The sequence below is a fragment of the Hyla sarda genome, chromosome 2 (genome assembly GCF_029499605.1).
Source record: "Hyla sarda isolate aHylSar1 chromosome 2, aHylSar1.hap1, whole genome shotgun sequence".
NCBI classification, from domain to species: Eukaryota; Metazoa; Chordata; class Amphibia; order Anura; family Hylidae; genus Hyla; species Hyla sarda.
The window spans coordinates 196,571,839-196,675,431 of NC_079190.1; the positions used below are offsets into that span (position 1 = coordinate 196,571,839).

Consider the following 103,593-nt stretch of genomic DNA (forward strand, 5'->3'; position numbering starts at 1 on the left):
CCATTCCATAACCCCGCCCCCTCATGACTTCATGTCCCACCCCCTCAATGCAAGTCTATGGGAGGGGGCGTGAAAGCCGTCAGGTGTGGGGCGTGATGTCATGTGGGTGGGGCTATGATGTCATGAGCTCCTGGCGCCAGCTCCAGAACAGTTTGTCCCAAACGCTGAGCAGCGGAGTACCCCTTTAAGGAAATTTCAGAGGAGCCTCTCAGCTTTAGGCCTTAACTGTGTGCACAGAGCCTGTTAGCAGCATACATAGTCATTATTATAGACCCCTGAGCACTCTATTGTACATGTTATTCTCAGCTTGCTATAGTTTGCTTTTTGTAGGAAGTTTTCTCCCTGTAGGAAGGAACCATTGAAGGTAGTTTTCCCCTGTAGTTAGGACCCCTATAAAGGTAGCTTGCCCCTTCAAGCTAAGGTCCCATTGTCAATGTTTAAAAACAAAACATTAGCTTCTCTCCCCTTCCCCCTCTACTTCCACTTCTAGGCCACAGTAAGCTTCTTCCTACAGCCTCTAGAGTTCGGGAGTATCTTTCTAAAAGAGTGAGGATAAATAATAATTAAATAAGTAGTAAAAATGAAAAAAAAAAATTTAACCCCTTAATGACAGAGCAATTTTTGTTTTTAGTGTTTTCATTTTTCCTCCTTGTCTTTTAAAATCCATAACTCATTAAATTTTTCATCAATTTTCCATCTATAGGGCCAGTTGTTTGTGGGACTCATTGTATTTGTAATGACATCACTCATTTTATCACAAAATGCATGTATTAGCCAAAAAACATTATTTGTAAGGCAAAATTGGGGGGTTGCGTTTCTACGTAGTGCACTTATCTTGACACTTATGTCACTTGTCTTTATTCTATAGGTCCATACGATTACAGCAATACCCACTTTATGTAAGTTTTGTTTTATTTTGCTAATGAAAAAAATAATGTAACTTTTTGTAAGCAAATTAGTAGGCTTAAAATTGTCCCCTTCTGACCCCTATAAATTTTTTATTTTTCTGCATACAGGGTTGTATGAGGGCTAATTTTTCCCCACAATTTACAATTTGTTTAATTAACAATACGGGGGGAGGATGAATCCCCCCAAGAATTCCTGCTGGGGGACCGATAAGGAAGTTATTTCCCCCACTGGGCTGCAGTTGGTACCGGCTGCTGGGTACTTACAGGCAGAGCCGTAGCTGCCATGAGGCAGCTCTTCTGCTCTTCTCTCCTGTCTGGTCAACAGGCTCACACAGCGGAGGCTACAGAGTCTGACCTACAGTACAGACAGGACACTCCTGGCTGCCTCTCCTCTCTTGCCTCCTCTCTGCTCCTCTGGATCCTCCTCCTGCTAGCACACAGGAACAGATGCTGCTCAGGAGAAGATGTGCTGCACTGGGTGAGAGGAACCTGATCATATTACTGGGAGTTCTGCTATGTGAGGGGGGGGGGGGAGCTGGGAGTTCTGCTATGTGTGTGTGTGGTGGGGGGCTGGGTAGGTGGGGCTGTTGTCTGGAGGGAAAGGGGGGTTGAGGCTAAATGGGGGGGCCTGTTATGTGGAAGGGAGAGGGGAGCTGAGAGTCCTGCGAGGGGAGACCTGCTATGGGGGGGGGGGGGGCAGGGGAGGAGAGATGTGTTTATAAGAGGGAGGCTGGGGAGGGAAGACGTGTTATGAGGGGGGGCTGAAGAGGGGAGACGTGTATTGAGGGGGGGCTGAAGAGGGGAGACATGTTATAAGGGGGGCTGAAGAGGGGAGACATGTTATAAGGGGGAGCTGAAGAGGGGAGACATATTATGGGGGCTGAAAAGGGGAGACGTGTTATGGGGGGCTAAAGAGGGGAGACGTGTTATGGGGGCTGAAGAGGGGAGATGTGTTATGGGGGCTGAAGAGGGGAGACCTGTTATTGGGGGGCTGAAGAGGGGAGACGTGTTATGGGGGGGCTGAAGAGGGGAAACGTGCTATGGGGGGGATGAAGAGGGGAGACGTGTTATGGGGGGCTGACGAGGGGAGATGTGTTATAGGGGGGCTGAAGAGGGGAGACGTGTTATGGGGGGCTGAAGAGGGGAGACGTGTTATGGGGGGCTGAAGAGGGGAGACGTGTTATGGGGGAGCTGAAGAGGGGAGACGTGTTATGGGGGGGCTGAAGAGGGGAGACGTGTTATAAGGGGGGGCTGAAGAGGAGAAACGTGATAAAAGGGGGGGGGGCTGAAGAGGGGAGACGTGTTATAAGGGGCGGTTGAAGAGGGGAGACATGTTAAAAGGGGGGCTGAAGAGAGGAGACATGTTATGGGGGGCTGAAGAGGGGAGATGTGTTATGGGGGGCTGAAGAGGGGAGACGTGTTATGGGGGGATGAAGAGGGGAGACGTGTTATGGGGGGCTGAAGAGGGGAGACGTGTTATGGGGGGGCTGAAGAGGGGAGACGTGTTATAAGGGGGGCTGAAGAGGGGAAACGTGATAAAAGGGGGGGGACTGAAGAGGGGAGACATGTTATAAGGGGCGGTTGAAGAGGGGAAACGTGATAAAAGGGGGGGCTGAAGAGGGGAGACGTGTTATAAGGGGCGGTTGAAGAGAGGAGACATGTTATAAGGGGGAGCTGAAGAGGAGAGACATGTTAAAAGGGGGGCTGAAGAGAGGAGACATGTTATGGGGGGCTGAAGAGGGGAGACGTGTTATGGGGGGGCTGAAGAGGGGAGACGTGTTATGGGGTGCTGAAGAAGGGAGACGTGTTATGGGGGGGCTGAAGAGGGGAGACATGTTAAAAGGGGGGCTGAAGAGGGAAGACGTGTTATAAGGGGGGCTGAAGAGGGGAGACGTGTTAAAAGGGGGGGGGGGCTGAAGAGGGGAGACATGTTATAAGGGGGGCTGAAGAGGGGAGACATGTTATAAGGGGGGGCTGAAGAGGGGAGATGTGTTATGGGGGGCTGAAGAGGGGAGACGTGTTATGGGAGCTGAAGAGGGGAGATGTGTTATAAGGGGGGCTGAAGAGGGGAAATATGATAAAGGGGGGGCTGAAGAGGGGTAACGTGTTATAAGGGGCGGTTGAAGAGAGGAGACATGTTATAAGGGGGGGGGCTGAAGAGGGGAGATGTGTTATGGGGGGCTGAAGAGGGGAGACGTGTTATGGGAGCTGAAGAGGGGAGATGTGTTATAAGGGGGGCTGAAGAGGGGAAATATGATAAAGGGGGGGCTGAAGAGGGGAAACGTGTTATAAGGGGCGGTTGAAGAGAGGAGACATGTTATAAGGGGGGCTGAAGAGGGAAGACGTGTTATAAGGGGGGCTGAAGAGGGGAGACGTGTTAAAAGGGGGGGGGGCTGAAGAGGGGAGACATGTTATAAGGTGGGGCTGAAGAGGGGAGATGTGTTATGGGGGGCTGAAGAGGGGAGACGTGTTATAAGGGGGGGGCTGAAGAGGGGAGACGTGGCTGAAGAGGGGAGACCTGCTGGGGACCGTAGTTCTTTTTTTTTTGCAATGTAATTTCCTTATTAATATTTTTATTGTCTTTCAATTAAGTATGTTTTACTATATTTAAAGGAAAACTGTCAGCAGAGTCCCCGACACTAACCAGTGATACAGTCTGGTAGTGCCGGTGACACTGATAAAAACGATGCTCTACATGCCTGCATCCATTGCTCTGTTATCTTCATTTTTCAAAATATGCAAATGAGGAACAGCATAAGCATTTTTTGTGCAATTTTCAGTAGAACATCTTTCAAAGTTGTCTACTGTTTGGTGCACTGTACCCCACTTTTTGCAGTGAAGCTGTATTAATTATTTGTGCAAATTAAATTTAGAAGGTTTTTTATTTTTTTGCTCAAACCTACTCCACCTAATAGAACATGTACAAAAGTGTCAGATGCCAGAGCACAAAGCTTAAACCAATCTCTGCAGTTCACTGGTTCCCTATAAGTGCACAAATTTTATCAAGTCCTAGGTACCCTTATGGTAAATTTTGAGCAACTGAGCAAACAATCCACCAAGCAAACAGGGCAAAAATCTTTCCTACCTTACACCCACAGTGATTAATGTCACCCATACAGTAGACGGTAGACTAAAATAAAGAGCGGGCAGGAGGCTGAGGGCAGTGGCGTCGCTAGGGGGGAGGGCCAGAGGGGGCCCCTAGATCAGGCTGTGCCCCCCCAATTTAAAATAAATAGGGCTGTCCCGATCAGTGGCGGATCCAGGGGGGGGGGGGGGGCAACGGGGCAATTGCCCCCCCCCCCAAGATTGCTGCCCCTCCCGATACTATAGTATTGATGAGCGGGAGCTGTAAGCCCTGGCTCCACTGTCCCCTCACCTGCAGCATTTGCAGCGTGTGAACCGCGAGGACACCATCCTCTGCAGGCTGCCTGTCAGTACTGAGGATGCTTCGGTCTCAGCATCATTCTGCAGCCATTACACTGTGCAGGGGCTGGGAAGAGAGATAAGCTCCTCCCCCTCTCACTCTGTATTTCCTGCAGGCTGGGCTGAGTTTCCTGCACCTCCACCACAGGCCCGGACACCCACCCAATGCCTCCAGACCCCCCCTGCCCACCCTGATGCTGCCCTTCATGGTAAGTAACTTTGGGGTGAGGAGGAGGGGGGGGGGGTCAGGAGACAGTGAGAGGTAAAGGGGGACTCTTATCAGTGTTTCCCAGCAGAGGCCTCTAACTGTAGTAAAACTACAACTCCCAGCTTGTATTTGGCTTTGTGGACATACTGGGAGTTGTAGTTTTACAACAGCTGGAGGCACCCTGGTTGGGGAACACTGATCTATCTGTCTATCTATCGCCTATCTATCTCTCATATCTATCTATCCATATCTATATATGTATCGATCTATATCACATCTATCTATCTAACTATATCATATCTATCTATCTCATATCTATCTATATCATATCATATCTATCTATATATCTATCTATATATCTATCTCATATCTATCTATATATCTATCTATCTCATATCTATCTATCTATCTATCTATCTATCTATCTATCTATCTATCTCATATCTATCTTTCTATCTATCCCACTGCTGCATCTATTTTTAATTTATTTACAGCCTATTTAGATGCTGAGACAGAGGATAAGTTATAGATTGTGGGGCATCCGAGCGCTAGGACCCCCTACAATCTCCTGAACAGGGCCCCTGCAGTCTACTGTAAGGGGGTGTGCAGAACCCTGCACGGAGTGCCGGCCGACATGCCCCCTCCATGTATCCCATGTTGGCCGCGGCTTCCTGCGGGGGACATTGGAATGGCCACTTCCGGCAGACTTACAGGGCCCCATTATGTGCCCCTCACTTATAATGCCCCCGTCTTGTGCCGCTAACAAATAATGTGCTCTGATTTATAATGCCCCCTTTTATGTGCCCCTTACTTAAAATGCCCCCTGAGGGTGCAGGACAGGGGGCATTATATGTGAGGGGAACATAACGGGACATTATAAGTCGAAGCACATTATATGTTAGCGGCCCAAGACAGGGGGGCATTATAAGTGAGGGGCACATGACAGGGGGGCTCCTCATGTATAATACTCCCCTGTCATGTGCCCCTCACATTTAATGCCCCCTGTCATGTGCCCCTCACATTTAATGCCCCCTGTCATGTGCCCCTCACTTATGCCTCCTGTTATGTGCCCCTTACTTAAAATGCCCCCCTGAGGGTGCAGGACAGGGGGCATTATATTTGAGGGGAACATTGCAGGGACATTAAATGTGAGGGGCACATGACAGGGGGGCATTAAATGTGAGGGGCACATGACAGGGGGGCATTAAATGTGAGGGGCACATAACAGAGGGCATTCAATGTGAGGGGCACATGACAGGGGGGCATTACAGGCCCTCACTTATAATGCCCCCCTGTCTTGGGCCCTTCACTTATAATGCCCCCCTGTCTTGAGCCGCTAACATATAATGTACTTCAACTTATAATGCCCTGTTATGTGCCCCTTACTTATAATGCACCCTGTTATGTGCCCCTTACTTATAATGCACCCTGTTATGTGCCCCTTACTTAAAATGCCCCCTGAGGGAGCAGGATGGGGGCATTATATGTGAGGGGAACATTGCAGGGGCATTATAAGTGAGGGGCACAGCACAGGGGGTAATTATGTGGTAGGGGCACAGGACAGAGGGCATTATTATTATGAGGGGGAACAGGACAGGTCATAGTTATATGTGCGGGCACAGGATGGGGCATTATTACTATATATGAGGGGCACAGAGTATAAGGAATTTCTGGGGTAGTACGGTTTCATTAGCCACAATACATCACGGTATTGTATTGAGAGGGATATTTAGAGCGTACATTGTGTGGTAGTATTATATTCTGAGGTTACAGTGTGTGGTAGTATTATATTCAGGGGTACAGTGTGTGGCATTATTATATTTAGGGGTACAGTGTGTGGCAGTATTATATTCAGTGGTACAATGTGTGGCAGTATTATATACTGAGGTTACAGTGTGTGGCAGTATTATATTCAGGGGTACAGTGTGTGGCAGTATTATATTCAGAGGTAAAGTGTGCGGTAGTATTATATTCAGGGGTACAGTGTGTGGCAGTATTATATTTAGGAGTATAGTGTGTGGCAGTATTATATTCAGGGGTACAGTGTGTGGCAGTATTATATTCAGGGGTACAGTGTGTGGCAGTATTATATTCAGGGGTACAGTGTGTGGCAGTATTATATTCAGTGAGTACATTGTGTGGCAGTATTATTCAGTGGGTACAATGTGTGGCAGTATTATATTCATTGGGTACAGTGTGTGGGCAGCATTATATTCAGTGGGTACAATGTGTGGCAATATTATATTCATTGGGTACAGTGTCAACCCCATTAGGTTGGCAGTATAGTTCCCCCACATTAGGTTGTAGTTCCCACACATTAGGCTGGCAGTATAGTTCCCCCACATTAGGTTGTAGTTCCCCCACATTTAGTTGGCAGTATAGTTCCCCCACATTAGGTTGTAGTTCCCCCACATTAGGTTGGCAGTATAGTTCCCCCACATTAGGTTGTCAGCATAGTTCCCCCACATTAGGTTGGCAGTATAGTTCCCCCACATTAAGTTGGCAGTATAGTCCCCCCCCCCCACATTAGGTTGTAGTTCCCTCACATTAGGTTGGCAGTATAGTTCACACACAGTAGGTAGGCAGTATTGTTCCCCCACATTAGGTTGGCAGTATAGATCCCCCACATTAGGTTGGCAGTATAGTTCTCCCACATTAGGTTGTAGTTCCCCCACATTAGGTTGGAAGTATAGTTCCCTATGTCATAGCCTGGGGGAGCAGGGTATATGGGAGTGTAGCTGTGCGGTTACTAAAGGTGCTTGCTTAACCCTTTCTATGCGTGGCGCCAGGGTGAGGGCTATTCTCTGTATGCTTGTCCTACTGCCACCCTTCCCAAGAGCGATAGGGAGATAGGAAATAATTGATTGTCCACAACCAACAGTCCATATAACAGTCCATATAACAAAGTCTATTAGAGCATGACAAGTGGTTGGGACCTCGTGAGTCTATTGAGCTTAAGAAGGTAATTGTTGCGGTGATCCACTTGATTTAGGAGATTAGATTCGGTCCAGTAATCACGCTAGCTTTAGCGGGGATTTAGATGTTAACTCATGGTTTAGTTTAGGCTGAGGCCGGCAGGTTTTAGGCCTAGCTTGTCTTTGAAAGTTGCGCAGATCCGTCCTGCTAGTCTGGCATCCACGAGAGCAGCAACCCAAGAGAGCAATCATTGGCTACAACTCCCTCATATGGACAGGGGTTGGACTAAAGCTCATTGGTCCATACAACTGTCAATCTCCTGTACAGAGAGTTGTGGGTAACATGTGACCCAAGGACCTCCAAAGGTTCTCCAACATACCATAGAGGAATTAACATAGTCACATGACCAAAGGTCCTGCAACGCCAACAAGGTAAGTACTCTAATATACCTTATATTAAATATTACAGCGTGTAGAGGGGTGAGTACGGCACTGCGGCTTCTATGGAATGGTGATACTGTGCGTTGTCGGACTTAGCTGTGGTGAAGCTTGTGTGGTGCTCAGATTTATGAATGGTGTCCAATATATTCAGCAGATAAAGAATGATGTAGAAAAAATCGGCACTCACCAGGGCTTCAGTTCTTCATGCTTTATTGCATAAATCGCATACTCACAAATAGAGGAAGGGAGACATACAGTGGGGGGAATCAGGGCGACAAAGCTCCGTTTCGTACAGGGATTGTACTTCCTCCTACATCATTCTTTATCTGCTGCTTATATTAAATATACACATTATTAAATATATACACATTAACATCCTAGCATTAGAAAATAAGGAGGTTGACTAGGGGCTGTCTCACCTGGGGGACACTACCTGAACGTAGTAACTCTGACTTTGGGGACCACCATACAAGGTACGGAATGCAATACGGTACCGGGACACCACCAACCCCCTTACTTAAAAGAAGTCGGCCTCGACGTCTGTCCCCTAAGACAGAGGAACAAAGTGAAGGTTACTTTATAACAGTCCTGAGCATAACTTCTTAAATGCCCATTGGTCATGCTGTATAAACACTGCAAGAAATTAAATAACCTTGTTGAGGTACAAACATATACATGGGTAAACTCATGAACAGGATTCCTTGGTTCATGAATTTAGTAACAGGATGACATTATCATACATGAGATACATCCTACTTAACATTCTTGAATCTTACTAGACATTTTTGAATCTCACTAGACATTTTTGCCATATTAGTTACCTGTTTAGTACACTGAGAGCTTTACTGGCTTGCCTGAGGCTTTCTACCAATAAACTGGCTACTAGGGTCCATTGGCTACACGCTCTTATCCCTAGAACACAACAGATAAACCTTACCTAGGTTACCTTTTGATTACGTGTATTACTTTTAGCTCGCAAGAGCACCTATTGGCCACGCAGGGCATCTCGCCCACGTAAGAGAAAGAAGAGTTAGTGTACATAACAGTGGCAGGAATTGGAAAATGACATTGGCTACAATTCCCAAAGCATTTACTTGAGTGTGAGATATTTTTGTTGTTTGTTTGGTGTACTAGGTTTAAGTGCGGTAAGTACACTTAAGTGATTCGTTTGAGGTACTATGTGTGTAGTAATACGTGAAAGGTCAGTCTTAATACCTTAGGCATAGTTTTCCCTGTTTAGACCTTTGAGAAGGTGTTAGTGATGGGTGACGGAAATGTTATTCTCAGAGGAGCCGAGAGAGCCACCTACTAGCAACTACAACTACACTACTACTACAACATCTATTATTTACATATATTCTTTTGGTGTACACGTGCACAAAGCTATATTTTTTCCGTGTACAATAACCATTTACATTTAGCTACCTTAGCACAAATATTTATTAAACACTCCAACAGGGTTCAGGTGCATTCACCTGATAAGTGCAATTTGAGCAAAGAAGGTTACGTTACTATTGGGGTATTTACATGTAAACAGGCACGCAAGGATCATCAGTCCACCTGCGCTAAGAGTCCAAATATCATGGCTAGCGCTGTTAAGCCGGGCACACACTTACGAATCTCCTACCGCTAGGAGTCTCTTGGTATAAGGACCAGGCACAAAAGCTTGATGGTTACGGGTTCAACTGGAACAGTCTTAGCATAGTCTTGCTAGGCACACTTCTTGTACATTGCAGAAAAGTCTGTGAAGACAAAACTTTAAGAAAACATGAATGTCACAGTTCAGACGAAACTCTTGCGATAACGTCCTGCTCCTCTTCTGGAGCCTCTACCCCTCTCAAGATCACAGGCAGGCAAAGAATTGATGTGGCTTTCCCACACCACATTAGTGAGGGTAGAGTGTGACTGTTACGCCGAGCGCTCCGGGTCCCTGCTCCTCCCCGGAGCGCTCGTGGCGTTCTCTTCTCTGCAGCGCCCCGGTCAGACCCGCTGACCGGGAGCGCTGCACTGACACTGCCGACGGGGATGCGATTCGCATAGCGGGACGTGCCCGCTCGCGAATCGCATCCCAAGCTGCTTGCCTGTCCCGGTCCCCGGCTGTCACATTCGCGCGCGCGCGCGCCAGCTCTCTAAGATTTAAAGGGCCAGTGCGCCAATGATTGGTGCCTGGCCCAATCAATCTGTAATTAGCTCCCACCTGCTCCACGCCTATATAACCTCACTTCCCCTTCCCAGTATTGCCGGATCTTGTTGCCTTGTGCCAGAGAAAGTGTTTTGTGTATGTCCCAAGCCTGTGTTCTAGACCTTCTGCTGTTGCCCCTGACTTCGACCCTTGCTGCCTGCCCTGACCTTCTGCTTCGTCCGACCTTGCTCTTGCCTTGTCCTTCTGTACCGCGCCTGTCTCAGCAGTCAGAGAGGTTGAGCCGTTACCGGTGGATACGACCTGGTTGCTACCGCCGCTGCAAGACCATCCCGCTTTGCGGCGGGTTCTTGTGAATACCAGTAGCAACTTAGAACCGGTCCACCGGTATGGTCCACGCCAATCCCTCTCTGACACAGAGGATCCACCTCCAGCCTGCCGAATCATAACAGTGACACTGTAGGTTTGAGATTAATAGTTGGTGCTGGTTGAGTCGGCCCCACCTCCTCGTCGGGAGTGGGCCGCAGCACTTTCGTTGGTACCTGGTGGACAGGCTAAACCTCCACGCCGGGAGTAGGCCTAGGTACAGTAGTTGGTGCCCGTAGTTTAGGCCAAACCTCCTTGGTAGGAGTAGGCCTGGGCACTTTGCAGGATGCAGAAAGAAGTGGCTGCTGCTGTAGCACTTCCTCCTCAAGCTGGTAGGTGGAGGCATCAGGAGCAGGCCATTTTGGCCTCAACTGGAAGGGGTCCGCCTCCCAATCAGTAGATGGAAAATACTTGAAAGGAAGCTGGGTTGGAGCTGCTGGTCTGGTGTCTGCGGCAGCCCACTCTCCTCGCAAGCCCTGGATGGGGGTGTACTCCACTATCTCACCCACCTCCAGGGAATGGAACTTTTTAAGGATGTAGGACCTCTGGACAGCTCAACGGTTTACGAGGATGGAATAGCCGGTGTGGCAATCAATGAGGGTACTGTAGCCTCTGACCTTGTCGAACTTGGCCACTGTTGCTCTACGACGTTCCAAGGGCTTCTCCCCTTCTCGGGGATGATCCCACATGCGAATGTAGAGTGCCTCCATTTCTTTGGTGTTCTCTTGGTAGTGGTTCCTCTTCTCATGAGTCAGATGAACATGCTTGGGGGCATAAAGTTCTCTGTGTCGGGCCTTTAACTTTGCCATTACTTCAGCTAACTCGGCTTCCTGACGGGCCTTTTCCCTCTGTGCCTTAGGGACCGGTGGAAGGGACTTCCCAGCCAGGGGTTGGAGAACATCATGCATGTACTGGATCATTTCGGGTTCATCCCCAAAAGTCCATTTAGGCAATTTTGGCGAGCGCGGTCGTGCACTCGGCAAGGCAGACAGGGGTATTTCTGGCTCAGGGCTGGTGGAGGAAGAGAAGGCAGCTTCTGATGGTGTACTTACAGAAGACTCCTCCGTCGGGATCTCAGCCCACGATCCCCATGTCCCGTGGTGAGAGGACAGTCTCACCAGTGAAGGTGCTCCAGGTGTCCCAGCGATTTCCCCTGGAGCGGTATCCGGCCAGTCGTCGTCATCATCAGGCAGTGGGCGAAGATTGCAGGCCCCCTCTTCATCCAACGATAACTGCTGCAGACGTTCGGCAAGGCGTGGAAAAGTTGGGCTGCGACCGCCGCAACTTTCCTTTGTTCCGGTGCCATCTTGGTGCGAACGCCACGTGGAACGTTGTTCTCCGCCATGTCTGTACTCTCCGTCTCTTCCTTGTGCAGACTGAAGAGGTCGCTGTGCAGGTCTCCTTTTAAAATGGGCTTCTCCAAAATGGCTGCCGGCCAGAAGGACGTCACCGATGCAGCCCCGACTTCTGGTCCCCCCAGAAACAACAACTGTGAATTCCCTTTCGGCTGGGATACATTTACTTGGTAGCCACGCCCAGGGGCGGGTAGTGGGGCAGCGCAGGGTTTCTTTGCACGCTTTTCTGGCAGCAGGTTAACTCTTGCATCGCTGACCGGACCAGAGGATCGTAGCATACATTCACTTCTCACTTTACACATTTCTGCAGCAAAAAAATTTCGCCTCCCCCCTTACTTTTCGCGTGTGCTCTCTGCACGCGGCACCATACACAAAATTCCGTACACTTAGATGGTGCTTAGTAAAACATTGGTAAAGTCTTTTACATAGGGGGGTACACTTTAATTGGTGGCAACAGCTGGAGGCACACACCCGTATCCTGTTCGTAGGACGCCAAAAAGCTATGTGATAGCCTTAGGGAGTAGGGTATATGGGAGTGTAGCTGTGTGGTTACTAAGGGTGCTTGCTTAACCCTTTCTATTCGTGATGACAGGGTGAGGGCTATTCTCTGTATGCTTGTCCTACCGCCACCCTTCCCAAGAGCGATAGGGAGATAGGAAATAAATGATTGTCCACAACCGGAGATTTGCAGAAACTTGTCGAAACTTTTGCTGAAGATTTTAGGCCTATAGGCCATAGCAGTAGGTCCCAGGACCGGAGAAGCGGTGGTCAGAGCACTGAAGATGACATGCCGCTGGTAACTTACCATGCATGCGTCCTCATCCTCTCTGCTCCCCTTTGCTGTTCCCATGGGCGCACGTAGGGGATACCCTGAATGTCAGTGGGGGAAATTAATCTTGGGGGGGGGAAATGGCCCAGTTTAACACACACCCCCCCGATCCACCACTGAGCAGACCCCAGGGGCCCTGGGCAATTGCCCGGTTTGCCCCACGTTAATGCCGGCCCTAGATAGATAGATAGATAGATAGATATTAGATAAATAGATAGATAAGTGAAAGATAGAGGGATAGATAGATAAATGAAAGATAGATGATAGATAGATATGAGATAGATAGATGGATAGATAGATAAGGGAGATATGAGATAGATAGATAGGTATGGGAGATATAAGATAGATAGATAGATAGATAGATATGAGATAGATAGATAGATAGATGGATAGATAGGTAGATATATAGATACATAGATAGATAAATAGATAGATAGATAGATAGATAGATAGATAGATAGATGTGAGATAGATAGATAGATAGATAAGGGAGATATGAGATAAATAGATAGATAGGTATGGGAGATATAAGATAGATAGATAGATAGATAGATAGATAGATAGATAGATAGATAGATAGATAGATAGATAGATAGATAAGGGAGATATGTGATAGATAGATAAGTTTGGGAGAGATAAGATAGATATGAGATAGATAGATAGATAGATAAATAAGGGAGATATGAGATAGATAGATAGATAGGTATGGGAGATATAAGATAGAAAGATAGATAGATAGATAGATAGATAGATATTAGATAAATAGATAGATAAGTGAAAGATAGAGGGATAGATAGATAAATGATAGATAGATGATAGATAGATATGAGATAGATAAATGGATAGATAGATAAGGGAGATATGAGATAGATAGATAGATAGATAGGTATGGGAGATATAAGATAGATAGATAGATAGATAGATATGAGATAGATAGATAGGTAGATATATAGATACATAGATAGATAAATAGATAGATAGATAGATGTGAGATAGATAGATAGATAGATAAGGGAGATATGAGATAAATAGATAGATAGGTATGGGAGATATAAGATAGATAGATAGATAGATAGATAGATAAGGGAGATATGTGATAGATAGATAAGTTTGGGAGAGATAAGATAGATATGAGATAGATAGATAGATAGATAGGTATGGGAGATATAAGATAGAAAGATAGATAGATAGATATGAGATAGATAGATAGATAGATGGATAGATAGGTAGATATATAGACACATAGATAGATAAATAGATAGGTGTGAGATAGATAAGGGAGATATGAGATAGATAGATAGGTATGGGAGATATATAGATAGATAGAGGAGATATGAGATAGATAGATAAGTTTGGGAGAGATAAGATAGATAGATAGATAGATAGATAGATAGATAGATAGATAGATATGAGATAGATAGATAGATAGATATGAGATAGATAGATAGATAGACAGATAAGGGAGATATGAGATAGATAGATAGATAGATAGATAGATAGATAGATAGATAGGTATGGGAGATATAGGATAGATAGATAGATAAACAAATGGGTAGAGCAGCACAACTTCCAAAGAGAGTAGCGGGTGCAGGCGGTAAAAGGTCCCGGGTCCAGGGTCCCATAGACATCCACTCCAAGAAACAAAAAGCTGCAGCACTCCAAGGTACAAGGTGAATAAGATTTATTGACCCAACATCAGGAACAACGTTTCAACTGCCCAATTGCAGTCTTTCTCAGAAAGACTGCAATTGGGCAGTTGAAACGTTGTTCCTGATGTTGGGTCAATAAATCTTATTCACCTTGTACCTTGGAGTGCTGCAGCTTTTTGTTTCTTGGAGTAGATAGATAGATAGATAGATATGAGATAGATAGCTAAGGGAGACATGAGATAGATAGATAGGTATAGGAGATATAAGATAGATAGATAGATACCATTTGCCAGTTAGACCCTCAGCCATTTAACCCTTTAAAAATGCCATCTATTTACTGATACAAGTACAATGTCTAGAACCACTTTGGGCCAGGCGGATCCTAAACGAATTCAATGTGCAGCATCACTTATTTAAATAGGTAAAACCTGCCCCTCTGCCCACTTTAATGCCAGTTTTCATGCACAGAACCACTTTGCGGCAGGCTGATCCTAGCCAAATCTAATGGGCAGTGTATGTGTTCTGTTGCCTAAAGTCAACTAACCTTCACAATCACAATATGGTGTGCCCACTCTAATGCCCATTTCTGTGCCATCTGTGCTTTTAGGCTGATTTCATTTGTATTCACCTCAGGGCACTTCAGTTCAAAGAATATTAAAATAAGTTCACGTCATAAAGGAACCAGCATAAAACACAAACACAGATCTCGTGAATAACAAACTGCTAGATAAGAAACCAGCTTTATCCCTGAATAAGAAAACCGGACGGATAAGAAAGTCACTTCTTCATTCATAATGGATTAACCCTAGCGTCTCCACAGGTAGAGACGGAGCTGCTGGAAGGACGGCTCCAGTGACTACTACATTACACTAGGATGTAGTCAGGACTCCGGCGGGCGGGATCAGGTCACAGTTGCTGGGCTGTGCCAGTCTTGCTGGGCGGGCTCTGTGTTCAGCACCTGTTCTCACTACAAGACTTCTGGAGACGAGGAAGTCAGTGCAAGGTCTTTCTGAATCAGTTCTCCGAGTGAGCTGCCAGGGATGATGCCAATGCCTGCGTAACCCTTCCTATAGAGTGCACAGTGATACACCATGAACCAGCCAATATGCCGAAGCCTGCTCATCTGTCTCATCACATTCGCCCGGTTAACCAGTTCATCTCCTGGCTCCAGTCCAGAGACTGCCACCCAGCAGCATGGGGTAACACCAGCTGAGACTCGGTTGTCAGTCTTTACCCTCGACTACCCCCACGTGCAGGTGCCATTCGAGATCACGCTATGGATTCTGCTGGCTTCCCTGGCTAAAATTGGTGAGTAGATCTGATGTCCGGCTATTATAGATCTGTTCCACACTTGACATTCTGACAAGTTACTTTATATAGAAAGGGTGTCTGTGCCCAGCAACTTGTGGGCATGTATTTGTTATGTAAGCTTACTCTATAATAACAGGCTATGGCTTGCTTATTTTTAGATTTGTGGCAGGGATAACAAGCGCCATTATGTGATATGCCAAGCACCCTTGACTGCTATTGTCCATGTGCAAAGTGAATAAATTAGGAGCAGTGCTCACAATGCCCAGCAAGATGCCCGCACATTCTGCGTAGCTAAGCGTAACATTTATTTCTTGTCAAAAGACATTGTCAACCTGTTATATGATTGTATGTATTATTGATACATGTATTATTGATGTATTATTAGATTTCCCCATGTGTTTCCCAACTAGTGCGCCTGCAGCTGTTGCAGAACTACATATATATATATATATATATATATATATATATATATATATATATATATATAAATATATATATATATATATATACATACGGGGTCAGTACTTTCCTCAAGGAGAGGACACCTCTTCAGGTGTAACGGAGATTCAGGGAACACTACCTGAAAAGGTTGTGTAATGAGCTGCTTTGCATATTCCCATATATATATATATATATATATATATATATATATATAATTTTCATAAATACAGCAGTAGAAAATGCATATGCTTCTCATCACATCTTGGGCCTCGCTGCATCCATATGCCATAAAGAGTCTTGGCTGAAGCTTTGCAATCTTAAAGAAGTACTCCAGTGGAATTTTTTTTTTATTTTTTAATCAACTGGTGCCAGAAAGTTAAACAGATTTGTAAATTACTTCTATTTAAAAATCCTAATCCTTACAGTACTTATCAGCTGCTGTATACTACAGAGGAAGTTCTTTTCTTTTTCAATTTCCTTTTTGTCTAACCACAGATCTCTCTGCTGACACATCTGTCCATTTCAGGAACTGTCCAGAGTAGGAGAAAATCCCCATAGCAAACCTCTCCTGCTCTGGACAGTAAAATACGCTGTGGGTCCACTCGTGTGAACGTACGCTTAGGGTAATTTATAATTAACTCCTAATGCACATGGGGGCATTATAGTTCTATACAGCCTTTAAGCTGTACAGAGCCATAATGGGATAGAAAAATAGAGCTAATTTCTTCCAACAACAGAGGTTGGGTGTAGTATTACAACTTAGCTCCATTTAATGCAATGGAACTGAGCTGCAATACCACACAACCTGAGAACAGGTGTGGTGCTGTTTTTTTAAAGAAACCAGCTTTGTTTTACTAATCCTGGGACACTTCTTAAAGGGGTACTCCGGTGAAAACCTTTTTTCCTTTTAAATCAACTGGTGGCAGAAAGTTAAACATATTTGTAAATGACTTCTATTAAAAAATCTTAATCCTTCCAGTACTTATTAGCTGGTGAATGCTACAGAGGAAATTCCTTTCTTTTTGGAACACTGATGACATCACAAGCACAGTGCTCTCTGCTGACATCTCTGTCCATTTTAGCAACCATGCATAGCAGATGCATAGCAGATGCATGCTAAGGGCAGCATGGTGGCTCAGTGGTCAGCACTGCAGTGCTGGAGACTTGGGTTCAAATCCCACTAAGGACAACAATAAATAAAGTATTATTATTATTATAATAACATCAGCAGAGAGAACTGTGCTCATGATGTCATCAGAGAGCATTCCAAAAAGAAAATAATTTCCTCTGTAGTATTCAGCAGCTAATAAGTACAGGAAGGATTAACATTTCTTAATAGAAGTAATTTACAAATATGTTTAACTTTCTGCCACCAGTTGATTTAAAAGAAAAAAGGTTTTCACCGGAGTACCCCTTTAAAGTACCTGCATTTAGTTTATCTACTGAGTTGACTCTGTGTGTGCACTCATAGCATGGCAGAGAGGATCACTCAAAAGGGCTTTTCTATTTTTTCCCCCCATATGATAGGCCATCAATATCTGATCGGTAGGGTGCTGACACCGGACACCATCATCAGTCAGCTGTTTGGCAGGTCCAATGTACCTGGAAGTACACAGTGAATGGAGCTGGAAGCAAACTGCGCCATCATGGTGTACTGGTTGTGCTGGGTTACTGCAGCTCAGCTTCTATGCCCTCCCAGCTGAAGAATGTTATGACTGGGCTTCAATGTTCTGTTAAGGGGGTACTCTGAAGGCAAAACATTTTTCTAATGAACTGGTGCCAGAAAGTTATTCAGATTTGTAAAATACTTCTATTTAATAATCTCAAGTTTTCCTACATTTATCAGCTGCTGTATACTACAGAGGAAGTTGTGTAGTTCTTTCCAGTCTGACCGCAGTGCTCTCTGCTGACACCTCTGTTTGTGTCAGGAACTGTCCAGAGCAATAGAAAATCTCTCCTGCTCTGAACAGTTCCTTTCATGGACAGAGCTGTCAGCAGAGAGCACTGTGGTCAGACTGGAAAGAACTTCACAACTTCCTCTATAATATATAGCAGCTAATAAGTACTGGAAGGATTAAGATTTGTAAATAGAAGTCATTTACAAATCTGTTTAACTTTCAGGCACCAGGTGATTTCAAAATACTTTTTTCTTCTTCTGGAATACCCCTTCAAGCCACATTCACATACAATTTTGGGTCATACATTGGGTAATAGGTCAGCAACTTGTCAAGGAGAGATATCAATATATAGACCAACATTGACTTCATTACTTCATTGCGCTGAATGTAGTCTTATTGTAACTACATTCCTTCTATTTAGCAAGCATAACCTGTTTCTTTCTGCGACTCAAAAGTGTGGTCTTCCACATATCCAATGACAGGATACATTCAGGAAATGGATCAAATAATGTCACAATTAGAGAGAATAGAAAGACCAGAGGAAAGTGAGCAGCACTGCAACCCAGCCCCCCCCCCCCCCTAGACGGCTGAGGATTAACCCTTCAGGCGTCCTGAGTGATCTTCATTGTACTAAAGCAGTGTTTCCCAACAAGGGTGCCTCCAGCTGTTGCAAAACTACAACTCCCAGCTGGCCGGACAGCCTTGCTTTTGTTTGCCATCCCCCTCTCTACCCCCCATAATCATTTGATCATAATGCTAGCCCAGTTTGAGCATTATACACTGTAGGGCCATATACAGTGCCTGTATAACCATATGCTTTAGGGTGAAAGCATGGTACCAAAACTAAAAACATGGCGGGAAAAAACACTTTATAACTGCCAAAAATGCAAATAATTATTAGTTTTCCATGAATTGCAAGTTAACAAAATACCGCAGAGTATGCCTGAGATTTTTTTTAATTTTAGATACACCTATAAGATGCCGTACAACGCCATATGAATATCTGTTGTGTGCATAATGCAGGGCCGGTTCTGCCTATAGGCAAAATAGGCAGCTGCCTAGAGCGCCTTCTTGATGGGGGTGCCGCTCTGCCCACTGCAAGAAAGTTAATATCCGGCCAGCATTCAAAGCACCCACCGCTCATCTGAAGCACCCGCCCAGCCAGCACCCCCCTTTGCCCCGGTACCATAATAATCTGCATTAGTCAGCCTGGCAGTGCTACCTCCAAGGCCAGACAGGCAGGTTCTGACATTGTGCGCGCCTCCATACATCCGCCCCATGAGGAAGAGGTTTGCTACAGTGTGTCACCCCAGTAGTAAGGTGGGGCATGTCAAAGGGTGGAGCCAATGGGCAGGGTCAAGGGGCGGCAACATTTTCTTTTGCCTAGGGTGGCAAAAATCCTTGCACCAGCTCTGCATAATGTGTATTTGTAGGATCACTTAAAGGGGTACTCCACCCCTAGACATCTTATCCCCTATCCATCTACTTTGTGAACCAAAAAGTTGTAAATGTACTTATAGCTTATCCAATCACCACTGAGTTGTTGGTAGATCTACTTCCTCCATTTAGTTCCTATCCCTCCCCATTAAAGGGGTACTCCGCCCCTAGACATCTTATCCCCTATCCTAAGGATAGGGGATAAGATGTCTGATCATGGGGGTCCCTCTGCTGGGGACCCCCGGGATCTCGGCTGCAGCACCCCGCTATCATTACTGCACAGAGCAGACTCGCTCCGTGCGTAATGACCAGCAATACAGGGGCCAGAGCATTGTTACGTCACGGCCCGGCCCCTCGTGACATCACGGCCCGCCCACTTAATGCAAGTCTATGGGAGGGGGCGTGATGGACGCCACGCCCCCTCCCATAGATTTGTATTGAGGGGTGGGCCGTTACATCACGAGGGGGCAGAGCCATGACGTAATGATGCTCCGGCCCCTGTATTGCTGGTCATTACGCACGGAGCGAGTCTGCTCTGTGCAGTAATGATAGCGGGGTGCTGCAGCCGAGATCCCGGGGGTCCCCAGCAGAGGGACCCCCATGATCAGACATCTTATCCCCTATCCTTAGGATAGGGGTTAAGATGTCTAGGGGCGGAGTACCCCTTTAATGGGGAGGAAGTAGATCTACCAACAACTCAGTAGTGATTGGATAAGCTATAAGTACATTTACAACTTTTTGGTTCACAAATTAGACGGATATTCTTATATCATTATATATAATTCTATGCATTTACAATGTGAAATAGAAAAGGTCTCCAAACTGTGGACCTCCAGCTGTTGCAAAACTACAACTCCCAGCATGCCCGGACATGCTGGGAGTTGTAGTTTTGCAATCGATGGCGGTCCACAGTTTGGAGACCACTGATATAGTATTAGGTGAAAAACACAGAAGCACTAATACTTTGGCATTTCGTTTCTTTTGGCGGATAACTGGAAATGAATAATTGATACGCCTCTTTTAGAAGCTACAGTAATACGGCCTTTATTTGGCAATCGCACAAAACACTATTAGACAATGGGTTTTTAGATGAAACTTTTGGATCAGGAATAAATAGTACAAGTCTCAGTATCCTTTTAGTCTATTTATACTGTATGTGGTTGTGGCCACAAGTAAAGCCAATTCTTTTCAAGGACAAATATTTGTGGTATTTATGATACAGGGACACAAATGTGTAGTTCTTATCTGCAGGTAAAACATTAGACGTTAAAGGGGTACTCCGGTGGAAAACAATTATTTTTTTTAAATCAACTGGTGCCAGAAAGTTAAACAGATTTGTAAATTACTTCTATTAAAAAATGTTTACCCTTTCAGTACTTATTAACAGCTGTATGCTACAGAGAAAATTATTTTCTTTTTTTATTTCTTTTTTTTTTGTCTTGTGCACAGTGCTCTCTGCTGACACCTGATGCCCATATCAGGAACTCTCCAGAGCAGGAGAAAATCCCCATAGCAAACCTATGCTGCTCTGGACAGTTCCTGACACGGGCATCAGGTGTCAGCAGAGAGAACTGTGGACAAGACAAAAAAGAAATTCAAAAAGAAAAGAATTTCCTCTGTAGCATACAGCTGCTAATAAGTACTGAAAGGATTAAAATTTTTAAATAGAAGTAATTTACAAATCTGTTTAAAGGGTAGCTCCCACCATCCGTTTTTTTCTGTCCCTGCCTATTGTCCATCTATCCCTAACCCCCTCCCTGCCTTTACATTTTTTTTTACTATATTAAAATGGCTGACTTGCTCACAACAGGCAGACTTTCCCAGCAGGCGTGACGTCACTGATGCCTGCTGGGGCAGACACTTCCGCCCTTAGTTCACTATACAGGGTGCCTCCAGCTGTTTCACCACTACAACTACCGGCTTGCCCTGACATCTACTGGCTGTCAGGGCATGCTGGGAGTTGTAGTGGTGAAACAGCTGGAGGCACCCTGTGCTGAAAACAATAACTTTGTTAGCACAGTAGTGCTACCCCGAACCCCGCTCCCCCACCCATGCCCCTAGTGCTGAGCAGTGGCGGCGGTCCTCCCCCGAACCCCGCTCCCCCCCCCCCCATGCCTCTAGTGCAGAGCAGCGGCGGCGGCGCTCCCCCGAACCCCGCTCCCCCCCCCCCCCATGCCTCTAGTGCTGAGCAGCAGCGGTGGCGCTCCCCCAAACCCCCCCCCCCCCCCCATACCTCTAGTGCAGAGTGGCGGCGGCGTGTCAAGCCAAGGAGCCAATGCGCTCTCATAGCTCGCTCCCCCTGTCTGATTGACAGGCAGGGAGCGAGTGCAGGCAGAATGGATTAGGACCGATGCCCGGCCGGCATCAGTCCAAATTCAGGCGTGACGTCACGCCAGCCTGCAGCCGGCCACTAGGAGGGAGACCCCTAGTGGCCAGTTGTCAAAACTATTTTAATGGAAAAAAAATGTAATAGGTTTATATTAGAGATATGTTGTAGTACATAAGTACTTCAACATATTAAAAAAAACTTTGGCGACATTGCCCATTTAACTTGCTGGCACCAGTTAATAAAAAAAAATAAAAAAGTTTTCCACCGGAGTACCCCTTTAAAGGAAGCTGCACTAATTATGACCAAACAGTACATCCTACACTACAATGCAACTGATAGGTCACAATGTTTTTGTTGTGACACAACCGCTCCTAGTAACCGAGCAACTCAGATAAAGAGGTTTTTTGTACAGGTGCTCTCAAGTGTCTTCTTTCTGGCTTTCACATATACCAAAGCTGCTGCTATGGTTTTCCTTTAGTAAACTTTAACTTGCATATTAGAAAGTTGGATAGGCAGCAAGTGCCTTATATACAGTTGTCCCTCAACTTACAATGGCCTCAACATACAATAGTTTGAACATACAATGGTCTTTTCTGGACCATTGTAACTTCAAACTAGACTCAGCATACAATGCAGTCCAGATCTATGAAACATGTCAATGGCTGGAAGAACCGACCAATCAGAATGGGGCATTTCACTTGTAAAACCCCTGTATTACTGAAGCGTATGCACTGACTCTTGTCTGGTAGTGCCTCCTACAGTACAGGGAGGTATTACATGTTCTGTACTACTCTTTACCTGTGCCAGGGTTAGCTGCTCCTTTGGACACTAGGTGAGGGCGGCTCAATTTTACTATTTTAGGACATTGCTTTTACTGTACAGGACCCTGAAGAAGCTCCTGTCCTCTACATAGACAGTGATTTACAGCTCCCAGCAGATCATTCTTACTTTTATATGTAAGGATTTGCTTTATCTATATTAGTTATCTACTTATTTTTCTTTAATCCTCACTTTTTCCTATTTTTGGATGACATTTTGGTGGCTTCAGAACCATTTATTAGGTTTCCATAGAGTTATGGTCTTAACATACAATGGTTTCAACATACAATGGTCGTCCTGGAACTAATTAATATTGTAACTTGAGGGACCACTGCATCTATAGTATATGTAAAGCCAACTTATGAAATCTCCTGTGCTGTTCTTCCGATAGTTTAGACCCTATTCACATGATGTTTATCTGTTTCCACAGGGTGCATACATCTTAAAGCATTGCTGTCATTTAAATTAACTTTTGACAAGTTGCACACTAATGTCCATAGTTAAAGGGATACTTTGCTGCTCAGCGTTTGGAACAAACTGTTCCGAACGCTGGAGCCGGGAGCTTGTGACGTCATAGCCCCGCCCCCTCATGATATTACTCCCCGCCACTCAATGCAAGTCTATGGGAGGGGGCGTGACGGCTGTCACGCCCCCTCCCATAGACTTGCATTGAGGGGGCGTGGTGTGACGTCATTAGATTGTGTAGCTATGACATCACGAGCTCCCGGCGCCGGCTCCAGTGTTCGGAACAGTTTGTTCCAAATGCTGAACAGCAGAGTACCCCTTTAAGATCGGTTGGGGTCACAGTTCTGAGTTAAAAAAGCAAGACCCATGTGATGTATGACATATACATAGGCTTTAATAAGAAAATGTATGGCAAAATTGCTCCTGTTTCCGTAGATTCTGTAGCATTCTGGGATTACTGGATAGCATAGACTTCTGCACTATTCCATACAGCAACTGGATATGTCACTCTTTGTCCCAATCCTTTTCAAATAGCTATGCAAAGTATAGACTAGGTTCACACTGCATTTGTGGTTATGCATGTTTATATTTTTGAAAAGGATAAAAATGTTTAATTCACATGTGAAAATAATACATTGTGTCATTCCTGGGTGCAACCTGGCTGGGGAATATATATTATTCACTTTCCAGATTTCTTCATCAAAAAAATCCAGAGCAGAATATGTGGCAGAAAAGAGAAATCATTGTACATCATGTATTTTGCTATGCATTTGGATGTGGATTAGTTTGCCAATGGGATAATGTTTATGAAAACCACCTATGTTTCTTTAAAGTTTAGCTCCCACCATCTATTTTTTTCTTGTCCCTGCCTATTGCCCATCTATCTCTAACCCCCTCCCTGCCTTTACATTTTTCTTTAAATATATTAAAAATGCCTTTTGTCTGCCTGATAGTGTGCTCACTACCAGGCAGACTTCCCCAGCAGGCACAACCTCACTGATGCCTGCTGGGGCGGACACTTCTGCCCTTAGTTCACTATACAGGGTGCCTCCAGCTGTTTCACCACTACAACTCCCAGCTTGCCCTGACATCTACTGGCTTTCAGTGCATGCTGGGAGTTGTAGTGGTGAAACAACTAGAGGCACCCTGTGCTGAAAACAATAACTTTGTTACCACCGCGGCGCTACCCCGAACCCTGCTCTCTCTCATCTCTGTTAAAATCAATAGTCTTGTATGGGCCATGTCGCTACCCCCGAACCCCGCTTCCCCCCCCCCCCCCCGTTGAAATCAATAGTTGCCGCAGCACTACCCCGAACCCCGCTCCCCCCAGCCTTACTCGAGTGCAGAGTTAGCCAGGGAGCCAATGCGTTCTCAGCGCTCGCTCCCGCCTGTCTGATTGACAGGCAGTGAGCGGGCACAGGCTAAATGAATTAGGACCGATGCCCGGCCGGCATCGGTCCGAATTCATGCATGACGTCACACCAGCCACTAGGAGGGAGACCCCTAGTGGCCGGTTTTCAACATTAAAATAAACAACTTTAACGGAAAAAAAAATGTATAGATTTATATTAGAGATATGTTGTAGTACATAAGTACTACAACATATCAAAAAAAAAAGTTTGGTAACAGTGCCCATTTAATAGAGAAAGTGAAATGGCTTGCTGTGATGGCTGCCAATCTCTCTCTAATGTTTCAAACTCATTGGTCTTCATATTGTTCCTATTTTACCAAAACTGCATTATTACAGTTTCCTTTTCCCTTTCTTATACAGGCTTCCATCTCTACCACAAGCTGCATACCATCGTACCGGAGAGTTGCCTACTTATCCTGGTTGGACTTCTCCTTGGTGGAATTATATTTGCGGTCAATGAAAAGTCTCCTCCTGCAATGAAAACTGATGTCTTTTTCCTGTATCTTCTACCTCCAATTGTGCTAGATGCAGGTTACTTCCTTCCCACACGCCCTTTCTTCGACAATATGGGCACAATTTTCTGGTATGCCGTAGTTGGCACTCTCTGGAATGCCTTTGGGATTGGCATATCTTTATTTGGAATCTGTCAAATTGAAGCATTCGGTCTATTAAACATCTCTTTGCTGCAATGCCTGTTGTTTGGCAGCCTAATATCAGCGGTGGACCCAGTGGCCGTTCTCGCGGTTTTTGAAAATATCCATGTTAATGAACAGTTATATATTTTAGTGTTCGGGGAATCCTTGCTGAATGATGCAGTTACAGTGGTGAGTATGCCAGCTGAGCATTTTACTTTCTTGTATATATTGTTATGTATACTAATGTTTTTTATTTCTGGTCTCATAAGTTGCAATTGTAGTAATAGTATGTGTATTGCACTTGGTTTGTAATCTAAACCCTACAAAAATACAATGGACTCATAGTTATTGATCCACTATATTTATAAAGGAGTAAATCCAAGCAGGAGATGCAGCGCTGTGTACCTTCATTCTCAGGATCGGTAGGGGTATCAGAGGTCATACCCTCATCAATCATTAAAGGGGTACTCCGGTGTAAAAAAAAAATGTTTAAATCAACTGGTGCCAGAAAGTTAAACAGATTTATAAATTACTTCTATTTAAAAATCTTAATCCTTCTAGTACTTATCAGCTGTTGTATACTACAGAGGAAGTTGTGTAGTTTTTTTCTGTCTGACCACAGTGCTCTCTGTTGACACCTCTGTCCATGTCAGGAACTGTCCAGAGTAGGAGCAAATCCCCATAGCAAACATATCCTGCTCTGGACAGTTCCAGACATGGACAGAAGTGTCAGCAGAGAGCACTGTGGTCAGACAGAAAAGAAATTCAAAAACTGAAGAATTTCCTCTGTAGCATACAGCAGCTGATAACTACTGGAAGGATTAAGATTTTTAAATAGAATTAATTTACAAATCTGCATAACTTCCCAGCACCAGTTGATTTAAAAAAAATATATATTCCACCGGCGTACCCCTTTAAGTGATCATAATCAATCAAACTCCTATAATACCCTTGTGTTTCACCTATGATTAAGGATGGGTAAGCCAAAAGTAAAACTGAGAATCTGCCAACATTTTCACTGTTCCTTTCTAGAAAACCTTGTGTATAGTACACATTTCTTTAACTGGGTTTGAAAGATATATTTAGTCAACACAACCGGTGTCCTTTATGACCGTCACAGAGGTTTAGGAAGCCAAGAAAAGGGATTTTGAAAAAATATAAAGCCTGAGGGTCCTACTACCTTGGCCGATCTTGTTTACATCACCTAATACAAGCATGAAGATAAGTACTGAGGAGCACTCACCGGGTATTTTCAATCAGAGGCTTCTTTATTGTAGTATTCTTACATACGGGTTACATGCAGGGGAGGAGGATGGTGAAGACGCGGGGGAATACAAGATGGCTGATCACCTATTACAGTGAGCCCTCAACTTACAATGGCCTCAACATACAATAGTTTCAACATACAATGGTCTTTTCTGGACCATCGTAAGTTGAAACCAGACTCAACATACAATGCTACAGACAGTCCAGATCTGTGAAACGTGTCAATGGCCGGAAGAACCGACCAATCAGAATGGGCATTCACTGGTAAAACACCTGTATTACTGAAGTGCATGCACTGGCTGGTGTCTGGTAGCGCCCCCTACAGTACAGGGAGGTATTACATGTTCTGCACACTTTACCTGTACCAGGGTTACCTGCTCCTTTGGACACCAGGTGAGGGCGACTCCATGTTACTTTTTTAGGACATTGCGCACTGTACAAGACCCCGAAGAAGCTCCTGTCCTCTACATAGACCAGTGTTTCCCAAGCAGGGTGGCCCCAGCTGTTGCAACACTACAACTCCCAGCATGCCCGGACAGCCTTTGGCTGTCCGGGCATGCTGGGAGTTGTAGTGTTTCAACAGCTGGAGGCTCCCTGCTTGGGAAACACTGACATAGACAGTGATTTACAGCTCCCAGCAGATCTTTCTTACTTTTATATGTACGCTCTTGCTTTATCTATATTAGTTATCTATTTATTTTTCTTTAATCATTACTTTTTCCTTATTTTGGATGACATTTTGGTGCCTTTAGAACCAATTACCAGGTTTCCATAGAGTTCTGGTCTCAACATACAATGGTTTCAACATACAATGGTCGTCCCGGAACCAATTAATATTGTAACTTGAGGGACCACTGTACAAGGCTCCACCAATGTGAAGGAACGGTTGTATGAATAATCACTGAATCATTCCCATGGCCTTGCTTACTTTGTTCATTGGCCGCACATGACCGATTACATGGGTAGAGGTGCGGCCACTAAGCGACAATTTTTAAGCAGGCCAAATTAAACAGTCAGCCAGCAGATAATTGTATGCTTGTTGATCAGCTGACTGCGGGCCCTATTACACAAGGTGATATCAACCTATTGAATAATCTCTTTATGTAATACAGCCCTTACTTCTTAATATGGATTCACAATTTGTGGCTAGGTTATATAACAGGGTAAACTTAATTCATGAAAGACAATAGTTTGCCAGTTAAAATAAACGCAACATTTGCTTGGATCGCTCAATAGTAATTTATCGAGGATTAATTGTGCTCAATATAATATATTCTATTAAATATGTAGTCATATATTAAAGGCTTTATTTCTCATGTAAGGCTTCCATACAGTATGCTTTTTCATGTTTTTTTCCTGTTAAAGAGTGAACGCCAGTACAGAACATCTTATCCCATAGCCACAGAACACTGGATAAATATCTGATTGTGGAAGGTCTGATGACTGGGACCCCCTGCAATCTCCCGGCTCTCCCCATGTACGGAGTGACCTCCGCTCCGTGCACCATTACCACCGCGCAAACCATTGGCTGAAACACCCTTCCGTGTATCTATATGGGAGAGCCAGAGGTATACAAGAACTGTATCTCTAGAGATACATGGAAGGACATGGCGCCTATGCAGTTGGGGCCCTGATCTGGAGGGTACCTTTCTTGCGATCAGACACTTATCCCTTAACCAGTTAACCCTTTTAACTGGTAAAAGTTTAGTCTGCAACTTGTGCCATTCCTTCACACCATTGTGCTTGTGGCAGACTAGAAAAAGCAAGTTTGTTTGCCTCAGGTGTTTAGTGGAATGTGATGAATGAAACAAGAAAGTCTTGCATAGCTGTCCTCTGGTCCAGCAGGTTCCGCAGTATCATGAAGGAGGTATAAGTCCATGCAAAAATGTGTGATCCTTTTACAAAAAATAAATAAATGCAGGATGCAACCACAAAAGTATTCCTTTCAAAGGAGAATAAGAAGTCTGATATAAGTGTATATGGAGTACTTTCAGCTCTTTAGTAAGCATGCTTCTCTACTAGGCGTGTACATTTGCATGAACAGTCTTATCAGTTTGTCCCATATTTGCTGCCAACAAATATGAAACAAAAATATCTGGGATTTTGAACTGGGCTTCTACAAGTAACTTACTGTATATTTTCTTCTGCTACTATTTACCATTGACTCATGTTATCTCTCTGCCAAATAACATTACAGTTAGGGGAAGGAGTGTAGGGTTGTAGTTGCAGGTATTGGGACCAGCCTACAGGGAAATGGGGGCCTTTCTGGGGATTCAGGACACATGTCACGGATCCCTGGTCAAGCACAACTTTCAATTGTGTGTCCATCTTTAATAAGCCGGTAGTTCCCTGTCCTGATGCTTCAGGAGAGGTGAGCAATATATATATTATGGGGGGCCTACTACAGTATGGGGGGCCTACTACATTTATCAGTGCTGAACCTTCTTAGCCTAAGACTCCAACCTATCCAGGTTCATTTATAACAACGCACTGTCCACTATTTTGTTAGAAAAAAAAGGAAAAGTAAATGACTCTGATCAGAGAAGACGTCACCTGTGAGTCACTGGATTCAACTGCACTGTAATTATTTATATCGTCTGAAAAGCGCCAGCGTACAGCTGGTATATATCACTATTTGGTCACTGTATGTGTATATATTGGTCTTTGTTTAGTGGATTTTATTCAGTTACAGTATAGTGGTATTAGTCAGTCATAGGTAAGTGTTAATGGTGGTCATGCTGTGCCAATATTACTTGTCCCTTACTGGTAAAATTCAAAACTAGCAGTACGCACCTTTACTTATTACACGTATTACATTTTGTTTGAAGGTGCTGACCATTTTTGTTGTTGAAGTTTTAACCTCCAGTATTCCAAGCTGACAGGAATCATCACCAAAGGGATGTACTGCTACTGCCAGCCAATCCAACACAATCTGCCAAGATCTTTAAAAAAAAGAATCATTTTTTTGTAAAGTAGTCAATGTTTACAAAATATATCTCTTCATGACTATTTTGGTATACTACATTCTGTTGCAACTCCCAAAAAAGGAGACTCAAGATCCACTGGGTGTTCCGATACCTCCGTGTACATTTTAACACCGACGGCATCTGCCAACAGGGATACTTTATGCAGCTTTATTTTAGTGATAAAAAAATGCCAAATCCACTAGTGCAATGTGTTTTTAGATAGGCTGATAGTTACCATGGGGTACCGCAGTTCGCTGTAACTTTAACATTAAATTTAAACCATTTGAAACTACTTGAATACATCCAAGGTGACATTGCGAGTTTTCTTATAAATTATTTGCCGCAAAGCAAACTTTTTTTTAAAGTTCTGTGAGCCCGGCAAACTGAAATTTTCAAAAGTTCGCTCAAGCCTTGTTACACTGGATTAGGTCAACAACAGTTTGATGGTAACATGTATGGTGATACTATGTGTTCATTGTACTGTATACTCTTATTACTTGGTATGCCTACCTTTATATGCCTACCTTTATTATTTTAGAAGTAGGCTAAGATTACCCTGAGGTTTTTTCCCACCAGCAAAAACGCCAGGAAAAACTGCGAGAAACACTGCTACAGCTTTTTCCTGCTTTTTGGCAGTTTTTCTTGTTTTTTTTTCTTGCGTTTTTTCAGGTGTGTGGAAACAGCCAGTTTTGTCCCCTGTGGCAGTTTTCTCACTGTCTTCAGGTATCACTCTATGGGTCGGATGCTGAGCACCCGGTCCACAGAGTGTAAGGAGATGAGGAATGATGTATATACAGCATCACTACTCACCTCCCCAAGCCGTAAAGTATACACGGCTGCATAGTGTACCCGTGTAGGGACAGTATGGGGGGCCTACTACATTTATCAGTGCTGAACCTACAGTAGTGATGGAAAAAAATTGTATTTAACGAAATTTATATTTTGTTCTAAAAAATAAATTTTGTTAAATATAATTTTTTCCCATCACTACTGGATTCCCATCACTACACTCATTTTTAACAAAAAAGATATCTCCATCACTTTTTTGGATTGCTATCTGGCCAATCACGCCAAAATGAAAAATGCCAAGTGGATCTGGCATTTTGCAGTTCACTATTGACTTGCAGCTAACATCTGGCCGCAGCTGTGCAGCAAAATGGGCATTTTTATCAGCGTTTTGCATGAAAAACCTCAGTGGAATTCTAGCCGTATACAGTTTTATTTCATGCAAAGAAAATGCTTTGGATTTTCTGCTCAGAATTTCATTGTGGAAAATCTGCAGTAGTTTTTGTAGCAGCAAAGTGAATGAGATTTAAGACATTTCCTCCATATGATGCAGAAGAATTCAGCAAAGAATCCACATGGAAATTGACCATGATTTTTAATCTGCAGCATGTCAATTTACATTAAAGGGGTTGTCCCACCTTGCTGTTTTAGTTTTCCAGCCAGCTCCTGTCTGTGTGCAGCCCAATCAGAAAAGTTTTGCAGTGGGGATGTTACACAATTTGCGTAATTAAAATGAACTATAATAGTAATTATGCAAATGGAACAGCTCCTTAAGCATTTCCTATTACAGGTTTTTCCTATGTATCTTAATGAGAATGCCTAAAGCATGTTCACACGACGGAATTTCCAAGCAGAATCCAGCAAAAAAAAAATTCTCTAAAATTACGTTGCACCAAAGTTCATTGCTTTCAATGGGATTCTGCTGTGCACACGCTGATGTATCTGCAGCAGAAATTACAATTCCGGTCTCCGACGCAAAATTTCTGTGGTGTTAGCATAGCCTATAAGCATTTATGTTGGATTTCTGGTGTAAAACATTTGCAAAATGTTGCACACGCCTCAGAGTAAAAAAAATGGAAATCACCTGAACCTTTATTTATGTAAAACCAAGAAAACCTTTTTAAATCTGTCCACCAGCAATACAGGAATGCAGAATGGTGGGAGTAGGGGAGTAGTATATCCACTTGTATATTATCCTCTGGAAGGTTAAACATTTCCATTAACTATGAGAAATGAAGGGCGTCACTCACCAGGATAGCAGTGTCACGATATCTTTATTGAAGATGCGGTATGACGGGGTGCACACGGACGAGACTTTCTGGGATGCAGGTAGTCAGCAATGAGCCGGGTAACAGCTGTTGCGTGTGCGGGTCTGACGAAGCGTGCTGAGGCACGCGCAAAAGCTGTTACCTGGCTCATTGCTGACGGGGTGCACACAGAGGAGACTTTCAGGGATGCATCTAGTCAGCAATGAGCCGGGTAACAGCTGTTGCGCGTGCCTCAGCACGTTTCGTCAGACCCGCACGCGCAACAGCTGTTACCCGACTCATTGCTGACTAGCTGCATCCCAGAAAGTCTCATCCGTGTGCACCCTGTCACAGGAAATCAAGAGAGACCCAGTGTTAAAAGGCAAATATCAGCTGTATTATTATTAATTTTATTACTCTTACAGAGAGAGCAGCAGAAATCTGCCAACACTCCAGTTACACTGAAGAACGTGTTATGTGAGAAAATAACATAACCTGATCAATTACATAAATAACATAACAATGGGAAAACGCCGATTGTGAGGTCACTGCATTTAGTCATTGAATGACTCAATGGCTCAATACTAGTGCATTTAACTACTCTGAGGCTATGTTTACACGGCAGAATTTCCGAGCGGAATTCCACACAAATATTCTGCTCAGAAATTCTGCTGCAGCAGAGTCACATTGATTTCAATGGGATTCTGCTGCACTGTGCACATGGTGGAATGACCCTGATTCCGAAGTCCGCAGAAAGAATAGATATGTCTATTCTTTCTGAGGATTCCGCTAGGAAATTAATTGCCGTCTATTAATCAGCACATTTCCAAGCGATCCAAGCGCCCACTGGAACATTCAAATGTGTGAAATGTCTGCCTGTGTTTTCTGGCTCAACATTCTGTGCCTTTTTGGCCGTGTGAACATAAGAGCAGTTTGACAGCATTCTGATACTAGTTTGCTGTACTAGACGAAATAGAAGAGTTTTGAATAGGGGTGCAGTATATTCCCTGCAACAGTCATTCCCATCACCATAGAGGCCGAAATCTTGGTATTTTATTCCAATTATTTCATCTGCACCTTTGCTATCTTGTGTTCCTAAAGGGGTACTCCGCTGCTCAGCGTTTGGATCAAACTGTTCCGAACGCTGGAGCCGTCGCCGGGAGCTTGTGACGTCATAGCCCTCATGATGTCATGTCCCACCCCCTCAATGCAAGTCTATGGGAGGGGGTGTGGCAGCCGTCATGAGGGGGCAGGGTATGACATCACAAGCTCCCGGTGCCAGCTCCAGCGTTCTGAACAGTTTGTTCCAAACGCTGACCAGCAGAGTATCCCTTTAATGCAAAATAAACAAATAAATAAATAAACTTGGCATAACAATTATCATCATGACCACCTCTGTATGAGATTCTGTAGGGCTATTTTTCCTCTCAAATACAGTGCCCCATTTATCCATAGGTGGTGTTTGTGGTGTTGTCATCATGGTAGCTGAGATGTGATATCATTAACAACCAATGGACAGGTGTCAGCTGTTTTTGGAAGAAATAGCCATTCTTTTTCTATTCAAGTACAACTTCTTTCTCAACATGATAGCATTTTATATTTTAATATATATGAAAGACATAAAGGAAATTCCCGAGAATAAAAAAAAAGTTTGGGAATTTGTGTAAATATACAACCGAAGTAATAGCACAATGGACTTTAAACTTTTTTTTTTTTACTTATAATGTAAATAGGGAAGCCTTTTTTCATCATAAATTGTCTTGTATTTCTACCTCATACACCAAGGCACAGTACAACCTAATCCTTTCTGGTTTCCTGCTGTGCAAGCTTCCTTGTTAAGCTCTCATTTCCTTCAAACTTTTATTGTTAACTCCTTGTGACTAATCCTGCAACCTCAAATTAGACCATATACCTCATGGACGCAGATTTCTTCATTACAGTCTATTGAGAAATCAACGTCATATCTGTGTAGAACGTGCATAGGCAATAGATGATTGTCAAAGACTAAAGCAGGAGGCTCCATTACAGTGCGCTTTGCCTGGCTGTATCTAGCGATCGGTGGGGGTTTCAGCACATGACGTGTGATTTTTTTTTTTCATGAGTAAGGTTGGGTTCACATACAGTGGTGATCAAAAGTTTTGGCACCCCAAGTAAAAATGTGTATTAATGTGCATAAAGAAGCCAAGGAAAGATGGAAAAATCTCCAAAAGGCATCAAATTACAGATTAGACATTCTTATAATATGTCAACAAAAGTTAGATTTTATTTCCATCATTTACACTTTCAAAATAACGTTTGGGCACCCTGCAGAGTTAATATCTTGTACTGCCCCCTTTGGCAAGTATCACAGCTTGTAAACGCTTTTTTTTAGCCAGCCAAGAGTCTTTCAATTCTTGTTTGAGGTATATTTGCCCATTCTTCCTAACAAAAGTCTTCCAGTTCTTTGAGATTTCTGGACTGTCTGTCACCCACTGCTCTTTTAAGGTCTATCTATAGATTTTCAATTATGTTGAGGTCAGGAGATTGTGAAGGCCATGGCAAAACCTTCAGTTTATGCCTCTTGATGTAATCCCCCATGGATTTCGAGGTGTGTTTAGGACCATTATCCATTTGTAGAAGCCATCCTCTCTTTAACTTCAGCTTTTTCACAGATGGCATCAAGTTAGCATCCAAAATTTGCTGAAATTTTATTTAATCCATTTTTCCTTCTACTCGTGAGATGTTCCCTGTGCCACTGGCTGCAATACAACCCCAAAGTATGATTGATCCACCCCCATGCTTAACAGTTGGACAGAGGTTCTTTTCATTAAATTCTGTTCCCCTACTTCTCCAAACGTACCTTTGCTCATTCGAGCCAAAAAGTTCAATTTTAACCTCATCGGTCCACAGAACTTGTTTCCAAAATGCATCAGGCTTGTCTATATGTTCATTTGCAAAGTTCAAACGCTGATTTTTTTTTTTATCACAGTACACATCACAGTGATCACCCCTCTCTGCTTCCAGCTTGTGTGGTGTAAAGAAGGCTCTAATACTACTGTGTGAGACTGGCGTGCGAATTTTCGCTAATTTTCACATATGCGAATTTTCGCTTATGCAAATTTTTGTATACGCTCATTTTCGCATATGCTAATTTTCGCATATGCGAAAATAAAACGCGAATATTACGAATTTGCGAATTTAGCGAATATAAGACGAATATTCGTCCATATATTCACGAATATTCGCGAATTCGAATATGGCCTATGCCGCTCAACACTATTCTTAATTACATTCCGTACAGAGGATATTGACATCTGAAAATGTTTTGCTATCTTCTTATAGCTTTCTCCAGCTTTGTGAGCATCAACTATTTTCAGTTTCAGATTTCTAGACAACTGCTTAGAAGAACCCATGGTGCTGATTGTTGGGGCAAGGTCAGATGAGTCTGGGCATTTAAAACCTTTGAGATTGACATCACCTGGTCTTCCCAGATGATGATTGAGAACAATCCATGACACTGGCAGGTCTCAGCTCTGCAAAGGGGGTAGTGCATGCTATAAATTCTGCAGGGTGCCCGAACTTTTGCAGACGCCATTTTTTTGTTTTCTGTTATTTTGAAAGTGTAAATGATGGAAATAAAATCTAACTTTTGTTGACATATTGTAAGAATGTCTAATCTGTAATTTGATGCCTTTTGGAAATTTTTCCATCTTTCCTTGGCTTCTTTATGCACATTAATACAAATTTTTACCTGGGGTGCCCAAACTTTTGATCCCCACTGTATGTCTGCAATCCGGCATAGGTGACCTCCGCCTAGATCTGGACAGAACTGATCCCACAACTGATGACAAGTTGTCAGCAGTTGTATGGCATCCGGCATCCATTGTTTCTAGATGGCGGACAGGGGGAGGTAGCAAGCTGCGTTCCCCTGTCCGGTGCCCTCTGGCACGTCCAACCATCCGGTGCACGCAGGAGGGAAACTATGCCGGATGCCTGATATATGTGAACCCAGTCTTATTCTTCAACTCTGGTCCTGAGAATTGTTCCTATGCAGCATTATGTTTAAATGGAAAACTGCCATATGTTTTCTCCCGCACTATCCACACCTACCCATGGACAGTGCGGGAGATGCTGAACATTTTGACTCCTACCTTGCCCGGATGCGCTGCGCCGTTCGCCCGTTACAGCAGTTTTTCTGTATATTTTAATTAGCTGCTAACTGGCACGGGCGGGGTTACTGCCTTCATCTGGCACTGTGATGTAACCGCCGCTTGGCCCGCAGCACTGCCCGGCTAATGAATATTCATATAATGTCTTACACTCTCCTTCTCATCCCGGCCGATACTGCGCATGTGCGGGATTTCCTACTATACCCGAAGCGGTCTTCAGCGCTGCTTCATTAGTCCGGAGCAGCGCTGGAGTAAGGTTGTAGGCATGCCTACCATCTATTAGCTATATAATGAAGCAGTGCTGAAGACCGCTTCTGCGTTTCGGGATATAGTAGGAGAGTGTAAGACATTATATGAATATTCATTAGCTGGGCGGTGCTGCGGGCCGGGCGGCGGTTACGTCACAGTGCCAGATGAAGGCAGTAACCCCTCCTGTGCCAGTTAGCAGCTAATTTAAATATACAGATAAACTGCTATAACGGGCGAACGGCGCAGCGCATCCGGGCAAGGTAGGACTCAAAATGTTCAGCGTCTCCCGCACTTTCCATCGGTACCTGTGGTTAGTGCGGGAGAAAACATATGACAGTTTTCCTATAACCCTGTGCTGTGTGGAACAGGTGTCTGCACTATGTACATGAAGGACTAGCTATTTAAATCTAGCTAGGTCTCTCATCCTGCACAATACCTGATCCAGCTGTGTCCAGCTGCTGATGCTGAGATAGTCATGGAGGCTTTCTGGTCTGGCTCTTGGTCCCTGTTCCTGCTCTGCTCCTTAGGTTATCTGCATGGTTCTTGCAATACTTCACCTGATTCTGCTTGTTCCTTACTAGGCTCCTGCCCTGTCCCTTGGATACTATGTTGATGAACTTTTTCAGTGCTTTCACCACATTTCTGGGCTGTGAAAATGTCTCAGCTTCTTTACTGTTCTGCTTCACTCTAAAATGGTGGCAGATATCTCAATATATAGAGGCACTTGACATTGATAAGAATAAGGGCCTATTCACATGGCAGAATTTCCAGCAACATTGTTAATGGAATTCTGGGTTATAATAAAGACTGTACCTTAGAATCAGTACCAGATATTTTCTATATTATTGCTAACTGGATAAAAATAACTTTAAGGTAATCTAAAAACCTATAGTTGATAATAATAGCTCATTCTTCTCTATACAATTACTACAAGGAGGTTGTTTCCATTACGCTGGCCAGAGCTTCCTGTAACCAGTCTTACCTGCTTCACACTGAAACTCACCGTGAGGAGATGAAGAAGTTTCATTTGGCTGCCATCAGTGTTTTCTCTTTGGTTACCTTTTTCTTCCACTATGTTAGGGTACGTTCACATTGCAAAATCACCGCTTGCAGAATTCTGTGAGTGGAGACTCCATCTGGCAGCCACCGCCAAAATACTTAGGGGGCACCGCGCCGTCACCATTGACTGCTATGCAGTGCTCCAGGACTTCCGCACAAAGAATTAACATTTTCTTTCTTTGCGCGGAACAATTTCAGCAGCGGAGTTGTCCGCTGCTGAAATTCCTCAGTGTCAACGGGTCTCGCAGAAGACCCATTATGTTCACTGTGCATAATTCCGCTCTGCACAGGAATTCCGCAGTACAATATATAAGAATCACTCACATATATACCGTATTTTTCGCCGTATAAGACGCACTTTTTCTTCCCCAAAACTGGGGGGAAAAAGTCGGTGCGTCTTATACGGCGAATACACCCCTATCACGGCGGTCCCTGCGGCCATCAACGGCCGGGACCCGCGGCTAATACAGGACATCACCGATCGCGGTGATGCCCTGTATTAACCCTTTAGATGCGGAGATCAAAGTTGACCGCCACGTCTGAAGGGAAAGTGACACTAACCTGGCTGTTCAGTCGGGCTATTCGGGACCGCCGCGGTGGTCACAGCGGCGGTCCCGAACAGCCCGACTGAATAGCCGGGTTAGTGCTTACAGGAAACCGGGGGGGGGGGGGGGACCTTACCTGCCTCCTCGGTGTCTTCTCCGTTCAGGGATCCCAAGTATGGCCGGCACTCTCCTTCCTCGTCATCACGTCGTCGCGTAACGACGTGATGGCGGCGACGGAGAGCAAGGATACCCGGCCGGCAGCAGAGACGTTCCGTAGCGACGGGGACACGGCGACAGCGATGGAGCGACATCCAGGGCAGCGGTGACGGGTCCGGAGCGGCGGGGACACGGGAGTATTACCTCCTCCTGCAGTGGGCTTCAATCTGCGGACCTCCAGATGTTACAAAACTACAACTCCCAGCATGCCCGGACAGTCAACGGCTGTCCGGGCATGCTGGGAGTTGTAGTTTTGCAACATCTGGAGGTCCGCAGGTTGAAGACCACTATTGGGTTCAAAACCTTTATTTTCTTAGATTTTGCACCTATAAATTGGGTGCGTCTTATACGCCGGTGCGTCCTATAGGGCGAAAAATACGGTAATGAAAAAGAGAATGCCTATTAAGATATTTTCCTTGCGTATAGTCTTAAAGAGGTTATCAAGTTCTTAAAAATGTATCCTCTATTCACATTGACGCCCATCGGCCATAGCAGTGTCCTACCTTAGCCAGTGGAGACCAGAGTGCTCAGCTCAGAGAGCTGGGCCCCGTTCTTTGAAAGCCCTGTGGACAGGACATATTGCCTAATTCTATATAGATTGTTGTTTTTTTAATTGTTCATAATCTGTTCTATTTTATGATAGTGGTTAATAAAAAAAAAAAATACCAATTTAAAAAAAAGAAAAAAGAATGCAGACTCATCTGCCCAATACCTTGCTGCTGTTATTTTGACAGTGTCCGAGTTCCTGATACTCATTGCATTCTGATGATGCACACGACATGCAGGAAATGTCTGTTTGGCCAATCACTATTTGCAGGGATGACAACCTCAGCCAGTTACTGGCTGACCAGGCATTTTCTATGCATCGGCACATCACCAGGAGGTGGTGAGCAGCGGAGATGCGGCATCACTACAACATCAGTGTTGGGGGATCTGGTTGGTGAGTATGCCATATTTTGTATTCTTAAGGCATTGTGACCACTTTGTAGTATTGCTTTCTTTCTGGGAAAAAACACTTTAAAGGTAATTATTCAGTTTTTAAAAATTGATTTCATCGCTTCCAGATAAGACATCTTATCGGCAGAGGTGATTTAATATTGATGTTTCAAGGCGATAGGGTGCTCATGAGAATGCTTCAGCCTCAACAGTGTTTATATCAGGTGTATGCAGTGATGTCACTTGAGTTGGTGTCACCTGGTGCGGCAGAAAATGTATTTAAAAAATCCCTGTGTGCTTAAGGGGTTAAAGAAGGGAGAGAGACTCAAAGCAAAAAAGGAGAGAGAGTAATAAAGTTGCATTAGTGAACCATAGTATTTATAGTGGTGAGGGAGGGTACTGTAGTTTTGATAGGTAGTTTAGGTAGGGTTGCCAAAAATCAGACCTGTGCTGATCTAATTTTGAGGGACTATTCTGAGGATAGGTAATTTTTAGGAGCTGGATAACCCCTATAAAATTGAACAGGTGGTTCACTGATACTTCTCGTACTCATAAGACCAATAAATGCTGCTGCCCTTCCAGCTGAAGGGTATAGACATACAAGCCACATACTAATGTATGCTCACATGTAGCAGATGTATTACCGAAATCTTACAGGAATGACTTGGATGAATTGAACAGTCAGTTCTGCAACAATTCTGCCACCTTTGAGAATAGCTTTAGGGTCATTTCCCACAGAAAACCTTAAGAAAAAATGTTAAATTTTCGCAATGTTTTTCATTACTTTTTCATTCCCTTTTCTCTTGCTTAAAAATGTTGCAGCAATAAAAAAGTCGACATGGAAATCTCCAGTACGTTCTAAACATTGCATAGCATTATGGAGTCACATCAGGTTATTTTTACATTGTTATCTCTTCTAATATATGAAGTTCCATTTCTCTGTCTACTTGTACTGTGGAATTAGACCTGATGCTTTGTGAGAGGGATTCGGGTATGCGGAGTAAAGTAGAGCGCCTACAGCAGAGGCAAACAATAGACTTCTTGTTCTGGATCTTGAAAGCACTTTGGTTAGTCAAGCACTTGCCTTTCTTGCATTATTTTGTCTTTTGTGTAATCACAGATTTTTGGGAGAAATAATTTTAAATTATTTAAACTTCATTTAACCCTTCTGGGACAGGTCCAGTATTAGTTATTTGCCTCCACACATACTGATAATTATATCGTATTACTTAAACTTCAACCTAGCTACATGAAACCTTATATTTTTGTAAAAAAAAAAACATAGTTTTACTTTATTAAGACTATTTTGAAATATGTTAGGAAAACAATATTATATTTCATGGAAAAAAGGACGGGCAAACACTTGTACGGGCAGTGGTAAAAGTGTCACTTTTGGTGCAGACCAGAAAACCTTTTTTTCTTCCACATGCAGAGGCCCAACACACATAGTGGTTACTGTCACCTTAAGTGGTATCCAGCACAATGGTACCCAGTTGGTTGGTATCTCTTACACTTAGTAAGCACAGTTTCTAAAACAGTAGAACAAACAGTTTCAGTGACTTATAAGTTTGTTTAGGCCTTATGTATTATGCCTTTCTGTGTCCTTATGTATTGGATAGGCCGCTCTGTGTCCCCCATATAGTTAGGCCTCACTGTGCTATCATATAGTGGATAGGCCCTTCACACTGCCCCCATAAAAATTATTTTGTTCTCATATTGTAATCACTTTCATATGTCAAAATTACATTCACACATATAAGGTTTCATTGGATTTCAACAACTCCTTGTTTTATGTTTTTAATAAGTGTTTATTTTTATTTTTTTAAAACATCGCCACCATTACTTACCAGGTTAAATACAGTCACGGCCGTAAATTCAATTTTTCTAGAAAAAGTTTTTCTCACAGAAGAGGATTGCAGTAACACAGGTTTAGCTATACACATGTTTATTCCCTTCATGTGTATTGGAACTAAAGCAAAAAATGGAGGAAAAAAAGCAAATTGGACATGTCACACCAAACATTAGACAAAGTTATTGGCACCCTTTCAAAATTGTGGAAAAATAAGATTGTTTCAAGCATGTGATGCTCCTTAAACTCACCTGGGGCAAGGAACAGGTGTGGGCAATATAAAAATCACACCTGTAAGCAGATAAAAAGGAGAGAAGTTCACTTATTCTTTGCATTGTATGTCTGTGTGTGTCACACTAAGCATGGACAACAGAAAGAGGAGAAGAGAACTGTCTGAGGACTTAAGAACCAAAATTGTGGGAAAATATCAACAATCTCAAGGTTTCAAGTCCATCTCCAGAGATCTAGATTTGCCTTTGTCCACAGTGTGCAACATTGTCAAAAAAGTTTGCAACCCATGGCACTGTAGCTAATCTCCTTGGGCTTGGACGGAAGAGAAAAATTTATTAAAAGGTGTCAATGCAGGATAGTCCAGATGGTGGATAAGCAGCCCCAAACAAGTTCCAAAGCTATTCCAACTGTCCTGCAGGCTCAGGGAGCATCAGTGTCAGCGTGAACTCCATCGACATTTAAATGAAATGAAACACTATGGCAGGAGACCCAGGAGGACCCCACTCCTGACACAGAGACATAAAAAAGCAAGACTACATTTTGCCAAAATTAACTTGAGTAAGCAAAAATCCTTCTGGGAAAAGGTCTTGTGGACAGATGAGACCAAGATAGAGCTTTTTGGTAAAGCACATCATTCTACTGTTTACTGAAAATGGAATGAGGCCTACAAAGCAATGAACACAGTACCTACAGTGATATATGGTGGAGGTTCAATGATGTTTTGGGGTTGTTTTGCTGCCTCTGGCACTGGGGGCCTTGAATGCGTGCAAGGCATCATGAAATCTGAGGATTACCAATGGATTTAGGTTACACTGTACAGCCCAGTGTCAGAAAGCTGGGTTTGTGTCCGAGATCTTGGGTCTTCCAGCAGGACAATGACCCCAAACATACATCAAAAAGCACCCAGAAATGGATGGCAACAAAGCGCTGGAGAGTTCTGAAGTGGCCAGCAATGAGTCCAGATCTAAATCCCATGGAACACCTGTGGAGAGATCTTAAAATTGCTGTTGGGAAAAGACGACCTTCCAATAAGAGAGACCTGGAGCAGTTTGCTAACGAAGAGTGGTCCAACATCCCGCCTGAGAGGTATAAGAAGATTATTGATGGATATAGGAAGTGACTGATTTCAGTTATTTTTTCCAAAGGTTGTGCAACCAAATATTAAGGCATTGTGTCCAGCCCATTTTTGGAGTTTGATGTGACATTATGTCCCAATTTGCTTTTTTCCTCCCTTTTTTGGTTTAGCTCCAATACACACAAAGGGAATAAACATGTTTATAGCAAAACATGTGTTACTGCAATCCTTTTCTGTGAGAGATACTTCATTTTCTAGAAAAATTTCGGGGGGTGTCAACATTTCCGGCTATGACTGTATCTCGCACTGGTCAAATAAAGATGGGTAATACAGTAATGATTCCAAATCTCAGATGTGATGAGCACGGACATATTAAAAGTTTTCCCTTTGGTAACATCTTTTGGCTGATGAGTCAGGAGGTATAGACTTTATAACAGGAGCAAAGTTAATAATTTACCAAAAATGCAAGACACAAGCATATTCTTATTGCTAATAAATCACTACAATTTAGCATCTACAATAAGGTCCTAGTAAGGAAGCTAGAGGTAGCCCTTTTATTTGCTGATACACAGTATAAATACAGTGCCGAGCAAGACTGAAGGTTAAAATTCATTATAATGAGAGTTTACAGAGACGTTTTGGAAAAAAGTAATTCAGTGCATTTGTACTGAACTCACAATGGGACACACATTGTTTGCCCAGAATCCAATTAGGGGTAAATTAAAGGCAGTTGCCCAGGCAGGTCCCTCCTAGCGCCCAGGCAAATCCCGCCTAGCTTATCGGTACAGTTTATTATTTATCACACCACACTAAGGGCTCTATTACATGGCCTGATGCACTTGCCCCAGAGGAATTCATGTAATCTTTCCAGTTAGACAGCTGCCTCTCCAGTGCTCTCAGCTGCCACCTATGTCCATATCAGGAACTGTCCAGAGCAAAACCATAGCAAGCCTCTACTGCTCTGGACAGTTTGAACACTTTTGCTTTTTTACTTAACATACCTCACCCAAAATGGAAGTGAGACGAGTCTTGAGATCAGTATACAATAATGATACCTTATTCACATGCAGTACATGTATTATGTAACTGTACTTCTTGATGAAGTCCCTTGTTCAAATGTCATTCTCAGTCTCAGGTTATTTACTAGCAGAGTACCTGGCATTGCCCGGTCTTCCTAGCCAAACCTTGTGTAAGAGAAAAAGCAACAATGACATACTTGTCCTCATATCCTGACCTCATATCCTAATCTTATATCCTGTCCTCATAGCCTATCACATCCTCATATCCCGACTTTATATCACATTCTCATATCCCACCCTCATATCCCATCCCCCACCTCATATCCCATCCCATCCCATCTAAATATTCTCTGCACTTGTCTGCCATAGAGTCATCAGGATGTTTAACCCCTTAACAAGGCAGGACGTATATTTACATCCTGTGCTGGCTCCCATGATATAATGCAGGTGTGACGGACTGACTCCGCCAAAAGTGACTTCTCCTTCCTGATGACAAGCCCCAGCCTATCACAGGCAATATCCCCAGGTAGAACTAGAGATTATTGCATCCTTGTACCCAAAGAACCAGGCAACACCAGTCTTCAGGTATAAAATCAGAACTCTTTATTGTGGAACAAGTGTCTTCTATTATAGGAAGGACATCACAGGGGGAAGGGTCAGTAAAGACAATACAGGTGACAGGGAGTCTGGGAGATAATCCAATAAAGGTGGTTAGCTCCCCATATACAGTGTCTTGAGTGCAAAAGTTGGAGGTGTGCAGAAGTTGGACTGTGTGCAAAAAGGAGAAGCATGTGTAGGATTAGTGTATTGTACAAAAGGTGAACTGTGTGCAAAAAGTGGACCATGTGCAAAATGTGAACCATGTGCAAAAGGTGTTTTGTGTAAAGGAGGTGGACAGTGTGCAAAAGGTAGACCATGTGCAAAAAGGTGTATTGTGCACAGAAAGTGGACCGTGTGCAGAAAGTGTATGAAAACAGTAAATAAAAGTATTTTAACTCTGAGCTTTAAGTCACTGGACAACATCAACTGAGGGGTACAAATAGTGATGTCCTAAAGTCCATCCAAGTAGGTAGGGTGACTCTAGGATCCGTCACAGCAGGGTCACATGGTGACCCCACATCATATCGGGTCGATCCCGGCGGCCATCAACGGCCGGGACCCGCGGCTATTACCGGACACCACTGATCGTGGTAATGCCCGGTATTAACCCTTCAGACACGGCAATTTGACACAGTGATCTGAAATAAAAATGAAACCTTCACGGCTGCTCAGTCGGGCTGATCAGGACCACCACGGTGAAACTGCACTGTCCCAATCAGCTGTACAGACACAAGGAGGGTCCCTACTTGCCTCCTCGCTGTCCGATCGCCCAATGACTGCTCCGTGCCTTAGATCAAAGCAGGAGCAGTCGAGCGGCAATAGCACTGATCAATACTATGCAATTGCATAGCAGTGATCAGTGTCGGAAATCAGTGTGTGCAATGTTATAGTCCCCTATGGGGGGTTATAACATTGCAAAAAAAATTGAAGTAAAGTGTTAATAAATGTAATTTAACTCCTTCCCTAATAAAAGTCTAAATCACCCCCCTTTTCCCATAAAAAAAATATGTAAATAAAAATAAATATAAACATATGTGATATCGCAGTGTGCGTAAATCTCCAAATTATAAAAATATATTGTTAATTAAACCGCACGGTCAATGGCGTACACGTAAAAAAATTCAAAAGTCCAAAATTGTGTATTTTTGGTCACTTTTTATACCATAAAAATTTTTACCATCAAAAAGTCAGATCAAAACAAAAATGATACCGATAAAAACTTCAGATCATGACACAAAAAATTCCCCATATGTGGAAATCGTATGGACCTCCAGAAGTAAGACAAATTCAAACCTTTATATGTAGGGTATCATTTTAATCATATGGATCTACAGAATAAAGAGAAGGTGTAATTTTTACCAAAAAATGTACTGTGTAGAAATGGAAGCCCACAAAATTTACAAAATGGTGTTTTTTTTCTTCAATTTTGTTGCACAATTATATATTTTTTTTGTTTCGCCGTAGATTTTTGGGTAAAATTACCGATGTCATTACAAAGTAGAATTGGTGGCACAAAAAATAAGCCATCATATGGATTTTTAGATTGGAAATTGAAAGGGTTATGATTTTTAAAATGTAAAGAGGAAAAAACGAAAATGCAAAAACTGAGAAATGCTGAGTCCTTAAATGGGTACTCCACTGTTCAGCGTTTGGAACAAGATGTTCTGAATGCTTAGAGCCAGCATCGGGAGCTCGTGACGTCATAGCCCCGACCTTCATGACTTAACACCCCGTCGCTTCAATGCAAGTCTATGGGAGGGAGTGTGACAGCTGTCACGCCCCCTCCCATAGACTTGCATTGAGGGGGCGGCCTGTGACGTCATGAGGGGGTGGGGCTATGATGTCACGAGCTCCCGGCGCCAGCTCTAAGCATTCGGAACATCTAGTTCCAAATGCTAAGCAGTGGAGTACCCATTTAAGGGTTTAAAAGTCCTGGAGCCTCAGGCTGCAATCTCTGCAGCCTAAGACTAACGCAATCAAGAAATGTACCCGAATTCCTATAGACTTGCATGATACTTCAGAGAAAAATCCCTACCATTGCCTATAGGGAAGATTATGGTTGATTTAAATGGATTATATTTTTTGGTTTAAATATAATAAACATGTGTACCAAGTTTCATTGAAATATCCTCATCCGTTTAAAACTTATGTTGGAACATACATTACCTATAGACTGGCATGTGACTTCAGGCAAAAAACTCCACCCTTGCAAATGGGGGTCGGTTAGGGTTAATTAAAATTTTCTATACTTTTAGTTAATATATATAAGGGCTGGTTCACATCACATTTTCTCCCATACGGGAGCGCATATGGCAGGCGGGAGTTAAAACCTTGCACTCCCACATGCCTTTCTATGCGCTCCTGTATGTAATTCATTTCAATGAGCCGGCTGGAGTGAAACGTTCTGTCCAGTCGGCTCAATTTTGCATCATTTGCGCTTTGACAACTGGTCCTAAAACCGTGGTTGACCACAGTTTTAGGTCCGGGGAAAAAGTGCATACAGCGCAAAAATTGAAATGGCTCATTGAAATGAATTACATACGGGAGCGCATACGAAGGCATACGGGAGCGCGAGGTTTTAGCTCCCTCCTGCTGTATGAGCTCCCGTATGGGAGAAAATGTGATGTGAACCAGCCCTAACTAACATCCTCAGACATTTGGAAGTGATGCTAGAACATACACACATGCATACACACACTATGTTTTAAATATATAGGGGGAGATTTATCAAAACCTGTCCAGGAGAAAAGTTGCTGAGTAGCCCATAGCAACCAATCAGATCGCTTCTTTCATTTTTCAGAGGCCTTTTCAAAAAGGAAAGAAACAATCTGGTTGCTATGGGCAACTCAGCAACTTTTCCTCTGGACAGGTTTTGATAAATCTCAACCCATAGTGTCTATTTGACAATTTTCCCTAGGTGCCGAACTCTCAACTGGATGATGATCCCTATGCTGGACTAAGTGCAAGGGCATCAGAAGAGTCCAAAACAAATAAACACTGTACAGAAGTCAGGGAAGAGTTTAGGGCACAAAGGGTTAACCAAAGCACATATCAGGAAGCTCCATACAGAAAACAGACAAATGGACAGATAGACAAACAAAGCAGAGTCATAAGACCACATTCAAAACTTTAAGGTAATGCAGTACCAAAACACCGCTACAGGGGGGACTTGAGAACCTCAATGCGAATTAGCAGCTTTATATACAATTGTGCGCTACTAACTCCAGGAAAGGCATAGCAATACAAGCACTTAGTTCCAGGGTCAAAATGATATTGTCCACATCTTTCGGAAGTTCTGTTGGGAGCCACTCTTGCAGATTGTGTAAAAAATGAGAGGCAAAATATTGAAGCTCAGCTTACAGAATTATGGAGAATAATTAAGAAGCTTACAGCATTATGGAGAGTGGGGTCCATCAGATATCACTGGTGGCCATAATAAAAGGGATTCAGCACTGCTGTTTTATTGGTTGTGCTACTATTAGGAGCAGAGCAATGGTAGAAATAATGCAAAAATGAACACACTAGTGTAAAAGTCATCTGACACTTCTTATTTAACTGTGCCATATAATTTTGGTTAATATCTTATCTCATACAGAGTGAACTTTACAGTATACAGTATTCCACATAGGGATAGTACACCCCTTCCATTTTTGTAAAAATCTTTCCATGTGACAACACTGAAGAAATGACACTCTGCCACAATGTAAAGTAGTGAGTGCACAGCCTGTATAACAGTGTTTAATGTTACTGTCTTCTCAAAATGACTCAACACACAGCTATTAACCCCTTAAGGACCAGGGATTTTTCCGTTTTAACAAATCATTACATTCAATTTTGCACCTAAAAATCCATATGATGGCTTATTTTTTGCGCCACCAATTCTACTTTGAAATGACGTCAGTCTTTTTACCCAAGAATCTACGGTGAAATGGAAAAAAAAATCATTGTGAGACAAAATTGAAAAAAACTAAACGCCATTTTGTAACTTTTGAGGGCTTCTGTTTCTACGCAGTACATTTTTCGGTAACAATTACACTTTCTCTTTATTCTGTAGGTCCATGCGATTAAAATGATGCCCTACTTATATAGGTTTGATTTTGTCGTACTTCTGACGTTTTTATCGGTGACATTTTTGCATTGATAGGACTTATTGATTGAATTTTTTTGCACGTACGCCATTGACCGTGCGGTTTAATAAACAATATATTTTTATAATTCGGACATTTCCGCACGCGGTGATACCACATGGTTATTTTTATTTACACTGTTTTTTTTTTTTTGTAATTCAAACTTTTATTAGGGAAGGTGGTAAATGATCTTTATTCACTTTTTTTTAAAACTTTTTTTTGCAATATTATAGCTCCCATAGGGGGCTATAACACTGCACATACTGATAGGAAACCACTGATCAATGATTCTGCCGCTTGACCGCTCATGTCAGGGCGATCCCGAACAGCTCCCTGAGCGAACCGGCATGGTTTTACTTTCACTTTAGACTCGGCATTCAACTTTGAATGCCCCATCTAAAGGGTTAATAGCCTGCGGCACCCGCAATAGCCACGGGTCCCGGTCAGGCCCGCCCCGCGTTTTAGAATGCGAGCAGACTCATGACGTACTGGTACTTCATGGGTCCTTAAGAGGTTAAGGTCTAATCCTTGTCAACAAAAGTGAGTACAACCCTAAGTGAAAATGTCTAAATTGATCCAAAAGTGTCAATATTTTGTGTGGCCATCATTGTTTTTCAGCACTGCCTTAACCCCTTAAGGACCGAGCCCTTTTTCACCTTAAGGACTGGAGCGTTTTTTGCAATTCTGACCACTGTCACTTTAAACATTAATAACTCTGGAATGCTTTTAGTTATCATTCTGATTCCGAGATTGTTTTTTCGTGACATATTCTACTTTAACTTAGTGGTAAAATTTTATGGTAACTTGCATCCTTTCTTTGTGAAAAATCCCCAAATTTGATGAAAAAAATGAAAATTTTGCATTTTTCTAACTTTGAAGCTCTCTGCTTGTAAGGAAAATGGATATTCAAAATAATTTTTTTTTGAGTTCACATATACAGTATGTCTACTTTATGTTTGCATCATAAAATTTATGAGTTTTTACTTTTGGAAGACACCAGAGGGCTTCAAAGTTCAGCAGCAATTTTGAAATTTTTCACAAAATTTACAAACTCGCTATTTTTCATGGATCAGTTCAGTTTTGAAGTGGATTTGAAGGGTCTTCATATTAGAAATACCCCATAAAAGACCCCATTATAAAAACTACACCCCCTAAAGTATTCAAAATGACATTCAGTAAGAGTATTAACCCTTTAGGTGTTTTACAGGAATAGCAGCAAAGTGAAGGAGAAAATTCTAAATCTTCATTTTTTACACTCGCATGTTCTTGTAGACCCAATTTTTGAATTTTTTCAAAGGGGTAAAAAGGAGAAAATTTTTACTTGTATTTGAAACCCAATTTTTCTCGAGTAAGCACATACCTCATATGTCTATGTTAATTGTTCGGCGGGCGCAGTAGAGGGCTCAGAAGGGAAGGAGCGACAAATGGTTTTTGGGGGGCATGTCACCTTTAGGAAGCCCCTATGGTGCCAGGACAGCAAAAAAAACACACATGGCATACCATTTTGGAAACTAGACCCCTCAGGGAACGTAACAAGGGGTAAAGTGAACCTTAATACTCCACAGGTGTTTCACGACTTTTGCATATGTAAAAAAAATAAAAAAATGTTTACCTAAAATGCTTGGTTTCCCAAAAATTTTACATTTTTAAAAAGGGTAATAGCAGAAAATACCCCCCAAAATTTGAAGCCCAATTTCTCCCGATTCAGAAAACACCCCATATGGGGGTGAAAAGTGCTCTGCTGGCGCACTACAGGTCTCAGAAGAGAAGGAGTCACATTTGGCTTTTTGAAAGCAAATTTTGCTCTGGGGGCATGCCGCATTTAGGAAGCCCCTATGGTGCCAGGACAGCAAAAAAAAACACATGGCATACCATTTTGGAAACTAGACCCCTCGGGGAACGTAACAAGGGGTTAAGTGAACCTTTATACCCCACAGGTGTTTCATGACTTTTGTATATGTAAAAAAAAATTATTTTTTTTAACCTAAAATGCTTGTTTTCCCAAAAATTTTACATTTTTAAAAAGGGTAATAGCAGAAAATGCCCCCCAAAATGTGAAGCCCAATTTCTCCCGAGTACGGCGATACCCCATATGTGGCCCTAAACTGTTGCCTTGAAATACGACAGGGCTCCAAAGTGAGAGCGCCATGCGCATTTGAGGCCTAAATTAGGGACTTGCATAGGGGTGGACATAGGGGTATTCTATGCCAGTGATTCCCAAACAGGGGGCCTCCAGCTGTTGTAAAACTCCCAGCATGCCTAGACAGTCAGTGGCTATCTGGCAATACTGGGAGTAGTTGTTTTGCAACAGCTGGAGGCTCCGTTCTGGAAACAGTGGCGTACCAGACGTTTTTCATTTTTATTGGGGAGGGGAGGGGGTCTGTGTAGGGGTATGTGTATATGTAGTGTTTTTTACTTTTTATTTTATTTTGTGTTAGTGTAGTGTTTTTAGGGTACAGTCGCACGGGCGGGGGTTCACAGTAGTTTCTCGCTGGCAGCTTGAGCTGTAGCAGAAAATTTGCCGCAGCTCAAACTTGCAGCCAGATACTTACTGTAATCCTCCGCCCATGTGAGTGTACCCTGTACGTTCACATTGGGGGGGGGGGGACATCCAGCTGTTGCAAAACTACAACTCCCAGCATGTACGGTCTATCAGTGCATGCTGGGAGTTGTAGTTTTGCAACCGCTGTAGGCTCCGTTTTGGAAACAGTGGTGTACCAGACGTTTTTTCATTTTTATTGGGGAGGGGGGCTGTGTAGGGGTATTTGTATATGTAGTGTTTTTTACTTTTTATTTTATTTTGTGTTAGTGTAGTGTAGTGTTTTTAGGGTACAGTCGCACGGGCGGGGGTTCACAGTAGTTTCTCGCTGGCAGTTTGAGCAGCGGCAGAAAATTTGCTGCAGCTCAAACTTGCAGCCGGATACTTACTGTAATCCTCCGCCCATGTGAGTGTACCCTGTACGTTCACATTGGGGGGGGGGGGGGGGGGGGAGAAACATCCAGCTGTTGCAAAACTACAACTCCCAGCATATATGGTCTATAAGTGCATGCTGGGAGTTGTAGTTTTGCAACAGCTGGAGACACAGGTTGTGAAACACCGAGTTTGGTAACAAACTCAGTGTTTTGCAACCAGTGTGCCTTCAGCTGTTGCAAAAGCTACAACCCCCAGCATGTACGGACAGCGGAAGAGCATGCTGGGTCTTGTAGTTATGCAACAGCCGGAGGCATACTGCATTGGCTGGGGATGCTGGGGATTGTAGTTATGCAACAGCTGGAGACACACTTGTTTGCTACTTAACTCAGTGTGCCTTCAGCTGTTGCAAAACTACAACTCTCAGCAGTCACCGACAGCCAACGGGCATGCTGGGAGTTGTAGTTATGCAACCACCAGATGCACCACTACAACTCCCAGCATGCACTTTAGCTGATTGTGCAAGCTGGGAGTTGTAGTTATACAACAGCTGAAGGTACACTTTTCCATAGAAAGAATGTGCCTCCAGCTGTTGCAAAACTACAAGTCCCAGCATGCCCATAAGGGCATGCTGGGAGTTGTGGTGGTCTGCCTCCTGCTGTTGCATAACTACAGCTCCCAGCATGCCCTTTTTGCATGCTGGGGGCTGTTGCTAAGCAACAGCAGGAGGCTGTCACTCACCTCCTGCTGCTGCTCCACGATGCCGCTGCACAGGTCAGTCCCTCGCCGCCGCCGTCGCTCCTGGGGCCCCGATTCCAACAGGGACGCCGGGGATCGGGGTCCCCAGCACCCGGGGTGCACGTCCCGCACCCGCTCACGTCCTCCGGAAGAGGGGCGGAGCGGGTTGCGGGAGTGACACCCGCAGCAGGCGCCCTGATCGGTCGGCCGGGAAACCGGCCAACGAATCAGGGCGATCGTGAGGTGGCACCAGTGCCACCTCACCCCTGCTGGCTCTGGCTGTTCGGGGCCGTCTCTGACGGCCCTGATCAGCCAGTAATTCCGGGTCATCGGGTCACTGGAGACCCGATTGACCCTGAATCCGCCGCAGATCGCTGGACTGAATTGTCCAGCGATCTGCGGCAATCGTCGACATGGGGGGACATAATGACCCCCCTGGGCGATATGCCGGGATGCCTGCTGAACGATTTCAGCAGGCATCCGGCCCCGGCTCCCCTCCGGCTAGCGGCGGGGGCCGGAAATGCTCAGGGCGTATCCATACGCCCTCGGTCCTTAAGGACTTGGAAACGGGGGCGTATGGATACGCCCTATGTCCTTAAGGGGTTAAAGGAGTATTCCAGGATTTTTTTTTTATTTGACTATGCTACAGGGGCTGTTAAGTTAGAGTAGTTCATAATATAGTGTCTGTACCTGTGTGTGACGGTTTTCTCACAATTCCTCTGTGATTTTAACCTATTTATTTTTACCAGCATACAAAATGACTGCTGTCTCAGATTTTTCCCAGCTTGCAATGCGGCCGAGACCTGACTCACTAGTCAGCTGATGACAGGGAGCCTGTCTGCTTCAATGGGTGGAGGGATCGCTTGGTGGGAGAGGGATCAATTTTCAACTAATGCAACAGCAGTAGGCACCCTGATTGAAAACCACAGGTTTTGTTTCAATGGGTGGGGTGGCTGATGTGTGGGAGGGAGGAAAATGGAACTGTGGGATTTGTAGTAAAAAAAAAAGTCAAACAGGAAATACAAGTTCACAAAAAGCTAGCCACAGTGTTATGGTAATGTCACAACACAGCCATTTAGCCCCAACACAAGCGCAGATCCTTCTTAAGCATGTCCATTACTGCCTGCCAGGTACATACTAAAATCACATTATGGTGGAGAACCCCTTTAAGCCTCTCGGGCATGGAGTTCACCGAGCTTCACAGGTTGTCACTGTAGTCCTCTTCGACTCCTCCATCATGAAGCACAACATCAAGGAGCTGGTGGACATTAGAGACCTTACGCTCCCCCACCTTCCATTTTAGGATGCCCCACAGATGCTCAATAGAGTTTAGGTCTGGAGACATACTTAACCAGTCTATCACCTTTACCCCAGCTTCTTAAGCAAGGCAGTGTTTGTCTTGGAGGTGTGTTTAGGGTAGTTATCATGTTAAAATACTGCCTTGCAGCCTGGTCTCCTGAAGAGAGGGGACCATGCCCTGCTTTTGTATGTCACACTATATGTTGGCATTTATGGTTTCCTCAATGAACTGTAGATCCCAGCAACTATGCTGGCCCAGACGGTGACACTGCCACCACTTTGCTTTACTGTAAGCAAAACACACTTAATTTTCTTACTCCTCACCTGGTTGCCGCCACACACGCTTGACACCATTTGAACCAAATAAGTTTATATTGGTCTCAGACCACAGAATATGGTTCCAGTAATCCATGTCCTTAGTCTGCTTGTGCTTGTGGGCTTTCTTGTGCGTCATGTTTAGAAGAGGCTTCCTTTTGGGATTACAGCCATGCAGACCAATTTGATGCAGTGTGTGGCATATCGTCTGAGCACTGACAGGCTGACCCCCCCACCCCTTTAACCTCTGTAGCAATGCTGACAGCACTCAAACATCTACTTCCCAAAGACAACTTCAGGATATGATGCTGAGCACATGCACTCTACTTTTTTGGTCGACCATGGCGAGGCCTGTTCTGAATGGAACTTGTCCTGTAAAACTGCTGTAGTGTTGCAGCTTAGTTGCAGGGTCTCTAAAATCTTCTTTTAACCTAGGCTATCATTATGTAGAGCATTTCTCCAGTATTGTTACATAAAAAAATTGAAATAAAATGTACAAAAATTTGAAAAAATGAGAGGTGCACTCATGTGAGATACTGGATGTACAAATAAAATGGAAGGCTGTAATAACTTTAATACCTGTCTATCTGTTTGCTTCTAGGTGCTGTATAATTTATTCAAAACATTCTGTGTCATGAAAACAATTGGAACAACGGACGTCCTGTCTGGAGTGGGAAACTTCTTTGTGGTGGGAATAGGAGGTGTTTTATTTGGGATCATTTTTGGATTAGTAGCTGCATTTACCACTCGATTCACCCGCAATATCCGTGTGATTGAGCCGCTGTTTGTCTTCCTGTACAGCTACTTGTCCTACTTAACTGCAGAAATGTTCCACCTTTCAGGCATTATGGCGTAAGTAATAAGTTACACATTTATCCCATACTTTCAATGTTTTGCTCTGCTTGTCTATTAGTAAAACCTTTTAGTAGCTAAAAACCTCAACTTTATGAGCTGATATACTATAGGCATTATCTCAAATAGGACTTGTCTGAGTCTCTAGATTAACTATTTCTATTAGGCTGGGATCACACAAGTATGATGGTTTGTTAATGGCTTCTGTCTTGAAAGTAACACTTGGTTGGCTGAATGCCAAAATTCATAAATGACTAAAATGTAGATATTTTGGACTAATGCTAGTTTTTGTGTTTTTATTCTTCTAGACACAGGAGTAAATTTATCATTAGTGCACATTTCTGCACCATGCGAAACCTGTAATGTATATGGTTTTCCCAGTTGCTGTGCTAAATTGACTACGCTGCCCACATCACTTCATATATTTGCACTAATGACAGGAAGCCCCTGGATAATCCCAAAAAGGGTGCAAACACACTCCTGGTCCAACTGATCACTGGAATATAGTTGCTGAAAAATTATTGTTGCGCAAGTAATAAATTCAGCACACCAGGCAGTGCATCTGCTAACCCATGCCCCCCTGGAAGTGCGTAAAAAAAATGGTGAAGCTAGTGCAGACAACAAAACCTGCAGGAGTTCCACCAGTTTGAATGAGGTTATCTAGTAATACTCGAACTTAAAGGAGTACTCCGGTGGAAAACTTTTTTTTTTAAATCAACTGGTGCCACAAAGTTAAACAGATTTGTAAATTACTTCTATTAAAAAATCATAATCCTTCCAGTACTTATCAGCTACTGAATACTACAGAGGAAATTATTTTCTTTTTGGAACACAGAACTGTCTGCTGACATCATGACCACAATGCTCTCTGCTGACATCTCTGTCCATTTTAGGAACTGACCAGAATAGGAGGAAATTCCCATAGCAAACATATGCTGGTCTGGACAGAGATATCAGCAGAGAGCTCTGTGTTCCAAAAAGAAAAACATTTCCTCTATAGTAGTTAGCAGCTAATAAGTACTGGAAGGATTAAGATTTTTTTAATGGACCTAATTCACAAATCTGTTTAACTTCCTGGCACCATTTGATAAAAAAAATAAAAAAAAGTTTTCCACCGGAGTACCCCTATGAAAGGGTTATCAACCATAAGGTGATTTTAGTAGTACGTACCTGCAAGAACTGGGTATTTCCTGTTGAATTTCAATCTTTAAACTTCACATCCCATAGTTCCATAGTTTGTAAGTATGAGGTCACTTTCCTCCCTCCCACTCTTCAGCCACCCCAGCCATTGAAACATACCTGTGATCCCTTCAATGCAATAGATCAGTGTTAGCTAACCAGGTTGGCTACAGCTGTTGCAAAATGATCTCTCTCCCACCCAGAGGTCACTTCACCCTTTAAAGCAGACAGACTCCCTCTGATCACTTGACTAGTGATGTCAGGTCTCAACACACTGCAACCTGGGAAATCCCAAGACCTGAGTAATTTTGTATGTTGTTAAAAATAAATACTGGGGTGATAATCACATAAGAATTGTGAGACCACCGTCACACACAGGTACAGACACTATATTATGAACTACACTAACTTTACCGTCCCTGTAGCACAGTCAAATAATAAAAATTCCTGGAATACCCCTTTAACCCCTTAACGACGCAGGACGTATATTTACGTCCTGCGCCGGCTCCCGCGGTATGAAGCGGAATCGAGCCGCGATCCCGCATCATATCGCGTCGGTCCCGGCGCTCATCAACGGCCGGGACCCGCGGCTAATACCACACATCGCCGATCGCGGCGATGTGCGGTATTAACCCTTTAGAAGCGGCGGTCAAAGCTGACCGCCGCTTCTAAAGTGAAAGTGAAAGTGACCCGGCTGCTCAGTCGGGCTGTTCGGGACCGCCGTGGTGAAATCGCGGCATCCCGAACAGCTGACAGGACACTGGGAGGGCCCCTACCTGCCTCCTCGGTGTCCGATCGGCGAATGACTGCTCCGTGCCTGAGATCCAGGCAGGAGCAGTCAAGCGCCGATAACACTGATCACAGGCGTGTTAATACACGCCTGTGATCTGTGTAAAAGATCAGTGTGTGCAGTGTTATAGGTCCCTATGGGACCTATAACACTGCAAAAAAAATGTAAAAAAAATAAATCACCCCCCCTTTTCCCATAAAAAAAATAAAACAGTGTAAAAATAAATAAAAATAAACATATGTAGTATCACCGCGTGCGTAAATGTCCGAACTATAAAAATATATCATTAATTAAACCGCAAGGTCAATGGCGTACGCGTAAAAAAATTCCAAAGTCAAAAAAAGCGCATTTTTGGTCACTTTTTATACCATAAAAAAATTAATAAAAAGTGATAAAAAAGTCCAATCAAAACAAAAATCATACTGATAAAAACTTCAGATCACAGCGCAAAAAATGAGCCCTCATACCCCCCTGAACGTGGAAAAATAAAAAAGTTATAGGGGTCAGAAGATGACATTTTTAAACGTATAAATTTTCCTGCAGCATGTAGTTATGATTTTTTCCAGAAGTACGACAAAATTAAACCTATATAATTAGGGTACCATTTTAACCGTATGGACCTACAGAATAATGATAAGGTGTAATTTTTACCGAAATATGCACTGCGTAGAAACGGAAGCCCCAAAAAGTTACAAAATGGCGTTTTTTCTTCTATTTTGTCGCACAATGATTTTTTTTTCTGTTTCGCCGTGCATTTTTGGGTAAAATGACTAATGTAATTGCAAAGTAGAATTGGCGACGCAAAAAATAAGCCATAATATGGATTTTTAGGTGGAAAATTGAAAGTGTTATGATTTTTAAAAGGTAAGGAGGAAAAAACGAAAGTGCAAAAACGGAAAAACCCTGAGTCCTTAAGGGGTTAAAGAGGTCTGTCACTATGATAGATCATCTTTTAGCAAAGCAGTGCAATTAATTTCCATAGGTGCCCCACATACACATAATATATGTACATAATGGGCGTTTAGCTCGGTAGCAATAAACAGCAGCCAGAGAATTATAAAGGCGGGGCTTTTCCTGCTCTTTATTCAAAACACAATATACAGCCATATTAACACTGGCAAAAAAGCAAAACCTGCTTGTCTAAGCACTAGCTAAAAGTGTTAACTGCCCTTACTATACAGGTACTACCAGCCACCCGACAAAATAGACTTCTAATGTTTTATCTCACAGAAATGGCAATTGTCCCAGGAGAGGCTAGCAGATCTCAGGATTTCATCTTAATTTCCTTAAAGCCTCTCACCTAGTTGCCCAGTGGAAATTTGTATTCATCTTATGTGCCCAGCCTGCCTAATAAAACAGTAAAAAGCTTGGTACTCCAGTGAAAAACTTTTTTTTTTTTTTTAAATCAACTGATGCCAGAAAGTTAAACAGATTTGTAAATTACTTCTATAAAAAATTCTTTATCCTTCCAGTACTTATTAGTGACTGTATATTACAGAGGAAATTCTTTTCTTTTTGGATTTCTTTTCTGTCACGAACACAGTGCTTTCTGCTGACACCTCTCTCCATGTTAGGAACTGTCCAGAGCAGGAAAAAATCCCCATAACAAACATGCTGCTCTTGACAGTTCCTAAAATGGACAAAGAGGTCAGCAGAGAGCACTGTGGTCGTGGCAGAAAAGAAATTAAAAAAAAGAATTTCCTCTGTAGTATACAGCCGCTAATAAGTACTGGAAGGATTAAGAATTTTGAATAGAAGTAATTTACAAATCTGTTTAACTTTTTGGAACCAGTTGATTTAAAAAAAAGGTTTTCCACCAGAGTACCTCTTCAATTAACCTTTCTCACTAGCTCGTAGCCTCTGATAACAGGGCACCCTGTCTGCAGCTGGTTTATGCTAAACTTTGCTTTCTCCGGACCCTGCCAAATTTGCAGGCAGGACGTCACAGCGCCAATCACTGGTAGCCAGTCTCAGCCAGTGATTGGCGAGTGGCACTGTCTGTTACCTCAGCTACAGATGCTACAAGCACTGTGACTGGCCGCAGATGGGGTGCCCTGATACTGGAGGCTATGGGGAGCGAGGATGGTGAGTTCAAGTGAGTTTTAATATTTTATTAGACAGTCTGGGCACATTCGTGAATGGGGTTGTCTCTCCAATTGTAAGATAGGTAATTATATATAATGCTTGCTGAGACAACAATACCCAATACTGCATTTTTTTCAATTGCCTTGTTCAAATGTTACTCCCCTTCCTGTAGCCCATGTGTCTGCTTTGTTATGAATCTTGTTGTCCTTGATTACGTCCCACACCGTTCCTTAGAATATTGGCTCATTTTCAGTTGGGTTTCCTGTTCTCTGTCCCTATGCAGCACTTCTTTCCTGCTCTGTCAGTTTGCCTGACCCTCCATCCAACAGTCCGGCAGCCTGATATTGTATAGTGAGCTACATTGAAGAAGGGGAGGGGGATAACATTCTGGTCCCTCCCTTCCCCCCTCTTGTTCACGGCTGTGGACTGTTGGACTCAGTGTAAGGCAAACTGACAAAGCAGGAGAATGAAGTGACAGTGTAGGAAAGCAGGAGAGAGTGATGCTTCACAAGGATGGGGAACAGGAATACCAACTGAGCACGCGTGACCTAAACATCTCAGGAACACTGTGGGCCGTAACCAAGGACAACACCATTCAAAACAAGTCAGGCACATGGGCTACAGGTAGGAGACTTTTGAACAAAGCAATAGAAAAAGTATTAAAAGTATTGGGTAATATTGTTGTCTCAGCAAGCACTATAAAATTACATATATTAAAATTGGTGGGACAACCCCTTTTAATACAAATTTTCACCAGACAAGAGCTTTAGGACCCAGTGACAAGTTGTATTTAGCATCTGTGGTGATCTGGGCTAACCTGAAATCTTGGGGTGGTCCAGGAAAGGGGTGAAAGGCCCCACTACAAACCTGCCTTTTATCCTTGAATTATAATTCAGGCCCGATAACAGGACTAAGAAAAAGTCCTAACAAACAGGAGTAGGTAGGGTTGACTATAGAATTGAAACAGGGTTCTGATACACCTTGCCAGGTATTTCCTGTATTCCCCATATCTCACTCAGCTTTTTATGGATTGGATATGTGCTTCCTAAAAACCTGGTATCCTCACATGTGCACCAGCAGCTGGCAGTATCACACGGCTCCCCGCCACTGCGGGTGCGCACTGGGAGAATCTGCCAGGACGCTGTAACTGAATCACCGGATTATGTCCTGAGATCAGCCGTGCCATAAAACTATATTAAGATGTGGTGCCACAGTTTATTTGTACTGTCATTATTGCATTTGGGGTTGTAACTGTATAGGCAGCCCCAAGAAATTGGCATCTATGACCTATATGTAATGTAGGACAGACTATATGGATACACTGTCCTAACTTGTTTTCTACACACATTGTGGAGGGCCCCTGATGAGGTCACCAACTCGGGGAACTGAAATGCGTAGGGTATTGTGTATGGTCCGAATGCTAGATCCTGACATATGGCCATTAAAAACTGTATGGGGACTGTGATTGGTCCTATTTGGTTGATATACAGCGATATTTGCTACATGTTTTTGGCAGTATATTTTATTATATGCTAACTGTGAGTCTTATCTGCGTCTCTATTGATCAGGGGAGTACATTATTCACTATATATATGCTTCTTAACAGCATTTAATAAAAGTTAAGTTTTATTTCACTTCTCCCCCTTCTTATACCTATCCATATACCTTGGTAAAATATGTGGATACCGTATCACACCATCTACAACATCTTTGTTGTGATCCATTAATCATACTTATAGGACATAATGTTAAAGAATAAGATAAATTAAGATTAGATATGGAATTTGGAACATTTTGCTTGTGTTATAGTGACTCATCTCTTTTCTTAGTTTTCCTTAGAAAATCACAGTTTGCTTGTACATTTGGCTCTCACATTGTGATGAAACAGGTTTACAGTGAGTGAGAGATAAAGGTGTGATGTGTTAGTATTGCACAGAAGGTGTATTTTAGGCTATGACCTGCAGTACAGTGCTTTTAAAAAGCCTACAAATTCTCAGCAATTTTTTTAATTTCAAAAACAAGACTGCACCTTCAAGTTATTCCTGAAATTATTGCTAAATTCCTGCACATTTTCTGCACACAAGAAAGATTAAAAAGTATCATTCCTCCTTGTATAATTTCCTCTTCTAGCACATAAATGTTTACTATTTTGTGCTTCTTATAGCCGTTCTCATAACTATCTAGTCAAAAATCTTTAGCATTTAAATAGGCATTGTCATAAAACATGATTTTTTATATTTGATTCCTTATGCCAAATAAATTACTTTTGTAATTGGCTTCCATAAAAAAAAAACACTTCTTGCCACCAGGGGTCTCCCTTCTTGGCCAGAACACATTTAGTCTGGTCAAAATCTCAGATTTTGGTCTCCTGCTTGTTATCGACTATGCAGTTTTTTTTTTTCCGACCAGATCATCGTGTCCCTCTGCCCCCCATGGACTGCTGTAAATTGAAAAAAATGCCTACAAAAATGTATGTGTTAAGTGTGTTTTCCCTTTACATTCTTCAGTACAATTTCTTGAGTCACATGATCAAAAAATCTCAAAAAACACAGGTTAAAAACTTCCACATAAAAAAATGGCTATACTAAAACACCCTTTTCCATGAAAAAATGGCAAAAAACTGCATTATGAAGAATGGGCAGATTTTTGTGGCATTTCTTCAGACCCCCCCCCCCCCCCACCCACCAAATAAAACAACCAAAAAAAAAGTGTATCTGAAGCACGCCTAAGGCACATTTTTAGTGCCTGTGTTACGTACACATGTCTTGGCTCAACCCTGAATCTAACAATCTGAAGCATTATAGGGATGCTGTTAGCTTGGGGCAATGGACCCATGGTTGGGCCAGGACATTTGGCATAATATGAATGCAAAAGGTGCCAGTATTCTATAGTAAACTAACATTACAGACTTTGCATTGCAAAATTAAACTATGTGGCAAAAATCCACCAAAAATCTGCGACATGTAGGACATTCTGCAGATCCTGATCATGCCCTAAAATTCATGCTGTCCTTTTCTGTTATGTAAAAATTGTGGTTTGTAAAAACTCATGTGGCTAGTCATCAAATTTCTGGGCATACCTTTTATTATCTCCATAGCATTTTATTATGTTATAATGCAAATGAAGATCAAAAGCCCAGGGGGCATCTTCAAGTATGGCAAGAGCCCAGGTAAGTCCAGCCCAAGTCCTTTACAGTGGTTATAAATCAAACAGGGAAGGTGCATGCAAGTGGCGAGCCAGTAGGCCATAATAAAGAGAACGTGGACTGGACTTAAGTGGGTTTTTGCTCCGCAGGGGAATGCCCCACCTCCCTTGCTCCATGCACTGCCAGTGTAATTCTCCTCCCGGGGGTATTTCTTTCTGGTTTTCTTAAATGGGCACAGTCAGATATAAAAAAAATTTAGATGTTGTACATCTTGACAAAACAATAGTTTTTCCAATCTATTTCTTTAAAACTTTTTCACGTTTTATTAACCTCTTAAGGACGGCGTGCGTATCCATACGCCCCCGTTTTAAAGTCCTTAAGGACTGAGGGCGTATGGATACGCCCGTGGGAATTCTGGTCCCCGCCGCTAGCCGGTTGGGGACCATACCGGGATGTCTGCTGAAATCATTCGAGGGAGGTCCTGAGACCCCCCCCCCCCCCCCCATGTCGGCGATCGCAGCCCAGATCATCCTGAGGGATAGGAGCGAGGTCGCAGTGGTGCGATCTCCTCCTATCCCCTGCCATTAGTCAGAAATGAATTCTGACCAATAACAGCCAAAGGCTGCCTGGGCATGCTGGGCATTGTAGTTTTGCAACATCTGGAGGATTACAGTTTGGCGCCCAAACGGTAGCCCTCCAGATGTTGCCAAACTACAACTTTCAGCATGCCTAGACTTCACAGGCATGCTGGGAGTTGTAGTTCTGTAACATCTGTCACTTCAGATTTTGCAATTTTCATGAAAATTTTGAAGCCCTCTAATTTTTTCAATAAGTTAAAATGTCTATTTTATGATTCCAACATAAAGTAGACATACTGTATTTGTGAATCAATATAAAATTTATTTGGAATATCAATTTTCCTTACAAGCAGAGAGTTTCAAAGTTAGAAAAATGCTAAATTTTCATGAAGGGTGCAAGTAATGAAAGAAAGGATGCAAGTAATGATGAAAATTTACCACTAAAATAAAGTAGAATATGTCACGAAAAAACAATCTCAGAATCAGAATAATCCGTAAAAGCATCTCAGAATTATTAATGCTTAAAGTGACAGTGGTCAGAATTGCAAAAAAGGGCTCAGTCCTTAAGGGGTTAAAGGAAAACTGTCAGCTTTCTCCCCCTGCACTAACCAGTGGTACTGACTGATTGATGCTTACTGTGCCCGAATCCGCTCGGCCATTCTGCCAATATCTTCGTTTTTCCCTATATGCTAATGAAGTGCTAACTGGCACAGGCAAGGTAACTGGCACTCTGACCTCATTGCCGCCGGCCGCAGCGCCGCCCATCTCATCAATATTCCTCCCCTCGGAGGCAGAGGGAGGGGAGGAATATTGAGGAGCTTGATGGCGCTGTAGCCGGCGGCAGTGACGTCATAGTGCCAGTTAACGCCGTCTGTGCCAGTTAGCACTTCATTAGTATATAGGGAAAAATGAAGATATCGGCAGAACGGCCTGGCAGATCCGGGCGCAGTAAGCATCAAACTGATCAGTGTCCCCCGCACTATCAGCAAGTACCGCTAGTTAGTGCGGGGGAAGCAAGCTGGCAGTTTTCCTTTAACCCCTTAAGGACCAGGGTTTTTTCTGTTTTTACACTTTCATTTTTTCCTCCTTACCTTTAAAAAATCATAACTCTTTAAATTTTGCACCAAAACATCCATATTATGGCTTATTTTTTGCGCCACCTATTATGCTTTGTAGTGACATCAGTCATTTTACCCAAAAATCTACGACGATACGGAAAAAAAAAATCATTGTGCGACAAAATTGAAAAAAACACACCCTTTTGTAACTTTTGGGGGCTTCTGTTTTTACGCTGTACATTTTTCGGTAACAATTACACTTTCTCTTTATTATGTAGGTCCATATGGTTAAAATGATATCCTACTTATATAGGTTTGATTTTGTCTTCTGGAAAAATCATAACTACATGAAGGAAAATTTATACGTTTAAAATTTTCATCTTCTCACCCCTAAAACTTTTTTATTTTTCCGTGTATGGGGTGATATGAGGGCTATTTTTTGCACCGTGATCTGAAGTTTTTAGCGGTACCATTTTTGTATTGATCGGACATTTTGATAGCTTTTTATTCATTTTTTCATGATATAAAAAGTGACCAAAAATACACTATTTTGGACTTTGGAATTTTTTTGTGCGTACGCCATTGACTGTGCGGCTTAATTAATTATATATTTTTATAATTTGGACATTTCTGCACGCAGTGATACCACATATTTATTTTTATTTACAATGTTTTTTTTTTTTAAATGGGAAAAGGGGGGCGATTCAAACTTTCATAAGGGAAGGGGTTAAATGATCTAACTTTTTTTTTTTGCAATGTAATAGCTCCCATAGGAGGCTATAACACTGCACACACTGATCTTTTACATTGATCAATAGGAAACCATTGATCGATGATTCTGCCGCTTGACTGCTCATGCCTGGATCTCAGGCACTGAGCAGTCATTTGGCGATCGGACAACAGGAGGCAGGTAAGAGGACCCTCCTGCTGTCCTACAGCTGTTCGGGATGCCGCGGCAATCCCGAACAGCCTGCTGAGCTAGCCGGGGGTAGTTTAGTTTCACTTTAGACGCGGCGATCAAATTTGAATGCCGCATATAAAGTATTAATAGCGCATGGCACCGCAATCAGTGCCATGCGCTATTAGCCACGGGTCCCGGCCATTGTTATAGGCCGTGCCAAAACCGCTATGACGTGGACCACGCCATTGGCCCCGTGTTATAGAACGGGAGCGGACTCAGGGTGTACGGGTACACCCTTGGTCCTTAAGGGGTTAAAGAAAACTGCCTTTGAAAATCCCACCACTCGGGGTTGCCATACCTCCTGGGACACATGAACATGAGAATTGCATTGGATAATTAGGTCCAATGCAACAGGCCCTCTAGGGTTAAATGATAGAACAGACATAGCGGTGTGTTTTTGAGCCTCCAGCTACTCATTTTTAAAGTTGACCGTCACGTGTGTGGGTGTAACCTGAAGTGAGTGATCACCTGTAGAGCTTACCTGTATATATGATGCGCTGATTCAGAGAAGGTTGTATGGCCGGATGAAGCACAAGACAGTGCAAAACGGAGCTTGTTGCCTATCTGTACCCCCCCACCGGTGTCTGTCCCTCTCGCCAGCATGTATTGGGAGTATATTGAATAAAGAAATCCTGAAGACAAGAGATGGTGAGTGGCTGGCTTTCATTCCTCTTTATTTGATGAACCTCCTGGGACACTGATGAGTCCCACAGCATCATGAGTGTGTCCAAGGGTCATGGACACGAAATGGCTAATGGAAAAGGCTGCAAGAGGAACACAGCCTACAGCAACACTACTGTAACACAGAGTTTTACCAAACATGTGCACCCAGCTGTTGCGAAACTACAACTCCAAGCATGCCAGGACAGTCTAAGGATGTCTGGGAATTGTGGGAGTTGTAGTTCTGCAAAAGCTGTAGGCACACAGCCTACAGCAACACTTCTGTAAAAAAAAGAGTTATCCAAACACTGTAACTCAAAAACTATTCAAAAACTACAAGTCCCAGAATTAAAGGACTGCACACAAAGAATAACATACATGAATGACCTAGGAAGACCTAAGTTATACACTCACCATATTGTCTTTGGTAGAGTACAGGTAATCCCCAATAATCATTGTGTGTGTGTCTCTGTGTTTGTGTATATGTGTATATATACAGCATAAATCCAGAGAGGAAAGGGTTACAGAGCAGGGCTGCCAGGCTCTCCAGACCAGTGAGTCAGCAGGATGAGGGAGTGGGAGAAGTCACAAAGTACAGGCAAGAGATGGAAAAGAAATTGAGCAGCTGTAATATGCTATTTTTAGTGAAATTTGGGTAATAGAGACAGGTATGCTTTAAGTGCCTATTCTTGTTGACAATTCTGCCTGATCCCTATGTACTATGCTGACTCTACAGTCCTTGACATGAATTGTTGACTATGCCTACTTTAGCGACCCTTTGGTGCACCAGTACCTTTGGATTTGTTGGACCAGACAATACCGACACCATGACTACACTTGGGAAGCAAGCTGGTACCCTCTTGTAGCAGAGTTCAGTTTTTGCATCCTGGGACGGGATAAAAGCAGAAAACATAGAGAAAAGTTAGGCGCACTCCTGGGCGTGGTCCGATGCTCCACTTTCTTCCTTTTTTATGGTCTTTTAACCTGTTACATGTTATTCATGTGAGCAGCTATATAGACAATGCTTAACAGCATTTTGGATATGTGTCCTACCATATTGACATCTGTTGTGCCAGGATCTCCGATTGGTAAAGCACTAAGGTAAACAACATATCATGGTCACATATGAAGAATAAGTGGAAAAACACTTAAAGGGTAGCTCCCACCATCCTATTTTTTTTTCTGTCCCTGCCTATTGCCAATCTATCCCTAACCCCCTCCCTGCTTTTAATTTTTGTTTTTATTATATTAAAAATAACTTTTTGTCTGCCTGGCAGTGTGCTCGCTACCAGGCAGACTTCCCCAGCAGGCACCACGTCACTGATGCCTGCTGGGGACAACACTTCCGCCCTTAGTTTATCTACACAGGGTGCCTCCAGCTGTTTCACCACTACAACTCCCAGCTTGCCCTGACATCTATTGTCTGTCAGGGCATGCTGGGAGTTGTAGTAGTGAAACAGCTGGAGGCACCCTGTGTAAATAAACTATAAGTTAGTGCCATGCAGCACTACGGCGCTAGCCCGTTCCCTCCTTCAAACCCCCATACCCCATTCAATCCATCACCCCATTCCCTCCATCACAACCCCCCCCGCCCGCCTGCATATCCCGTTCCCTCCATCACAACACCCCCCCCCCCCCCCGCCCGCATATCCCGTTCCCTCCATCACAAACCCCCCGCCCCGCATACCCCGTTCCCTCTGTTATGATACCGGCAGTGGGCGTGCAGGGACAGCGGCGGCAACGACATGTGCGGGAGGAGTGGCCTCTCAGCCAGTGGCCGGGGAGCCAATGCGCTCCCTCCCGCCTGTCTGATTGAAAAAGGACTGATTGCCAGGCCAAAATCAGTCCTTTTTCAGGCATGACGTCACGCCAGGCTGCAGGGGTGACCCCTAGTGGCCGGTTTTTAAACGTAAATTTCACCCCGATAATCAAAAAATATATAATGACAATATATTAGAGATATGTTGTAGTACATAAGTACTAAAACATATCAAAGATAAAGTTGGGGACAGAGCCCATTTAATCTATAGACCTCAAGTAGCAAGTGACACATATAATCAATCATCCTGGTAATCTTATCTCCTGACCATATAAAGTTTTATGACTTTTTCCAAGTGCCTTCATTAGTTTTTATTGCCTGAATGTAATTAAATGAGTGCAGAGAAAGCGGCATTTGAAGTGGGTGAAAGGATCCGTCAAGTGGCACAAAGCTTGGTTAGACTAGCAGCCTACATTAAAGCCTTTAGATTCAGCTCCTGAAGCCGCATAAACAATCACTATCAGTAATGGAAGATGAAAGAAAGTAATACAAATACAGCTGAAATATTCCTATACTGCTATACTTACCCTTCTCAATGTAAGCCCAGTTCCTTTTAGTGATGCATAAGTATATAGTTGTGATTGTATTTATTGTCTATTTTGATGTTACTTTTGAGGTACTTCATACAAATTGGTAATGCAAATACCAATTTCATATGATAAGAACAGAGTAAAAAGGGCTTCTTACTGAGACAAACCGGCTGCTAGGTACATGCTGTCTGCCACACTACAAGCCATAATCTTAAAGGAGATCTGTAGTGAACTCGGACCCCCAGCGATCTAAAACGTATCCCCTATCCTTCAGATAGGGTATAAAGTTCAGAGCACTACAGATCAGTAGTTTTAAAAATGTAGTAGCCAACCACTGGCCTAAGTCATTTGTCATACATGCAACAGGAAAACACTGAGGCCATAGATTTCTTACATTCTTTAAAACTTTCAAAAACTCCTAAGGGTACATTTACACGTGCAGATTTTCTGCTGCAAATTCGTTGCAGATTTGCTGTAGCAGATTTTGCCAAAATCTGCATCAGATCTGCAGCAAAAATACATCTTAATATACCCTTAAAGGGGTTCTCCGGCTCCGGTGGAAAACAATCTTATTAAAATCAACTGGCGCCAGAAAGTTAAACAAATTTGTTAATTACTTCTATTTAAAAATCTTCCAGTACTTATGAGCTGCAGTATACTACAGAGGAAGTGGAGTTGTTCTCTTCTGTCTGACCACAGTGCTCTCTGCTGACACCTCTGTCCATGTCAGGAACTTTCCAGAGCAGGAGAGGTTTGCTATGGGGATTTGCTCTGGACAGTTGCTCTTGCAAAACATTGTCTATGTTGCATGCTGTGGATGCCTGAAACATATGTGGGCAAGACCACACAGCCATTCAGGCGAAGAATAGGTCAACATCTTAGTAACATAAGAACTAGAGCGGACACATCTGTGTCAAGACACATGCATCGGTACATGGAGGCAGAGAAAAGGTTTTGGGAAATATGTCAACTAACTTTAGGACCGAGGAAGGGCAATATTGACAAAGCCCTCCTCAGGGAATAGGCGAGGTGGATATATAGGCTGAAATCACCTACCGGTTTAAAAATCAAACAGGAAATACCAGTTCACAAAAAGCTAGCCACAGTGTTATGGTAATCTCACAGCATAGCCATTTATACCCAAGACAAGCGCAGATCCTTCCTAAGCATGTCCATTACTGTCTGCCAGGTACGTACTAACATCACCTTATGGTGGAGAACCCCTTTAAGATCACAGTTGGACTAGCTGTGGGCTGACTATAAATAAGTAGAAAAGCAGCTAGCCTGCAAGAAAACCTCCTTTGTTATGTCAGTAAATGCTTTAAATCATATTTAGTAACAGAAAAGCCTAATAGAATTATGACACTATTCATACATGTTTAGTGGTTTTAGGACACATGAAAATTTGACACATGAAAAGTTCATTTTTTCCTCCTCAAAAGAGGGGTATGAAAACTTATTTTTTGCACTTATTTTTTAACACTTTTTAAGTCCCTATAGCCGATTATTAAACCATGTTCACACGACATAATTTTCTAGCAAAATCTGGCAGAAAAATTCTGCTTTCAATGGTATTCTGCGTCATGCACAAAGCAAAACTTCTGCAGCCAAAACATCTGCTGCAAAAATTCTAATTCCAGCCTCGCAATCCACATATTTCCGAGTGGTCTTATGCTTGTTGCGGAATGTCTGCCGGTGTTTTCCAGGCTAACATTCCGCATATATTCTGCCTTGTGAACATTGTCTAAATAGCATTATTAGGTGGTGAGTATTTCAAATTTTTTTTATGGTTAACATGCCACCAGCCATATTTTTTGCAATGATTTATTTAAAGGGGTACTCCGCTGCTAGACATATTATCCCCTATCCAAATGATAGGGGATAAGATGTCTGATCATGGGGGTCCTGCTGCTGGGGCTCCTCAAGATCTCCTGCAGCACTTGGCCAGGTTCCTGTGGCAGTGGTGTGACATCACGGCCACGCCCCCTTGTGACATCACACCAAGCCCCCTCCATGTCTATAGGCATGAAGGGAGGGGGCGTGGCCATGACATCACGGCCTCCGGCTCCGAGCGTTCTGAACATTTTGGACCCCGGAGTACCCCTTTAACCCCTTAAGGACCCAGCCAATTTTCACTGTAGGACACGGCCATTTTTTGCACATCTGACCACTGTCACTTTAAACATTAATAACTCTGGGATGCTTTTACCTTTCATTCTGATTGCGAGACTGTTTTTTCATGACATATTCTACTTTATGTTAGTGGTAAAATTTTGTCGATACTTGCATCATTTCTTGATGAAAAATTCCAAAATTTGATGAAAAAATTGAAAATTTTGCATTTTTTTTTTTTACTTTGAAGCTCTCTGCTTATAAGGAAAATGAATATTCCAAATACATTATATATTGATTCACATATACAATATGTCTACTTTATGTTTCCATCATAAAGTTGACATGTTTTTACTTTTGGAAGACGCCAGAGGGCTTCTAAGTATAGCAGCAATTTTCCAATTTTTCACAAAATTTTCAAAATCGAAATTTTTCAGGGACCAGTTCTGTTTTGAACTGGATTTGAAGGGCCTTTTTTATTAGAAATACCCCACAAATGACCCCATTATAAAAACTGCACCCCTCAAAGTATTCAAAATGACATTCAAAAGGTTTGTTAACCCTTTAGGTGTTTCACAGGAATAGCAGCAAATTGAAGGAGAAAATTCAAAATCTTCATTTTTTACACTCGCAAAAAAAAAAACCCACATGGCATTTTTTTCACTAAAATGCTAGTTTTCCCTCAAATTTTTTTTTTATACAAGGGATAATAGGGCAAAATGCCCCCCAAAATTTGTAACCCCATCTCTTCTGAGTATGGAAATACCCCATGTTAGGACGTAAATTGCTTTGCGGGCAAACTACAATGCTCAGAAGAGAAGGAGTCACATTTAGCTTTTGAAAATAGTGTTGCTCGCGAATATTCGCAATTCGAATATTATTCGCGAATATCGCATATTCGCGAATTCGCGAATTTCGCGAATATAGCGCTAAATATTCGTAATTACGAATATTCGTTTTTTTTTGTTTTTTTTTCTTCACAGTACACATCACAGTGATCACCCCTCTCTGCTTCCAGCTTGTGTGGTGTAAAGAAGGCTGTAATACCACTGTGTGAGACTGGCGCGCGAAAATTTGCATATGCGAATATTAGCATATGCTACTTTTCGCATATGCAAATTTTGTATGTGTTAATTTCCGCATGTTAATTTTCGCATACGCGAATTTCCGCATATTCGAAAATAAAACGGGAATGTAACGAATATGCGAATATTCGCGAATATATGACGAATATTCGTCCAGATATTCGCGAATATTCGCGAATTCGAATATGGCCTATGCCGCTCAACACTATTTGAAAAGCAAAATTAGCTGAAATGGTTTTTGGGGGGCATGTCCCATTTAGGAAGCCACTATGGTTCCAGGACAGCAAAAAAAAAAAAAAAAACCCCACATGGCATACTATTTTGGAAACTACACCCATCACGGAATGTAACAAGGGGTCCAGTGAGCCTTAACACCCCACAGGTGTTTGACGACTTTTCGTGAAAGTTGGATGTGTAAATTTTTTTTCCACTAAAATGCTAGTTTTCCCTCAAATTAAAATTTTTTACAAGGGGTAATAGGACAAAATGCCCCCCAAAATTTGAAACCCCATGTCTTCTGAGTATGGAAATACCCCATGTGTGGACGTTAAGTGCTAGGCTGGCGCACTACAATGCTCAGAAGAGAAGGAGCGCCATTGAGCTTTTGGGAAAAAAAATTTTGGAATGGAAGTCAGGGGCCATGTGCGTTTACAAAGCCCCCCGTGGTGCCAGAACAGTGGACCCCCCCCACATGTGACCCTATTTTGGAAACTACACCCCTCACAGAATTTAATAATTCCCCCACTGGCGTTTGACAGATCTTTGGAAAAGTGGGCTGTGCAAATGAAAAATAAAATTTCTCATTTTCACGGACCACTGTTCCAAAAATCTGCCAGACACCTGTGGGGCGTAAATGCTCACTGTACCCCTTATTACATTACATGAGGGGTGTAGTTTCCAAAATGGGATCACATGTGGGTATTTATTTTTTTGCATTTATGTCAGAACTGCTGTAAAATCGGCCACCCCTGTGCAAATCACCAATTTAGGCCTCAAATTTTCACTCCTGAGCCTTGTTGTGTGCCCGCAGAGCATTTTACACCCACATATGGGGTATTTCTGTACTCAAGAGAAAATTGCGTTACAAATTTTGGGGGTCTTTTTTTCCTTTTAACGCTTGTGAAAATGAAAAGTATGGGGCAACACCAGCATGTTAGTGTAAAATTTTTAATTTTTTTACACTAACAAGCTGGTTTAGCCCCCAACTTTTCCTTTTCATAAGGGGTAAAAGGAGAAAAAGCCCCCCAAAATTTGTAGTGCAATTTCTCCCGAGTACGGAAATACCCCATATGTGGCCCTAAACTGTTTCCTTGAAATACGACAGGACTCCGAAGTGAGAGAGCGCCATGCGCATTTGAGGACTAAATTAGGGATTGCATAGGGGTGGAAATAGGGGTATTCTACACCAGTGATTCACAAACAGGGTGCCTCCAGCTGTTGCTAAATTTCCAGCATGCCTGGACAGTCAGTGGCTGTCCGGAAATGCTGGGAGTTGTTGTTTTGCAACAGCTGGAGACTCCCTTTTGGAAACACTGCCATACAATACGTTTTAAATTTTTATTGGGGGGAACAGTGTTCGGGGGTGTATATGTTGTATTTTACCCTTTATTTTGTGTTAGTGTAGTGTTTTTAGGGTACACTCGCACTGGCGTGTTACGGTGAGTTTCCCGCTAGGAGTTTGCGATGCAGTGAAAAATTTGCCGCAGCCCAAACTTGAAGCAGGAAACTTACTGTAAACCTACCCGTGTGAATGTACCCTGTACGTTCACATGGGGGGCAAACCTCCAGCTGTTTCAAAACTACAACTCCCAGCATGTACTGACAGACCGTGCATGCTGGGAGTTGTACTTTTGCAACAGCTGGAGACACACTGGTTGGAAAACCTTCAGTTAGGTTCTGTTACCTAACTCAGTATTTTCCAACCAGTCTGCCTCCAGCTGTTGCAAAACTACAACTCGAAGCATGTACTGATCGCCGAAGGGCATGCTGGGAGATGTAGTTATGCAATAGCTGGAGGTACGCAACTACAACTCCCAGCATGCCGAGACAGCTGTTTGCTGTTTGGGCATGCTGGGATTTGCAGTTTTGCCACATCTGGAGGGCTACAGTTTTAGAGAACACTGCAAAGTGATCTTCAAACTGTGGTCCTCCAGATGTTGCAAAACTACAAATCCCAGCATGCCCAGCCAGCAAACAGTTGTTTGGGCATGCTAGGAGTTGTAGTTTTGCAAGATCTGGAGGGCTACAGTTTAGGGACCACAATATAGTGGTCTCAAACTGTAGCCCTCCAGCTGTTGCAAAACTACATATTACAGCATGCCCAAACAGCTGTCTGGGCATGCTGGGAGTTGTAGTTTTGCAACATCTGGAGGGCTACAGTTAGAGACCACTGTATAGTGGTCTCAAACTGTACCCTCCAAATGTTGCTAGGCAACTCACCGGCTTCCGGACGATCCAGTCGCACAACATTGCCGCCCGCCGATCTCCGTCGCCCGCAGCCTCTGTCGCCCGCCCGGATGGGTAAGTGGATCTTCGGCGCCGGTCCCCGTCGTTACCCCAGTCCTATTGTGGGTGGGCAGTACAGGGAAAACAAAAGTTAACCCCCCGCCCCCAATCTGCTATTGGTGGTCGCGTCTAGACCACCAATAGCAGGGATAGGAGGGGTGGCACCCCTGCCACCTCACTCCTATCGCTTCAGGGGGATCCTGGGTGTCTTAGACAACCACGATCCCCCTTATATTCCGGGTCACCATAGACCCGTAATCGCAAGTGTGAATTCACTTGCGATTTGCCACGATCGCCGACATGTGGGATGACCCCCATGGGCATTTGCACGGGATGCCTGCTGAACAATTTCAGCAGGCATCCCGGTCCGATCCCCACCCGGCGCGCGGCAGGGGCCTGAATTCTCCATGACGTACGCATACGTCATGTGTCCTTAAGTACCAGGGTGTCATGATGTATGCGTACGTCAAGGGTCCTTAAGGGGTTAAAAGAATGCATCTTTTCAGTCATAGAAATTTGGTAACATTATTGGGGACAGTAGCAGTGACGTCAAAATTGATGAACCTTGTCCCTGAGGCCATCATTTTCTACCCATGTGTATTTACAAAGGACACAATTTCAGCACAGTATAAGTATACTGCTCAACTTGTCATTTTTAACCCCTTAAGGACCGGGGGTTTTTCCGTTTTTGCATTTTCGTTTTTTGCTCCTTGCCTTTAAAAAATCATAACTCTTTCAAATTTACACCTAAAAATCCATATGATGGCTTATTTTTTGCGCCACCAATTCTACTTTGTAATGACATCATTCATTTTGCCCAAAAATCTATGGTGAAGCGGGAAAAAAAATCATTGTGCGACAAAATTGAAAAAAAAACGCTGTTTTGTAACTTTTGGGGGCTTCCGTTTCTACGTAGTACATTTTTCGGTAAAAATGACACCTGATATGTATTCTGTAGGTCCATACGATTAAAATGATACCCTACTTATATAGGTTTGATTTTGTCGGACTTCTGGAAAAAATCATAACTACATGCAGGAAAATTAATACGTTTAAAATTGTCATCTTCTGACCCCTATAACTTTTTTATTTTTCCGTGTATGGGGCGGTATGAGGGCTAATTTTTTGCGCCGTGATCTGAAGTTTTTAACGGTACCATTTTTGCATTGATAGGACTTATTGATCTTTTTATTCATTTTTAAATGATATAAAAAGTGACCAAAAATGCACTATTTTGGACTTTGGAATTTTTTTGCGCGCACGCCATTGACTGAGCGGTTTAATTAATGATATATTTTTATAATTCAGACATTTCCGCACGCGGTGATACCACATATGTTTATTTTTATTTTTATTTACACTGTGTTTTTTTTTTTATTGGAAAAGGGGGGTGATTCAAACTTTTAATAGGGGAGGAGTTAAATGATCTTTATTCACTTTTTTTAAAACTTTTTTTTTGCAGTGTTATAGCTCCCATAGAGACCTATAACACTGCACACACTGATCTTCTATGTTGATCACTGGTTTCTCATAAGAAACCAGTGATCAACGATTCTGCCGCATGACTGCTCATGCCTGGATCTCAGGCACTGAGCAGTCATTCGGCGATCGGACAGCGAGGAGGCAGGAAGGGGCCCTCCCGCTGTCCTGTCAGCTGTTCGGGATGCCGCGATTAGCCGCGGCTATCCCGAACAGCTCGACTGAGCTAGTCGGGAACTTTCACTTTCACTTTTAGCCGCGCGGCTCAGCTCTGAGCGCGCGGCTAAAGGGTTAATAGCGCGCGGCGCCGCGATCGGCGCTGCGCGCTATTAGAGGCGGGTCCCGGCTTCACTATGACGCCGGGCCCGCCGTGATATGACGCGGGGTTACTGTGTAACCCCGCGTTATATCAGGAGAGCAGGACCAAGGGCGTACCTGTACGCCCTTGGTCCTTAAGGGGTTAATGCAAATTAAAGGGGTATTCCAGGAAAAAACTTTTTTTTTTTATATCAACTGGCTCCAGAAAGTTAAAAAGATTTGTAAATTACTTCTATTAAAAAAATCTTAATCCTTCCAATAATTATCAGCTGCTGAAGTTGAGTTGTTGCTTTCTGTCTGGCAACAGTGCTCTCTGCTGACATCTCTGCTTGTCTCGCGAACTGCACAGAGTAGAAGAGGTTTGCTATGGGGATTTCATTCTAAACTGGGCGGCTCCCGAGACACATGTCATCAGAGAGCACTTAGACAGAAAAGAACAACTCAACTTCAGCAGCTCATAAGTACTGAAAGGATTAAGATTTTTTTTATAGAAGTAATTTACAAATCTGTTTAATTTTCTGGAGCCAGTTGATATATATAAAAAATTTTTTTCCTGGATAACCCCTTTAAAGACTTATGAGAGATCTCGGAAAACCTGAAATATTGTGCTCAGCTGACTTTTTTTTTGCAGCCACCTCCCTTCCTTACATTTACAGTATAATACAATAAATAATAATAATGATAATAACAAGAATGACGCAGGATGTAATAAAGGAAGTTTTTAAGCAGTTACAACATGTGTGCAGATCAAGGATTAACCCTCGAGTGAGGTCACCCATCTTAATTACCTATTACTTAATAGAAGATGTAAGCATTTATAATGGGACCCGCCTGTATAATTACTGGCATTTTAGAACCTCATGGAAAACAAAGTGTTATATTATTAACCAACCATAGATCAATACAAGAAGTGACATTAAAAGGATTTTACTAAACTTTTCTCCCCGGATCTTTCTGTTTCAGAATCACCACTTGCGCTATGACCATGAATAAATATGTGGAGGAGAATGTGTCTCAGAAGTCATACACAACAATTAAATATTTCATGAAGATGTTGAGCAGTGTCAGTGAAACCTTGATCTTTATCTTCATGGGCGTTTCCACAGTCGGAAGAAACCATGAATGGAACTGGGCCTTTGTTTGTTTTACTTTGTTATTCTGCTTGATTTGGCGAGCAATGGGTAAGTATGAGACAGAAAATAACTTGGCAAGCTATATATACTGCAGTCCCACTCCTTATAGGATCACTTTACTAGGGGGGTGTACACGATACTCTACATACTGTGTATTCTTACCACTAAATCTGAACATATTGTCATCAAAATGAGAAATAATTGATGTTCACATTGTTAAAGGTGTAAATTACCATTTTGTTGTAGGCACATCTTCTGAATATATATATTTCTATCAGTCTAGGAACCTATTACACAGCACCGTTTCCCATCCTTATGCCAGACCACACTTTTATGTACCTTCTCAATTGCTATATTCTAGGCTTCTGTTTACCCAGCTCTCCTTGGGAACAGACCACTCCTTACTTAGCTTTTTATATGCCAGTTTACTACTTTCCCATTTTGACCATTAAAGGGGTTATCCAGGAAATTTTTTTTTTTTTTTTATATATCAACTGGCTCCAGAAAGTTAAACAGATTTGTAAATTACTTTTATTAAAAAATCTTAATCCTTTCAGTACTTATGAGCTTATTGTAGTATTCTAATTGTTACACATCCACACCGTTTGTCTGGTGTCGGATTATATTGTGACACTTGTAGTCCGCTGCAGGCATCCTCCATTGTATGCATTTTTATGCTGGGGATCGCCCCTAGCAATGGACTACAAGGCAGGATCTGCTCCCCCAGTAGAAATGCACAACTGCATTTGGGGTTGAGCACCTCCAGCCATTTGAGACCACGTTTTTTGTTGTTGTTTGAAAATTTATACTTGGAGGTGTGTAAACTCCATATGTTAATGCGCCTTGAACATTTTCCAGGCAGCATTTGGGTTGCACCTGTGAGGCCATGCACCTATATCAGCCAACTTGGGTGGGGCTTCTCCCATTGTATGTGTGCTTAGTCACGCTGGAGGGAACTGGGAGCAGGCTGCATGTCGGCCTAGTGCTGCTGTAATTGCCCACTGGCCCCTGGTTTTTGCTTATTACACACAGGTAGATTAGCGTTAGGTCCTGTGCCACTTGAGAAACCTTGGCGTTGGTGTGCGGGCTCTGGTATGTCCTTCATATAAGGATACACTGGCGAAGTTCTCAATTTTAACATCAGTGTTGAGGGATAGCCAATGTCATTGTATACATCTACCACAGTAGTGCACCTAAATTTCTGTATTGTATTATTCTAATTGTTACACATCCACACCGTCTATCTGGTATAGGATTCTATTGTGGCACTTGTAGTCCGCTGCAGGCATCCTCCATTGTATGCATTTTTATGCTGGGGATCGCCCAGCTTCTGAAGTTAAAGGGATAGTCCAGTGGTGAAAAACTTATCCCCTATCCTAAGGATAGGGGATAAGTTTGAGATCGCGGGGGTCCGACCGCTGGGGCCCCCTGCAATCTCTCTGTACGGGGCCCCGGCTCTCTGCCCAGATAGCGGGTGTCGACCCTCGCACGAGGCAGCGGCCAACACGCCCCCTCAATACATCTCTATGGCAGAGCCGGAGATTGCCGAAGGCAGCGCTTCGGCTCTGCCATAGAGTTGTATTGAGGGGGCGTGTCGGCCGCCGCCTCGTGCGGAGGTCGACACGCCCCATTCCCGTGGGCTGTCGGGGCTCCGTACAGGAGATCGCAGGGGGCCCCAGTGGTCGGACCCCCCGCGATCTGCAACTTATCCCCTATCCTTAGGATAGGGGATAAGTTGCTGACCACTGAGTCACCACTGGACTACTCCTTTAAGGTTGTTCTTTTCTGTCTAAGTGCTCTCTGATGACACCTGTCTCGGGAAACGCCCAGTTTAGAAGAGGTTTGATATGGGGATTTGCTTCTAAACTGGGCGATTCCCACCCCACCCCTCTCACCTGCCAGCGCCACACAACTCCCATCTGTATGCTAACTGTTGCAAGACTACAAGTCCCAGCATGCCCTTACAGTGAGGACATGCTGGGAGTTGTAGTGTTGTAGCAGCGGCAGCTGAGCTGCGCGGGCGGGAGACAAGGGGGGCATGTATATCAGTGTCCCCATCATTATTAAGTGAGGGTAGCGGGGAGGCAGTATGAGGAGCCCGGGCGGCTGCACTGTAATATCAGCCCGGGCTCCTTACATATACCGGCGCCGACTCCTAAATCCCCTGCTGTCATTTCACATTTCCTGCTGGGTCCTGTGATTGGCCAGGACCAGCAGCCAATCACAGGACCCGACCGGAACAGTGACATGATTTGGGGATATAGAAGTCTGTCAGGGAGGGGGGGGTCCGTCAGCATACACCCCCCCCCCCCTCCGGCCTTCACCTGCGCTGTGCCCGCCTGTAACCCCCCCCACCCCCCGGCCTTCACCTGCGCTGTGCCTGACCGTAACACCCCCCCCCCCCGGCCTTCACCTGCACTGTGCCCTTACTGTAAGGACATGCTCTGATTTGTAGTTGTGCAGTGCAGGCGAATGACAAGCTTGTCCCCTGCCCTCAGGTGTAGGACTACAACTCCCAGCATGTCCTTACTGTAAGGACATGCTGGGAGTTGTAGTCCTGCAGCTGGGGGCAGGGGACAAGCTTGTCACTTGCCCACACATCTCCTGCACCACACAACTACAACTCCCAGCATGTCCTTACTGTAAGGGCATGCTGGGAGTTGTAGTCGTGCGGGGCGGGAGATGTGAGAGCAGGTGATAATAAATGTACTAACCCATTTTTTGTGTTTTTTTTCTCTTCTCATTTCAGATCCCTGTATACTGTGGACTCCTTCGGATTCGGTGGACTACTTCGATGACCAGCGTTTTTCTTTGTTTGATTTTAATAAAATGGTTAACGAGGGCTTGTGGGGGAGTGTTTTTATTAATAAAATTTTTTTTAAACCTGTTGTGTTTTTTCCTTACTTTACTTGACAGGCTTAGTTGTGGAAGCTGTCTTATAGACGGAGTCCATTACTGAGCTGGGCTTAGTGTTAGCCACAAAAACAGCTAGCGCTAACCCCCAATTATTACCCCGGTACCCAACGCCACAGGGGTGCAGGGAAGAGCCGGTACCAACAGGCCCGAAGCGTCAAAAATTGCGCTACTGGGCCTAGGCGGTAACAGGCTGGCGTTATTTAGGCTGCAGAGGGCCAGTAACAATGGTCCTCGCCCACCCTGGTAATGTCAGGCTGTTACTGTTTGGTTGGTATTTGGCTGAGAATAAAAATAGGGGGGACCCTATGCAGTTTTTTTTAAATAAATAAATATTAAAAAAAAACACACATAGGGTCCCCCCCTATTTTTATTCTCAGCCAAATACCAACCAAACAGTAACAGCCTGACGTTACCAGGATGGGCGAGGACCATTGTTACTGGCCCTCCCCAGCCTAAATAACGCCAGCCTGTTACCTCCTAGGCCCAGGAGCGCCATTTTTGACGCTCTGGGCCTGTTGGTACCAGCTCTTCCCGGCACCCCTGTGGTGTTGAGTACCGGGGTAATAATTGGGGGTTAGCGCTAGCTGTTTTTGTGGCTAACGCTAAGCCCGGCTTAGTAATGGACTCTGTCTGTAAGACAGCTTCCACTACTAAGCCTGTCCAGTAAGTAAAAAAAAAAAAAAAAAACAGGTTTAAAAAAAATGTTATTACAAAAAACACTCCCCCACAAGCCCTCGTTAACCATTTTATTAACATCAAGCAAAAAAAAACGCTGGTCGTCGAATTAGTCCACCGAATCCGAAGGAGTCCACAAGATACACGGATCTGTAGAAGTAAAAAAAAAAAAAAGAGTAAGTACGGTACATTTAGGGAGAAAAAAACAGTGTTAAAAAAATTTAACACACACATTTTTTGTTTTCAAAGCTGCATAGTGGTGTTCTGTAGTCATTATATGGTTTTTGCTTATGTGTGCTAAAAAAATGGCATTTAAAAGTGATTTCTTGGTTTTTGCTCATGTAAGCCAAATTTATCAACCCCCTGTGATAGTATGATAAATATGTCATACATAAGCAAAAAAATAGCAAGAAAAAAATGACTACAGAACTTGCTTACCAAAGCAACGGTGATAAATGTCCCCAACTGTGTTTTCCAGGAGTACTTGAAAAAGTGTTTTTTACACAAATGCCTTTATTTTTACGCAGTGTGGATATAGCCTAAAGGGGTGTATTCAGTGTAAGTGCTAAGGGCAGCATGATCTATAAATACAGCCCTGGAGGGGACAAAGGGTGTAAGGGGATAACAGAGGGTGTTACAGTATAATACGGTAAAGCAGAGGGTGATGTAAGGTGATAGGAGAAAACAGAGGATGACAGAAAGGCAAAGGAAAGTGATGGCGCAAAACCAACAGCTTAACCCATCTGCTCCAGCTACTGCACTGCAAAGCCATATCAATTACACCAGGCCTGGACATGCCCCTTGGATAAATCTGCATAGGTCAGAATTACTGCTGGTTTTACAGATTCATAAAGGATTTTACCATGTTCAGTGTACAGAGGTGAAATCCATGGCAAATGTTCAGCAAAATTTGCACATAACACATGTAAGTATACTCTAATGGGACATAGGGCAGCAGAAGTGGTAAATAAAGCCCTGTGTGTAATTCTTTATTTTACCTGTGGTGGCACTGTGGTAATACCAAACACGTGATGCTGGCTACTCCCACAGATTACTGCTAGTTAATGGCGATGCCAGCAGCAACAACCTACAATCTGTTTACAGTCCCTACAGTCTAGAACCCTTAAAACAAAAATTCATTATCCAAAGCAGACCACCTTTCTAAGTTGCCTACACAGTTGTAACACATACTGTTGGTTGTTTTAATACAGAACGTTGAGACAACGATATTGTTCTCCTAAATATTAGTTATTGATGTAAGAAACCTTATTTTTATTCCCTAGGTGTATTCTTATTGACTCTGATAATCAACCAGTTCCGTACAATACAACTGACCCCAAAAGACCAGTTCATCATTGCATATGGGGGACTACGAGGGGCAATCTGCTTTTCCCTGGTGTTTCTCCTCCCCGATTCTCCTTTATTTCCAAGGAAGAAGCTATTCATTACAGCAGTTATAGTGGTGATTTTTTTTACTGTATTTTTTCAGGTAGGAACACATTTACAAAATTATATTTATACATGTATTTTTGGATGGATTGTAACACTGTCAGAACTTTTTACAAACATGTTGACAATTGGATGTTGAATGTGATATATTTTTCTTTTTTAGGGAATTTCGATTCGTGCTCTGGTGGATTTTTTAAATGTTAAAAGGGCAGATAAAAAGCAGCAAATCATCAGTGAAGAAATCCATAACAGAGTAAGGCAAAACCATCCATACTAATAATCCTACTTAGACTGGAGCAAGACTATAAATTCCTAATACAAAAAGACATCAAAGGTTCAGTAGAAGACAGCCCCATTTAAGGGTCTATTTACATGTACAGTAGGGGAGATTTATCAAAAAAAAGCTCAGTTGCCCATAGCAACCAATCAGATCGCTTCTTTGATTTTTCAGAGGCCTTTTCAAAAATAAAAGAAGCGATCTGATTGGTTGCTATGGGCAACTCAGCAACTTTTCCTTTGGACAGGTTTTGATATATCACCCCCAGTATCCAGCGCATACTTAATGCGAAGGATTTGATGCACAAGATTTTAAGCTGTGTTTAGTCATTTAATTTACATTGGAATTAGCAGCATAAAATCATGTGTATTAACTATGTGTAGGCTGCTGTACGTGTGAATAGACCCGCAAGTGATTACTTGCCATTGCTTTACTTCAAAAGGGAGAAAACGGTTTCATACCCATATAGCAATGCCTTAGGGCACTCTTACACACAGTCCTAGCAGCTGCATCTAGTGCTTGCTAACCTGATAATTTCCTGGTGGCACCTAAACTTTAAAGTGGTAAGCTTAGGTGCTGCACAACAATTACCAAGATCACTGTGGCCCCTAGTGCTGTGTGTAAGAGTGTCCTTAAAATTAGCCTCTATATACCAATTGGGTGTCTTCAATGAGAAACTGTACCTGTTGAGTTATGAGATGATTTAACAATAACCCATTAGATATTTTTGATTTATGTTGTTTTTTTTAAGAGGAACTCAAGCCTCTCTTTACATGTCTGTTTCAGTAAATACCAGCATTACCCATGAATTAATTATTCCTTTGTAACTCTTATTCAAATTTGGGAGTTACCAGTTGGAGATGTGGATAGCCAGTCTGGCGCTGTCAGCTTTGAATGGATAGTGTCAGACAGTGTAGGCAAATGGCTTTAACTCGTAACATCCAATTGCCATTTTAGTCATAATTTTCTAATAAAAATAACAGATGAACGGTACAACACGGAACTATAAGAAAAGGTGTTTCAGAAATGTATTTAATGAGAAATACAAGTATTTACTAATACAAGCAAGATAGGAGAGGTCGAAAGTTGTCTACAGTATTATATATATTTTATACAATCATATGTTAAATGGGTGCTGTCGGATAGGAAAACTTTTGATATGTTGTAAAGGATGCAAAACCAATAGGTTTTGAAATTGCTTTCATTAGACAATTTTCAGTATTTCATACTGAAAAAGCCAGTCAAACAACTGTCGCCCCTGCCTGCTTTGACACATACTAGTCCGCTGTGTCCATGCATCATCACCTATGTCATGGACACACTTCCTTGATTGACAGCTGTGAGTGCAAGGCTCACAGCTAAAGGAAAAATCCTCCCACTGTCAGCTTGTGTCTGGCTACTGTCAGTGAGGACAAGCTGGGAGTTGTAGTTTTGCTAATGCTAGGGGAGATTTGAGCAGACAGCATACTGAGGGAGGGGGCGGAGACTTGCACAGTGACACCACATCTCCTCCCTTTGAGAGGAATTCAGACTAGTGAGCTAAATTAAAAATGTAATAAAAAAATAAATAAAGGTGCTAGACACATAAAAATTAGATGTACATGGTCAGGATTAGGTACTGAGTGGTATATTAAAAAAAATGTTTTTTTTGTTGGATCTGACGGGTATGCTTTAAACAATTGGATAAATAAACTGGTAATTAAATACTGCAGCACCTAAAATAGACATACAGCATGTAGATTAGAGAAAAGCAGATACTATAGCATGTTTAGTCCATTATCACTCCTATGAGTTCTGCAAGTTACAATGGAGAAATTATCGAGATTTACCTCTCTAAATGGGTACTCCAAAGGTTAAAAAAAATGTCTTCAAATCGCCTGGTGCCAGAAAGAGATTTGTAAATTACTTCTATTTAAATATCTAAAGCCTTTTAGTATTTATCAGTTGCTGTGTGCTCCAGAGGAAGTTGCGTAGTTCTTTCCAGTCTTACCACAGTGCTCTCTGCTGACACCTCTGTCCTTGTCAGGAACTGTCTGGAGCAGGAGAGGTTTGCTATGGGGATTTGATTTGAAAAATGTTTTCTTCCTCCCAAGTACCTTTAATTGTGCATTACTGATGTGAACATTTACACTAGCTCTATCAATAACTAAACATTTCATCTACAGTTCTTGGATCATGTGAAAGCTGGTGTTGAAGACATATGTGGTCACTGGGGACACAACTATTGCAAAGACAAGTAGGATTACTATTATATTATATGCCTTTTATTACACAAAAATTAGTGTTGTTCTATGTTGTTATGCCTACTTATCTGTCACATTATTATTATTATTTTTGGTGTTGGTTAAACAAATAGGCGCTGCAATAGACATATACAGTATCTCACACAAGTGGGTACAACCCTCAAATAATTGTAAACATTTTATCTTATCAAGTGACAAGACTAAACAAATTTGCTACAATGTAAAGTAGTGAGGGCACAGCCTGTATAAGTGTTTAATATTGCTGTCTCCTCAAAATAACTCAACACACAAATATTAACATCTAAACCTTGGAAACCAAAGTGAGTACACTACTAAGTAGAAATGTACAAATTGGGCCCAATTAGACATTTTCCCTCCTCGGTGTCATGTCACTTGTTAGTGTTTCAAGGACTCAGGTGTAAATGGAGAGCAGAGGTCTGAAATTTGGTGTTATTTCTCTCATACTGGTCTTTTGAAGTGCAACATGGCAACTTATGGCAAAGAACTCTCTATGGATTTACAAAATGAATTGTTGCTCTACATAAAGATGGCCTAGCCAAGACCCTAAAACTGAGCTGTAGCATGGTGGGCAAGACCATAAAGCTGTTTTACAGAACAGGTCCCATTCAGATCTGGCCTTTCCATGGTCAACCAAAGAAGAGGAGTGCATGTGCTCAGCATCATATCCAGAGGTTTTCTTTGTAAAATAGAGGTATGAGTGCTGCTAGCATTGATGGCGAGACTGAAGGGGGTCAGACTGTAAGTGCTCCGATCCTTTGCCACAAACTGTATCAAAATGGCCTCTTTGAAAGATGATGCACAAGAAAGCCTGAAAACAGTTAGCGAAAGACAAGCAGACTAAGTACATGGATTACTGGAAACATGTCCTGTGATCCAATGAGACCAAATGAATCTTTTTGGTTCAGATGGTGTCAAGCAGCTACCAGATGAGGAGTACAAAGACAAATGTGTATTGCCTGCAGTCAAGCATTGTGGTGGGACTGTCATGGTCTGGGTTTCCATGAACGCTGCTGGCACGAGAGAGCTACAGTTTATTGAGAGCACTATGAATGCCACCATGTACTGTGACATACTGAAGCAAAACATGATCCTCTGCCTTCAGAGACTGGGCCGCAAGCCAGTATTCCAACGTAATAATGACCCCAAACACACCTTCAAGATGACCAATGCCTTGCTAGAGAAGCTGAGGGTAAAGGTGACAGACTGGCCAAGCATGTAGACCTATTGGGCATCTGTGGGACACTCTTAAATGGAAGGTGGGGGAGGGTAAGGTCTCTATTCACCAGCTCCGTGATGTCATGGAGGAGTGGAAGAGGACTACAGTGAAAACCTGTGAAGCTCTGGTGAACTCCATACCAAGAGGCTTAAGGCAGTGCTAAAAAATAATGTCGGCCACACAAAATATTAACACTTTGGGGTGTACTCACTTTTGTTCTCAAGATGTAGACATTAATCCCGGGGTTATCAAGTAAATATTTTTTTTTTCAATAAAAGTGCTATGTAATTACATAAAAAAAATCTGTACTTCCCTCCCTTTCGGTAGCAGCCTTTAGTATCCAGTGAGTGATTTCTGAATAAATCCTAATACTAAGCAATAGTAACCTTGTTTAAAAATGATTACAACATTTATTTAAAAAGGTTCTCTAAATGTAAAGTTTGCAACCCCTCCTGATGGGCATTATTTACTTAAATGGGACAAGCCGCAGTACCAGACAAGGTAGCATGTACGGATGAAGTGTTGTATTTGAAGAAACAGTGAGCATGGTGCTCTGTGGATAGTTCTGGAGAACCTGCTTTAAGGAGATGTGTTATCCAACACTTATATCATCGATTTAAAAAGAAACACTGCCCTTAAACAATTTCCCCATAATACTGCTATTTTACAATGTGGCCCACAAACAAGCAATAAATAGTTTCTAACTTTTCACAAAAGCAATATGGCGATGAATGTTATAGCAAGGTCACAGTATTACTAAGATGACATTGTTACTGATTTACTAAGCTTTTTAATGCTGGACATAGGAAATGACTGCTAGTTTCTATTGCATGTCACTAAATCTAACATCAATAATTGACTGGTAGGTTGGTTAAATGTTTTCTTGGCTTCTTGTTTCTGCTTAACCTTTTGAGGTTTCTTGAAGAAGTTAAAGGGATACCCTGGTGCAAAACATCTTATCCCCTATCAAAAGGATAGGGGATAAGATGTTACATCACAGGGATCCTGCCGCTGGGGACCCCTGTGATCACCGGCGCGGCACCCTGGTCATCCGTGCATGGAGCGAACTCCGCTCCGTACCAGATAACTAGCGACAACAGCCACCGCGCCCCTCCACTCAGGTCTATGGGAGGAGGCGTGATGGCTACGTACTAGGCGTCGTGTCCCTCCTGTAGACATGAATAGAGGGGGCGTGGCATGACAGTGGATCTGGAACACGGGACAGCAGCTCCGGAACATGAGAGCGTGGAGCTCCCATGTTCCTGATGCCGCTGGTGCCAGCCCGGAGATGGTGGCGGCGGGACCCCCGTGATCTTATCATCTATCCTTTTGATAGTGGATAAGATGTTTTGCACCGGAGTACCCCTTTAAATCAGGAAATTTCACTGCACTGTAATTAAAGTAAATATATTTGTTTTCTAAATAGATTTAAATACTTTGATCAAAAATTCTTGAGAAAGCTGCTGGTCAGAGAAAATGAACCCAAATCAAGTATAGTTTCCTTATATAAAAAACTGGAAATAAAGCAAGCTATCGAGATGGCAGAGACCGGCCTAAGCAGAGATCCATCTTTATCTTCTTTAGGGTAAGTGAAAGTATTATGTGCAGGGTGTCATGTGAGATGCACTATTCTATGCTCTCTGTAAATGTATTTATTTATATGGCGCTGACATATTGTACAGTTCTCTACAGAGATTATCACATTGGTTCCTATCCTTACAGGGGTACACTATCTAACCTCAATTTATTTTTTTTTTGTTGACTGACTGTACTCTCCCTTAACAGTCAGATGGGCAGGGACTTCGTTGCCAAATGGTGTGGGATTATTGGCTTATCGTGTGATCATTATGGTTATGTGCATTGGTGTATTTTGTTTTTGTGCTGCCTCAGACCTGACTAAACTCATGCACCCCCGTAACCTAATTTGCCTGCCCCTTATTATTAAGGCCACACCTTTTTAAGATCCATTCCTTCCTCTTTCAATGATGGCTGCAAGAGCAAAACAAATATACAATAAAAAAATAAGGTGATAAAAATCCCGTCCCTGACAAGAGGGGGGTGGTGGTACCGAAATTTAGCCTAGTCCAGGGGTGCTACTGCGTCAGCAGCCTCAATACACACACCTTCACGATTTGTAACAAGCTGAGAATCGCCACCATTTCTGCATCATGCAATGAGGAGAGTCCCCATTAGCTGACAGTGATGGAGGATCTGTATGCCTCCTCATTGGATGTTGTTGAGCTGGTGGCGATGCTCAGCTTGTAAAGAATCATGTGTGAGTGTGATGCAGCTCTTACAGTAAGGCTAAATTCATCAGGCACTGGGCAAGTTATGTGCAGTTTAGAAACTAATTTTATAATTTCGTGCATGCAGTTCCTACGTTGACCAATGGATATGCATGAATACAGACCTCTAAAATTGATAATTCCTTTACCTTGTTTCCTGGAGGCTGTTCCGTTTGCTAAAGAAATGGTGTACAGCTTTACCGCTCTTTTGATATAGGATATTTCCAATGTTCTAAATTAAAAAATTTTGCTTTTACTATTTAAATTAAAGGGAATCTGTCATTAATTTTATTCTGCCCAGGTAATGGTAAAAATGGTGCAGGCAGCATGATGCTGGGACACTATGATTTACTTTGACATGCTCTGGCATTTCAGAATAATAATAGTTTTAGTCCTTGGTGCGGGTCCTGGCAGCTGCTCTCCTATACACTGCTAGGAGACGCGTCACTCAAGCCGGCCAGGCGGGGAGTAGCTGCCAGTACTCAACCAGAGGACTAGGTACCCTGATGCCAGTGGCATTTTTCAACTATTATTTACTTAGAAACTCCCAAGCATCTCAGTGCAATTTATAGTATCCTGGACTGGCGATTTCTGCACCAGTTTTATGCTGCCCGCGGTTTGGACTGCATAAAACTGATGACAGGTTCCCTTTAATCAAGCAATTTTTACAATTTATTTTTTATCATCATCATCATCATCATCACTGTCATCCTCAACTGTTTGATTTGTTTTCTCACAAACCAGAACATATGAAAAAAATAAAGTGAAACCTCTATCACCAAATGAAGTCAATGAGATGCGAGATGTATTATCAAAGAACCTTTACCAAATACGTCAACGTGTAAGATGTTAAACTTTATTATGTTTCCTATTTAGATGTGTATCAGAAAATACAGCAGACCAGACTTTAATAAGGTTCTGATAAACACTGGTGTTTTAAAGGTATGCATCAGGGTTTCCGAATTGTTGCTGCAGTCTGCAGCTCTATTCTTGAGACCCCTGACAAAAACCTGATTAGTAGAAGTCAATGGGGTCCATAAGATTATTTGAATACAACATCAACCATGGTTCTCTTATAAATTGAAGTCATGACACTAATGAAGGTTTATTTAAAAAGTGCCTTAGAGAAACGTGCATAGCTTTTGAACCTAAAACTAGCTAGTTATTCAGAAAGTATAGTAACTATAAAATCTGTAAACCAGGCTAACACCATTGTGTTTATCTATATAAATAAAACATAACGTATGTGTGTATTTAAGTCTATATATATATGTAGCTGGAGATATTAAACTTGCAACACATGTTTCATATATGTAAAATAAAAATATAGTACAGTTTCAAGATGTCCCGATACTGACATCCTCAGCCTGAGAGTAAAACAGCAGGGCACATGCTAGTCTATAGGACTTTTGGTACATCTTCTGAGTGTTATTCTAGATTGAACAAACACTTACATTGATGTGATCTAAGGTGATACAAGGTGCTCAACTCCAAGTGCAGTTGTGCACCTACATTGGAGTGTAGGACCTGCACCTATGGATCACAATGTGGTTTCACAACTGTGGTTAATGTAAACAATGACATTAGCTAACCCTCAAAATTGATGTAAAATTGAGACATTAGCCAGTATATCCTTATATGAAGGACACACTTGAGCCCGCACACCACGCCAAGGTTTCTCAAGTGGTGCTGGTCCTATCAACTAACCTACCTGGCCAGATAAATAAAGCCAGGAACCAAATTACGACAGCCATAGGCCCGGCTTGCAGATTGCTCCTCAGTCACCTCCAGTGTGAATCTAAGCACACATACAATGGGAGGGAGTAGACAAGATACAAGCCCCACCCTGGTTGGTTCATTTATAGCAGGCCTCACAGGTGAAACCCTAATGCTACCCAGCAAGATAAAAGGGTGCATTAGTATAAGCTCTAAGCAAAGACATAATGGCTTATATTTGCATTAACGTGGTTATAGCAGGGAAAACTCAACCTCAAGTGCAGTTGTACACCTTTGCTGGGGCGGAGGTCCTGCACTTGTAAACCGTTGCTTAGGGCAATCCCCAGCAAAAATTGCATACAATGGAGGATGCCTGCAGACGGTCACAAGTACCACAATGGCATCCTGACACCTGATAAACGTGTATGTGGATGCGTTAACCATGACTAACTTTAAACAAACACTTACATTGATGTGATCTAAGGCGTTACAAGGTGCTCAACTTCAAGTGCAGTTGTGCACCCACGTTGGAGTGGAGGACCTGCACCTATGGATCACAATGTGGTTTCACATTTTATATATCCTGCACATTTAAATATCCTGCTGGGAGAAGACACCAGTGTGGGAGAGGGCAGGACAAGAAGCCTAACACTGCTGTGGCTTCAGTAGACTGGGAAAGCCGAGTGGCATGCATAATTTAACTGTTCAGTAAACAGGTTCAGAGGAAAGTTAGTCTGGGACAGGGGGAGAAATTCACCACAGGCTAAGAGAAGAGTGAGGGGGACGGGGCAAGGGAAGACATCAGTTTGGGGGTAGGAAAAGAGAATAGCAGCACGTAGAGGGCAGGACAAGAAACCTATCACTGCTGGGGCTTCTTGAGACTGGGAAAGCTGGGTGGCATGCAGTATGCTTGTATGTGCCAGCAGTGATTGAATTCTCGTAACTCCTGCACTCCTCAATTCAGGAGTGTAGGGAGGACAATGCTTCACAGTACCCAATAATACTCCCGAGGTTAAGATGAATATCAGTTTAATTCAAGGAACATAAACCCAGTAACAGTTGAAACAAGCAGGAACTTTTAAGCAATGGATTTCTATGCATACAGTTTGAGAAATTGAACAGAACCACATATTAAACTGTAGGGAAGTATTATCAGTTCATCATCGACGTGTATGCGAAAATTGAAAGTAAGCGTCTTCTTTTTATTTGTTATAATTGTTGATTTTCCCCTTACACAAGGTTTAGGTACGAAGACCGGGCAATGCGGGATACTCAACTAGTATAATATAAATAAAACCCTTTTTATACCAGCTATTGTGTATGAGTAATTAACCTCTTGGAGACTCAGGGCGTACCTGTTAGTCCTGGTCCTGCTCCCGCGATATAACGCGGGGTCATATCAGGTAGGTCCCAGCGTCTAACGGTAGCCATGACCTGGAGCTAATAGCGCGCATCACTGATCGCTATTAACCCTTAATAGTTGATCACCACATCTTAACTGTAAAAAAAAGCATTCCCGGCAGCTATGTTGGGCTGATCAGGACCACCGCAGTGAAACCGCGGTGTCCCGATCAGCTAGGATGCGAGCGGAGGGTTTGTTTCCTACCAAAAGTTTGATCAAAACAAAAATGTACCGATAAAAACTTCAGATCACGGCGCAAAAAATGAGCCCTCATTCCGCCCCGTACGCAGAAAAATAAAAAAGTTATAGGGGTCAGAAGATGACAATTTTAAATGTATAAATTTTCCAGCATGTAGTTATGATTTTTTTTTCAGTACCAATACAAAATAAAACCTATATAAGTAGGGTATCATTTTAATCATATAGACGTACAGAATAAAGATAAGGTGTCATTTTTACAAAAAAATGTACTGTGTAGAAACGGAAGCCCCCAAAATTTACAAAATTGTGTTTTTTCTTCAATTTCGTCGCACAATTATTATTTTTTTGTTGTTTTAGCCAAAGATTTTTGGGTAGAATGACTGATGTCATTACAAAGTAGAATTGGGGATGCAAAAAATAAGCCATCATTTGGGTCTCTAGGTGCACAATTGAAAGGGTTATGATCTTTAAAATGTGAGGAGGAAAAAAACGAAAGTGCAAAAATCCTGAGTCCCCAAGGGGTAAATATAAGCAATGACTTTCTAATATCATCTCATTATATTCCATTTCCATTGTTGCAGACACTTTCCTATAACAGACACAACCTTTCAAGTGGGACCAATGAAAAACAAGCCAAAGAAATACTGATTCGTCGAAGGCACAGCATGAGAGACAGTATAAAGAAGCATAATAGTCTAATCACAAGGAACAGAGCGGTACATATGATTTGCTTTTTGTATTATGATTTATTGTTTATTAGATTTATCCTATTACTGAGAAGAAAGTTAACCAAAAGAGAATAGAACTTTTGCTTTATATGGTTGCAGTAGGTGAGGCGATCTTTTGCAGGAGTATTTAATTGAGGGTCTGCAAATACCCAGATAATATGAAATATTATGGAATTATTAGCTCATAAGGATTCCACATATTCATGATGATGTCTTCTTTTATCAATGTGCATATTACCATGATGGTGCCTCTTGGTTGGGATGGGTTACCATAACTAAGTCTAAGGGGAGAATCTAGATTGACTTGGACATCCATAGCTGCCTATGGGTTGGGCAGACTGCAAATGAAGAATAAATGTCATGTTATAGGGAAATTAATCTTAAAATGGGAGCAATTATATTTTGGGGAGTGTTCAGGTTAGTCTCCAGTTGCTCATACAATACAGGATTATATGGGTGTGCTTATACAACTCATCCCTTAATTTCAGTGGGATCGTTTTTTAACTTGTGGCTTCATTTGATGCAAGAAAATAAATATTATTCCAATGAAATATAAACACAATTCTCCATAGAACAGACAATCTATTGTATTATATAAAAATGTCACAGGTAGAAACATTGCTAGTACTGATAGCTGCATGACTTGTTGTGCGTTTCTTTTATATAGGCCACAACACACCACACTCGGTATTTGTCTCTTCCTGGGCACACAAAGCTACCTGAAGCACCACCAAGAAAGAGTGTAGCCTCCTTTAGAGGTAAGACTTCACTAAAATATTAAACATCTGTGCTGTTGAAATGTTTACACACTGCACTCGGGCTTTGGGTACAAATCTAAACAAGGGAACATGGAGTTTGCATATTCTGCCCATACATGCGTGGTAATCCTTTAGGTACCCCACTTTTTTCCATACACAAGAAGAATACCGATAAATTAAAAGCACTAAACAAGAGTGAAAAATGTTATTTTCTTCCAGTAACAGTGCCATACCTATCCATGAGTAGTCTGGCATTCCATTTTAACTCAATTGAAGTAAACAGGGCTGTGCTTTAACACCAGACAGAACTGGTCATGTTTTTCTTTATACTGGACAACACCTTTGTGAAGTGGTCCTAATATGGGCAATCTTAAAGGGGTATTAGAAAATTGTATTTAAATATGACTATCCCTTCAAGATATATAACTTACTAATACAGTGTTATCACAAATTGTACTGGCTTCAGCATGTTTTTGCATGATTCCTCCGTGACACGAAGCCGTGTAGTTCTTTTATTTTCAATGTGGTGTTGCTTCCCTGGCTTCTCCCTCTTTCGCTAGACAACGCATCATCCATTGCTATCTTAGGAAGCTTTGCTGGATCTTGTCTGGGAGCTCAATCCCAAATTACTTCTATCACCACCTCTGACCAGTCCCTACAGCCTATATCACCACATCCCTGTCATATACACAAAATACATATATATATCTTTATTGGGGCACTTAGGGAAGAATGAGGTGTCTTTACAGCATGTGGCTTTGTGCTGAACAAGGCTACTGGCAGAGAAACAGGCAGAGAATGAATAGCAGGTGCTGCAACCTCACTGATGTGTGATAGTCAGCTGTAAAATGAGGGAACTGTCAGGAGTGTTGTGGGAGGAAAGTAGGCATCAACTATGATGAATTACTGAGGGAATTGTAGTACTGAGCAACAGCTCAACCAGGAATTGCAATGAGGAAGTGAAGGACCCCCAAAACAAATGGATTTTTGGTGGCTTTAAAATTGGGGTAGACAGGTAAGGAATGCTATATACATCTACAGAATTTTTATTTTAACCAGATGCCGGAGTATGCCTTAAAGATTAAGGCCTGTGTCCTAATATTGTGATTCTATACTACGATAGCTTCGTATATTTTCCTTAATAGCTTAATAAAAAATGTTTCCTTAATAGCTGTACATGCACTCTGACCACCACTGATAGATGGAACAAAACAAAATGTTGTGCCCTTTTCTGTTTGTGAAGTTGAAATGTTGGGCTATAGATGCAAAGCTATTAGAACAGCAATAGCTTCCCAACCAACAAAGTTCAAAGTATCCTCTAGGTTTCATCTTTATCCTGCTCCTGAATGTGGAAGCTGGACTTAAAGGGGTTATGCAGGACTTAAAGGGGTTATCTTTTATCCAACAGAGCTGACTTCTTCCAAAAACAGCATTATACGTGTCCTTAGGTTGTGTTCAGTATTGCAGCACAATTCCATTGAAGTGAATAAAGCCAAATTGTAATACCACACACAACGTTAAAGGAGTACTCTGCACCTAGACATCTTGTCCCATATGCAGCACCCCAAACATTTGCACCCTACAGACCAGGCTAGGACCTGCGGGGAAGGAAGCAGCATGGTGGTAGCTGGGGTGAGTGAGCTAACCATGGACCTGAAGCCTGCAACAGTAAGTGACAGGGCAGTTACAGTTAAAAAACACAGATGAAGAGGTATAAACACCTGTGAATTAAAAAAAAATATTAAAAAAAACTTCTTATGCCTCAATGACATGCCACATGTCTTATAACTGAGGTTAAAAGGAGTACTGTTGTCTTCTCTGGCTGCTTGATAATCTACATTTCCCAGCAATTTGCTTAGCTCTGCTCTACCAGCCCCACCTTCTTGCTCTGAGCAGCAGAGAGAAATTCAGTGTCTGATTGGCTAAGGCTGCGCACACCTTCCAGTTCTCAGCACTAAAGAGAGCATGAATCATCAGTGCTGGGCAGAAAACATGTGATCTGTGTCTCTCAGGAGGGTGGGGGCTGCTTTCAGAGAGGGGCTTTGACAGAGCATATGGCTGGATGATGTCATTCCCTTACTTCATGCATGTAAGTGACAACCAAAGAGGGGAAACTGTCTAAATATCATTCATTAACTATATAGAGCAATTAAGTTCATGAGAGGGAAAGACTGGGCTATAGGTTTAGTTTCCTGGAGTACCCCTTTAACCTATTCCCAGAGTTATAATGTAAAATTACACTACTAGTTTATCTTATTCTATCTAACCTGTTATTTCATGGTAAGTCATGACGCATGTAAGACTGAGAAACCATTATTCTTTTTGTATCTGCACAGTGGGTGATTGTGACTCAGATGGTGGTAGCTCCAGCCAAGAGTTAAATTTCTACCCCAGAGCGGCTGACATCTTGCGGAAGGAGAGGCATCGACGTGCTCCATACAACACCAAATTTGAATGGACAGATGAAAAGCAAAATGGCAAAGCAGAGAACTCTAAAACAGTGAGTGGCTCCCCATTGCAAGGAGAAGTTCTGGAGCCACTGTTACCTAAACCAAGGTTTGGTACTTTGAGAGATGACAGGGGGCCATATGAGGAAAACGTGACCCCAGTTGCTCCACCAAGGGTTAGGCGACCATCTGAACATGACAGTCAAAAACAGCGATCTAGAGAGAATAGACCTCACCCTCGAGCACCAAAGTAGTGAAACAAGCCTTAGCATAGAATTGCTTTAAAATTTAGAAAAACTATTAAGTTATTTTACTTGGTCTATTTAATTCAACTGGGCTGCAGGATACCATGTATTTTACAACATTTCTAGTTTTAGTTACTGCAGATGTCTTTCCTACAGACGGATCAACTTTTTGTGCAATATAAAAAATGCTTGATAAAGTGTTTACACAAGTGTCATATTCGTGTAATCCTTACCTTGTAAAATGGTTGAAAAACAAACATACATATAAAAAAAACAGGGTAAAGACATCTGAAAGCATGTCAATCGACTTATATGTGTCCATGTGTATAATACTGTATATGGCACATTGCACTGATTTTCTATTTCCAGGAACCTGCAGGTAGGAAACCTGGAATAGTATGAAAGAGAAGAGACTGTTTTTATTATATAAAGACTGTCGATGCACAACTTATTTGTACTCATAACACATGATTTAAGGGTATACCCACCCATGAATGTGTATTTAATACTTTATGTCTTGAGATATAATCTACATAAAAAGTAACTTCCCAGAATATTGTATTATGTATTATGTTATTGAATATTATTACAACATGCTGTAACATTATGATCATTGGGTGTCCAACCTATGGGACTCCCACCCTTGATGAAGGACTATGGCTGCTTCAGATTTATCTTCTGGCTTCTAACCATCATACAGCATAGCAAGGCTAGCTGTAGAACATCCAACAGTTAAAGTAATTGGTCAACAGGACTATGGGGTAAAGTGTAACTTCTCTTCTGTCCCACATGTGCACACACCCTTAATATCCTTCATCTGGGTAGTGGGGAATGTGCCTGTCTACATACTGGTGACTAACAATATTCAGCCATGGGCTATGATAAAGGGTGCAATTCCAATTATCCACTAATAAGATTACTTAAATTGGCACTCTCATTAAAACTAATTTTTGCTAGTGCACTCCTTATGGTAAATAAAAAATCTTCCTAATGTACTTTGTTAAAAAAAAAAAAACATTTTCTATGTTTTATTTGTGTTTAAAAAAAGCTGCCACTAGGTGTCTCCCTACTTGTCCAGAGCAAATTTTCCCCATTTTTTGCACAAACTTTGGACTCCTGCTGGCCTGGCAGAAGTCCAAAATCAGGAAATGCTGAGGGGTGTGTGTGCAGCCTTATCCAATCATAGCTCATTTCACACTGAACTGCTCTGGGCTGTGTGTAGCAGAGTGAGGGAGGAAGTTGTCACCTGTATGGCTTTAGATGATGTCACATCTGCTGGGAAATGGCCCTTCCCAGTCTGTGAATACTGACTCAGTCAGAAAATACAGAGCAATATCAAGGTAGAAAACTAACAAATAATAAAAATAAAGGTAGGGGGTGGTTTATCATGATGGGGCAGTAAACTGGGAGGATTATAACATTTAACAAGATCCTGAGAGGTACTCTTTAATGTAGATTATATCTTTAAACATTTGCAATGCATGACTATTGAAATAGATCATCTAGCCTGGCCAGTAATAACTGTAAAGGGAATCCTAAAACCCTGATCCCCCAGGCATTTCAGGATCACATTGCCTACTGATGTGATTCATTTTCTAGAGATATTTACATTAGACTGCCCAATTTAATGGAAGGGAGATTCTTTAGCAAAATGCATTTGTGCCAAAAAAGTGGCACTCCTGTCTTGTACCACCTGTATTTTGTGCTTTATACACTAGACTGAAAGGTGTGACTTGGAAATATTGGGTGTAATATTGGGAAAAGGGGATTAGTTTGATTTGCAACAACATGCAGAAAACTTTTGGTGCAAAATATTGGCATTAAAGAGGACATGTGGCCAACCGCAAAAATGTAGAAATTACATAGTTTAGGGTACCCTGATCACAAACCTTTTTACAGTTTCTTGATACACCCTCCCGTTCCCAAGATATAGGAGTTTACAATTTGTCTGATAATTTAGGGAATCAGATGGATGTGAACTTACTTTTAATAATGGGAGTGGCTATCAGGTGATAGGGGGAATTACACAGTCAGGAGTTTTTGTACATTTGTACATTTAGGAGTGTGAATGTCTAATACAAAGCCCCTGACTGTATAACCTCACCCATCACCTGATAGTTATTATTAGTTATTATTAAAATTAATGGGGTTAACCAGGAATCGAAAAAACAGAGATACTTTCTTTCAAAGACAGCTCCCCGTCTGTCTCCAGGTTGGGTGTGGTTCTGCAGCTCAGTTCCATTGAAGTGAATGGAGCCAAGTTGTAATACCACACCCAAAGTTGAGATAGACAAGGAGCAGTCTTTGAAAGAAAATAGGTTTGTTTTTCGATTCCTAGACAACCCCTTTATGTTCCGCCCACCTGATCATAATTCAATCAAATTTTTTTTTTTTTGGGGGGGGGGGGGGGGGGGATTGGAAGCAGATCCTCTAAGTAAGCCAACGATCAGGTGGTGCAAAGAAAGGAAAAAGCATCTAACGTGTCAGGCAAGATACACAAATGTATCATACAGTGTGGGCCATTGAAATAAATTTGGCCATTGTCAGACTGGACTAAGTTAGTAACTCTGCCTTGGTGTGTTCTGCAGCAATTTTCAATACTTGAGCACTTATTGTCTGTAAACCTATTGTTCTGCATTTTTTTTTATGTTAAAATCTATTTGATGAACTTCTGTACATAGATAAATTCATAAATATTTTAATATATACCTTGATTTTAGAATGTTATTTATTACAGTATAAAAGTGGAAATGTTTTTGTTTTACCAACCTATGCTGAAATACACTACTTATTTTCTATAATAAACAAGACATAAATCTGCGCAGCGTCTTGGTCTTTTTTCTCCCTTAGACTAGAGGTTTGTCCATGAAATAAAGCTGTAGTGAGGAATATTTATCGTGATTGGGGTACATTGCAGGATGTGTAGACATGGCTGGTCTGTACACAGTGCATTTCCATGTCATCATGTCTTATGAGGTAAAATTGTTGGCTTTCAATAAAACATCATTTTGTCAACTGTTTTTAAAATTTAGATCAAATTTGTTTTAAATCAGATTCCGCCCACAAACATTTTGGGAACTGACTGGTATAGGATACCTTAAAAATTATATTTCATCATCCATCATAGATTTAAAGGGGTACTCCGCTGCCCCTTCATTCTGAACATTTTCCTCTGAACGCTTGGAGCGGGTGGTGGGGCGCGATGTGACGTCACGACTCCTGCTGCCGGCAACCAGCGTTCTAACCAGAGATTGCGGGGGTCCTAGCTGCGGGACCCCCATGATGAGACATCTTATCCCCTATCCTTTGGATAGGGGATAAGATGTCTAGGGGTGCAGTACCCCTTTAACAGACCAAACCTAGTCTACTAGTGACTATGGTTTGTTTCACTAAAATATAGGCTTTGGTTGCAGGACACAAAGTGTAATGTTCAATGCTTTTGTGTCATACTAGTAACCACAATACCTTTATGAAACTGACCAAATGTAGTCAATCATTTACTATGGCTGTGCTGCCTGTATGGTATCCTGACTTATACTAGTGGCAGAGCCTCATAACCTCATGGGAATAGTGCCCTATGATTACTTAGCTAACCCTACATACAGCAATGTGTTAGGATATTGTGGATTCTTTGTAAGAATAAAATAAGACAATTGACAAAGCTTAAAGGGGTACTCATGTGGAAAACTTTTTTTTTTTAAATCAACTCGTGCCAGAAAGTTAAACAGATTTGCAAATAACTTCTATTAAAAAATCTTAATCCTTCCAGTACTTATTAGCTGCTGTATACTACAGAGGAAATGGTTTTCTTTTTGGAACACAGAGCTCTCTGCTGACATCATGACCACAGTGCTCTCTGCTGACATCTCTGTCCATTTTAAGAACTGTAGAGTAGAAGAAAATCCACATAGAAAACATATGCTGCTCTGGACAGTTCCTAAAATGGACAGAGATGTCAGCAGAGAGCACTGTGGTCATGATGTCAGCAGAGAGCTGTGTTCCATAAAGAAAAGAATTTCCTCTGTAGTATACAGACCCTAAAAAGTACTGGAAAGATTAAGATTTTTTAATAGAAGTAATTTACAAATCTAAAAAATAAGGTGCAGCTCACAACAGAAGGACCGAGGCAGTTAAAGCTAAAGCCGGACCCCACCGGCAACAATAGGTAAATTAATAAAAACCTATAACTTATGCCTCTAGGACCTCACCAATGGTGCATAATGGTGTGGCCAAAGATAGATGTAACAGCGTTTATTCAAAAATTGCTTTTAATTCAGATATAAAATGTAATATATATATAAATAAAATAGTAGCAAAATATCAAAATAGTAGCAGAATATCACATTAGACTGGCATTGATCTAATGAAAATCTCACTGGGCCCTAGTGAGGTATCAAAAAATGTGTGAATTGATATTTAAATAAGTCCATGAATCTGCAGATAAAAAAATATAAAAATAAAAATACCAATATAAAAATAAGTCCGTAAGAAACGCATGGATATTGTAACATAAAGTCAATGAAGAAATTAATAAAAAAGTTGATGAATGAATGATACGGAGTATCTCTCACCACTGCTTCTGGCTTGGTCTGTTGTAGTGGATGGATCGCAGCCTCATAATCCTCATGTGCCCCAATGAGTGGAAGGGGGGCACAGATTGATAGATCTCCCTTAGCAGCCCCGTTGGCAAGGGGGCGCAGATGTTGCGTATCGTGGGCTCCGATGGCAGGGAAGCAAGCGGCAGTTGCAGTGCTCGGGACCTCGTTTGCTTACCGGCTTAGCACAGACGGCACTAGTCTGGCACTCCGGCAGGAGTGTCAGTCGGCTCGGGTGCGACAACGGGTCTGCTGGTGATGGTATTCCGGGAGCAATGGAAGGTCTGGGATTAGCGTCCCACGTGGAGGCAGAAGATGAGGCTATGAGATGCAATGGATGGTAAGGTTACAGCCAGGCAGGGCGGAGTAGAACAGGTTTAACTCCTCTGTTGCCGAGGTATTTGCAGATGGACGCTGATGATAACTGTGTGAATAGTGCCAGATTTCTAAACGCGTTTCGGGGTACTGGGAAACAAAGACCTCCGACCCCTTCCTCAGTAGAAATGTGTATATGTATATGTGAAATCATATACACATTTCTACTGAGGAAGGGGTCGGAGGTCTTTGTTTCCCAGTACCCCGAAACGCGTTTAGAAATCTGGCACTATTCACACAGTTATCATCAGCGTCCATTTGCAAATACCTCGGCAACAGAGGAGTTAAACCTGTTCTACTCCGCCCTGCCTGGCTGTAACCTTACCATCCATTGCATCTCATAGCCTCATCTTCTGCCTCCACGTGGGACGCTAATCCCAGACCTTCCATTGCTCCCGGAATACCATCACCAGCAGACCCCTTGTCGCACCCGAGCCGACTGACACTCCTGCCGGAGTGCCAGACTAGTGCCGTCTGTGCTAAGCTGGTAAGCGAACGAGGTCCCGAGCGCTGCAACTGCCGCTTGCTCCCCTGCCATCGGAGCACACGATATGCAACATCTGCGCTCCCTTGCCAACGGGGCTGCTAAGGGAGATCTATCAATCTGTGCCCCCCTTCCACTCATTGGGGCACATGAGGATTATGAGGCTGCGATCCATCCACTACAACAGACCAAGCCAGAAGCAGTGGTGAGAGATACTCCGTATCATTCATTCATCAACTTTTTTATTAATTTCTTCATTGACTTTATGTTACAATATCCATACGTTTCTTATGGACTTATTTTTATATTGGTATTTTTATTTTTATATTTTTTTATCTGCAGATTCATGGACTTATTTAAATATTAATTCACACATTTTTTGATACCTCACTAGGGCCCAGTGAGATTTTCATTAGATCAATGCCAGTCTAATGTGATATTCTGCTACTATTTTGATATTTTGCTACTATTTTATTTATATATATTTTACATTTTATATCTGAATTGAAAGCAATTTTTGAATAAACGCTGTTACATCTATCTTTGGCCACACCATTATGCACCATTGGTGAGGTCCTAGAGGCATAAGCTATAGGTTTTTATTAATTTAGAAATCTGTTTAACTTTCTGGCACCAGTTGATAAAAAAAAAAAAAAAAAAGTTTTCCACAGGAATACCCCTTTAACCACATCATTTTGTGCACCAGTGTCCTGTGGTGGTCGGCTGAAGGCCATGTTCTGATTTGAGATGGCTCCTGTATAAACTACCTTGACCTGTGATTGGGGATTTGACACTGACAGCACCTTCTGATTAACCCTTCATTCATAGCATGCACTTGATCTGTATGAATGTTAATAACCTATAAAGCATTATGTTCTTTTAAATATGGTCATGCAGTGGACATTAAGCGGCTCGCCTCAAAGACATAGCTGGCCTGCCATTTCCAAGAGCCTTGTTCTTTCCCAGCATGTATAAACTAACCCAAAGCCAGCGCCCTCAGATACAACGTCATTTCCCCATTCTCTTTCTGGCCCTCCCATCATTTGTGACTGTGACCATTTGGCGGGAACCTTTATGACTGCTTTTTCTCCTCCACGTTGTATTCTAAGCACTCCTACAGTGTGTGCTGAATATTACTGTTTCAGTGGATTATCTGTGTGATTGTCTGGGTGTGTATGTCACAAGGCCGAGTAGCACAGATGGAGATGGAGGGAGCTGCTTGTACATTGAAGGCCACTTCACAAGCCCATCCTGTGCAAAAAGTATGGCCCAACTGCGAGATCTCACTGCACAGAAGATACAATCTATAGAGCAACAGCAGAAGGGAATCACACATGCTTTGCCTGAGCAATGTATTTCACGGAAACTAGGTGGAATGTGGGCTTTTATACCTGATGTCAAAAGAACTTAGTATGAACTAAGACTGCAGCACCATCTAGTGGATATTAAATATGCAGCACATTTGGAACAAAACAAAAAAAAATCATAGTTGTTGTCAGTTAGGGTGGGTTTACACTGCGTTTTTTTTTTTTTTTTTTTGACTGTTTCTGTCATAGTTCATTTAATTTAGCTGTATGCAAAAACCCAGTTAAAGGGGTACTCCACTGGAAAAAAAAATTTAATCAAGTAGTGAAGGAAAGTTAAACAGATTTGTAAATTCTTAGAAGAAAAAAAAAAAGGGGGGGGGGGGGGTTGGTGCAGCTCACAATTTACTACTGTCCGAGGTATCGGGACAATCACTTATACCCAGAGTGATGAAATTATCTAAATATGTTGTGATAAAATAGCCCAAACCTCAAGGAGGGTAGTTAAAAAAAAAAATAATAAAAAAAAAAGAAGTAAAAAAATATTTAGAGTAATATAGGGATCCAACTCTGGACAGTTCCTAAAATGGACAGAGTTGTCAGCAGAGAGCACTGTGGTCAGACAGAAAGGAGATTTAAAAAGAAAAGAACTTCCTGTGGATCATACAGTAGCTGATAAGTAATGGAAGGATTAAGATTTTTTTTTATAGAAGTAATTTACAAATCTGTATAACTTTATGGAACCAGTTGATTTAAAAAAAAAATGTTTTCCAGTTGAGTACCCCTTTAACTATGCTTAATAAATGTTCGCTACTCTATGTCTCTCTACTGAATGTCTTGAGTGGTCCATGGGATTGTGTCTTATTGCGATTGATGTTTTTATTTTTTGTACTTTGCCCTATTTGATTTACCTTCATTGTTTGTACCATAAATAGTGCAGAGTGAATGCTGCTTTGAGAATATAAAATATAAAATAAGGGCGCGTAAAACGGAAGAAAACACGGACATCATAATTTTAACATTGAAGTCTATGGCAAACGGATGAACCTTTAATGTCATCCGTTTGCACCCAGGTTTAAAATACCCGTAATTCCATCTGAGCATGCTCAGAAGAGGTGACATCAGCAGACTCCTGCAGTGTTGTGGGACTACTACTACTCTCATCATTGAAACAAGTCTGTTCCATGATGGGAGTAGTAATTCCCCTGCTGCAGAAGTCTGCCGATGGCTGGGGGGACTACATTAGTGCTTGTTCTACAACCCCCATAATGGACCAGACTCTGTTCCATGATGGGGGTAGTAGTACAGGGGCTAAGGGATTGATCGCACTGGGTCTGGCTTCTGAGACCCGATCCGATCAGAAGTTATTAAGCAGGGGAGATGGCGGTATGGTCCACAACCCTGCAATCACCAATGTATTTTACATGAATGGCTCGTACCAAGGAGCCAATCAGGGCTCCCTGCAGGGATTTTTAAAATGGACAATGTATATTAAAAGCGCTGTGGGGGGCAAGATATATAGCGATTTTATAAAGATATAACCCCCGCCAGCGCAAAAATATATACCCCGCAGTATATATGTGTGTGACTCCCGCCAGCGCATTTATAATGTAACCCCCCCTGCGCCTTTATAATTCGATACCCCCCGCCAGCGCAATTATCAATATATACCCCCCGCCAGCGCATTTATGTGACCCCCCGCCAGCGCATTTATAATGTAACCCCCGCCTGCGCCTTTATAATTATATACCCCCCCCGCAAGCGCAATTATCAATATATACCCCCCGCCAGCGCATTTATGTGACCCCCCGCTGGCACAAATGTCATTACTGCAGCGCGATGTATGAATAGTATTTTACTGGCAGAGCATCGCTGATAGAATACTATTCATACATCACGCTGCAGGGGCATATTATATAGAAGTGCTGTGGGGGCCAGATAATACTATATATCTGGCCCCCACAGCACTTCTATATAATATGCCCCTGCAGGCTGCAGTGCGATGTATGAATAGTATTCTATCAGCAGCATCGCGCCGGCGGCAGCTGGTGTGATGCTCTGCCAGTAAAATACTATTCATACATTGCGCTGCAGTAATGACATATGTGCCAGCGGGGGGTCACATAAATGCGCTGGCGGGGGGTATATATTGATAATTGCGCTGGCGGGGGGTATATAATTATAAAGGCGCAGGGGGGTTACATTATAAATGCGCTGGCGGGGGTCACACATATATATACTGTGGGGGTATATATTTTTGCGCTGGCGGGGGTTATATCTTTATAAATGCGGTGGGGGGCTAGATTTATAGCGCTATATATCTTGCCCCCACAGCGCTTTTAATATGCATTGTCCATTTTAAAAATCCCTGCAGGGAGCCCTGATTGGCTCCTCAGTACGGGCAATTCAGAGCTCCCCGCGGGGAATTTAAAAATGAAAGTAAAATACATCGGTGATGGCAGGGTTGCGGACCATGCTGCCCGCCTCCCTGCTTAATAACTTTTGATCGGATCGGGTCTCAGACGGATACCTCAGACGCTTCAAAACGGATACCCATTCGATCAGCCATTTCTATCTGTTTTTTTAAATCCGTTTATTTATTCATTTATTTTTAACGGAATGGGGGCAAATGCTTTTTTTTTTTAATTCTTGCATAAGGCAAAGCGGTACATTGAAACATACATACTTACTTGTAGACAAGAAACTCCGGCACAGCCTGTCCAGTCTTAGCATATGCAGACAGCCATGAATTCTCCCCTATTTAGTGGTATTTCACATGCAGGGTAAGGTAAACCATGGGCAATGCAAAGAAGAAAAGATCATAAAGCACTTACACATAAATTCAAATATAGTTTAGCAAGGGTGGCAACTTCTTACCAGGCTGGAAAAACTGAATGGACAGAAGTGGCATTATTAACCCCCGTAACTCCTCTGCTGTTTTGAAGCTGCAGTTCTGTATAACTTTATTTGATATTATATATATATATATAAATATATAAAAATACGGAAGAACAAGCAGCAGCAGCAACACTCTGTATAGTATAGGTGGCATTCAAGTGCTGTAGGTACACGGTCCTGGTTTGAGGGCCAGTTGAGATAGAAAGCAAAATAGGACTATAGCACTTACAAGATGAGGTGAGGGAGTAGCTTTATTCCATCACAACTGAATGGATGAGTGCTATGGTCGCATTTTGCTTATATATATATATATATATATATATATATATATATATATATATACACACACACACACACACACTGGTGTTTTTTTGTCTACATTTTTGGGGTCAAATTAGGGATCTGAAATTGGGTCAAAATTAATTACTTAGGAGTTTGGTCTAATTTAGGGTTTAAATATATTGAGTTTTGAATCATTTATAGGACTGATCTGAGCTTTCATGTATC

General features: G+C 42.5%; 1 protein-coding gene across 1 annotated transcript; it reads left to right on the forward strand.

The window, feature by feature from the left end:
• The first annotated feature begins 15,046 nt into the window (after window positions 1-15,046).
• LOC130357778 (sodium/hydrogen exchanger 2-like) lies at window positions 15,047-95,610 on the forward strand. The gene is made up of 12 exons (XM_056560525.1): window positions 15,047-15,542; window positions 24,706-25,169; window positions 53,164-53,414; window positions 74,682-74,899; window positions 79,726-79,931; window positions 80,055-80,144; window positions 82,334-82,404; window positions 85,075-85,233; window positions 86,678-86,774; window positions 89,834-89,968; window positions 90,648-90,738; window positions 93,075-95,610. The coding sequence occupies exons 1-12, from the start codon at window positions 15,326-15,328 to the stop codon at window positions 93,437-93,439; spliced, it is 2,364 nt and encodes a 787-aa protein (XP_056416500.1). The 5' UTR covers window positions 15,047-15,325; the 3' UTR covers window positions 93,440-95,610.
• Window positions 95,611-103,593: the final 7,983 nt, after the last annotated feature.

What these genes read in the sequence shown, in the direction of transcription:
- LOC130357778 (XM_056560525.1), top strand. Translation starts at nt 15,326, where the DNA reads ATGAACCAGCCAATATGCCGAAGCCTGCTCATCTGTCTCATCACATTC. An exon ending in GGCTTCCCTGGCTAAAATTG is followed by an intron (nt 15,543 to 24,705) that starts GTGAGTAGATCT and finishes TTTCTTATACAG; the next exon opens with GCTTCCATCTCTACCACAAG. An exon ending in TGAATGATGCAGTTACAGTG is followed by an intron (nt 25,170 to 53,163) that starts GTGAGTATGCCA and finishes GTTTGCTTCTAG; the next exon opens with GTGCTGTATAATTTATTCAA.